Below are 144,179 nucleotides of genomic sequence, written 5' to 3'. Positions count from 1 at the left end.
TTAGCATTCCCATGTAAATCGTTCTGGCCTCTGGAGATTTTTTCTTAGGGTTAATAGCTTGTTCAATTTCTTTTTCTAAAATGGGAATATTTAAGTAATGTATTTCCTCCTTTGCTAATCTGAGTAATCTATATTTTGGAATTATTCATTTCCCCTTCACTTAAATTATCAGTATTTGCATACAGTTGGGCAAAATAGCTTTTAATTATTGCTCTAATACATTCATTAGTGGAAAGTTCATTGAGATCTTTTTCAGAAGGTGATAGGTGGATTCTTTAAATATGTATATGACCCTCTCTGCGTAGAATATCAAGACATTTTTCCTTTATAACTTCCTGAGAGTGTCTGGGCTATTTTTTATCATGGTTTTCAGTTAGTTCAATAATTCTTCAATTATCTCTAATCAATTTATTTTCCAGGTCAATTACTTTTCCAATAAGATATTTAGTTTTTTTTTCCTATTTTTTTTGTTCTTTTGATTTTGTTTTATTATTTCTTAATGTCTCATGGAGTCATTAATTTCCATTTATTTGTCCAATTAAAACTTTTAGGAATTTTTTTCCAGTGAATTTTTTTTTCTTTTCAGTTTGGTCAATTTTAATTTCCAAGTTCTTTTATTCCATGTTTTTGGAACTTTTTTTTCATGTTGGCAAATCTGCTTTTTATGGAATTCTTTATTTGTTATTGTAATCCTTCTTCTAACCCAGTTGGTAATAATAATCCTCATTAATGAAGATAAATGTCCTTCACTAAATGAGAAGTTGGGTACAATTGGTGAGAATGAGAGAGCTACAGACTTTTTCAGTCATCTTCAAGGCTCTTCAACTTTTAATTCTTTTTTGATATTTGGCATTTCTGATTTCTGCCTTTCAGGATAAAATATAATAGATGATGTCTATTTTTAGGCAGCTGAAGGAAACAATTCTGGGAATACAACAGAAGATCCATCAGTCTCCAACATGTCCCTATCCTTAACATGATACTCCAGAGATCTTCAAGAGTAATTTTCCATTTAGTGAAACCCAGAAAAGATTATCTTTATTATCTTTCTTTCTCCATCTCTCTCTCTCTCTCTCTCTCTCTCTCTCTCTCTCTCTCTCTCTCTCTCTTTTTTTATCTGTCTGTTTTTCTGTCTTTCTTTTCATATATATTTTTTCACCTTAACCAATGGAAAAATTCTGTCACTATTTTCTGGTATACCTTCTCTTATTTCTGTTGTGTTATGATTTAAAGTGTTTTTTTCTTTTTGGCTTGCTATGCATATTTATTGTGGAACTTGTAATTGATGAGAAAGGGGTTAAGTCTTGGATACAAAACTTGGGACTCTCCTCCATCAAAGGTGACAAAATGTTCAAAAATAAGATTGAATGTAATTATATCCCTTAGAGTAACATTTTAAAACTAGTAGATAGATATAATTTTAGTCTGATACCACCTCTCTATGAAGATAGCATTGTGACATCTTTCCCCAACTTCCTATTTTCTCTCCTGGCATGAATGAAAGTTTGCTTTAGAGATTGTTGGAGAAGGGATTTAAAATGTCTATTTTGTCTTCCTTCAAGACACACAATAGCTCTCTCCACAGGTATTCCTTACATTATTATAAAACAGCATTTGTTGTAAATAAATAAAATAATAAAGAGTATGATTTTTCTTGACACGCTAGAGAAATGTTTTTTAACAAGATATTTATTTATTTATTTCCATTCTTCACTTCAATGATTTTTCAAAAGGAAGAAAGGAGAGAGTCAGACAGACAGGGATATTGAGAGAGGAAGAGAGAAAGAAAATGTGAGGAGAGTTTAATAATTCTGTCCAACACAGCAACTCTCTGTGTACAGCATGTACAATGTCCAATACCACACCCATATTTTCTTACCTCTGGAAGAAAGACAGGGATATTTTTTCTTTTATTAATTCGGACCAAGCACTGCAATTTTATCATCAAAACTGTTCATTGGTCAGATATATTGTTTTTTTTTTTTCTTTACTGTTCTTTCTGGTTTCATTCTTTCAATTATTGTCCATATTGTTTTCTTGCTTCTGCTCAACTAACTCTTTGTCAAGAAAGTCCCATCCACAAAAACAAGACAATTTTAATATTCTGTTCAGTTTATCCACAAAACTTAAATAATTATCTGATCAATGAGAATTTCCTTTGTTTCTATTTATTTTATGTATATATGTAGTTATATATGTATATATTCATGTGGAAATAAATATAAGAACACACATATATAGGTGCATGCTGTATGTGTTCATATGTGTGTGTGCCTGTGTGTGTGTGTGTGTGTGTGTGTGTGTGTCCATTTATATTTTTCAATTTAACTGGAGTGGAATCTCTGGATACTTTTTTGTTATTGAAGAAGGATTTCTGGAGAACATCTTGGCTTTGAGTTTAATTGTTGTGTGAAATTATTCACTTTACCTACTGAGGACTTGGTTTCCTCATTTGTTACATGATTGAGTTTCAAAAAAAAAATTGTTAAATGTTTGATCTTCCAGCCCAAATCTATGATTCTATGATCCAATAATTCTCTACTACTTTCTTTACATTTTATAAATGTAAACTTATTTTTAACCTAAGAATACCTCCTTTCTTAAAATATTTTCCAAAATTTGCTGGCCTCACATCCTCTTTAGCCCTTGATATATAGGACTAGGATAAGAAACTGATAAATCTGTTCCATGCTACTTTCACATCTTTCCATTACATTTTTAATTCAATAATCACTGTTAAACCTTACTCTTTCTTGTCCAGATGTACTTTCTTAGTGATAAACATCCAGGTCACTCTCTCATTTCCCCAACAAGTTCACCACATAGATTACCTTCTTTTGTTTTTCATCATATTTTGTCCTCGTCAAACACTTTGACATCCTGATTCATTGAATGTGACTTTTATTTATACTCCAGCTCACCCATTTAGAGAAATAGTTATACCTTGGTCAACCACCTAATTCTACTACAATTAAATTTATCTCATGTATAGAATCTTTTATTTATGACTTTTTAACAGAATGGCATAGTGGCTCATTCAGTGTTTGGCTTTGATATTTGTTCTGTAATTGTGTTGTCTTTGGGAAAAGAAATTAATATTGAGGAATTCTCAATTCCCATTACATATCAGAAATCTCGTTATAATCTGTCGTTTTACAAAATATTTTTAAGGGTAGAAAGGTTAGCTAACTTGTCCAGTATTATATAAAGTCATGTGAGTGTCAAAAAGCAAAATGTAACCCATGTGTTTCTAACTTTCACAGTAATTGACTATCCACTAAGCCATGCTGCCTTTTATATTAAGCTATATAATAATAAAATAAGGCAAAAGCTGTAAAGGCAATCTTACACAACTATTTTATTTGTATTTAGACATTATTAGGACTTAGATTATGTTTTCAGAGTGTGTTGCTATGTTATTAAGCAACTCTAATCTACCTATTTTTGCTACCTTTTAAGTGATACCAAGGCAAAAAGTTTCCAACTTTTGACATTGTTGGCATAAGCAAATTTATTTACACTACATGGTCTTTTCTCATTCCAATCTTAATTTAAATATTAATATGAAACTGGCCAGTAGTTTTCTAAAGACACAGCTTTTCAAGTTATTTAGGAAGTCCAAGAATTGAGTATAATAATAAACTTCTAGCTGTGAATATGAGGCAAATCTTCTTGTCTGAAATAAGTATAAAAATTCCATTAGCATGGAAATCTAGCAAATTTGCAAATTTTTTTTCTGTCAAAAATAGCACTAAAGATTGTCATGGATAGATCTTCCTCCTAGGGAGGAGAGAGATTTAACTTTGATGTTTAATTCATGGATTTTGGAGTTGAGAGTAATACAAGGTCAAAGGAATATATTCCATTATGGCATTTTTTTTTCCTTGACAGTGTACCTTGCTTCTGGGAATCTGCTGGAAAAATATGAACTTATTAAAATTACAAGGCCAAATACTATTTGAATTAGTGCCAAATGATTTATTTTTAAAATAATTTATAGAACTAGGGTATTAGAGTCAACAAGTCAATCTTGTAACTAGAATAAAAACATAGAATTCCCAAAATATCACAGCCTGATGATATTAAGATATTTGCCAAAGGTGCTATAATCAGGAAATTAGAAACAGAACTTGGACTAAGAATATCTATCTACTCTCAATTTTCTATATAGGTATTCTTTTTTACATTTCCATGATTGTGGATTCATCCCTCCTTACAATATCTGAGCCTTGCCAAGGTTTTTAGCAGGACACTTTTTACTATTTAGGCACTTCATTCTCAGCAACTTTTCTCTTTCTTCTCCTTATTGATTTCTCTTCAATTTTTCTCAGACTATAGGGAAACAAAAAATAACTTTGATTTGCCAAAAGGTGAGAAAGCCTTTAGTATTTTAGAAATTATGATTTTCTTAGATATCCATTCAAAAGAAAACTAATCTTTAAATTTCCTCATCTAATGGAGGAAATCCACATTTTCATTGTTCTGTCTACCTAATCATGACAACAATTACTTTATTCCCTTATGTAGAAATTTCTTCCAATGAAATTATTCCTTCAAAAAATTCAAAAATAAGTGAATTATTTATAAAGAGTATTTGTATACATATATTTGTAGACATATGTATATATACATGTACATGTATATTTGTACACATATATTATGCACAAATTAGAAAACTAAACCCAAAATGTTTATGTGAATCTCTTCTAATTTTGTCTTTTGTCATACTTGCATTCATTCATCAGTTTAAGAGATTAGCTAGGTATCAACCTGAATCAAAGAATCAAGCTTATTCTTGCTTAAGCTAGAATTCTCTTTATTTCTTAAAATTATTAAGAAATGGACAGACTACAAACATACTCACAACTTCCATGGTTGAAATTTTTATTAATATCTATGAAATGTCAACAATTTTTTGTTATACTAGATAAAGATTTTTATGGGTATATTATAGATGGAATTCTAGTTTTACATAGCTTAAGTTAAATTTCCTCTTATATACCTTGTGACCTTAATTGTGATGGATTCATTAAAATGATAAGAAATGTTTTTTATCTCCAACACTAGGTTGAGATAATATTTTGACAGAGTTATTAACAGAAAAGTATTTTTCTCAGTATCGCCACCATGTACATACAAGTTATTTCTATTATCACGTAAATTACCTATTAAATTTCTGTGTGGCCATAAATTAAGTGCCACCCTAAATATTTGAAATAGTTGCCCATCTATTATTGCTTCAGAAGTAAAGAGACTATCTTTTTCCTTAACTTATATATTTAACATTGTGCCTAAAATTGTGACATTGCCCAGTCATTTCTTTAAGTTTTGAAATATCCACAGTTTAAAATGTAAATTTTTTTGAAAGAATAAAGACAGTAAGCCAAAAATACTCCAAGTATGAATATGACTTTACATTGTTTTTCTCTAGAAAATTCAAGAAAGAACAGGATACTTAGTGAGTAGTGACTTTGATGTATTTGATAGGGGAGGGATAAAGGGATAGGTAACCTGGAGGAAGGTGGAAAACTTATTTTAGAACTACAGAATAAATATGAGTATTGTATACATGGAGAAACCTGAGGTCTGAGTGCCCAAGAATTGTAAGAGAAAAAAAACATCTACTTTTCAATTTTTCCTAGGTGTAATATCATAATCATTTCCAAAGTAAGAGTATATTCAATTACCTTTGGGTAATAAAGTCATTATAAATACTCTAAGATTTCTTTCATTTTTATCCTCTGCAAACTATCTCAATGAAAAGAAATGGGGTGATCAACCCAAGATAGAGGAGAAGACACATTTTTTACTGCCCTCTTCTACTACCCTCACACTAATTATGAAATTCAGCCTCTGAATTAGTGTTGGACTGGTAGAATCCATGAATATTGTGAGTGCAACAAATTACCAGAAGATAATTTTGAAGATCTCCAGAAAAAGTCTGTTTTGGTAAGGCACAGAGGGAGATGGACAGGTGCAGGCAGGCAGGCAGAGTACAGAGGCCAATGCCAGCTGTGAAGACGTGGGGCGAGGTGTGGTCCCCATGGCCCATTGAAGACTCCAGGCTGCAGAGAATCTACAAGGGGGAATCTACACATGTGTTGGTGACTCTGCCCTGGTTGCAAGCCAGTAGATCAACAAAGAAGTTATAAAACATCCAATTACAAACACAAAAGGTAAATGGTGAACCCCAAAGTGCTTTAGTCTCACTGGACCTGGCCACACCCACCCAACACCGGGAGTGAATCAGCACAATGTGAGCACAGCCACTGCCGCTTTGCTGCTGCTTTGTTGCCTCCTATTGAGAAAGATTGCAAAACCACCTTTGCCCTAAAGGCAGATGTTATTTTTTTTTTTTTTAACTGAGTGAAAAAGCAAAGTGAACTTTAATTATAGATACTTTCTATGGTGAAAGAGAAGAACAGATTACAAACCCTAAGGAGATTAAAAGCAAATTGTCTCCAGATGAAGCCCCCAAAAGTGATATAACCTGGTACCCATCACACAAGGCTCTCCTAGAAGAAATTCAAAAGTATCTCAAAGGAGAGCTAGAAGAAAAATGGGGAAAAGAAATGAAAACTTTGCAAGAAGGTTTGGAAAAGGCATATAACTCATTAAAAGATAGATCTGATAAAATGGAAAAAGAAAACAACTCCCTGAAAAACAGAATATGTAAAATGGAAAAGGTAAAGAATTCTCAGAGAAACAGAATTTGTGAAATGGGAAAAAAAATGTGAAATGGAAAAACAAAACAACTCATTTAAAAACTCAATTGGATAAATACAAAAAGAAGTAAAAAAAATTAAAAGGAGAAAATAATTCACTAAAATTCAGAACTGAACACTCTGATATACCACAACACACCTCTCAGATTGGCTCAGATGAGAGGAAAAGATAATGACAAATGTTGGAGGGGATTTGGGAAAATTGAGACACTGATACACTGATGGTGGAACTGTGAACAAATCCAACCAGCAATTTGGAACTATGCTCAAAAAAAACCCAAAAAACAAAAAAAAAAAACATATTATCAAAGTATGCATATCCTTTGACCCAACAGTGTTACTACTAGGCTACAAAGAGATCTTAGAAGAGGGAGAAAAGGACCCATATGTGCAAAAATGTTTGTGATAGTTTTCTTTGTAGTGCCAAGAAACTGGAAACTGAATTGGAGAATGGCTGAATAAATTGTGGTACATGCATGCTATAGAATATTATTGTTCTATAAGAAATGACCAGCTGGATGATTTCAGAGAGGCTTGGAGAGACTTAAATGAACTGATGCTGAGTGAAACAAGCATAACCAAGAGATCATTGTACAAGGCAACAACAACACTATATGAAGATCAATTCTGATGGATGTAACTTTCTTCAACCATGAGATGATTCAAACCAGTTCTGTTTTTCAGTAATGAATCTACACCCAGAGAGAAAACTATGGGAAATGAGTGTGGATCACAATATAGCATTTTCACCCTTTCTGTTATTGTTTGCTTTCATTTTTGTTTGTTTTCCTTTTTAAATTTTTTTTTGTTTTTTCCCTAGATTTTCTTTTCTTTCTAAAGTTTTTCTTTTCTTTTCTTTCTAGATCTGATTTTTCTTGTGTACCAAGATAACTGTATAAATATGTATACATATATTGGATTTAACATTATTTTAACATATTTAAGATGTTTTGGACTACCTGCCATCTAGGGGAAAGGAGGGAAGGAAGCAGGGGAATTTTTGGAACAGAAGGTTTTGCAAAAGTCAATGTTGAAAAATTACCCATGCATATGTTTTGTAAATAAAAAGCTATAATAATAATAATAATAATAATAATAATAATAATAATAATAATAAAAGAAAACCCTAAATGGGGTCATGTAGTCATGAAGCATAGGATACAACTGAAATTACTCAACAACCACAGAGAGCGATTCATCCAAAATAGTTAAAATCTCCTCTAGATCCCTATTTGATTAAAGTGCAACTAACCTGTCTGCCTATAATATGTTAATCTCACTCCTCTGTTCACACATGTTCTCTATGTTTCTATGTCATTTTATGTACAAGTATTCATTGTATCTTTGCTTGTTTTAACCATGAATTTTTCCAATGGGCCTTGTATCCCCTTTAATTCTGATTCTTCTGAGATATGGTGTTCCATGATTATAGACATTAAACATCACTAAGACACTATTAGCATTAATGGGATACTTATTTGTTTTTCTATTGTGAAGTAAAAACTCATCCCAAAACATAAACAGTTCAATATGTGAAGAATATGATTATATAGGAAGTCATGAACTTTTGCAATATATAGTTCATTTTAAAGTACATTAAATATAATATAATATAAATAAAATATAATATCATCCAAAAAAAAAAGAAAAGAAATGTCCTGGATTCAGATCTGGATGGGAAGTTATGTGCATTATGGCAACCATAAAAGTTATGTATGACTTACCCTTGGTTATGTTTCTTTTTTATATTTTTTTTATATTTTATTCACATATGGTTATCATTGCTAAATAATGCAATGCCAACTAGCCAATATATCCCCCAAAAGAGGTGACAAGTTTCTGTGTATTTAGGATAGTCCTGATGGACTGAACAAGACTGTTGCCAGGGTCCTGCCTTAAGCCTTTTAATCCTGATAGAACCTAACATTGTCCCACTCTGGCAAAAACCTTTAAATCTTGTAGTTGACCTCCTCACCAAGATGGGATATTGGAATGAGACTTTCTATATCCTTTGTTTTGAATAACATTTTGAAGGAGTATATTTTGCAGCATATTTTACTTGATTCAATCTTTTAGTTGTCATAATCATTAAAAAAAATACTTCTACTCAATGACCTTTTGAATTGCCATCTTAGGCAATTTTTTTTTTTTTTGCAATTATTCACTTTTCCTGAGGATGGAGCAATTGGCTTTTAACTAACATTCCCCTCATTTGGCTCCTTTTCTCGGTTTATTGTTTTAATTTAATGTTTCTTAGTTATTTTAGATGTGAAATTTATATAGTAATTTCTTGTGAAAAGTTGTCTATGCTACATTTCCCTACTTATACCACAGTTAGCTTAAATTAAATGGAACATTTAAGAGATCTATTGAACTTTGGCCAAGTTTTCGGAGTAGAAAATTATATTTTAGGATTATTCTTCTCTGTTTTATATACTTTTAAGGACACTGTTTTAAGTCATTATTTAGTTAATCACCTTTTTCATATCTATGGGGACTACAACTCCATTTCTTTTAGTCCTGCTATGCCAAATAAGAAGCTTTATGCTAACTTGCCTGGATCAGATAACCTGCTGATCAGATTGTCTGAAGGTGTTTCTTACATGGTATTTTCTGTACTTTTAGTGTTTCTTGGCTTAAGTTTCTTGCTTCATTATATTGCTGATCTCACCCTGATGTGTCTGAGTTTCAGATCACTTCTATAATTTATTGTCTTCATTTTTATACTCATTGCACTGAAAGAAGTTGGAGAAAATCACAAACTATCCTTCTTCAATGTAGGACAGATTTATGTTACATAGCCTCAAATGACTCATCATTATGGGATGGCAATTCTTCCTAATTTACTTTCCATTCCACTTAATCACAGCAAGTCTTCAAATGCTTTTTCATCACTCTGAATACTTCATCTAGCTTTCCCTACTGACACCCATTCAAGTGATAACCTTAGATCTAATTTTCCTAGAAAAAAATGAAGACATTAATTAAAAATTCCTCTTTTTATACTCCTTATCTCATCTATTTAAATTGCCTTTGGTCATTGATGGTGTAATATTTCAGATGCTCCCCTAGAGATCTAGATGGAGTAATCTGGTGACACAGTTAATGTAACACTGGATCTGGAGCTAATACTGCTTAAATTAAAATCCAGCCTCAATGATGGCAGAGTAAAGTCTTAGGAAGCTTCTCAAGTTCTCCCAGTTTCCCTCCAAAAACACATGTAATCAAGCATTCTGTTTGAACTCTGTTTGAGTCTGATGGAATGAAACCTCTCCCCAGCTCATGAAGACTGAAAAAAACTCAAGAAAAGCCAGTCTCACAGGAGGGAAAAGGGCATTCAGACCAAATCAGATAGACAGTGAGAAGGTCTAAATCACAGCACATCAGCAACTAAGGATCTCAATTCTGGTTCAATAGATAAATAAATCAGGGATGCAGCTTCCAGTCCCAGTTCAGAAGCCAAATTCTGGGAAACCAGGCTGTTTCCTGAACAGAACAGGCAAACCTAGATCCTACAAATACAAGTGGCCCCTGTACTCAAATCCAAGGCTCAGAGCTACACCAGAAGCTAGGGACATTACCACCTTTGGCCCGGGAGTAGAGCTCAATCTTAAAAGTAAAAATAAAGAAGAAGAAATACCTTAAAGAAAAGGAAAAAAAGAAATGAACAAGAAACAGAGAAGAACCTTGGCCACAGAAAACTACTGTGGTAACAGGGCAGAACAAAACACAAACCAGATTAGAACAGAATATCTACAGTAGAAATCTCAAAGAGTGATATAAATTTGTCTCAGTATCAAAGAGCCTTCTTGGAAATGCTTATAAAAGATTTTAAAAGGCAAATAAGAGATATAGAAGAAAAATGAGAAAAGAATGAAAGAGTCAACAGTTTATAAAAGGAAGGAAAAAAATTGTCAAACGAAAACACCTCTTTAAATAGTAGAATAAGCCAAATGGAAAAGGAGATATAAAAGATAACTGAAGAAAATCACACATTAAAAACTATTACACAGCAAATGAAAGACAATGACTTCATTAGACAGCAATTATCAGTCAAAAAACTAAAGAGAATGAAAAAATGGGAGAAAATGTGAAATACTTTCCTGGGGGAAAAAAAGCTGACCTGGAAAATAAAAAGATTTATCTATCAAGAAGAGAGGTCAAAAATATTGGCAAACCTGAAAGCCATGACCAAAAAAACAAATCTACAATAAATAGGAAATTAAGGAAAACTTGCCTCACATTCTAGGAACAGAGGGAAATACTCATAGAAAGAATTCATTGGTCATCTGTGGAAAGAGATCTCACAAGGAAAATCCCAACAACATGGTTGCAAAACACCAAAACTATAATCTCAAGAAAAAAAAAAAAAAAAACACTTCAAATTGCCAGCCAAAAACAACTAAATATCAAGGAGAAATAGTCAGGATTACCCAGAATCTGGCAGTTTCTACAATAAAGGATGGTAGGGCCTAGAATATCATATTCTGGAAGGCAAAGGACCTGGAGTTACAAACAAGAATTAACTACCCAGGAAGACTCAGGATTTACCTTAAGGAAAGGAGATGGTGTTTCAATGAAGTAAGAGGCTTTCCATCAATTCTGTTGAAACAAGAGAACTAAACAGATAATGTAATCTACAAAGATAGAGCTGAAGGGAATGACAGAAAGGTTTTTTTTTTATTATTATTTTTTTATTTTTTTCCTTCTTTTTTATTGAAACTTTTTATTTTTCAAAACATATACATGGATAATTATTCAATATTGACCTTTGCAGAACCTTGTGTTCCATGTTTTCCCCTCCTTCCCCTAACTTTCTCCCCTAGATGGCAAGAAATCCAATATATGATAAACCAGTTAAAATATAAGTGAACTCCAATATATGTATACATATTTATACAATTATCTTCCTGCAAAAGAAAAATCAGATCATAAAGGGAAAAAATGAGAAAGAAAACAAAAAAAGTAAACAACAACAAACAGAGTGAAAATGCTATGTTGTGGTCCACACTCAGTTTGTACAGTAACCTTTCTGGGTGTAGAATGCTCTCTTCATCACAAGATCATTGGAACTAGCTTCAATAATATCATTGTTGGAAAGAGTTACATCCATCAGAACTGATTAATGTATAATCTTGTTACTACTGTGTATGATGATCTCCTGGTTCTTCTCATTTTACTTAGAATCAGTTCATGTAAGTCTCCCTGGGCCTCTCTAAAATCATCCTGCTGATAATTTATTGTAGAACAATAATATCCCATAACATTCACATAACATAATTTACTCAGCCATTCTCAACTGATGAGCATCCACTCAATTTTCAGGTTCTTGCCACTACATAAAGGGCTGGCATAAACACTTTTGCACATGTGAGTTCCTTTCCCTTCTTTAAGATCTCTTCAATAGAAACACTGCTGGAACAAAAAGTATGGACAGTTTGATAAATTTTTGAACATAGTTCCCAATTGTTCTCCAGAATGTCTGGATCTGTTCACAATTCCACCAACAATGCATTAGTGTCTCAGTTTTTCCCATATCCCCTCCAACATTTGTCATTATCTTTTCCAATCATTTTGGCCAATCTAAGAAGTGTGTACTGGTATCTCAGAGTTGTCTTAATTTAAATTTCTCTTATCAATAATGATTTACAACAACTTTTCATATGACTATAAATGGTTGCAATTCTTCATCTGAAAATTGTCCGATTTTTTTTTTCCCTTGGACCATTTATTAATTGGAAAATGCCTTGAATTCTTACTGATTTGAGTCATTTTTCTATGTATTTAAAAAATGAGGCCTTTATCAAAACTCTTAAGTGTAAAACTGTATTTGTGATCTATTTCTTCCCTTCTGATTTTGTCCACATTGCTTTTCTTTGTACAAAACCCTTTTAACTTAATATAATCAAAATTATCTATTTGATATTCAGTAATGAGTTCCACTGATTCTTTGGTCTCAAATTCCTTCCTTCTCCATAAATCTGAGAAGTAAATTATCCCATGTTTGTTTAATTTGCTTATGTTATCACTCTTTATGTCTAAATCATGAACCCATTTTGACCTTATAATGGTATATTGACCATATACCAATATGTTGTTAAGTGGTGGTTCAGTGTCCAGTTTCTGCCACACTAGTTTCCAATTTTCCCAACAATTTTTTATAAAATACTGACTCCTTATCCCAAATGCTAGGACACTTGCTTGGGTTTATCGAATAGATTGCTATATTTATTGACTATTTTGTCCTGTGAACCTGATTAATTACTTTTATCGACAACTCTATATCTTAGCCAGTAGCAAATGGTTTTGATGAGTGCTGCTTTATAATATAGTTTTAGGTCTGACACAGCTAAGGCAGCTTCGTTGGAATTTTTTTTTTCATTAATTCCCTTGAAATTCTTGACCTTTTGTTCTTTCAGATGAACTTTGTTGTTATTATTTTTTTTTAATCTGCAAAAGAATTTCCTGGGAGTTTGGTTGGTATGGTACTGAATAATTAGATTAATTTAAGTACTATTATCATTTTTATTACATTAGCTTGGCCAACACATAAGGATTTGAATTTTTCCAACTGATTAGATCTGACTTTATTTCTGTGGAAAGTATTTTGAAGCTTTGTTCATGTAGTTTCTGACTTTCCCTTGGCAGATAGAATCCCAAATATATATATTTTTTATTATCAACACTTATTTTGAATGCAAATTTGCTTTGTATCTCTTCCTGCTGGGCTTTTTTGGTAATATTTAAAAATGCTGATGATTTACATGGATTTCTTTTGTATCCTGCAACTTTGCTAAAGTTGTGAATTGTTTCTAGTAGTTTTTCAGTTGATTTTCCAGTAGATTCCATGAATGATATCATATCTTCTGCAAAGAATGATAATTTGGTTTCTTCATTACCTATTCTAATACATTTAATCTCTTTTTCTTCTCATTGCCAAAGCTACCATATCTGATAAAATATTAAATAGTAATGTTAATAGTGGTCAACCTTATTTTACTCCTGATCTTATTGGGAATGGTTCTAGTTTGTCCCCATTACATATGATGCTTACTGATGGTTTTGAATAGATGGTACTGATCACTTTAAGGAAAAGTGCATTTATTCCTATACTTGCTATTGTTTTTAATAGGAATGGGTGTTGACAGCAAATGCATTTTTTGCATCTATTGAGATAATCATATTTTTGTTAGTTTGGTTATTGATATTGTCAATTATGAAAATAGTTTTCCTAATATTGATCCAGCCCTGCATTCCTGGTATAAATCCTATTTGGTCATAGTATTTTATTCTGGGGATGAATTTCTGTAATCTCTTTGCTAATATTTTATTTAACATTTTAACATCAATATTAATTAAGAAAATTAATCTATTATTTTCTTTCTCTGTTTTCACTCTTCCAGTTTTATATTTCAGCACCATATCTGTGTCATAAAAGGAATTTGGTAGGAGTCCTTCTTTCCCTATTTTTTCAAATAGTTTGTATAGTATTAGAATTAATTGTTTTTTAAATGTTTGGTAGAATTCATGTGTAAATCCATATGACCCTGGAGATTTTTCCTTAGGGAGATGATTAATGGCTTGTTCTATTTCTTTTTCTAAAATGGGACTATTTAAATAACTTATTTCCTCTTCTTGTAACCTGGGCAATGTATATATTTTTTTGTAAATATTCCTCCATTTCACTTAGATTATGAAAGTTTTTCACATATAGTTGGGCAAAATAACTTCTAATTAATGTTTTAATTTCTAAGTTGTCCCTTTTCATTTTTGATACTAACAATTTGGTTTTCTTCTTTCCTTTTTCTAATTAAATTAACTAAAGGTTTATTTTGTTGTTTTATTCATAAAACCAACTCCTATTTTATTTATCAATTCAATAGTTTTCTTACTTTTAATTTTATTAATCTGCACCTTTATTTTCAGAATTTTATATTTGGTATTTACTTGGGGGTTTTGAATTTTTTTCTAACCTTTTTAGTTGTAAATACAATTCATTAATCTTCTCTTTCTCTATTTTATGCTACTAAGCATCTAAAGATATAAAATTTTCCCTAATGACCCCTTTGGCTATATCCCACAAATTTTGGTGCATTGTCTCATTATTTTCATTCTCTTAGCTGAAGTTACTGATTGTGTCAATTATTTGTTGTTTCACCCATTCATTGTTTAGGATTAAATTATTTGGTTTCCAATTTATTTTTTTCTACTTTCTCTTGGCATCTATTGTATGTGATTTTTATTGCATCATGATCTGAAAAAAATTAATTTATTATTTCTGCCTTTTTCCATTTGCTTTTGAGGGTTTTATGTGCTAATAAATTGTCATTTTTGTGCCATCTTGGCTCCACCCCCAGTAGAAAGATAAACGGGGGGAAATATATATTTAAAGGTTAAACTGTTTACATCCTTACATGGGAAACAATATCTGCATCTCTTAAGAATCTGTATCTGTCACTGGGGCAGACAGAGGGCACATCATATGGACTAGGGATACAGTTGTGAATATTCCCTGATGTGATGACATCACATAAAAAGATATTAAGGGGTAGGAAAAGATTGTACTGGAACAAGAGGAAAGGGAAGGTATAATGGAACAATTAGTTCACATGAAAAGGTGCAGAAGATCTATTACAACTGAAGGAAAGAAAGGAGAATGAGCATTGTCCGATATCCTCTCTTTTGGCTTTCAGAGCAAATAATTTAATCATTCAGTTGAATGTTGGATATAGTTGTATATAGTTGATAGTTGGATATAGAAATTTATCTAACCCTATATAAAAGGAAGGGGGGAAAGAAGAAAAGAAAAAGGAAGTGAAAGGATAGAAAGAACAGCAGAAACACTAGGGGAAAATGTAAGAAAAGAGGGAAAGGTTGATGGAAGACAAGGTAGTGGGTGGGATGATTAAAAAAAAAACACTAGTAAGAGAACAGGGAGGAGTAATAGGAGATAAGGTAGTGGCATAACTGAGGACAGAGTGTAAAGAGACAACAAAAGGGGAAAAATAATATTCAGGGAAATAGAGAGCTGATAATCATAACTATGAATGTGAATAGGATAAATTCTTGCATAAAATGGAAGCAAATAACATAGTAGATTAAAAAAAAAAAACAGAACTCTAAAATATGTTGTTTAAAAGAAACACACTTGACCAAGAGAGACACATACAGAGTAAAGGTAAAAAGCCACAATAGAATTTATTATGCTTCAGCTGAAATTTTAAAAATAGCAGGCATGGCAATACTGATCTCAAATGAAGCAAATGTAAAAATAGATTTCATTAAAATAAATAAGGAGGGAAAATACATGTTGATAACAGGTAGCATAAATAATGAAGTAATGAGGAAATCAAATATGTATGCACCAAATGGTAGAGCAGGCAAATTACAAGAGAAGATTTTAAGCTAGTTTCAGGAAGAAATAGATAACAAAACTATTCTATTGGGGTACTTCAATCTTCTTCTCCCAGAATCAGACAAATCTAACCACAAAATAAAGAAGAAAGTAAGTAAAGAAGTTGATAGGATCCTAGAAAACCTAAATATCATATACCTCTCAAGAAAACTGAATAGGGACAGAAAACATTACATGTTTTCTCAGCATTACATGGAATATGCCCAAAACCTGACCTTGAATTAGGGTATAAAAACCTCACAATCATATGTAAAAAGGTAGAAATAGTAAATATTTCCTTTCTGACCACAATGCAAAAGAGAAAAAAATTATGTTCAATAAAAGGCCAGGGAAAGATAGACTAAAAACCCAATTGGAAATTAAGTAATCTAATTCTTAAAAAACGAAGGGGTTAAACAACAAATCACAGAAACAATTCATAATTTCATCCAAGAAAATTACCATAATGAGACAACATTAAAAAAAATTCTATGGTATGCAGCTAAAACTGTTCTCAGAGGACATTTTATATCTCTAAATAGCTACATGAATAAAACAGAGAAAAAGTATATTAATGAATTACACATGTAACTAAAAAGCTAGAAAAAGAACAAATAGGGGGGCCAAGATGGTGGAGAGGACACACCCTTTATTTTGCCTCAGAAACAGTGCTTGACTGGTAGAATCCAAGAATATTGGGAGTACAACTAATTGCCAGCTGAAGATAACTTAGAAGCTCTCTAGAAAAGGTCTGTCTTGATTGGGTGTTAGTAGGCCAGCTCAGGCAGGGAGGCAGAAAACGAAGGCAAGCCTACGCTGAGCAGACTGGGGGTCGGGTGAGGTCTCTGCAGGTGAAGATTTTGCAGGGAGGACTCTACCACAGGTTGGCTTCTCTGCTTTAGTTGCAAAGCAGCAGATCAGCAGAGAAGTTACACAAACACCAAAGGTAGAGTGTACCCAAAAACGCCAGAGTTTACAGGGCCTGGCCACATCCACCCAGCGCTGGGAATGATACAGGGCAGCTGCACAATCACAGTCACAGTAGGGTTCTGCCCAGGGCAGTCACACTTCTGGCACAGCAGGGGAAGAATATTTTCAAAATATACATTCCCAGATTAACAGGGAAGGAAACAAATTACTTAGGTAGTCACATTTTTAATTTACATTTTTCCAATAAATATTGTGTTAAAGTATTTTATATGACTATAAATATCTCGATTACTTCATCCGAAAACTGTTTATATCTTCTAATCATTTATCAATTGGGAAATGGCTCTTATGTTTATAAATGTGATTCAGTTTCCTCCATCTTTGAGAAATGATGCATTCCCAGATGGATTCACAAGTGATTCCTACCAAACATTTAAAGACAAATGAATTCCAATATTATGTACACTATTTTTTCCTAAGAAAACCTTGAAATTTTATGCAAAGTGAATTGTGTTGTGAACAAATTAAAAGCAAAGTTGTAGGATAATTAACTTTAAATAATTTTACTATTTTCAACAATACAATGATCCAAAATTACTCTGAAGGACTTAAGAAAAATGCTATTTATATCCAACAAAGAACTAATTTTTCTGAATATAGATTGAAGCATATTTTATTCTACTTTATTTTTCTTTAGGATTGTTTCCTTTGGGGGGAGAGGCATCTATGATTTCTTTTGCAACATGACTTTTATGGACATATTTTGCATAACTTAACATATGCCTTCTCATGGAAGGTAGAGCTTTGGAGAAGGGCCAAGGGAGATAATCTGTATTAAACATTATTTTACATATAACTTGAGAAAAATGAAATATTAAGTAAAAATAAAATTTTTAAAAGGTCTTGAAAGATTTTCTTAGAAAAAATTTAATCATTCTTGAAAATATTTGGAAAAATGTTTAGATAATTAACAGTAGTTTGGAAAACTCATTTGGAAACAGTTTGTATAGCATAAAATTAACTTTCACCATTATCCTCTCTCTGTCCTTTGACTTCTTGCAAAAGTATTATTTTAACAACTCCTATCATCATCTTTCCTTTTAGTTCTTATCATCCTCTGGAGAGTTGAAATTCAATATTTTTAAAACAAGTTTCTAGTCATTCCTAGTGTGGCTGAATATAAATCAGTGTGTAAATCCAGCCTTACAGAAAACATTCCACAGTCATATAAAGCCATCAAGTAAAGATGTAAAAACTTTTGTTCTCTCCATCCTGTTTACTTCAGTGAAATGTCATATTTCTATCAAATTTCAATCAATTTACTGAGAAGGTAAAATTGAGATGGAAATATAGGCTAAGAAAGCAGTCCTCAAAGAAATGGAGTTTACTAAAATTCATTTTCTGTATTACCTTATTCAATTTGTGTGTATGGATGTACACATTGATGTTTGTCTTAAAATATATATAATGAAGATAGATTTTTTTGTATATATTTTTTGTATACATATAGCATATATGTATCAGCATGTATGTTTTTTTTTGAAGAAATCATACCTTGGAGAAGTGTTTGTAAGAAGAGTAAAAAGTGTTTAAATTCGTTATGGAAGGTCAATATTACTCTGAATGCCCTGGAATTGAAGCTGTCAGCCACCTTGGAAACCTGTTGTGATGGAGATGACTTAAGACTGGGAACCCATGAGAAGGACAGGTAGCTTAGGCTATGGAGAAACTCATATAGGCAAAGAACAAATGATGGAAACTGAATAATTGTTTTTCATAGAGCAGTACTTGCCCCAAAGATTCTGAACACTGAGGTGTAGGGACAAGCAAAAATGTATTTTGTGATCATCAAAAGAAAATTTAACAAGGATAATAAATCAAAATAATTTTGAGGAAGGAGTACTAACAAGGGAACTACCCATTTAAAAGCACAGAAACAGGAAATGGCATACTCCTTAAGCAAACACTTAGCATGTCAATTTAGCTAGGAAATGCAGTATATGAATGGGAATAATATGACACAAATATGTGGGAATCTGATTATAGAATTTTTTTTTTATTTAATAGCCTTTTATTTACAGGATATATACATGGGTAACTTTACAGCATTAACAACTGCCAAACCTCTTGTTCCAATTTTTCACCTCTTACCACCCCCCCACCCCCTCCCCTAGATGGCAGGATGACCAGTAGATGTTAAATATATTAAAATATAAATTAGATACACAATAAGTATACCTGACCAAAACATTATTTTGCTGTACAAAAAGAATCAGACTCTGAAATATTGTACAATTAGCTTGTGAACGAAATCAAAAATGCAGGTGTGCATAAATATAGGGTTAAATTCAATGTAATGGTTTTTAGTCATCTCCACAGTTCTTTTTCTGGGCATATAGTTCAGTTCATTACTGCTCCATTAGAAATGATTTGGTTGATCGTTGCTGAGGATGGCCTGGTCCATCAGAACTGGTCATCATCTATATTGTTGTTGAAGTATATAATGATCTCCTGGTCCTGCTCATTTCCTCAGCATCAGTTCTGTAAGTCTCTCAGGCCGTTCTGAAATTATCCTGTTGGTCATTTCTTACAGAACAGTAATATTCCATAATTTTCATATACCACAATTTATTCCCTTTCTCCAACTGATGGACATCCATTCAGTTTCAGTTTTAGCCACTACAAAAGGGCTGCCTGAAACATTCGTGCATCGGTCCCTTTCCCTTCTTTATAATCTCTTTGGGATATAATCCCAGTAGTAACACTGCTGGATCAAAGGTATCACATTTTGATAACTTTTTAAGCATAGTTCCAAACTCTCTCCAAAATGGTTGGATTCGTTCACAACTCACCAACAATGAATCAATGTCCAGTTTTTCCAACCCTCCAACAATCATCATTATTTTTCCTGTCATCTTAGCCAATCTGACAGGTTGGTAGTGGTATCTTAAGTTTCTAATTTGCATTTCTCCGATTAATAATGACTTGGAGCATCTTTTCTATGACTTAAATAGTTTCAATTTCTTCATCTGAAATTGTCTGTTCATATCCTTTGACCATTTTTCAATTGGAGAATGGCGATTTTTATAAATTAGAGTTAATTCTCTATATTTTTGAAATGAGGCCTTTATCAGAACCTTTGACTGTAAAATATTTTCCCAGTTTATTGCTTCCTTCTAATCTTGTCTGCATTAGTTTTGTTTGTCAAAACTTTTCAGTTTGGTATAATCGAAATTTTCTATTTTGTGATCAGTAATGATCTCTAGTTCTGCTTTGGTCATAAAGACCATCCCCTTCCACAGGTCTGAAGGTAAAACTATCCTATGTTCCTCTAATTTATTAATAATTTCATTCTTTATGCCTAGGGTCATGAACCATTTTGACCTTATCTTTGGTGTACGGCGTTAAGTATGGATCAATGCCTAGTTTCTGCCATTAGTTTCAATTTTCCAGCAATTTTTATCAAACAGTAAGTTCTTATCCCAAAAGCTGGGATCTTTGGGTTTGTCAAAGACTAGGTTGCTATATTTGTTGACTGTTTTATCCTTGAAATAATCTATTCCACTGATCAACTAATCTATTCCTTAGCCAATACCAAATGGTTTGGTAACTGCTGCTCTATAATATAATTTTAAATCTGTACTAAGCCTCCATCATTTGATTTTTTCATTAATTCCTTGAAATTCTTGACCTTTTGTTTTCCATATGAACTTTTTTGTTATTTTTTCTAGGTCATTAAAATAGTTTTTTGGGAGTCTGATTGGTATAGCACTAAATAAATAGATTAGTTTAGGTAATATTGTCATCTTTATTATATTTGCTATTTATTTATTTATAATATTTATAATATTTTATAATTTTATTTTATATTATTTTATATTTTTATTTATTATTTATATTTATATTTATTATTTATTTATTTATTTATTTATTATATATTTATATTTATATTATATTTTTATTTATTATTTATATTTATATTTTATAATATTATTTATAATATTTATATTATATTCTTGCATTTAATTTTGAGGTCTTTATGTCCTAATATATGGTCAATTTTTGAATAGGTTCCATGAACTGCTGAGAAGAAAGTATATTCCCTTCTATCTCCATTCAATTTTCTCAAGATCCAAATACCTAATTTTTCTAATATTCTATTTACTTCTTTAATTTCTTTCTTATTTGTTTTGTGGTTTGGTTTGTCTAATTCTGAGGTGCAAGGTTGGATCTCCTACTATTACAGTTTTGTTGTCTATTTCTTCTTGCAACTCTCTTAACTTTCCTTAGGAGTTGGTGCCATACCATGGTTATATATGTTTTAATATTGATTTAGCTTGTTGTTTATCTCCTTTAGCAGGATGTGGTAACCTTCCTTTCTCTTTTAATTAGATCAATTTTCTTTTTGTTGATCTGAGATAAGGATGGCTACCCTCTTTTTGACTTCACCTGAAGCATAATAAGATTTTGCTCAGCTTTTACCTTTACTCTATATGTATCCCCTGCTTTAAATGTGTTTCTTGTAAACAACATATTGTAGGGTTCTGACTTTTGATCAGTCTCTATCTCTCCACTTTATGGGGGAGTTCATCCCATTCAATTTACGGTTAGAATTACTAAATCTGTATTTCCTGCCGTCCTAATAACTAGATTGTGCTTTTTATTTTGCCTCCCCAACCCTCTTTCCCCTTTTAAACTTTGTACTCCTCTTGTATCACGATACTTATCTCTTTATAATCCCTCCCTCCCCCTTTGAGTCTTTCCCCTTCCTTCCTTTTTACTCTTTTTCTTTCCTTTTCCTTCTCCCTTTTTAATGAGGCAGAGAGAATTTTCTCTAAAAAAATGTCAATTATTTTTCTTTGAGCCAACTCTGATGAGGTAAAGATTCACAATGTTCCTCCCTTTCTAAATTCCTCAGATATGATAGTTTCCTTACCTCTTTGTGGAGTGGTTTCCCTCTTTATCCCTCCTTTCACCTTATTCTGCATCATCCTTTTCCATATTACTTCCTTTTTTATGTTATATCAGTACTATCAAATTATACATGTATTCTTTTGTATATCCCAACAAATAAATTCTAAGAGTTATTTTTACCTTTTTGCATCTCTTGAGTTCTATGTTGGAGATCAAATTTTTTTTAGTTCTGGTTTTCCGAAACAAATAGAATTCATTTGTTTCATTAAATGTCCATATTCTTCCTGAGAAAATGCTAATAGCTGGGTATTTATTCTTGGCTTGCATCTCAGTTCTTGTGCCTTTTGGAATATCATATTCAGGCCCTTCTTTTCTTTAATGTAGAGGCAGCCAGATCTTGGGTGATCCTTATTGTGGCACCTCGGTATTTAAAATTTTTTTTTGGCTGCTTGTAAAATTTTTTCCTTAATCTGATAGTTCTGAAATTTGACAATATTTCCTTGGGGTTTTTATTTTAGGGTTTTCTTTCAGAAGGTGTTCGATGAATTCTTTCATTGCTATTTTTTCTGATTCTATTACATCTGGGCAGTTCTTTGATGATTTCTTGTAAAATATATCTGGCTCTTTTTTTCATCTAGTTTTCAGAAAGTCCAATAATCCTCAGATTATCTCTCCTAGACCTTTATCCAAGTCTGTCGTTTTGCAAGTAGATAATTCATGGTTTTTTCCAGTTTGTCATTTTTTGTTTTCCTTGACTGATTCTTGCTGTCTCAATGAATCATTAGTTTCTATTTGTTAGTTCTAATTTTTTAAAAATTATTTTCTTTAGCTTTTACTTCTTTCTGTATATGTCATTGAGTTTTTGAATGTATTGTTTTGGTTTGGAATTTTTTCCATTTCACTAATTTTTTTTTAGTGAATTATTTTCTTTTTCAATTCACAGATCCTACCTTCTTGGGTGTTCTTTGTCTTTTCAATTCACGGATCCTACTTTCTTGGAGTTCTTTGTCTTTTCAATTCACAAATCCTACTTTCTAGTAATTCTTTATTTTTTCAATTCATTCTTACTTTCGAGATTTTTACTTTTCCAATTCGTTTGGAAGGTTGTTTTTGTAAGGCTTCTCTTTCCTTTCCCCATTTATCCTCTAACTCTCTTTTGAGACTTTTAATGGTCTTTCTTAGGAGCATCATGTAAAGGAGGACAGTCTGATGCATTTTGCTGTTTGAGTCTCTTCAGGTTTGCTGACCTGCTCTTTTCTGCATGAAGCTGTAGATCTTCTTTTCATCTTTTTATTCATGTTTTAAAGCCTTTAGGTAGGTCTCCTAGGCAGGTTAACTTCCTCTGAGAGCAGGGAGATGTAAACCGATTCCAGCTCCGAGGTATGAGTGCTCTGGTGAGTTTTCCTTCCCCAACAGGAAGTGGATTCAGCACTGGCAGAGCCTATCAAACTGCTTAGTAGGGCGTGGGTTAGCGATTGCCCTCTGCTAGAAAGTAAGGGTGAAAGTGTAACTGCCTCAGGCGGACCTCTTGTGGGACTGTGGTATTAGCAGCTGACAGCAGACCCTGACCCAGACGCAGACCGCAGACTGCAGACCGCAGGCCAGACCAACCGCCAGACTGCCGGAACTCTGCCCCAATGTCTCTGCCCAATGAAATCCGGCCCTGGAAAAGCTCTATGGCCCCAAGCCGAGCTCCCACTGCGCAGATTGGAGGTAACCCAGGCTATCCTCCCCGTGCAGGATACAACTGCCCAAGGAAAAGCCGGTACTGCGGTTGGGGCTGCCTGTGCTGAGATCTGTGTTCACCTGGGTTTGAGACTCTCTCGGAACCTATTTCTCTCCCTGCCTGCCGATCTCCCCTGGCCCCGGAACCAACCTTTTTGGCGAGACTGCAGATTTTCTTCGGCCGGTGAGTTGTTCTACTTCTTATCTTTAGGAATTGTAGCAGTCAAGACTATTTTTGGGGCTCGATATAATATTGATAAAGAGGGTAAGAGAAGAGCTTAGAAAGTCGCGTGTGTCTTCTCCGCCATCTTGGCTCCGCCCCTATAGAATGTTTTTAATGTCAAAATGAGAATATGTTTTACCCTAGAAGCATTAGGAAACCATGGAATGTTTTTAAAAAGAGATCTGCTATGTTAAAATATGCTTTAGACACTTTTATATCTTTTTTAAAGTTAATTTAATGAGAACTATTTGCAATGGGAAAGTTTGGAGTAAGTGTGGAATTTGGAGAGAACAGTTTTCTTCTTACATGTTGAATTTCAGATACCAATGGTATACCCATGTGGAAATGTCCAGCAAATATTTGGTATTTCGAATTTAAGAGAAAGATTCAGCTGAATGTAGCATGATCATCATGTATATGCTACTTTAATTCATGGCAAATGTTGGAGAAATATACAGGGAAGAAAGTAGGGGGCATAGTAGAATGATTCATTGAAGTATGTAGCAGAAGTATTAGGGATTAATCCTGACTTTGCCACAGAGAAGTTCTTTGGTGCTAATAATATTCTATCTTACTCAAAAGGCTGTTATTAGGATTATACTTGGAAACTTTAAATTGTAGCATTCTACAAACCTATAGAGCTCACTTATTCAGGTATGCACTGAGGTTCAGAAAAGCAAGCACTTAAAGCTAATTACTAATTGGACAATACTCTATTAGCATTTGCTTAGAAAATGTCCTGCCCCACCATTCTGTGCTGGTTGGATCTGTTGGCCTATAGAGAGATTTGGAGGAGGGAAAAAACGGTGGAGTAAGAAAGCCAGAGTGACTCCTGGCTAGATTTGTGTGGCCATTCCTCCCATGTTCACAAAGAATAAAGATCAAGGACTTTTGCTTATCCTGACTTCAGCTGATTCTAAAGTATCCAGGGTGCTAACATGGTCATCACAAAAGCCCTTCTCAAAAAGGTATCAGAAGCAAGTAAATGACTTGTAAAAGTGGATATGAGTAGAAAGTACTAATTTAGTCTAGAACTATGTGAAATCCTAACTTAGAGCACAATGACAATAAGAGTTATTGTAATGACAGAAACAATAAACTCCATACGGTTGCTTTAAGTGAGGAAACAGAAATTGAGATTTTGGTGGCAAATAATAAATGGCCTTATTGTCTGTTTTTAAGCTCCAGTTTTGTATTGTTGATTAAGGTGGAGCTATTGAATTATGTTCTAGCTGTACATTCTTAGGGAAGCTAGGTAAACAACATCTTCCAGCTTGAGATTCTTTTTGTACTCAACAAAAATCTTCTTCATTAACAGGTGATGGATAAATTCAAAGCATATGTCACCCCTAATTAAAAATTACCAGTAAGTTTTGTGTACTGCTCTGAGAATCCTTCAGATGTGTTCCTGATTAAGGAAAATGATCTCTTATACATAATATATATATATATATTCATATATTATAATATTCATGGCATAGTTATGGGTGCCTTGATTAATTCTCCTTGATTAATATCAACTGATTGGGGTGGGTCAGCAAGCTATAGATAATAATTTGAAACTCTTCCATTATAGTAGGCTCCAGATCTATAAAAATTGCTTTGCATACAGGCAAGCTAGTACTTGTCTCTCTGAAGAAGCTATCAAAGTGGTCATCATTCTCTTCTATCTAGGATATTATCACAGCTATGGCACCATTGTTTTGAATGACAAACTCTAAGCCAACAATTCTCAGTTTTGTTTTGTTTTGTTTTGTTTGTTTTCTCTTAGGACTTTCTTACCTTCTTAAAATTGTTGAGGATCCTAAAGAGCTTTTGTTTAAATAGGTTATATCTGTTACTATTTACAGCATTAGAAATACTGATAATATTTTTTTAAATTATGCATCAATTCTTTTCAAATAGCTTTAATAAACTCCTTAGATGCTAATACAAATTATTTTTATGAAAAACATTTATATTTTATGTAAAAACAAAAAATAATGAGAAAAATGACATTGTTTTAAATTTTTCCAGATATTTTTAATGATTGCCTTAAGAGGAACATATAAAATAGTATTTTAAATAACCTTTTCATACAATTGTGTATATTCTTTGACCATATTTGAAAACTCAATAAATGGTGTTTTTTAAAGGAAAGTTGCAATGGTTCAATCTGAAACCATATAAATAAGGGAATGAGAAAAAAAAGATATCATCTACCCCTTGGAAAGTGATTGGGATCACCCAGAGGCCAAGGACCATTTTTGAGATATAGTGCTCTAAGCAATGTAATTTCTAGGAAACATGGGCCTACCTACATTCTGCACTTTCATATGTCTACTGTCTGTCCAACACGAAGAAATGAAGTCAGGCTTCATTGCACTATGAGGAGAACAGAGGATACTTAGAGTGAACTGTATTGAACATATTTTCTTTGCATTTCTTTCATGTCTGAGTGATGATTATTTACAATAAAATGCAGGCTTATTTAATTTCTTAAAAATAAAGGAACTCCAGAAATGATCCTCTATTCTCTAAGTTACTAGGGAGTAAGAACAGTTTTGCAAATTGCAGAAGAAGGGTTCTAATGTGTTAAAAATAAAAGAAAAAATATATTCAGAATTGTAGAGAAAAATTGATCTATATTAGGAAACAAAAATATTGAGGCTTTTTATACAGAAAGAAAAAGTAATAGGAAGAAATAATTGTAGAATGATTGGAGCTAAGCAACAGAGCTGGGTACTTTCTTGAAGAGAAGAGCCCTGAAATAGAAGCAACTATTTAATCTCTATCCATGGCAGATTTAGAAATGAACAATTCTATCCTTAAATATGTAATTTGTATACTTTATACACACATATAAACATATGTGTATATATTACATACCTACTTACACACATACCATAAACCTCTGTGCTGTTGTTGATCTTAAATTTTGACTGAATGTCCCTTGAAGACATGGTGAATCTCATTCACATTTGTATCTTCTTTAGCCCCTTGTGTTTTCCACATACTCATATAACCAAATGAATTTTAAATCATCTATGTAGATATGCCATTAATTTCTGCAGATTGCCACATTTTTTACAACTGATTCATCTTTCTTATAGATAGCTTCCTTTACTCTTCTATAAAAGCTTTACAAGAAATCTTGTTTTTCAGTCACTTGTCTTAATAAAATATTTTATGCAGTTTCTTTGAAAGTTATCATGAGTAAACATAATTCAGTCTATCCCAATCCTTTAACGATCTTTCCATTGCCCTTATAATTGCATTTAATTTGGGCAATTCCATAAATCTTTCTATTCTAGCATGAAATAGTAGATCCCAGATTTTATTCAGGAATCGTTGAATTCAAATTATACTCTAAAAATGTCCTACTTATGTAGCCACTTTACTTCATACTAAAATATGAAGCAAAATGTCTTGTTCACCATTTTTTGTTACAATACTTCCTGCATTTGCACACACCAAAGATTTCAGATCTCTTTGTTGGTCCCTATTTTCTGAATTTTGTCTACTCTGGATTACTTAGTCTCTCTACTGCTTAAATTCAATTCAGTAAATGTTTATTTAATGATTATTACATATAAGGCATGGTGGAGGTTACTCTACAATAGGTGCCAATAATATAGTACAATCTCAACAAGATGTACACCATTTATACATTTAAGTAAATAAAAATATTTACTATAAACAAATGCACTGAGATATAGGTGGATTTAGAAAATCGTTCCATAGGAACTGTTATCTAAATTAGACTTGGAAATTTATCAATTCAAATTGATTCTGTATCATTTTCTTATTGCTCCATTTTACAATTGTTTGGCCTTGATTTTGTATGACTTAATCCATTGGTCTCTGTCTCTGAACTTAGTTAAAAGTACAGCTTGACTGTAATGATTTCATTTAAAAAATCCAGGTGTCCAGCTAATCACTGTTTTATTTCTGCCTGAAAACAATTTAGCTGTCCTTGGAGAATGCATATGAATACAAGGGAGTCAGATCTATTATCTTTAGATCACTAAGCAATTCTTCAAAGGTACCATCTGTTGTACAAGACTACAAGTAAAAAATAGTGCTTAGACTGAGACTTGAAGAAAGGGATTCCATGAAGTGGAGGTGAGAAGTAAAGAAGTCCACATATGAGAATTGTGATCACAAAGCCATAGAGACAGGCTATGTGTGAGGAAGAAAACAATGTTCTGACTGTAGCATAGAGAGAGTGGGGGGAAGGCGGGGAGAGAATAATGAGCTGGAAAAGAATATATGGAGTAGGTAGAAAAGGATTTTCAAAGTATATTTTATTTTCTGGGCAAGAGGAACACCCTGGTGTTTATTGAATAGAGGAATGCCATGAACAGAATTGCATGCAAGGGAAATCATTTTTACAGATATGTAGAGGACAGATTGAAGAAAGGAGAGATTTAAGTTAAGGGGAATATTTATGTAGACATTTTAATATCATAGGAAAATGTGATGAGCACCTGAAACAGAAGCTTGCCTGATTGAGAAGTGACACTGGAGAGATGAGGGAGAAGTAGAGAAAAAATAATTAGTAACTGATTAGATATATGGAGCGAGTGATAGTGAAAAGTTGAGGATGATATCAATATTGCAAAGCTGGGAGATAAAACATGTGCAAAACTAATTAAAATATTTAGTAGAATTGAAACACCCTCCATTAATATTTGTCCTAAGAATCCCAACAAGATTTTAATTATCTAAATATTTGGATTTATATCATATCCATGAATTTTTTGTTTAGGTCTTTGAAAAGTAGTGGGCATCTAAAGGAAAACCAGCTGAATCAATAAGCAGGCAGTGTGGCACAGTGGCTAAAGAGCTCATATCTTCAGAACTGATCTGAATTGCAGTTCTGCTTCTGATAAGTATTGGTTTTATGATGAGAAAATTCACTTAACTTTTCAATTCTCTAGGAAACTAAGACTAATTACAGTGCATATACCTGAATTCATGAGGAAGTTTCCTTGCCAAGGAGTCATTTGTAACAATAACATTACTGGTTGAATACTTGTTGTATTCTGTGGCACTATTTATTCTGTATTCAAATGAATGCTAAAATTTCTTTGGAACATCAGTTACTTTACAACATATAAAATATAATAGAATTATAACATATGTTTAGCTCTGCTTCTTAATTCAAATCACCAAATATTTATTAAACGCCTAGTAAGTGCAAAACATCACACATGGTGCTGGGGAGATGGAGATGCAATAAAACAGTGACTTTTCACTAGATTAGTTAATTAAGCAGACTTAAAATGCCACTTCATTCAATCTCTTATTTCCTAGATTGATAGTTGGAAATAAAGGTAATGGTTTTTCTTTATTGAATATTAGATGTAGATATAGGTATAAACAAGACCCATAGCAATTTCCGTCATAATTGATTACTTTTCACTATCTGTGTTTCAAAAGTCAGAATTCAACTTTATTCCTATTATTAAATCTTTCTTTTAATGAGTTATATGTCTTTTCATACTCTCTTTACGAAAGCCACATCCCAATATCTTGAAGATAAGGATGGGGCTGGTGAATTATGTATGAAACAAAGATGTCAATTTGCTAGTAAAGAAGTTTTGACAGTGAGGAAAGAAAAATCAACAAAATTCTGTTTTATTAAAGCTTTTTTAATTTTCAAAACAACTATGGATAATTTTTCAACATAAATGCTTGTAAAACCCTTTTGAAATCTTTCTTTTAATGAGTTATATGTCTTTTCATACTCTCTTGCATAGCTTCCTTTTCCTTTCCCCATTTTTCTTCTAGCTCTCTTTTAAAACCTTTTGAAATTTCTTCTAGGAGAGCCATGTTATATACCCCTTTGGGGTTTTGTCTGGAGACTGCTATTAAGACCCATCCAGGGTTGGAAATCTGTAGTCTTTCAATATAGAAGCTAGTTATAGTTGGAGTTTGCAGTGCTTTTTTTACTCTTTTTTTTTTTTTTTTTTTTTTTTTTAACTCTTGGGGTCTTCCTTCAAGACAAGGAAGTTCCAAGCTTCCTCTACAAAACAGGGACATACAGGCAGTGGCTGTCCTGTGAACAGGCTGCAAACAGGTTGCAAAGAGATTCTGTGCTGCAGAACAGCACTGCTATGTGGGAGAGCAGCTGCACTGTAATCATACTGACTCACTCCCAGTGCTGAATGGTTGTGGCCAGGTCCTGTGAAACTCTGGCATTTTGGGGTACTCTCTACTTTTTGCAATTGTGTAACTTCTCCACTGATCTACTGCTTTGCAAGCAAAGCAGAGCAGACAATCTGTGGTAGAATCCTCTCTGCAAATTCTCTGTGCAAGGAAGCTGCACACCAACCTCAGTCTGCTCAGCTTGCACCGGGCTCCTCCTGCCCAATCAGGGCAGTCCTTTTCTGGTGAGCTTAAAAATAATCTTCTGCTAGTAATTTGTTGTATTCCCAATATTTGTGGATTCTACCAGTCAAGCACTATTTCAGAGGCTGAATTTTGTAATCAGTAGTGAGGGTAGTAAGGGAGCTCAGAATGAAGCATGTGTCCTTTCCACCATCCTGGCTCTGCCCCCACTAAATTTTCTCTAAAGTTTCATCATATTTAAATTTTCTAGAATTCTATTTACCTCCTTAACTTCTTTCTTATGTATTTTTAGTTCAATTTAACTTATCCTAAGAGAGCAAGTCTGAAATCACGTACTAATATAGTTTTTCTATCTACTTCTTCTTGTAGTTCTCTTAACTTCTCCTCCAGGGATTTACATGCATTTAGGTGCATATGTCTTTAATTATTAATATTACTTCTTTATCTATGGTACCTTTAAGTAGAATTTAGTTTCCCTTGCTATCCTTTTTAATTAGATCTCTTTCTGCTTTTGCTTGATCTGAGATCAGGAATATTCCTTTTTTTGTTGTTTTTTACTTCAGCTGAATGTCAGATTCCAGGTCGTTTAAATCCTTTAAAATGGAAGCTGCTGAGTGAAACAAGCAGGGCCAAGAGATCATTATATACTTCAATAACAATACTATATAATGACCAATTCTGATGGACCTGGTCATCCTCAGCAATGAGATGAACCAAATCAGTTCCAATGGAGCAGTAATGAACTGAACCAGCTACGCCCAGTGAAAGAATTTTGGGAGATGACTAAAAACCATTACATTGAATTCCCAATCCCTATATTTTTGCCCAACTGTATTTTGGATTTCCTTCACAGGCTAATTGTACAATATTTCAGAGTCCGATTCTTTTTGTACAGCAAAATAATGATTTGGTCATGTATACTTATTGTGTATCTAATTTATATTTTAATATATTTAGCATCTACTGGTCATCTGACATCTGGGGGAGGGGTGGGGGGAAGGAGGGGAAAATTGAAACAAGATGTTTGGCAATTGTCAATGCTGTAAAGTTACCCATACATATAACCTGTAAATAAAAGGCTATTAAAAAAAAAAAGAAACTTGATATCAGACAGTCAAATAGAAAAAATAAAATAAAATAAAGTGGAAGCTGATTGTGGCTCTTTATTATATGATTTTTTTTTTCCTTTCAGGCTGTTTGCAGTATTTTCTTCTTGATTTGATAGTTCTGAAATTTAACTAAGATGTTCCTCAGAATTTTCATTTTGGAGTCTGTTTCAGGGAATGATCAGTGAATTCTTTCAATGACTATTTTACATCCTGGTCCTAGGATATCAGGCAGTTATCCCTGATGATTTCCGTGTTTTTTTGGAGGGGTGTTGTTTGTTGATTTTTTGGGTTTTTTTCCATCATGGTTTTTAGGAAGCCCAATAATTCTTAAATTGTCCCTCCTCGAACTATTTCCAAGTCAATTGTTTTTTTGATTTTGCATTTTCTTCTATTTTTTTTTCATTTTTGGGGGGGTTTGTTTAACTGATTCTTGAAATCTGTTTAAGTCATTCAATTCCATTTCTTCAATTTTAATTTTATTGAATTATTTTCTTTAATTAATTTTTTATCTCTTTGGCATTTGGCCAAGTGAACTTTTAAATGAGATGTTTTGTTCATTGCATTTTTTACATTTCATAAATTTTGTTTTTCAATGAATTATCTTCTTTTTTTAATCTATTTTGAAAGGAATTATTTTGATTGTTCACTTTGTCAAATCTATTTTATAAGGAGTTATTTGATTTTTCCATATTATCAAATCTTTTTCTAAAAGGAATTTTCTTCAGATAATATATGTTTTTTTTTTCCTTTTCCAAACCTATTGCAAAGATCTTATTTCCTTTCCCCAATGTTCTTCTCACTCTTTTTTTATGATCATTTTTTAATTCTTCCTTAGAGAGCTTTGTGAAATGGGGACTAACTTATATCACCCTTTTATGTTTCAACTGGAGATGATTCGTGTTTAGGATTCTCAAGGTTTGAGATTTGTTCTTCTCTTTCTCCATAAAAGCTGTTTATGATCAGAGTTCTTTTTGATTTTTTGCTCATTTTTTAAAATATTGAGGTCTGCTCTTAAAGCAAAGGGGTGCCAGTTGCTTTAGTGACAGCTGCTTTAGTGCCACTGCTGCTGACTAATTTCTAGTGATGGGTAATGTCACCAGATATTACATTTACTTTGGATGTCTTATAACTAATCTCCTGAACCACTGGTTTGTGACCCAGACAAATTAGTCTAAGAGCCTCACACAAGATTTCCTGGTGCCTGGACCTGGCAATACCCTGGCTTCCAACCCCAACTTCCTACTCTGCATCTGGGCTTCACAGCTTCTCCATCTGCCTGATTGAAAGAGAACTTTTCCGAAGTTCTTCCAAAGTATCATCTTCTGGAAATCTATTATACTCCAAATATTTGTGGGTTCTGTCACTCCAAAATCAGTTCAGAGGCCTGATCTAATGTTGATCTGATGGACACTACGAGGAGGTCAGATAAAGACATTCCTACTCTCTACCATCTTGAAAAATAGATATTTTCAAGCTATTATATTTTTTCTGAGTTTACATCTTGAGTTTTTTGCTAACTATAATGGTAAGTTCTTTTTTGTTGTTTGCTCATTTTTTGATTACTATTTTCACCATAGGCTTCATATAAATGTTTGTTTCTCTTCGTCTTAGGGGAAGATGAAAGGCCTGACTTTTAGTCTTCTATGATATTCTGCTTCTACTTACTTCATAGAGATTGTACATGTTTGTTGCTTTCAAAGTAGTTTGACTCATGGAGGTCTAGATGTTGACCTCATGAACTGCACTGGTTCTTAGCCAAGCACTCTTCCTCCATTGCAACTCCAAAGCATTCCTCTTTTACCTAAAATTGTGACCTAGAAGTAGGTAATAATCAAAAAATGGTAAAATATGTACCATGACATATAGTCCTGTGCCTACTTTTAGCTCATGCATCCCTCTGCAATCCCATCCTGACTAGATATTCAGTATAATTCTCCTGCAGGGGGTATTCTTGGTGTATCATGTGCTCCTACCATAAGTTCCAGGATATAACATATAACTAGTGAAGAATTATAAAAAAGAAAATATATCACCATTAATTTTTTTTAAATAAAAAAAAGAGTAATTGGTCTTATGGCAAGAGCATGATTTAACAGCTTCATTAATATCCATGAATTATAAAAAGAAAATGGGGAAGACCTTCAGAAAGTTGTCCAATTTTTGTGAACTTTTAGGACAGGGAAAAGCTCTCCAAGGATGGAAGAGTATAGCAGGTTACAACCTTTATCATTGAAGGAATCTTACAAATTAAAAAGTGTGTTTAATTGTTTCATATTAAATACTTTTTTGTTATAGCAAAAACGGGTATATTTGAGTGATTATTTTTTACTTAATATTATTTTATTTTTTACAATTACATGTAAAGATAGTTTTAACTTTTGTAAGATTTTGAGTTCCAAATCTTTTTTCGCCCTCTTTCCTTTATCTTTCCCCTTTCCCAATATAGCAGGCAGTCTGATATAGGTTATCCATGTAAATTAATTTAAATATATTTCAATATTACTGATGTTATGACAGAAAAATGAAAATTAAAAAAAAACACAAGTGAAGCAAAAAAGGAAAATAGAATAAAAAGAGTATTCTTCAATCTGCATTTAGCTTCCATAGTTCTCTCTCTGTATACTGATGACATTTTCTATCAAGTCTTTTGGAACTATCTTGGATCACTGTTTTGCTAAGAAGAGCTAAATAAGTCTATCATAGTTAACCTCATACAAGCTTGCAATTCCTGTGTACAACATTATCCTAGTCCACCTAACTTCATTCATTATCAGTTTATGTAAATATATTACTGAAAGCAGCCTGCTCACCATTTCTTATAGAATAGTATTCCATTACATTCAAATACCATAACTTATTCACCTATTTACCATTTGATAGCCATCCACTCAATTTCCAGTTCCTTCCCGCAACAAAGCTCCAACAAACAGTTTTTTCCCCCGATGTGGATCATGTTCCCCTTTTATTATCTCTTTTGAATACAGGCCCAAGTAGTGGCATTGCTGCATTAAAATGTATGCACAATTTGAAGTCCTTTGGGCATAGTTTCAAATTGCTCTCCAGATTAGTTGGATCAGTTCACAACTCCACCAACAATGCATTATGTTCCAAGTTTCCCACACATTCTCTAATATTTATCATTTTTGTTTTCTGTCATATTAGTCAATTTAATAAGTATCAGGTAGTACTTCAGCATTCTTTTTATTTCCACTTTTCTAATCTATAGTGATCTAGAGCATTTTAATCTGAGTATAGATAGCTTTGACTTCTTCATGTGAAAATTTTCTTCATATGCTTTGACCATTTATCAATTGGGCAATGATTTATAATCTCATAAATTTGATTCAGTTCTCTATATGTTTTAGGAATGAAATCTTTATAAGAAACGCTGGCTATAAAAATCATCTCTCGTTGTTCTATTTCTCTTCCAATCTTTGTTGCATTGGTTTTGTCTGAGTAAAACTTTTTTTTTTAATTTAATGTAATCAAAATTATCAATTTTGCATTTCCTAATGCTCTCTATTTTTTTGGAAATAAAGTTCTCCCTTCTTGAAAGATCTTGCTATCCCCTGCTCTCCTAAATTGCATGTAGTATTACCTTTTTATATCAAAATCATGAACTAATTTAACCTTATCTTGGTATAGGGTTTGAGATGTTAGCCTATGCCTAGTTTCTGCCACACTGTTTTCCCAGCAATTTTTGTTAAATAGTGAGTTCTTATCCCAGAAGTTGGAGTACATAACACAGTGCATTATTATAATTATTGAGTATTTTACTTTGTGTAATTAAACTATTTCACTTGCCAGTAACAAATGGTTTTGTTGACTGCTGCTTTACAGTTTTGAATCTCGTACAACTAAGCCATTTTCCTTTGTATTTTTTCCATTAATTATCTTGATATTATTGCTCTCTTGTACCTCCAGATGAATTCTGTTATTATTTTTTCTAGCTCCATGAAATATTTTTGGCAATTTGATTGCTATGACAATAACTAAGTAGATTAATTTAGATAGAATTTTCATTTTTATTACATTAGCTCAGTCATCCTATGAGGAACTGATATTTTCCAATTGTTTAATCTGACTTTATTTGTATGGCACACATTTTTATAATTCTGCTCATATAGTTCCTGACTTTGTCTTGTCAGGTAGATTCTTAAATATTATATTTAATCCACCCTTCTTTAAAGCAGCATTTCTCTTTCTATGTCTTGCTGTTGGATTCTTTTTTGTGTGTTTTTAATTAAATTCATTGATCTCCTCTTTCTCTGTTTTATTCATTGAACCATTTAGGATAACAATTTCCCATAATGATTACATTGGCTATATTCCATAAGTTTTGGTATATTGACCCACTCATTCCTTAGGTACATTGTGAAGTTTTCTATTAACTTTTGGTTCTTGGCCCTCTATTACACAAAATTTTTATTTCTTCATGATCTGAAAAGGATATATTTAATACTTCTGCCATTTACCATTTGATTGGGAGATTCTATAGTCTAATATTTGGTCACTGTTTGTAGATGCCATATATTACAGAGAAAAATTTATCCCATTCAGTTTTCTCCAGAAGTCTATCATATCTAACTTATCTAAAATGCTATTCACATCCTTATGTATTTTGTTTATTTTATTGTTAGATTAAACTAATTCTGAGGAAGGGGGCCTGACATCCCCCACTAGTACAAATTTGCTGTCATTTCTTCCTCTCACTTGAGTTCTCTAAGAATTTTTTATGCTATACCGCTTGATTTAAGATTGATATTACTTCATTTTTGGTGATACCTTTAGCAAGATGTAGCTTCCATCTCTTCCTCTTTAACTAGATTTATTTTTGATTTTTCTTTGTCTGAGATCAGGATTTCTAACCCTGTTTTATTTCAATTGAAGCATAATATGTTCTCCTTCAGCTTTTACTTTAGTCTGCATGTATCTCTGCTTCAGATATGTTTCTTGTAAACAGCATATTGCAGGACTCTGGCTTTAAATCCATTCTGCTATCCACTTCTGTTTTATGTGAATGTTCATTCCATTCACATTCACATTTATGATGGCTTAATTTTTATTTCCCTCCATCCTATTTTCCCCCAGTCATACTTTTGCCTCTCCATTTACCATTTCTTTCCTCAGTAGTATTTTGCTTCTGACTCTCAATTCCCTCAACTGGTTCTCTCTTTGATCAGTCACACTTTTTCTTTACACTTTTCTCTCCTATATCCCCATACCTTAAGACAAATTTCTATACACAAATGAGTCCGTGTTTAAGACAAATTCAATCATATCTTTCTCTCCTTTCCCTCTATTTTAATAGGTCTTTTGTGCCCCTTCATGTAATATAATTTATCCCATTTTACGTCCTTTTTCATCTTCTTCCAGTACAATTCTATTTTCCACCCAATTTTTTTGTGTGTGTATGTATTATAACATCAAAGTCAACTTATGCCCACACTCTCGGTCTATGCATATCCTTCCTAATTGATCCAAAAAAGACACAGTTCTCAAAAGTCACAATATCATGTTTCTGGGTAATATTTAAATAACATTTTTCCTGTTCAACTTTTATATTTCTCTTGAATTTTGTATTTGAGGATAAAATTTTCTGTTTAGTTCTTGTCTTTTCTTCAGAAATGATTGAAAGTTCCCTATTTCATTAAATATACATTTATTCCCTTGAAATATTATGCTCAATTTTGCTGGGTAGTTGATTCTTGGTTTTAATCACATTACTTTTTCCTTCTGTAATATAATATATATTCCAGGGCCTCGTTTAATATGGAAGTTGCTAAATCCTGATTAATTCTGATCTTAACTCCTACATATTTGAATTGTTTCTCTTTGGACACTTGCAGTATTTTCTTTTTAATTTGTTAATTCTGGAATTTTCTTTTTTTTGAGTTCTCATTTTGGGAGTTCTTTCAGGCAGTGATTGATGTAATCATTCAATGACTTCTTTACCCTCTAGTTCTAGGATAACAGGGCCATTTTCTTTGATGGTTTCTTAAAAAGATATTTTTCCATTTTTTTACTATGTTTTTTTTTTTAATTTTGGTTTTCAGATAGTCCAATAATTCTTAAATTATCTTTCCTGCATTTATTTTTCAGGTTGGTTGTTATTCCAATGTAATTCCAATTCTAATGTTATTTCAAAGGTTTTTAAACTTCCTTTTCCATTTTTCCAATTTTATTCTTAAAGCTTTTGTCAGTGAATTTTTCTTTTCATTTTGTCAATTCTATTTTTAAAGACTTGTTATTTTTTTTTGTTTTGTTTTTAGTGTATTCCCCCTCTATTTTGCCAAATCTATTTTTAAGGAGCTATTTCCTATAGTCATTTTTTATGCTTTCTTTTCTGAGTTGTTGATTTTATTTTTATATAGTTCTCTAGAATAACTCATTTCATTTCACAATTTTCTTCTACAACTAGGTTTGGTTTTTTAATTTTTAATTTTTTAATTATTTTTTGAGCTCTTCCAAGAAAATCCTCTGAGCCTGAGAATAATTCACATCTTTCTTTAAGCCTTCAAATGTAGGCAATCTTTCATTTCTGTCCTTTTCTAAGTTTGTGTTCTGATCTTCCCTGCCCCCATAGTAGGTTTCTATGTTTAGGGATCTTTTTGCTTTTTGCTTATTTTTAAAAGTTAAACTCTGCTTCCAGGGCATGGGAGAAACTATACCAAACTTCTTTGCAGGGGGAAAGGGGCCTAATCACTGGCTTTCCACACTGAGGCTGGAGGCATCAGTGGATTTCCCACAGCACTTATTGCCCTGGTTTAATTAAGCCTGTTGTGCTGGATTTTGGGTGTTCAAAATTTGCCTTTTCCATTGAGGTGGAGGACTTATAGCTAACTTGCTGAATCAGTGGCCTGCTGAGGACCTTCACTGCTAATCTCTTCTGTGACTAATATCCTCCTGCTAGATTCCCTGCACTTTGCTTGTGCTGAGCCACACTCCCCTTTTACCCAAGTGAGACAGATTTTTCTTTAAGCCTAAATTATTTAAGCTGGAAAATTGTATCACTTCATCTTTTTTTGGGTAATCTACTTTAAATCTTTAAAGCTTCATTTAGCACTGATTCCAAGGGAAATTAGGGAAAGCTCAAGCAACTTCCTGGCTTCTCTCTACCATCTTGATTTCTCAATCATATAATTATTAAACAAATCATTACATATGAATGGGAAAGGGAGTGTTGTTGTATTATTAGAAATAACGAATATGAGCAATTCAGAAAGCCTCCGGAATAATCTTTGAATTGATTCAGTGAAATAAACAGAATCATGAAAGAAATATTAAAGCATAGAATAAATGTGATATTGAATCCTGGTTTCATATGCCTCTAAACACTGATTTTGAAAAATTAGCACTGATATAGTAGCTACATTGATCACTCTTTCTTGGTTTCTTTGTGTTCTCTTTATTGAACTTGTGTGTTGTCATAATAGAACAGGACAGAGCTAATATATAGGAAATTATTGTGATATGAAAAATATAAAGACATTCAATAAAGTTCTAAAAAATTTAAATGATGTATATAGAATGTGGAAACAAGATCAGCCAACAAGATTAATAAAAAGAATAAAATTATTCTGTTAAGGTATCGTTTTGAACAAAAACAATGAAAAGAAACTGGTGGCAAATTCTATGACACCAAGAGGATATATTTTTTTTAAAAAATGTGTAATTAACATTTGTTTTTATAAAATTTTGAGTTCCAGATTCTCTCCTACACTTCCTCCACTCCCCCTCATTGAGAAGGCATATATTTTCAATAAAAATCATTTGTGAAAGAAAACATAGCTCTCCATACACACACAGAGAAAAACCTCAAAAAATAAAGTTAAAAATCATATTTCAGTTTGTATTCAATCATAATTAGTTCTTTATTTAAGTACGAGTAGCATTTTTTCATCCTAATTCCTTCAGAATTGTCTTAGATAATTGTATTGTTGAGAACAGCAGTCATACTTAAATCTTAAAGTATCTTCTTAAAATAAAGTATCTTAAAGTATCATCTTAAACTATTGCTTTTACTTTATACACAGTACAATTAACTTCACATGAGTTCATGGAAGTTTTTCTAGGTTTTGATGAGAGCATCCTGCTTATTATTACTTACAGGACAACGGTATTCTATCATAATCACTACAAATTATTCAGCCCTTCCCAAATTGATGGGCCTTCCCTCAATTTCCAATTCTTTGCTCTGAAAAAAAAAGAGCTGCTATAAATATTTTTGTACATTTAATTACTTTTCCTCTTTTTAAATCTCTTTGGGAATACTTGTCTAGTAGTTTCATTGTTAAATACGAAGAAAAATGTTAAATGGTAATAATGAGATCAAATAAAAAATATGAGTGCTAATATGGTTTCTTTGGGAAATGATAATATATGCTTAAGAAAGGTAGAAAAGTTCATTCCTTATTTGTCTCTTTAATGTTGAAGAGAATTATTTTCACATTTAAAATGGCACAGTATTATGGTTAACAGGTATTTGAAATCCAGCATCCGTGAAGAAAGTATAAACATTCAGCGTGGTATATTACAAAACATGTTGGACTTTTGAGTCAGAATAGATACTGAACTCAAATCCAGCTTCTGACATATACTAATTGATTGACCACCTTTAAAGTTACTTTATTTCCATGAACATCAGTTTTATTATCTATAAAATGGGAGTAGAAAAATATGAAGTACTTGCTTCAATAGGATATTGTGAAGATCAACTGAGACTAAATTGTTAAAAACTCATTTCAAGTGTTATAGTTAAGGAATATCAGATTCAATTAAATTCCTTTATGAGACCTCCAAGAATTCACTAATTTTTGGTGAAATACACTGAGATTATGGAAATAATTGGTTGTGAGATTGAATAATTCCTTTTATTGAACTTTAATCAGTCATAGATACCTAGAGCAATGCTACAGGATGGGAAATGGATAAATTTCTCAGTTTAAAAAATGGAAGGGGAAAGATTTTGATTACCATGATTTACTTAGAATCTTCATGTGCAATAACATCACAATTATAGAATTTGTAATTAAATATGTGTTTAGTAAGCATTTTAAATGGGATGCAGTGGTCACAAAAAAAGCCGAGGGGAGGGCATTAGAGATTTAAAGAATAGAAAAGATCCTGAACACTGAAAGAGCCTAATGAAGCTTCCTGGGAAACTTGGAGGTAAGTGGAGCATAATGAAATTTAAAAAAAAATACAGATTCAGGAGGAGAGGATTCTAAAGCAAAGTTTTGCATTCTCCAGTTGTGTGTTTAACTAGCTTTACTCTGTATCTTTATCAGAGAAAGGTAATTCATATAACCAGAAAGTGAAGAAAAGTCAGTGTTCAAGGTAGATGATATGCATGGTCTCGATTAAGATTTTGCTTATGGATACAATAAAGAAGAAAACTAGGCAAAATGTCAAAAAAGAAAAATTGAGAGGTGGTTCTGTAAGTTGTTTTAGATAATAGTAACTTGCATTTTCACAGAAGGATCTCATTTTTAATTTCAAAAAACCCTAAGATATATGAGCTTTATTATCATTATTTATTTTATAATTTTTGCTGAGGCAATTGGAGTTAAATGACCTGCCGAGGTTCACACAGCTAGGAAGTGTTAAGTGTCTGAGACTAGATTTGAACTCAGGTACTCCTGACTTCAGGACTGGTGCTCTACCCACTATGCCACCCAGCTGGCCCTATTATCTGTATTTTAAAGAAAAGAAAGTTCAGCTTCATAGGTACTAAGACACTTTCATAGAACTAATCTGTCAGAAGCAGGATTTCAACCCAGGTCTTTCTAGATTTGGCTTGTGTGTTATCAATTATATACTACTTACTCCCTTGCTTCAAGGCAAGGTGAATGGTCCAATGTACTCTCTTTAAATTCCTGCCATCAATATGGATGTTCCTTTTCACCAAACCAAATAATATCAATTTCTCAGATTTCCAGGGTCGATTTCCCAAGCCTTTAATCTTTTTCATTATTCTCCTCTGGACCCTAAAATTGCCTAGCTTTATGATCAAATTTCCTATTTTTGCCAGCCTTCTTGTTTATACTGGTGATTAATCAAGTCACAGAAAGAATAAAACAAGATTTTCACTCAGTTTATTAAATCCCCCTGCTCATACTCCTCTAGGGATGTTCTGTACAATAAGGAGCCTAGCAAAGATTTATAGACAAGGGTTGAAGCATAAGTATACACAAATTGTAGTCTGGTACAAAAGGGAATGATAAAACTCCTTTCTTTTCCTTTTGTTTTCCCCCTCAAAGACCATATCTGTGGTTTGTAAGCCTATGATTTTCAGTGATGCTCTTTGTCAAGTGATATATAGTGTTTTCAGAATTATAATTGTAAAAGGCATTCCATAGATACCTCATGTATTACTAGTAAAGAACAGAAGCCAGGTGGAAACAAAAATCCAGAGCATAAATCCCAAATATACTTACCTAAAACAGGAAACAGATTACTAGAGTGGTTGGGGTTTGTTAATATATAATACATCTGTTTGCTTCCAGTAAATTGAAAGGCACATAGATTTATTTTGTCTCTTTGAACACATCCTTATAACTTCATGAAAACAAAATTTTATGAGAAACCATGCAAAAGCACTAGAAAAATGCCAACAGTAACAATCACTTTTTTTCTGAATCATGGTTCAATGAAAATATTGATCTTTCATGTCCATACAAATTCAAGTATTTGGCAACTTTGTATACATGGTTTCATTTGGTCTCAGAGAAACCCTATGAGGTAGTTATTATAAGTATCATCATCTCTATTTTAGAGATTGAAAAACCAAGGTTGAGACTTTCTATATTCGTGCATTTATTAAATATATGAATTGATAACTATGAAAGAGTTTTCATACCCAGGTATTTTTGAATCCAAATCCCCTGTTTAATCCATTGGACAATACTACCTTTTAAGATGATTACTATTACTCACAACATATCTTGGTTCATTCTCTCTCTAGATATAAATATTCTAGGATGCATTCATCTTATAAGAATTCAAATAATCACTCCTTAAAAATCCACTGCAGAGGGGAGAGAGATGATGGCAGAGTAGGAGGAAAAACAACAGCTGAACTTCCCTTACCACTCTTTTAAGGATATAAAAATTTTTCCAGATCAAGTTTGGATAAGAAAATCCCAGGGGAAAAATTCCAGTGACTCATTTTTGACATGATTCTTTTTATCCTATGGAAATTATAAACAGAGTCTAGTTAGAATCTTCTTCAGAAGACGGTAATAAATACAAAGAGGATCAAGAAGAGCTCTCAGATTTATAGAGGAAGAGTGTAATCTGTTGAATAAAATGAATAGACTGGTGTCAGCTGGAGGGGTGGGTCTCTTGTGGGAGAAGTGATCTCAGGTTCTATTTTGGGTACAGAGCCCTGAGCAAGTTCAGAAGCAAACCGTCGTTATATGATTTTGACTCTAGATACAGAATAGCTTCTAGCCCAGCATAAAGCATATAGTGAAATAACCAGAGTAATATTTCCTGAGCCTATAATTCCATTATTCTGAGCCTGTAAAATTTAAAATGTAGTTAATAATGGATGAGTCCAGTAGAATTTTACCAAAAATGTGCAAGATCATGTTACATTGATTTAAACCTAGTTAAGACCAGTAAAACAGTGATCAGACTTTGTCCTGGATCAGAGCACTTTGGGAACATTTAATATATATATTTTTTAATTTTAGCATTTGAAATCATTAAGAACTTCACATAATAGCTGTTTTTTTCTATAAAAATTAGACACATATAACTATCTTGATTATCCTATAACTTTGCCCAGCTTAAACTTTCAGCTGGATAATTTTCTTCACAGTTAGAAATATTTTACCATGGAGAGAAAAAAGAGACAAACACACACAGAGAGACACAGGCAGACAGACAGACAGAGATAGAAACAGAGAAAGAGGTAGAAAAAGAGAGAATGAAGAAAGAGAGAGAGGAGAAGAAATATCAGCCATAAATAATAGGTTATGCCATTTTTTAAAATGGACCTGTATCTAAGACAGAATATACATCTAAAAAAAAAAAAAAACACTTCTCCTCTGAGCTCTGGAAAAAGTTTAATATCTAATGCATAAATGAAGCATAAAGCTTATGATTAAAGTCATCACATTTTTATTGATTCCTTAGCTTTCAGAGTAAGAAGTCACTCCATTCAGAGGTTTTTGAGTGACAGAAAGGGTTCAAATACATGCCAGAAGATGTCTCACCTGTGCCTAATTGCTCCTACTCAGAAAATCTGGGAAACACATTATGTGTCATCACACAGTGTGTTATCTCTGTATCCATTTGCTAGCACATAGTTTGCCAAACTCAGAGATGAACAATTGTATTTAAAGGTCAAAGCAAGTGCATAAATTCAGACGTATTTTGTGGAAAACAGCAGTACCTGCCAATGAAACCATTTCCTAGAAACTGGTATAATTTATATTCACATATAATTCCTTTCTAACAGTTTCTCTCAAGTTTTGTAGCTATCTTGATCAAAACTAGTTAGAGTCATTTAATCTGATCAGTAATATTGCTGCCAAGTTTAGACAGAAAGGACTCTGTGGAGTCATATTTTCTTTACATTAGTGATAAGCAGAAGAGAAGGAAGTAAAAGTAGTAGGCAATGTATTCATTATATCATAAATTACATTATAACCTATCCTTCTATTTTCTCACCCAGGTAAATGAAAGGATAAAATAATCTTCTATTACAATAGAAATATCACTCTTTTAATTAAGAAACATTTAAGAAATATATCTTAATTACTATGTTGTGAAAGAAATATATTTCCCCATTTCCCATTTTCAAGCTTTTATTTAGATAACTCTACCTGTCAAGGGAAAGAAAAATAAAATCACAACTTTTTAACAATTAGAGATTCTCTCATGTAAATGGAACCAAGTGGCTTTCTTCCCAATAGAATTCTTCATCCAAAGAACAGATGGATATTGAATTCATTGAAAATGTTTTCTGGTTAGGCCTGGTGATCTCTGACTTCATTTTCAAATGTGAAATTCTATTACAATGTGAACCTTTCAACAATACATAGCTTCTGTATTTCAGGGCAATTAATTTTTTTTGAAAAAAAATTCAGACTAATTTAAAGTTCTTTTCAAAACAGTTTTTAATTCTAGGTGACAATTTTATCTTTGTAAGATCATGATTGTGTTCAAAACAGTCATTCATACATAATAACATTTTGTTCATCTTTTCCTCTAAAATAAACCATTTAAAAATCTAATGCTCTTTCATAGGATTTTTCTGCTCTTAACTTTTTAAATTATATATTTATTTTTTTATTTATTTTAAATTACAAAATACATAAGATATCATATTTTATATCCTGTTTTTCCCTGTCTTGATAAATCAAGGAATAGTGTTAGTCAAGAAAGAAAAATCAAATCAAAGAACAAGAAGTAAAATTATTTCATGTGTTTTCAGTCTCTAAAGCTACCAATTTGAATCTAGTTTGCCTGAATATTTTTCTTCTTTTTAGTTTAAGAAAATTTATGAGAAGAAGAAATGTTGTCTTGTTATCTCTGTCCCAGAGATGAACTAGGAAAATCAATATTAAGATATTCTATCTTCTTTTTGACTCCAAAATTGGTATTTTGTTTGACTTGCTTTTTTTCTTTGGTGGTTGGACCAGTAACTTGGGTGATCAGATGATTGGATATGAAGAAACTCAATATTCAAAATGCCTTTCTCCAGGAGCTAGAAAAATATTATGTAGAGTGTTATTCAGCTAGCGACCAATCTAGGAGCTAGGGAGAAAGACAACCAAAGTTCTTTAACTGGTGTAGTAGATAGTGTTACTATTGGTTTTAGGAAAAACTAAGTTTGAGCCCTCATTCAGATATTTATCAATTTTATGATGCTGGGGAAATCATCCAACCTTTAAGAGCTTCCATTTCCTCATCTGAAAAATCAAAATAATAATAGCAACAATATAGAGTTGTTATGAAGAGAATCAAAGGGCATGACTTAGGTCAAATGTTTTATAACCCTTAAAGAGCTATATGAACATTAGTGATTGTGGGAGTCAAAATAGTTAAACAAAAAGAACACGGGATTTAGGTCAGAGAACACAAATTCAAATTCAAATCCTAACTTCTGTATCTTAAGTTAGTAAAAGACTTTCTGGCCTTCCTTTTCATCTATTATAAAGGAGGGACTAGGTCTAGATAGAGTGTGCAATACCTTCAAGTTCTAGATCTGTGGTTGTGTAATCACATTACAAATAAGCTTCTGTACTGAAAGCAGAGAAAACTGTGTCATAGAATCTCATAATTGGAACATAGCTAACAGACAACCTATCCCAGCCTCTATTTGAATTAAAAGCTTTCTAACTTGTTGGGAGCTGCAATCCCTAAGCTGATTGGCAAAGCCCTGCACTGAGATCAAATGTGCACAGCACTTATGCAGGAACATTTCCTTCTTTTTTTTTTTTTTTTTTTTTTATTTAATAGCCTTTTTATTTTTAAGGATATATTAATGGGTAACTTTACAGATTAAAATTGCCAAAACCTCTTGTTCCAATTTTTTCACCCTTACCACCCCACCCCTCCCCTTAAATGGAGGATGACCAGTAGATGTTAAAAATTAAATAAACTTAGATAAAAAATAAGTATACATGACCAAAAACATTATTTTGCTGTACAAAAAGAATCAGACTTGAATTATTGTACAATTAGCTTGTGAAGGAAATCAAAAGAGGTGGCATAAAATAGGGATTGGGAATTCAATGTAATGGTTTTTAGTCATCTCCCAGAGTTCTTTTTTCTGCATAGCGTTCCAGTTCATTCCTCTATTTGGAAATGATTTGGTTGATCTTGTTGCGAGGATGGCCTGATCCATCAGAACCGGTCATCATTCAGTATTGTTGTTGAAGTATAAATGACTCCTGGTCCTGCTCATTTTACCGCACGTTCGTGTGTCTCTCCAGGCCTTTCTTGAAATCATCCTGTTGGTCATTTCACAGAACAGTAATATTCCAAATTTTCATATACCACAATTTATTAGCCATTTCCAACTGATGGACATCCATTCAGTTTCCAGTTTCTAGCCACTAAAAAAGGGTGACAAAACATTCGTACATACAGGTCCCTTTTCCTTCTTTATAATCTCTTTGGGATATAATCCCAGTAGTAACACTGTTGGACGGGGGTATGCACAGTTTGGATAACTTTTTGAATAGTTCCAAACTACTTCCAAAATGGTTGATTGTTCACAACTCCACCAACAAAAATCAATGTTCCGTTTTTCCCACATCCCCTCCAACAATCATTTATTTTTTCCTGCCATTCCTTAGCCAATCTTGGACAGGTGTTAGTGGTATCTTAGAGTTGTCTTAATTTTGCATTTCTCTGATTAATAAATGACATGGAGCATCTTTTCATATGATCAGAAATAGTTTCAATTTCTTCATCTGAGAATTGTCTGTTCATATCCTTTGACCATTTTTCAATTTCAGAATGGCTTGATTTTTTAAAATTAGACTTAATTCTCTATATATTTTGGAAATGAGGCCTTGATCAGGAACCTTTGACTGTAAAAATATTTTCCCAGTTTAGTTTCCTTCTAATCTTGTTCCGATTAGTTTTGTTTTAAACCAAAAACCGTTCAGTTTTGGTATAATTCAAAATTTTCTATTTTATGGACGTAATGAACTTAGTTCTGCTTTTGGTCATAAAGACCTTCCCCCTTCCACAAGGTCTGAGAGGTAAACTATCCATGTTCCTTAATTTATTAATGATTTATTCTTTATGCCTAGGTCATGAACCCATTTTGAACTTATCTTGGTGTAAAGGGTTAAGTATGGATCAATGCCTTAGTTTCGCCATATTAGTTTCCAATTTTCCCAGCAATTTTTATCAAACAATAAGTTCTTATCCCAAAAGCTGGGATCTTTGGGTTTGTCAAAGACTAGGTTGCTATATTTGTTGACTGTTTTACCCCTTGAACCTAATCTATTCCACTGATCAACTACTCTATTCCTTAGCCAATACCAAATAAAGTTTTTGGTAACTGCTGCTCTATAATTTTTTAGATCTGGTCGCTTGGCCACCATCATTTGATTTTTTTTCATTAATTCCCTTGAAATTTTGACCTTTTGTTTTTTCAAATGAAATTTTGTTGTTATTTTTTTATTAAATAGTTTTTTTGGGAAATTGATTGGTATAAGGCTAAATAAATAGATTAGTTTAGGTAATATTGTCATCTTTATTATTTTGCTCGCCCTATCCAAGATTTAATATTTTTTCCAATTTAAGGATCACACTTAATTTGTGTGGGAAAAGTGGTCTGTAATTTTGCTCATAAAGTTTTGATTTTCCCTTCAGGATAGATTCCTAAATATTTTATATTATCAGTAGTTTTAAATGGAATTTCTTTGTAAAACCTGACTGTTGGATTTTGGTTAGTGATTTATAAGAATGTTAACTTAGGGTTTATTTTATAACCAGCAACTTTGCTAAAGTTGTGGATTATTTCTAAAACTTTTTAGCAGAATCTCGGGGTTCCTTAAGTATACCATCATGTCAATGGAAAAGGAGTGATAAATTTGGCTTCCCATTGCCTATTCTTATTCCTTTAATTCCTTTCTCAGCTCTTATTGCTATATTAGGTTTCTAATACAAAATAAATAGTAACGGTGATAGTGGGCAACCTTGTTTCCAATTCCAGATCTTATTGGGAAATTTGGTTGCAGTTTGTCCTCCTTCATTGATGCTTACCGATGGTTTTAAATAGATGTTAATTATTTTAAGGAAAAGTTCCATTTATTCCCTATACTCCCGGTGTTTTTTAAGGAATGGATTTTATCAAACCTTTTTCTGCATTCATTGAGATGACTTATATGGTTTTTGTTTTTAATTTAATAGGCCAATTATATTGATAGTTTTCCTACGAACCAGCCCCTGCATTCCTTGGTATAAACCGACTGATCATAGTGATTATCTTTTGAGATGATTTTGTAGTCTTTTTTGCTAATATCTTTTAAATTTTAGCATCAATTATTCATTAGGGAGATTTTGGTCTATAAATTTTCTTTTCCGTTTTCAGCCCAATTGGTTTAGGTATCAGTACCAGTTTTGGCTCAATAGAAGGAATTTGGTAGGAATTTCATTCCCTATTTTATCAAATAATTTATATAGCATTTAAAATTGTTTTTAAATGTTTGGTAAAATTCACATGTAAACCATCTGGTCCTGGGGGATTTTTTCTTAGGAGTTGTTTAATTGCCTGTTCTATTTCTTTTTCTGGAAATGGGACTATTCAACAATTTATTTCCTCCTGTTAGTCTGGGAAGTTCTATTTTTGGAGGTAGTCATCCATTTCACTTAGGTTATCAAATTTATTGGCAAAAGTTGAGCAAAATAAATCCTTATTATTTCCTCTAATTTCCTCTTCTTTGGTGGAAAGTTTCCTTTCATTTTTTAAGACTACTAATTTCATTTTCCTCCCTCCTTTTTCTAATCAGATTTACCAAAAGGCTTATCTATTTTATTGGCCTTTTTTCATAGAACCAACCTTAGTTTTATTAATTAGTTCAATAGATTTTTACTTTTTAATATTTTTAATTTCCTTTTTTAATTTTAGAATTTCCAATTTAGTATTTGATTGGGGTTTTAATTTGGCCTTGTTTTTTAGTTTTTAGGCCAAGCCCAACCATTAATCCTTTTCTTTCTTTGTTTTATTCGTGCCTCCATGGTTAAAAAATTCTCCTTATTACCGCTTTTCATCCCAAAACAAGTCCTTTAAATTATCTTGGAGGAAATTATTAATTGTATTCAAATTGGTTTCACCCAATCATTCTTTTAAGACAGATTGTTTAGTTTCCAATTACTTTTGGTCCATTTCCCAATTTTTGTTGAATGAAGTTTTTATTGAATCATGATTCTTAAAAAAGGATTTACTATTTTGCTTTCTTTATTTTAATTTTTTTGGGTCCTTATGTCCCAATATATGATCAATTTTTGAATAGGTTCGATGAACTGCCAGAAGGTTTATATTCCCTTTCTATTCCATTCAATTTTCCCAAAAGATCCAAAAATACCTAATTTTTCTAATATTCTATTTACTTTTTAATTTCTTTCTTTTTTTTTGGGTTTGATTTGTTCCAATTCTGAGAGTGCAAGGTTGGATTCCTACTATTACAGTTTTGTTGTCCATTTCTTCTTGCAACTCTCTTTAACTTCTCCCTTTAGGGAAATATTGGCCAACCACTTGGTGCATATATGTTTTTTGATATTGCTTGTTGTTTTGTTACCCTTTTAGCAGGATGTAGTTACCTTTACTTATTCTCTTTAATTGATCACTTTTACTTTTTGATCTGAGATAAGGATGGCTCCCCTGTTTTTTGATTTCACCTGATGATAAAGATTTTGCTCCAGCCTTTTACCTTTACTCATATGTATCCCCCTGCTTTAAATGTGTTTTGTAAAAATATATTGTAGGGTTCTGACTTTTGATCCAGTCTGCTATCTGCCTCCTCTTTATGGGGGAGTTCATCCTATTACATTTACGGTTAGAATTACTAAATCTGTATTTCCTGCCATCCTAATAATAACCCCAGATTTTGCTTTTTACTTTTCTTTTTCCCCAACCCCTTTCCCTTTTAAACTTATGTACCCCCTCTTGTATCACGATATTTTACCCTCTTTATAATCCCTCCCTCCCCCTTTGAGTCTTTTCCCCTTCCTTCCCTTTTTTACCTTTTTCTTTTCCTTTTCCCCCGTTTTTAAGGAAGCGGAGAGAATTTTCTAAAACAAAATGTCAATTATTTTTTTCTTTGAGCCAACCTCTGATGGAGAGTAAGATTCACACAATGTTCCCTCCCCCTCTAAATTTCAGATAGATAAGTTTCTTAGCCTCTTTGTGGGATGTGGTTTCCTTTATCCCTCCTTCCCACCTTTATTCTTGGCCATCATCCCTTTTCCATATCTACTCCTTTTTATGTTATATCAGTACAATCAAATTTTAATGTATTTTTTTTGTATATCCACAACAGGGAAACAACCAAGAGTTATTTTTACCTTTTTCATCTCTTGAGTTCTATTCTTGGGATCAAATTTTTGTTTAATTTTTTTTTGAAACAAAATGGAATTATTTGTTTTATTAAACCATCTTCTTCCCTGAAGAAAATGTCAGCTTAGTTGGGTAGTTTATTCTTGGCTGCATCCCAAGTTCTTGTGCCTTTTGGAATACTTTCAGGCCCTTTCTTTCCTTTAATGTAGAGGCAGCCAGATCTTGGGGATCCTTATTGTGGCAATTTCGGTATTTAAAATGGTTTTTTTGGCTGCTTGAAAATTTTTTCCTTAATCTGATAGTTCTGAAATTTTGCCACAAACCTTTGGGGTTTTATTTTAGGGTTTTTTCAGAAGGGTTGATGAATTCCTTTTCAATGCCTATTTTACCTTCTGATTTAATTACATCCGGGCAGTTTCTTTGATGATTTCAAAATAGATTAGGCTCTTTTTTCATCATAGTTTTCGAAAGTCCAATAACCCTCAGATTATTCTCCTAGATCTATTTTCCAAGTCTGTCGTTTTAGCAAGTAGATAATTCAAGGTCTTTTCCAGTTTGCCATTTTTTGTTTTTGTTGACTGAATCTTTGTCTCAATGCATCATTAGTTTCATTTTGTTTCAGTTTTCACTTTAAAGAATTATTTTCTTCCATTAGCTTTTTTACTTCTTTCTGTATATGTCCAATTGAGTTTTTGGAATGTATTGTTTTGGTCTGTGAATTTTTTTTTCCATTTCACTAATTTTTTTTAATGAATTATTTTCTTTTTCCAATTGGGATCCTACTTTTTCTTGCGAGTTTTTTGTCTTTTTCCAATTCACGGATCCTACTTTCAGTGAATCTTTTATTTTTTCCAATTCCAATTTTTACTTTCCTGTGATTTTTTTTATTTTTTCCAACTTCACCAATTTGCACCTTCCTGGGAATTTTTTAACTTTTCCAATTGTATTTCAGGAAGTTGTTGCCTCTTTGTAAGGCTTTCTCTTTCCTTTTCCCCATTTATCTTCTAACTCTTTTGAGACTTTTTAATGGTCTCTTCTATGAGAGCATTATGTAAAGGAGGACAGTCTGATGCATTTTTTGCTGTTTGAGGTCTCTTCAGGTTTGCTGACCTGCTCTTTTTCTGCATGGAAGCTGTCCATCGTTTTCATCTTTTTATTTATGTTTTAAAGCCTTTAGGGTAGGTCTCCCAGGGCAAGGGTTACCAGCTTCCTCTGCAGAGAGGGAAAGATTTAAACCGATTTCCCCGAGGTATGGGGAGTGCCTGAGGAGAGTTTTCCCCCAACAGGAAGTGGATTACACTGGCTGAGCTATCCAAAGGGCTTAGTAGGGCTGAGGGATTAGCAATTGCCCTTGGCTGAGACTAAAGGAAAGGCACTGCCCCAGGCCGGAGCCTCTTGTGGGACTGTGAGTATTAGCAGCTGAGTGCAGACCTCAGACCACAGACCGCCCGGAACTCTGCCCAGGTGTCTCTGCCCAATGCAAATTCGCGCCCTGGAAAAGCTCTATGGCCCCAAGCCGAGCTCCCCACTGTGCAGATTGGAAGCTAACCCGGGCTGTGTCCTCCTACTGTGCAGGATCACAACTGCCCCAAGAAAAGCCCGTACTGCGGGTTGGGGCTGCGCGCTTGTGCTGAGATCTGTGCTTTCACCCTCCGTTTGAGACTCTCCTAGCAACCTAATTTCTCTCCCTGTCTGTGCTGATCTTCCCCCTGGCCCCGGAACCAACCTTTTTTGGCGAGACTGCAGATTTTCTTTGGCAGGTGAGTTGTTCTACTTCTTATCTTTACGAATTGTAGCAGTCAAGACTATTTTTGAGGCTTGATATAATATTGATAAAGAGGGTAAGAGAAGAGCTTAGAAAGTCGCGTGTGTCTTCTCCGCCATCTTGGCTCCGCCCCCAGGAACATTTCCTTCTATGATTCTCATTAGTGGACTACTATTTCCAGTATTATTTATAATTGGCTTGATTACAACATTAGACATTATCTAAACAAATCTGGTGGCAAGGGGAATTTGGGCAAGTTAAGTAGAAATGATTCCACATGCATATTCTGTCCTAATAAAACTTATCTCTCACTGAGACAAATGATGGATATATTCCGAATGTATGAAGTGTTCCAAATCCTGTAGAGGATTACCTAGTTAAAGTACAACAAAGGCTCCAATACCATATACAGGAATTTATTGAACACCATTGTCTCTATAGGAGAGAATCCAAAGGTCTAAGCAACAGTGGTGTTTATTAACTCAGGCTCAGAAAAGATCAATTTACCTAGGAGTCAGTAGATGGTTAAAACATAGCTGGAATTGCCCTGAATACCTATGTACATGTTTCCAAGTCAAGGAAATAGAGGGATCAAACAATCCATAGGATTGACAAAGAAGACATACATAAACTAACAAAATTCACTGATATTCAACATTTTATAACATTTACTTTTCATTATTATCTTTTCATAATGTAATCAATAATTAACATTTTACCATAAAAAACTTACTCAAATACTAAATGTCAAATATAGTAACATGTGAAGGTCAATAAATCAGACACATGTCTGAAGACTATGTTGCCCTAAAGAAATGTATATGATCATGATAAAGTATAAAAATAAAGCCTGAAGGAGCCTGGGGGAGTGGGAGCATCACTTCCATCAATGCTTCACTCAAACTATTCCACCACTCCTGTCTTCCTTTGATGCCAATCCTATTCCTCCTATTCAGCTTCCTGGACCCCCTGCAGAGGCTGGACCTCTGCATTAAATAGTATGGACAATAAAATTATATAATCTTTAATCCACATAGGCAAAACTTATGCCTTTCTGATGAAACCAGGTCCAATTTTGAAGAATTATTAGGAAATTTTTCCTTATCCCTAATTCTAAAAATTTCTTCTGCTGCAACTCTTGCTTCTAATTCCTATATCAATTCAGTTAAAACAACAATAAACAACATTAATTGCAAAGTGCAGAGCAATATGCTAGGTTCTTAAAATGTAAAGACTACAATCAGATTGCATATACCTTAGCAATTACATATGTCTAGGCAACTCATGGACCGGTGGATAGACTGCTAGGCTTATAATCAGGAAATTCTAAATTCAAATCTAGCCTGAGCTACTTCCTAATTGTGTGATCCAGAAAAACTCATTTAATTTGTATTTCAATTTTTTCCTCTGGAAAATGAGAATACTGCTAACCTTTCAAAAGTTGTTTTAAATATCAAAGAAGATAATATTTACAAAGTGCTATGCAGAAATTAAAACATTATAGAAATGCTAAATGTCATTGCCATTAATCTATTACTGAAGACAGGTAATACAATATCTACACAGACAAATGAATAAAGTTTATTTTAAGAAGGTAGCAAATAATCAGAGTACTGTATTACTGAAGAATTCATAAATGAACTTCATAACTTCAGTTAAGCTTGGAAAAATAAAGATTCATTGAAGTAGAAATAAGAAGAGATGAATTATAAGCATAAATATCAATTAGGCAAATGGATAGAAACTATAAATAGAATATAAGGTTGAAATTAGAACTAGTAATATTCTATTCGTTGTATAACAGAAAGCATATAAAAATAATAATATGACTAATGTTGGAATGATTCTGTTAAGGAATTTAACAATCAGGATTAAGCGATCACAGTTTATTGTAGAACCAAGAGACATTAAACATTTTTAATGGAAAAGTAACATTAAGAACAAAACCATAAGTAGCTGCTCACTTATACTAGATGTCCAAATCAATAGAATATTACAACAGTCAAGGTGACAGATTATGACATCCACAGTTACTGTAATATCTCTACAAACAAATAGAAAAAAAAAAAGTTACAATCAATTTAGAGCAAGCAAATGTTGGCTATGGAAAGATATTGTAATGTGTATTGTTTAAAGTATTTCCAGATTTTGTTACCTTTTAAAAGACAAATATGAGAGGTAAAAGAAAAATGAGAAAGGAAATGAGAGATATGTGTGAGAGATCAACAGCTAAGAAAGGAAAATATGTTTGGAAAAAATCAATTTCCTAAAAAGTAGACATAATCAAATGAAAAAAAGAGATACAAAAGCTAAATGAAAAAAAAAATCACACATTAAAAACTAGAACAGGAAATGGAAGCTAATGACACTCTGACAGCAAGAATCAGTAAAAACAAACTAAAAAGAACAAAAAAATGGAAGAAAATGTGAAATAACTCACTGGAAAAACAGCTGACTTGAAAAGTCTCAAAATTTGTTACCTCAACTAAAATTTTATTATTTGGAGAATGGGACTGAATCTCTTTTGGACTAAATGAGCTTCAAAATTTGATTGTACAAATCTAGTGCAAATCTCTAACAGGCCCCTGGCAATATTAGGCAAGAGTTAAAAACAAATATTGAGGATGGATATATAGATTTGACACTTGTTGATATAAAGATGCTAAGTGAAACCTTGGTATCAAATCATATAAACCAAGAAAAGTAAAAAAAGAATAAATAAGAGGAAATTAAGATTTTTGGTAGTTTTATTGACTCATTGACTTAGAGTTGGTAGTAAATAATTATTCAGCAAAAGAGAATGAGAAAAAACAGATAAGCAGAATACAATGTCACAGAAGCAGAGAATGAGAGTATCAAGGAGGATGTGATGGTTGACAGTGCAAAAAGCTACAGAAAGTTCAGGTAATCTTAGAGCTGAGAAAATGCCATCAGACTGGGAAATAAAGGGAACCTTTGTAACTTCTAAAAGTAACTGAGCAATAGATAACCTAGGCTGTCAGATTTAAAAATATGTGTTTGGTAAGAAAATAGAGGTTAAAAAAAAGGTTAGGAAACTCTCTTTAGTAGTTGAGGAGTGAAAGTGAAGAGAAATATCAATTGGTAGCTTTGAGAGATGGCAAAAATACATGAATGCTATTTTTGTTGCATGAGAAAAGGGTTCATTGGAATAAATGAAGATTAACTATAAAAAGAATGAAATAATGATGAAGGAAAGCTCTTGATAAAGATTCTATTTGTGTGTGTGTGTGTGTGTGTGTGTGAGTGTTAAGCTTGGAATTAACAAGAAAATCATGCTGCTAAAAACTGTAACAACAAAGATAAAGATTGTACAATATTTACTCTTAAGGATTGGGAGTAGTTGATGCGAAGATCACAAGTAGAAAGGGTGTTTGTGTCAATAATCATCTTCCTATAGAATTGATCAATGAGAGGAAAGATGAAAATATAGAAGAATTTTAAGGTACAAAATAAGAGAGAAACAGGGAATTCATCACATATATCTCAGTTTTCTCAGTTAAGTCAAAGATAAGATCATTTCATGAGAAAAAAATATAATTGAGTAGTATTGAAATTTTCCTTGAGAAAAGAAAATATAACAATTACTGAGGGATGTGTAAATCCCTCATCATCATCAATTAGGGAAGAAAAAAAGAGTTGATATGTAATGGTGAAAGCCCAATAAAGACAGTAAAATTAATTTTTGCAGCATTCAATTGCCATTGTTGCCTGGCTTTCTTCAGAAATGTTCAAAAGCATGTGAATAGAAAAAGCATGTGAATAGTTGAAGATTGATTTAGGTTGAAAATTAATAGAAAATACATAGTAGTATGAAATAGGAAGAAGAAATTCAAGAGTGGAGAAAAATATATACTTATATAAGTACACACAAGTAGTTCAAAGTTATTAAAGGAAGAAAGACCTCACAAGAGTAGACAGGATTCAAGAATAAGAAAAGTTAGAAAGACTAGAGTTACAACTGAGATTAAAGGATAAGAACAAGAAGAATAAAACTAAGGGAATGATGAAAAGGCATGCACTAAAGTTCAAAAAATTTGAATTTTAAAGTTTGAAATTTGTGTAGTTGACACAGTTTGGAGTAATGCTCAAATATAAATTACGATGCCTTGGGAATTCTAATGTGAGAGAAAACTATCACAATTATCACAAATTATCATAAAAATTGAAAAAGATTAATGACTTGGTTTGGACCAGAGTTTTTGAGAGAATGCGCCCATGATTGTTTAAAATCCATAAAGTGCTGATCTACAGTCAAGGATATCTAAGTTCCAATAGTATTTCTGACCCTTGAGAGCTGTTTCACTAACCTTTCTAAGCATCACTTCTATCTCATAGGCTTGTTGTGACAACCAAATAAGATTATATATGTCAAGTATAATGTAAATAAAATATTATCTACATGCTAGCTATTGTTGTATAGAACACTGGGATTAGCGTCAGTAAGACCTGAGTTCAAATCCAGTCTCGGACACTTCTTTGCTATGTAACCTTGGATAAGTCACTTAAACCTGATTGCTTAATAAAATGGAGCCACTGTATCCCCTGGAGGATAAAATGCAAACCACTCCAATTTCTTTATCATGTGAAAACTCCAAATGGGGTCATGAAGAACTGGACATGAATGAAAAATTGAACAAAAACTACCCTAAATAATAATATTTAAGATAAACATCCCCAATTTTTTCAACTATTTCTTCCAAGTCACAATATGCCTTCCTTTCCTGACCACACTTTTTCTAGATATACTCCAACTCATTCTGATTATGCTTCTTAAAATATTTGGTTAATACCTAGAAATAAATGGAATGACTAATTATAGTACATATATGCAATAGATATTATTGTATTGTAAGAAAAATCTATATTTTCAACACAAGGTAGCATGGGAAGACTTACATGAACTGATATGTTGTGAATAAGCAATGCCAAGAATACAGTGTATATAATGACACTAAAGTAAACTGGAAGGACAAAAGATACAAATCAATCAAAATGAATTTTGTAAACATTACAAAAACAAACCTTAATGCCAAAGAAAAGAAAAAGGAGAGGAAAAAAATACTATAAGAAGAAAATTCCTTTCACTACTTTGCAGAGGTGGGGAATGGATAGATATAGAATATTATATAGAATATTTTCCCAAAATACTGATAATTTTTTTCTTTCCCTCTTTTTCTTCATAATATTTTTATTGTAAAAATCATTCAAAGGAGGCAGGGCACATTGGTAAATTTAGTCAATGTGAAAGCTTGTATATCAATAAAATGTATTTTAAAATATGATATTAAGAGTATAGAACATTGGATATTTTGACCTTGAAAGATTAAAGTGGTGATATTACCTGATTTATATTACATAAATGATAAACTACAGGGAAGATACCAAGGTCAAGAACAATTGGGAAAAATTTGTTGAATAAGATGGGATATCATATTGGGAACCTTAGTTTGCTTCTTTTGTCATTAGTGAATTCAAACACAGCAACAAGCAGTATTCTCTTGTTTTTATATTGTACACAATTTATTTACATATGTTGTTTCTCCAATGGAATATAGTTCCGTGGGGAAAGGAACTGTTTAATTAGTCTAAATTTCCAGCACTGCACACATTAAATGACACCTAGTAGTCAAAAAAATGCTTATTGATGAATTATTTGCTTGACTGATTTCCATGAGTGACTCTATAATATTGCTGGAATAACATTGGTCTCATAAAATTGCACTTGGTGGGGTGGGGGGGATAAACATCATACTGTTTAAAGTCAATGAAAATACAATGCAAAATCACAGTTTTAGCTTAATCTATTACTGTCATTCAGTTATGAATCCACTATGTTGTTTTTATATATTGTCTATATGAATTCTTTACAATAATGAGCCAGATGAATTGGCAAACGGCCCAATTTCAAGACATGATTAGAGCTCCATATATTTTCCATCTCTTTATTTCCCCAGCATGAATTGCTAGATTAATTACATTTTTGAGTGATGATTTTAAGTCCCTATTATATTATGATAAGGCCAAATAAAATCAGGACAATGTTCACTGTCAACAGATGCATGTGCAGAATTTCTCTATTAATAATGCTTCTTCTATTTCAGCTTTTCATAATATCTTTCCTTGAAATGGTGCATATCATTGCTCAGGATAAATCATTATGTTATGTTTAATTTGAACCTCAAGATTTTTTGAGGGGAGTAGGCAAATCATCCTTAGGGGCAGCTAAATAAGTACAAGGTATCAGTCTTGGAATAAAAATGTCTCACCTTCCTGAGATAAAATCTGGCCTCACTAGCTATGTGACCCTAAGCAAGTTGTTTTACTTTGTCTGCCTCAGTTTTCTCATCTGCAAAATTAAATGGAGAAGTAAATGACAAGTCACACAAATATCATTGCAAATCACAAAACAAAACAAACAAAACACAAATGGAATCACAAAGAGCAGACATGACTGAAAACAATTGAATAGCAACTATCCCTACTGATACACATCAGAACTTTAGAAAGTTTCATGAATTGTAGCCCAAAAAGCCAGCACTTAAGGGTTGTCCAACAAGGATGAACTTGTTGAAACATCTTGTATGACTCAACTAAGTTCTATTCAACTCTTATAGAAACATTTCCAGGTTGATAGAACTGTCTTAGCTTACATTTTGATGGAATAACCTTTTTCAATCAACAATCATCTTCATATTTTCCCATAAGGCATGCAAGTAGAAATTTAATAATTAAGTATAAGTTTATCTATCAATCTATCTAACATCTGCTTGTTTTTTTATCTTCCATTATGTTTGTTAATATATAAAGGTGTATCAAAGTAGTATACTATGGTATCAAGTCTGTAACAAAATAAAAGATGAACTCTCTTCCCTGAAGAAGAGTTTGATGTAATAGAATAATTTATACACTGAGACAAGAGAACCTAAATAATGATAGAATATATTTCTATATAAAAGACCATCTTAGGTAAGAGTCCTCAGAAGAGGAGGAGCTTAAGTTTTTGAAGATGAAATGGAATTATAGTTAGTTTGTGAATGATATATGAATATCTAGAACTTAATATGTACAAGGCAAAGGAAACATATAGGCCCCATATTCAAAGTCCATTCTTGGAATATATAGATTGTTCTCTGAACAATATATATCTTATGGTCTATGATAACACAAAAGCTTCCTCAGAAGTTAAATAATTCCCATACCCCTAAAGAATTTTAAAACTCATTTCCATCTTTATTATTATTTTTTTAAATTTTCTGTTGTTCCCTTCATAGTCTGAATTTTATTTGATGAAATAATATGTTGCTTGAGAGTGATAACAACTTTATAGTCAGCAAAAACAAAGATTGATATCTTTTCATGTTACAGAGAAAAGCAATGTCTTTTTATACTTCTCATTATCTTTTTTTTTAAGTTCACATTCTTTCATCCCTTAAAGGTGATGGCAAATCTAAACATGATACTGTTCAAGAGCAGTAAAGTTCTCATGGAAGATGAAAACCTGGACTGCCTAATATTTCTCCAAGAAATCAGTTTGGCTCTTGTAAGCTACAAAGGAAAGTGGAAAGAAACAAAGTGATATTTCAGATTGCCTCTGGTTTTTTAAACAATTCCAGCATATAAAAAGGAGGATATGTGCCCTGCCTTATCAAGTTTCATGTTCCAAACATTTTATTGGAAAAAATAAACTTCCTATTTCACTGAGAAAAGAAAATCAAGAATAGAACTCATACAATGGTTGAAAGATATATGAAGACAAACTAATTTAATTTTACTAGAGACCATAAGTGATAGAATGTTAGAAAATGCCATATAATGATCTAAGAGAATACACTATGTGCCAGAAATACTAGAGGCAACTGAAAACTATTAAGACAGTAATCTATGAGGATCAGAACTGATGATTTGCCTCTAGATACAAAGGATAAGACAATTCATATAATAGGTTTTTCTCTGTGATATATTTCATTGCTTTCAAACATATATTTTGTTTCCATTTAGATAATAGCAATAAGTAAGCATATATCAATGGAAATATCCAAGTTTCTAATAAAATATTCACTATGAAAATGGGACAAAACTCCCATTGTGATTGTCTTTTAATTAAAAAAAAATCCAACATACTATAGTCTTGCTTATGAACAAAGTGAGTTTCCTATTTCTGCAAAGCTAATCCTAAAGGAACAATCTGTCTAGTTTGATCACAAAACACAATAATGTCCCTTTCAGTTCTTGCAGTCATTGTCATGCCATAAAAGTACCTCTTCTTCATCTTTTTCTACTTGTATTTCTTTATATTACATATGTGAGTTCAAAATAACTATTACTTACTAATCCATTTTTACTCCTTTTCATCTGGAGCTTAATTTGTTAACTCAGAGGTTTTATAATATCCTCTGGTCATACACTAGTCAATAGAGTAAAAAAAAGAAATGAATACAATTAAATCTTAACTGTTACAACAAAAATTGATAATAATACATAAAATACCACAAAAGTACTTTAAAGTTAGGATTCATACTATATATTTGCATTATATAACTTGTATAAGAATGTATTCACATGTATTCTTACCTATGTCAATTAGTTCTATTGCACTCATTAGAAAAGAAAGCTGGTTTGCTTCTGGTTTCCTAATACTTATTGCATAAAATATTTTCATTAGTTCATAAACTGTGTTAGAATTCTGATTATGCATTCAGAAGTAGATCTAATGATCAGAAACAATTTGGTAAGTGTCATAGAATGAATAAAAGGTTATGAGAAGGGATATCAATATTCTGAATATTTCTTGTTTTTCTTCAGTTACAAAAGTCTTCTCCAAGTTGTTTTTGTTGCATTTTTTCTATTTTAAAACATCAAAAAATATGTGGGCCTACTTAGATTACTTTCTGTTTTGCACTTTCAAAACTTGCTAACTGTATCACAATCCCAGAATCCTAGGATATTATTACCTTCTCTATGATAATCTTAATGTAAATTTGAAAGAAATGTCTTGCCATCTATGAAAAAATATTTAATAGTCTTAAAGAAAATACAAAATGAGATGATCTTTTTCTCCTTATTAAACAGGGTTACAATGGCAAAATGAAGTAAAAAGAGAAAATTTATTTTCATAATAATAAGTAATAAAAAGTGACCTTTCTGTTACACTTTAAGGTTTGCAAAGCACTTTGAAAATATTGGGAAATGCATCAATTGGAGATTGGTTGGGTAAATTGTGGTATATGAATGTTATGGAATATTATTGTTCTGTAAGAAATGACCAGCAGGATGATTTCAGAAAGGCCTGGAGAGACTTATATGAACTGATGCTAAATGAAATGAGCAGAACCAGGACACCATTATATACTTCAACAATGATATTGTATGAGGATGGAAGTGGCTATCTTCGACAAAGAGAAGAACTAACTCAGTTCCAATTGATCAATGATGTACGGAAGCAGCTACACCCAGAGAAGGAACACTGGGAAATGAGTGTAAACTGTTTGCATTTTTGTTTTTCTTCCCGGGTTATTTTTACCTTCTGAATCCATTTCTCCCTGTGCAACGAGAGAACTGTTTGGTTCTGCACACATATATTGTATCTAGGATATACTATAACATATTTAACATGTATAAGACTGCTTGCCATCAAAGGAAGGAGATGAAGGGAGGGAAGGAAAAAGTCAGAACAGAAGTGAGTGCAAGGGATAATGTTGTAAAAAATTACCCAGGCATATGTTCTATTAATAAAAAGTTATAATAAAAAAAAGAAGAAAATATTGGGAAATGGTATTTTTCTTTGTTTTACAGATGAGGGATTCAAAGCTCATAGACATTTAATAATCTGTTAAAATCATAAGTTTAATAGCCAGAATCTGATCTCATCTTCATTAAACCAAATTTTCATGTTTTTATTCTCTCTCTTTATGTTTATCTTAGTTTCTTTGGTTTTTCTGTTTGTTTATTTGTCTGCCTCTCTATCTCTCTGTCTCTGTATCTGTCTGTATCTCTGTCTCTGACTTTCTCTCTGTGTGTGTTACTATCTCTTTCTGTCTCTACAGCTGATTTAACAAAAATCCAGGTCTTCTCAAGGGAGAGAAGCAAAGAGATTGGGGAAATTTAAAGGTATCATGTTTCTTGAAGCTTAGGAATAGAAGGATATATGGAGATGGAATCTTATAACACAGGCTACTGTAGAAGTGAGAGACACGATGACTACCAAGGACTGGAGTACACCCCCTACTCCTGGGGAATAAGTCTCTTCTTATTCCCATGACATTACTATGTTTGCCTTATACTTGTTACAACTCTAAGCATGAAAAAATAAGAAAGATATTAGATATTCAAGAACAGGTTTGTACATTTATGTGTGTGTACACATGCAAATTTGGAAGTTTTCTACCAAAATCAAATTGTGGGGTGTTTTTGAAATAGTTGCTGCTCTCTTTTAGGGCATTAAATATCTTTAATTATCATCTTACTTACTTTAGTAAGAATTTTAAAATGTTTTGTCCCATAACTTCCCCAGATTCAAAGTTCCTTATCTTTGCCAAGGAGAGAAATATCTTTCTTCATTCACCTTCTTTTAATTTTCAGATGTCTGTCTTTGGTTTATCTATTGACATCTGGAAGAGAAGTTCTCAGTCAGAGCAATGTCAGATTTAAGCTCACAACCATGTGGACCTTCATAATTTTATTTCCATCCCAGGAGACCTCTTTTCCCCTAACATATAAATTGAACTTAATTTTAAAAATAGGAGTTCTTTAATTTCTAGAATTTTAGAACAAAATATTATTTTCTTTTATTTTCATTCATTTTTAACCTAACACCATATACCAAGATAAGGTAGAAATTGGTTCATGATCTAGACATAAAGAATGATATTATAAACAAATTAGAAGAACATAGGATAGTTTACCCCCTCAGGTTTGTGGAGGAGGAAGAACTTTGTGAACAAAGAACTAAATAACATTATTGATCACAAAATAGATAATTTTGATTATGTTAAGTTAAAAGTGTTTTGTGCAAACAAAACTAATGCAGACAAGATTATAAGGGAAGAAATAAACTGGAAAAACAGTTTTACATCCAAAGGATCTGATAAAGGCCACATATCTAAAATATATAATTGACTAAAATTTATAATAGTTCAAGTCATTCTCCAACTGATAAATGGTCAAAGGATATAAGCAGACAATTTTCAAATGAAGAAATTGAAACTATTTGTAGCCAAATGAAAAGGTGCTCCAAATCTCTAATGATCAGAGAAATGCAAATTAAGAAAACTGTGAGATACCACTACATATCTGTTGGCTTGGCTAAGATGTCAGGAAACAATAATGAACAATGTTCGAAGGGATGAGGGAAAACTGGGACACTAATACATTGTTGAAACTGTGAATGAATCCAATCATTCTGGAGAGTAATTTGGAACTATGCTCAAAAATTTACAAACTGCATACCCTTTGATCCAGCAGTGTATCTACTGGGATTATATCCCAAAGAGATGGCAAAGGAGGGAAAGGATGTAATGTTCCTCTGTAAAATATAATGTTCTCTGGGAGCATGTTTCTTTGGGGGCTTCTGGAGGAAGCCTTCATTTTAGCTCAGTGTAATCACCCGAATGCAGCCAGGAGTTAAAGTCCAAATCCTTTATTGTCTCCTTTCTTGAGCCCAGTTAGCCTTCTAAGAGGCCTATCTCTCTCCTTGGTTCCAAGAATTCCTGTCACTAATCCTTTGCCTCTGCCAGCTTCAGCCTCCTGCCAGCACAAAGGTGGAAGATGGAATGAATCTGTCTCCGCCACTGAGAGTGGTTTTGTCCTTTAGTGGGCTCCTCTTTTTATATGCTCTCTTAAAAGTGTGAATCTTGTGGAATTCTAATAAGTACTAAGTACATTAGTGAACGATACTAAATTAGAAAATTATTGTCTCTATCAATTCCAGTGACTTTAGCACCTTGTAAGAATCCTAACAAAAGGGACCCACATGTGCAAAAATGTTTGCGCCAGCCTTTTTTGTAGTGGTTAGAAACTGGAAACTGAGTGGATGCCCATCAATTGGAGTTTGGTTAAATAAGTTATGATATATGAATGTTCTGTAAGAAATAACCAGTAGAATGATTTCAGAGAGGCTTGGAGAGACCTACATGAACTAAAGCTAACTGAAATAAGCAGAACCACAGCAACAACAAGACTCTACAATCATCAATTCTGATGGATGTGACTCTCTTCAACATCAAGATCATTCAAACTAGTTCCACTTGTGAAATGATGAAGAGAGTCATCTACAGCCAGAGAGATAACCATGGGAAAAGATTGTTGAACACAACATAGTATTGTCACTCTCTCTATTGTTATTTGCTTGCATTTTGTTTTCTTTCTCAGTTTTTCTTTTTCTTTCTTCCTTATCAGTTTTTTTCTTCTTTTGCAGTAAGATAACTGTATAAATATGAATACATACATTGGATTTAATGTGTATTTCAACATATTTAACTATTATTGAACTACCTGCCAGCTAGGGGAGGGAGGGGGAGAAGGAGGAGAAAATTTGGAACAAAAGTTTTGCAAGGGTTGGAAAAATTACCCATGCATATGCTTTGTAAATAAAAAACTTTAATAATTTTTTAAAAAATATTATTTTTACAATTGAAACCTGATTAAGAATACGTCTTTGTCCTATTTAATATTTTAACTACAATGTGGCTACAACAGTGAAATTTTAACAATATAGTTATCCAGTTTTTTTTTTCCATGTTCAACCAATGAATAAAATATTTAAAAATCAATAAACAACTATTTTTGAGAATTGGTAAAAATGAAATGACAACCTATTCCAGTGTCTTTGCCAAGAAAGCCTTAAATGAGGATAAAAAAGAATCAGACATAAATTAAATAACTGAACATCAACAACAAAATATAAAACTCTGCTGTATTATATAAGGATAACAAGTTCCTTAAGAGCTTTCAGATTTGATGGAGAGGTAAAGATATGTGTGTGTGTGTGTGTGTGTGTGTGTGTGTGTGTGTGCATGTGCATAAAGTATGTGTTTTTGATGCAAATACATATATAATAGTTCCTATTTTCAAATAAAATACACAATATAAAAGTAACAACTAATATTTGTATAGCACTTGATTTGCAAAGAGCATTAAAATTTCATCTCATTTTATTCTTAAAGGAATCCTAGAAAGTAGGTATTATAACTATTCCTGTTTTTTACTGAAAAGGAAACTAAAGTTAGATAGTTAAATAATTTGACCAGTGTTGTGTAGCTAGTAATTTCTGAGGTGGAATTTGAATGAAGGCATTCTGTTCTCTAGGGTAAGAACTCTATCTTCTGTGTCACCTATATGTTATATATGGAGTAGCAAGAAGTATGTCCCATTATTAAAACATAGAATAGCAATGCAGAAATTTCTTCTGACTGTACCATCAACCCATTGCACTCCATATCCTCATTTTCTACAGGGCTTAATATGCTTAGATTTAGCAGTGTAATATATTCATTCATTCAAAATATATTTATTTTCCCTTCTGTTCTCAATCACTAATTGTGGTTACAGAATTATGATAGGTAGCATAATATTTATCTATTTTAGTTAAAATTTATCTCTTCAAATGATCTTTATTCTTATAAAATAAATTTATTAAAATAAATAAAATATATTAATTTTAGTTTAAATTTTTCTCTTCAAATGACCTCTATAAAATAAAAATCTACATAACAAAGATAAATAGAGAAAATAATGATAACTGTTTTAGAGAATTAGAGAATAAAATGCTTCATGGAAGGTTTGATGAGGAAAATGATACTTGTATAAGAACTTTTAAGCATGGTAGTAATTTTACAAGTAAAAATAGAGAAGAAAGAGCAGCTAGGCAATAACAATAATGTGAGGAAAGGCACAGAGAAAGGAAAGATCAGGACTTGTTTGAGAGAAACAGAGTTCAGTTCAGTTGGACTATAGAATAGATAGGGCAAAGGTCAACTGAACAGCATACACTGTGCTTGATAAGGAGAATGGATGGTTCATACTGGGTGGGAGGAGCAAATGTGAGGAGAAGATCTTAAAAAGAAGGTGTACTTGGAATTGGGTATTAAAATACAACTACCACTGTATGGATGAAGTGAAAAGAAAGGATAATCTATAGGAGTGAAATATTTTGGTGGTGGTGGTGTTGAAATAGAAACTGTGCATGAAGTCATAGTTTCCTTTCCTTTTCATCTTGTTGATGACAGGATCACAGACATTTATCCAGGTAATTTTCTGAAACTGTTTAAGATTCCCTTTCTGTCCTCTGCCAAAAAAAGAGTGACATATTTGGATGATATGACTCGAATGTTTTGGAGCAGTTCTTTGGCACAAGTTTCCTCTGATTTCTTAAGATTCCCCTATTGATCCTTGAAGGTGATAATGGAATTCACAGTGTCTTACTCCCCCAATGTAGTTATGGCTATCAATAGGTTAAGTCCTTGTCCAGATATTCGATTTTAAAAAGACCTGTAGGAACCAAAGCTAAAATGGTGAAAAAAAAGTCATCAACTGACTTGGGTTCTCCCTCAAACCTCTCTGAACATTTTTTAGTTCCATAAAACAATTCCTGGAGCAGTAAAATGCACAAAGAGAGGGATGAAATAATTTTACAATCAGACAACTTAGACCATCAGCAAGAAAGGTCTTTCACATCTGACTGAGAGTGATAGTAAATTGCAGATGGAACCAGAATAGCCACAATCCTAGCAAACTAGAAGCACGAGTCAGGAGCTATTAAATCAACATGAGCAGCAGCTGCTTTTAGGACTCTCAGTGCACATAGGTTAAAAGGGCATACAACTGGTTAGGTTATTATAGGAGTCTCTTTACTAGCACTGAGACAAGACTCTATTGCTTTGCCTATAGTTAGATGTGGGTCACTGTCTGATTGAAAGTCTCAGGGCAAGAAGTACGAGCACAGCAGTTTTGGTTAAAGTAGAGTGGAGGTCCTTCTCACATTCCAGAGTAAAAATAGTGTTTGTGATCCCTGATATACCAGATGGTACAGACCATGAAACCAGTAAACTTGTCTCTCATTAGATCTCAGAAAATTGAAAACTTATAGGAGTTTCTCTGAAAACATCTGCAAAAAAAACTCTTAGTCATGAGACAGTGCACCCTTCACCCTAGGAGCAGAGTTTATCTTAACAAAAAAATTGAGAGTCAAGAAATGAGCAAGGGAAATGAGCAAAGAAGAAAAAATTCTGAGAGTACAAAATTACTATGGTGACAAGAAGGCTCAAAATATATGCTCAAAAGAAGATAACGAACTGAAATATCTTACATCTAAAACCTCCTAGAAAAATATGAATTGAGAATTCATAATCCAGAATTCCATTTGTGTCGAAGAACTCAAAAAAGCTTTCAAAAATAAAATAAAAGAGAGGAAAATGGGAAAATACATGAGAATGATGCATAAAAATCATGAAAAACAAATTTAACAGCTTGGTAAAAGGGATGCAAAAATACACTTAAGAAAATAACACCTTAAAAATAGAGTAGGCCAAATGTTAAAAGAAATGCAAAAAGCCATTGAGGAGAAGAATGTCTCAAAAAGCAGAACTGACCAAGTGTATAAAAAAGTCACAAAATTCACTGAAGAAAACAAAAAAAAAACTCTTTAAAAAGTAGAATTGACCAAATGGAAAATGAGGTACAAAAGTTCATCAAGGAAAATAATTACATAAAAATTAGAATACTGCAATTAAAAACTAATTGTTTTAGGAGAAATTAAGAAAGTAGAAATGAGATTGAAAAAATATAAGACAATGTAAAATATGTCACTGGCAAAACAACTGACATGGAAAATAGATTCAGGAGAGATCATTTAAAAATTATTGACCTGCCTGAAAACCATGATCAGAAAAAGAGCCTGGACGTCTCCTTTTAGAAATTATGAGAATAACTGATCTGCTGTTCTAGAGAAAAAGGATAAAATAGAAATTAAAAGAATCCACTAATCACCTGCTGAAAGATGTCACCAAATGAAACAATATTATAACCAATATAGCAATATTATAGCCACATTTCAGAGCTTCAATCAAGAAGAAACTATTGCAAGTGGCCAGAAATAAAAAAAAAATAGTTAAACAACATGGAACCACAGTCATGATAATACAAAATTTAGCAGCTCTATAATGAAAACTGGAAGATTAGAAATATAATACATAGGGCAAAGGATATAAGATAATTGCAAAATTTTAGTATAATTCTATAGGAGGAAAAACATGGATATACTTAGAGGTCTTGCAAGCATTTCTAATGAGAAGACTAGAACTAAATAGAAAAACTGATTGTCAAATACAAAACAGAAGAAAAGCATAAAAAGTAAATAGGAGAGGGAAACTAAAGAGGACTTAATAAGATTAAAATGTTTACATTCCTACATAGGAAGATCATTCTTATTATCTATTAGACAACTCTCATTATTAGAATAGTTAGAAAAAAATTATAGAGATACATGGCACAAGTGTAAGCTGTGTATGAAGGGATGACACCTGAAAAAAATAAATTAAGAACGAAATGGAATGTACTTTAAAAAAGGGAAAGGGAGAGCTGAAAGGGCATAAATTATATCACAAAAGAAGCAAGAAAAATCTTCTACAGTGGAGGGGAAGAGAGGAAAAGTAGCATGGAATGAGCTACACTTACTCTTAGCAGAATTGGCTCAATGAGTGAATAGCATACACACTTACATGGGTATAGAAACCTATTTTAACCTACCTGAAAGTAGGAGGGGAAGGGGATAAAAAAGGGTGAATGTCTATGTGTGTGTGTGTGTGTGCGCGTGTGTGTGTGTGTATGTGTGATATAAAAGGAAGGACAAAATGGGGAAGGGGGTATTAAGGAGGAAAATATTTTTGAGGAGGGAAATAAGAGAGAGAATAGAATAAGCAGAGTTGGGGAATGAGATGAAGGCAAATAGAATTAGGAATAATAATTGAAAAAAAGAGACGTTTCTTTTATAAAAGTCTCTCTTCATAAACACATGGAGAATTAAGTCAAATTGATAAAAATAAAAGTAGTTCCCCAAATGATAAATGATCAAAAATATGAACAGTTTTCAGATGAAGTAATCAAAGTTACTTATGGGCATATGAAAAAATGCTCTCATTCTTGCATAGAGAAATGCAAATTCAGACAATTCTGAGGCAACATATACCAATTAAATGGCTACTAGGGACAGAAAAGGAAAATAACAAATGTTTAAAAAAAGTAAGAAAAATGAGATATTAATGCACTGTTAGTAGAGATGAACTAAATCTATCATTGTATAGAGTAATTTGGAACTATGCCTAAAGTGCTATAAAACCATACATAACCTTTGGTCCTACAGAACCTCAATTAAGTTTGTCTCCCAAAAGAGATTTTAAAAAGGAAAATGAACAATATGTACAAAAAAGAGCTATATACTCTTTTCTGGGGTAAAGACTTAAAACTTGAGGGCATAACCATCAATTAAGGAATGAATAAAGAAATTGAAATATGTGATTATGAGGGAATTCTATTGTGCTTAAAGAAGTGCTAAGCAGAATGCTCTCAGAAAAAATAATAAACACAAAACAAACAAAAGCACCCTGGAAAGACTTACAGGAGCTGATGCAAAGTGAAATAGACCATGTACAAAGTACTTGCTATAGGCCAGCAAGAAACAGCAATGAAAATAACCCTTTGATGAGATCAGGTGCTGAAAATAACATGTAAAAGTATAGAAGTTAAGTTGATAAAAAGCTTTCTTGCTTTTATAAAGATGAGAAGTGGGAAAAGCAGACTTGACATATTACTTGGGCATCATCATGAATAAAGAATCTAATTCTTGTCAAGCAGACATTATGCATCACACAGTCAAAGGACTTGTTAGCAGTAAAAAAAGCACTACAGCAGGAACCCCTTCATAGAAAGTACTCTTCAGAGAGTGGGGTTCTATTAGTCTAATTTTGGGTGACTACTTTGGAGCTGGGTGAGATGCCTATTGGAAGCCAAATAAAATATTTCAGGAAGAAAAAAAATACAATCTGATGGTAGAAAAATGCTATTGTAGGAACATAAATTACTAACCTACAACAAACTGCTTTTATTAGTAATTTTCCATGAGTTTATTCTATAAATTCATAGTCTAATTTAAAAGAGAGATTGTTATGATGGTCTCAAGATCATTAGACCTAATCTTATAACAGTCAAGCAGTCTTCTAATATTAGTGCTTATAGTGATTGAAGCACTAATTTGGTAAGAATTGGAAAGAGTTCTAGAATGGAAATAAAAGGACCTGTGTCCAAATACTCAGGCTCCAATTTGTGGTTTGAGCATAAACTGGCAACGTCACCTTTGTACAACTTTATTGTTATTTTTGTTGTTAATTTATTTCAGTTGTGTCTAATTTTTATGATTTGAATTATTTTTGCAAAGATACTGGAGAGAATTTTCTTCTTCAGTTCATTTTACAGTTGCAGAAACTGAGGTAAATATGTTTTGGGACTTGCCTAGTTTGACATAGCTAGTAAGTTTCTGAGTCTAGATTCATACTCAGGAAGATGAGTGTCCCTGAATCCAAGACCAGCATTCTATTCCACTGTGCCATCTAGCTACCCACCTATGGCTAAGCACTGCTATCTAAAATGAGGGAGTTGAAATTGATGCCTTATAAAATCTTTTCTATTTCTAAAGTTACGTTCTTATGTTCCAATGGCTTAAAGAAAATTTTTAGAGGAATTATATTCCAGTCAATGCTGATAACAATAGGTTCTTTGATTGGAAAATTTATCTTCTTGGAGAAAGCTACCTCAAAGTGTCAGTGTTACTTAGAGCTGTTTATATAATCACCAGTAAATCAACTTCAGAGCTAGAAACTTTGGTGGCACTTGGCAGCCAGGACTGGAGCACTGAATCCAGTGCAGAAACTATTCCTAAGGTTTTACATATATGTACCCCAAGCTCTTCTGATCCTCATGATTATGTTGTGCATCAAGGCAGCTAAAACCAATTAATAAAAAGACTGGGTATCTCATAAGGTGAGATAACATTGCATGTGATTAGTTTTCTATATAGGAGGTCACAGGATTGTGACATCCAAGGACACAATTGAATGATAAGTGGTAGTTTTTATTTCACAAAGAAAGATAGATAAAATCAGAGGACATGGTTAGAGCAGAGACTACCTGTTGTTAAAAAAAAAAACCTTAGGAGCAAAAGAACAAGAATTTATTTGTTTTATATAGCTAGAGTTATTAATCAAATCTGAAAATCAGACAACAGAGAACAGAAATAATCAATTTTCCCTCCGAAATTATTAGTTTTCATTCTATACTTTTGGTTTCATCAGGATGGGGAACTTCAGATCTGTGCATATCTTCTCCCACTCATGCACAATGAATATACATAGAAAGAAGATCCCTGGGGCACTAAGGAGTAAAGTGACTTATTGAGAGTCCTGAAACAAATATATGCCTGGATTTGAACCTAGATCTACCCAATTCCAAAGATATCCTTCTATTCTTTGGCAAAATGCCTCTCATTTGCAACTATCATCAATAAAATGTAAAAGGATTATGTTAGATTTCTAAAATAATCATTCACAGTTCTCACAAAGTAAATTTTGCATCTTTAGAATATTTTGGCAGGAAGAATGGCAAATAGGAATGTGACATGTGATGACATTTTAATTTTAAACTGATTTCATCTTAGTACAAACTAAGAATAATTTTGTAAAGAAAAAAACAAAACAAACACTAACTTACAAGAAGAATTTCAATTTAGGGAATTAAATATTTTCAATACTTTTAAACCAATGTTGTAAAATTGTATTTTCCATAACTTCACATTGTTTAAAATTCTTTTGCTGAAACTTTCCACAATAGCTCCTTATATCTTTAAGTCTTACTAGGTTGTATTGCTAGAGATAATTGAATTTATCTTTCTATGAAAAATAGCTATTGGGATATATCCTTTCCTCACTCTCTTTATTTTCATTTTGACAACCTGAAGACTCCCTGTAGGAATGGTCTGATTACTTAGTAAACCTAAGAAAGAAAAGCATTGGGAACTCTAGGACTCTTCCCATTCACTTTCCCAATGAAATTAAAATGAAACAGATATTTAGATATTCTTAACATTGTGAGGGGTATGAAAGACACTGTGCTTGAATATAAACAGAAGTAAAGCATATCACATAAAACCAGAGCAAGAACTTTTTGACATTTAAACTTATATGACCTTTAACCTCTTTAAACTCTCAAGTAAAAAGGAAAGTTATGGTGTATCCATATTCTTATTTCACAATTAGAAACAACACCAGAATGTTAGTATGATGTTACCAACTGAAGAGTAAGATTGTAGACTAATTCTTTTAGCCAAATCAAAGGACATAGTCTTACAAAAATAGTCTTTTTGAAAAACCTTGCTGAAATTCAGGTTGTTCAAGAAAATCTGGAATGTCTATTGGCTTTAAACAATATACTATTTAATTGGGTATGCTGAAAAAAAATAGGTAATACCTGACTAAGTTCTGGTTTTGGTCCAAAGTTGGTCAATTATTATTGTACTAGGCTGAATAAATCACTTTAATTCTCCAGAATTCAGGTATGAAAACAGAATTATATTGGATAATTGCTAAAGTATCTATAAATATAAATTCTTTGTGAAATAAGAATTGTCTTCAATCTATGAAATTCATTCTATCTCTAGCATTTAATAATTTTAATATAATTTTGGACTCTATTTATACCTCCAAAAAGAGAGAAAGAGGCATAGGTAGAGATAATAACTTGGCATAATATCTCCCAAAACAATTGTCTTCTTGTATATATCATTTAACATTGGTCCCACTCTGAAAAAATGTTTCTCCTGTTTAAGGAACTTCTCCCATTTGCTACAGCAAATGGTATGGTTATGACTTGAAATAAAATCTCTTAAGTTCCAACATCAGTACTCCTTTTATACCATGGTATGGGAAACAATATTATTAATAATAATTATTATTATAGTGCAAAGACCTATAGTTTCTAAGTGAGCAAGCTCCCAGTAAGGAAATCTCCTCTTATAAGTAAAGATAAATAATGGTTACAACTTATAGTCTTGAAGAATCATGTCTGACAAAATTTGAGAAATCCTGATATGTCCAAAGTAATTCTATATGTTCAGAGGCTGGAAATGGATCCCACATGATCATGGCTCTAGTCCCAGGCTTTTATTCACTAAGTAATATTGACTCTCATGAAACAATGTATAGAAATTTATTTAACCACTGTCATATAACACTGTCCACTTTCCATAACCTCTTTTACTCATGTCAAATAAGGATGCAAATTAAACATTTTTTGGTAGAGCAAGTTTGATAACATATGTAATGTACTTTACAAAATGTGTGTGTGTGTGTGTGTGTGTGTGTGTGTGTGTGTGTGTGTGTATGTGTTTCTGGAGAGGGGGTGAAGGAGGAAGAAAAGGATGGAGGGAGATTAGGAAAAAGGAATTGGAGAATGCACCAGAGAATCATATGATGTCGACAAATTGTACATCCAAATGACAAAAAATAAGATTTTCTGGCTCTATTGAAGTTGAGAGAAGCAGCATGGAGTGCAATCTAATTTAAAATCAATTTTTGAGAAGGTTGAGATGGTAGGAAATCTGTTCTCAGTTGCCTCAATGGTTGAATGTTTGTCAAATTTCCACAGAGGGTAGTGTGTAGGAAGCTGTGACTAACAGCATGGAAGAATTCAACAGGAGTCTAACATAATGGACTTTGTAAATTCCAAAGCAATACACATTCATCTTTTTCAGGAAAAGTAGCATTGTAGTATACACTTGGAGAATGTTGTCAAATATGTGGACATTGGAACTCCTCAATCAATAAACTAAAAACAATATTGTAACATAGATAATAATGATAATAAAAAAGAATAAATTATAACAATAATAGTATTTTCTATATTGTTTTACAGTTTAAATTCACTTCTCCGTTTATGTACAAGAGATTATATTTAGTACTATCTTGTCCACAAGATTACCACCCTCCATCAATGGCAACTTCTCCCTTATCTTAAAAAAAATTTCCTTGTCTATTAGCTGCTTCTCTAATGTGAAAAGATATGGCCATATTTCCTTCATCCTCAAAAATCATGTATATGATCCATTCCTCACATTTAGGAACTATTCTATTGCTCTTCTCCCTCTGGGTTTCAAAGTTGCTTGAGAATGTCATCTAAAATAGGTCTATCCAATTCCTTTCCTCCCATTCTCTTTTTAGGTCTCTATATTCTGCCATCTGAACTCATTATTCCACTGAAACTGTTCTCTGAAAAATTACTAATGATCCTTTTCAAAATATCTATAGTTTTTCCAAAGTATATGTAAAGATAGTTTTAAAATTCACTTTTGTAAGATTTTGAATTTCAGACTTTTTTCTCCTTCCCTCCCTTACTTACCTCATTATTCCCAATTACAGCAAGTACTTTAATATAGGTTATACACATGCAATCATTATAAATATTTCCATAATAGTCATGTTGTGAAAGAAAAAATCAGAAAAAGGGGAAAAACAGAAGAAAGAAAAAGCAAAAAGCAACAAAAAGGATGAAAATTGTATGCTTCAATGCACGTTAAGTCTCTATAGTTCTCTCTCTGGATATAAGTGGCACTTTCTATCCCAAGCCTCTTGGAATTGTCATGGATTGCTATATTGCTAAAAAAGTAAAGTCTATTGTGGCTGATCCTCACATGACTTTGCTGTTACTTTTTATAATGTTGTCTTGGTCTGCTCCCTTTCCATGCTTTTGTGTAACCAGCTTGCTCAACAATATTTCATTCATATACCATAATTTATTCAGCTATTTCTCAATTAATAGGCATCCACTCAATTTTCAATTCCTTGCCACCAAAAAAGAGCTGCTACCAACATTTTTGTATATGTGGTTCCTTTCTTCTCTTTTATGATGTCTTTGGAATACATACCCAGTAGTGAGACTGCTGGATCAAATAATATGCACAGTTTTATAGCCCATTGGGTATAGTTCCAAATTGCTGTCCAAAATGTTTGGCTCATTTCAAAACGTTATCAACGATGCCTTAGTGTCCCTGTTTTCCCATAACCTCTTAAACATTTATATTTTTTTTTAACATCTTAGCCATTTTGATAGGTATTAGCTGGTCTCTCGGAGTTACTTTAGTTTGCATTTCTCTAATCAATGTGATTTAAGAGAATTTTTTCATTTAACTAGAAATGGCTTTAATTTCTTCATTTGAAAATTGTTCATATTTTTTGACCATTTATCAATTGGGTAATGGCTTGTATTGTTATAAATTTGAGTCAGTTCTCTATTTTAGAAATAAGATCTTTGTCAGAAATATAGATGTAAAAATTGTTTCACATCGTTCTGCCTTCCTCCTAATCTTGGCTATATTAGCTTTGTTTGTGCAAAACCTTTTTAATTTAATGAAATCTCAATTATCCACTTTGCATTTCATAATGTTCTTTATTTCTTGATTGGTTATAAGCTCCTCCCTTCTCCAAATATCTGACAAATTGTCCCTTGGTCTCCTAATTTACTTATAGGATCATTCTTTACATGTAAATCATGAACCCATTTTGACCTTATCCTTGATATAGGGCCAAAGATTTTTAGTTTTACAATGTAATTGGTTGTTTGTTTTCTTTTTGTCTTTTTCCTTCTTGATCTCTGCATTTGATTGTTGATTTGCTTTGCTGTTCTGTTAGTTCAAGGTTTTTATGACACTATTTTTTCTTGGTTCATCTCCTATTTGTCTAGGTGTTCATTCTCAATGTCTTATGTTTTCATCTTTGTCTTGTTCATGCCCAGTAAAGATGAGGACCTTTCAGGGCTCTGTTCTAGTCACTCTTCTCACATTGCTCTATACTATTTCACTTTAAGATCGATCAAGCAATTATTATCTCTATTTAAAGATTCTCAAATCTTTTTATCCAGCCTTAAATTCTCTTGACCTAGAGACTCACATCTCTAATTGCCAATTAAACATCTTCAATGGAATGTCTGCTAAGAATCCTAAACTCAATATATTCAAAACATAATTTATTATCTTTTACTCAAAACTCTTCTCTTCTCATAATTTCCTTCTTAATGCCAAGGGTACAATGATCATCCCAGTCACTGAGATTTATGACCTAAGCATTATTCATGACCCTTCACTATCTTAACTTCCTATATCCAATGTGCCAAGACATACAGGGGCTAAAGTTCTGGAACTAAAGTCAGGAAAAAACAAAGTCAAAACTAGCTCATTACTAGCTGTATGATCTGAGCAACTCATTTAATCCCACTTTTCCTCACTTTACCTATAATATGGGAAAAATAAAAGTAACTATCTCCCAAGTTTGTTGTAAAAGTCAAATGAGATTGTAACTATAATGCCCTTAGAACAGTACCTAGCACATAGTAAGTTCTATGAAAATTGGTCATTAGTTCCCTTAATATTAATAAAATTCATTAATCTTAATATTTTATTAGTTATGTGTTATAATTTTAAATATGAAAGAACCCTTAAATAGTTGTTAATATTCTTTCAAGGAATTATAATTCTGAAATTTAATTTAAAAAATGTGGAAAAAATCCTCAGTTATATTTTACTATATATAATGGTCCTTTTTAGGATCAATAAACAATAAGTAGACTGGGATCTGCACTCTATACAATTTTCCATCAGTTGTGAATATCTGACTTTTCCCTTCTAATATCCACAATAAGGAGGTTGTCCAATTCATCATCGATTTACCTCTCATAAACATTTTGCAAGGATCAAAATTCATGATGGCTATCACTGAGCTGCAAACCTTAGAACCCTTCATTCAGAACCTATTCCTCAATAGTTTAAAATTATGTCACCCAGAGTAAGTACCTTATCTGTGTATTCAGTTCAAATGCTTTTTCCATTTTTGTTTCCTGCAGTGTCATTTCCATTGCATTTATTTTTCTACAAAAGACCTGACTGTGACTGTGGAAAGATTGGCATAATAATATGTTTGAGTGACGCATTACTTTAACTATTTTAGAAAAAAAATAATTTTAATTAAAGTATTTTTTTCAAAATATACACATGGATAATTTTTGACATTCACCCTTACAAAAACTTGTTGTAATTTTCCCCTCCCTTTTTCCACCCCCTCCCCAAGTTGGTAAGTGATCCAATATATGTCAAACTTGTACAATTCCTTTATACCTATTTCTACAAATATCATGGTGCAGAAGAAAAATTAGATCAAAGTGGGAAAAAATTAGAATGAAAACAAAATGCAAGCAAACAACAACAACAAGTGTGAAAATGCTAAGTTGTGGTTTACACTCAGTTCCTACAGTACTCTCTCTGGGTGTAGATGGCTTTCTTCATCACAAGATCATTGAAAATGATATCAATCTGCATTGTTGGTGGAGTTGTGAATGAATTCAACCATTCTGGAGAGCAATCTGGAATTATTCCCAAAAAGTTATCAAACTGTGCATACCCTTTGATCCAGCAGTGCTACTACTGGGCTTATACCCCAAAGAGACTCTAAAGAAGGGAAAGGGACCTGTATGTGCCAAAATGTTTGTGGCAGCCCTGTTGGTAGTGGCTAGAAACTGGAAAATGAATGGATGTCCATCAATCAGAGAATGGTTGGGTAAATTGTGGTACATGAATGCTATGGAATTTTTTTGTTCTGTAAGAAATGGCCAGCAGAATGAATACAGAGAGGGTTGGAGAGACTGACATGAACTGATGCTAAGTGAAATGAGCAGAACCAAGAAATCATTATACACTTCAGCAACAGTACTGTATGAGGATGTATTTTGATGGAAGTGGATTTCTTCAACAAAGAGAAGATCTAACTCAGTTTCAATTTATCAATAATGGACAGAAGCAGCTACACCCAAAGAAAGAACACTGGAAAACGAATGTAAACTATTTGCATTTTTGTTTTTCTTCCCGGGTTATTTTTGCCGGGTAGAGGGAGGGAGGGGAAAAGTCAGAACAGAAGTGAGTGCAAGGGATAATGTTGTAAAAAAATTACCCAAGCATAGATTCTGTCAATAAAAAGTTATAATTATGAAAAAAATAAAATGATATCAATCATCTCATTTTTGAAAAGAGCCACATCCATCAGAATTGATCTTTGTATAATCTTGCTGTTGTTGTGTATAATGATCTCTTGGTTCTGCTGATTTCACTTAGCATCAGTTCATGTAAGTCTCTCCAAGCCTCTCTGTATTCATCCTGCTGGTCATTTCTTACAGAACAATAAAATTCCATAATATTCATGTACCACAATTTACCCATGGGCATCCATTCATTTTCCAGTTTTTAGCCACTACAAACAGGGCTGCTACAAACATTTTTGTATATGGGTGATGCTTTCCCTCCTTTATAATCTTTTTAGGATACAAGCCCAATAGAAACACTGCTGTATCAAAAGGTAAGTACATTTTGAAAAAACCCTTTGAGCATAGTTGCAAATTGCTCTACTGTATGGTTGTATCAGTTTACAACTCCACCAACAATGTTTTAGTGTTCCAGTTTTCCCACATCCCCTCCAACATTAGTCATTACCTTTTCCTATCATCTTAGCCAATCTGAGAGGTGTGTAGTGATAACTCAGAGTTCTGTTAATTTGCATTTCCTCTGATTAATAATTATTTAGAGCACTTTTTCATATGACTAGAAATGGTTTCAATTTCATCATCTGAAAACTGTATGTTCATATCATTTGACCACTTGTCAATTAGATAATGGCTTGAATTCTTATAAATTTGAGTTAATTATCTATATATTTTTAAAATGAGGTCTTTATCTGTAAAAGAAAAAAAAATTTCCATTTTATTTCTTCCCTTCTAATTTTGTCTGCATTGGGGTTTTTGTACAAAAACTTTTATATAATGTAATCAAAATTATCCATTTTGCATTCAACAATGTAATGAAGTTCTTTGGCTACAAATTCCTTCTCCCCATATCTGAGAAGTAAACTATTCTTTGTTCTTCTAATTTGCATATAATATCACTTTTTATGTCTAACTCATGAACCAATTTTGATCTTACTTTGGTATAGGTGTTAGGTGTGGATCAATTCCTAGTTTCTGCATTGTCAATTTTCCCTGAAGTTTTTGTCAAATAGTGAGTTCTTATCCCAAAAACTGGGATCTTTGAGTTTGTCCAATACTAAATTACGATAGTCATTGATTATTTTGTCCTGTGAATCTAATCCATTCCATTGGTCAACTACTCTATTTCTTAGCCAATACTGAGTAGTTTTGATGTTGCTTTATAATATAGTTTTAAGTCTGGTACAACTAGATGATCTTCATTTGCATTTTGTTTCATTAATTCCCTTGAAATTCTTGACCTTTTGTTATTCCTAAAAAAAAAATATTGCTTAATGGTTTGGACATATATACTTATTTTGTATTTAATTTATCCTCTAATATATTTAACATGTATTGGTCATCCTGCCATCTAGGATAGGGGATGGGAGGAAGGAGGGGAAAAATTGGAACAAAAGGTTTGGCAGTTGCCAATGCTGTAAAATTACCTATGCATATAACTTGTAAATAAAAAAGCTAATAAATAATTAATAAATAAATAAAATTTATTTCTATTTGTGCTAAAAACATTGACCAAAATGTCTACTAAACTTTTTGACCCTGACACTCTCCATTTTTTATGTGCCTTAGAATGTTCAGTGAAAGAAAGGAAAACATAAACTATAAGAGCTCCTTTTTTCCTTCCTCCTTTTCCTCCTTTCAGAAATGATGTCTGAAAATAATGTGGCATCCCTTTGATGGGGGAGAGTTTAAACAAATTGTTGGTTGTGTGTATATAGATAAATTTACTATTACTATAATGTAAGAAGGCTTATATTAATTAATGTAGAGTGAAATAAGTAGATCCAGAAAAATAGATACATAATGAATGAATGAAGATGTAAAGAAGAAACAATGTACTTGAATACTATGGGTTTAATTAAAAACAAGTTTGAATTCAGAAATGTATCTATTGTTTCTTGAAGCTGTGGAGAAATAGAGGTTTAGAATACTATATATAAATACATATTTTAATTTCTCTGTCTTCTTTATTTTTATAAGCAATGATTTTATGATTGGGGGATGCAAAAGAATATTTTCCTAATCATGTGAGATATTTTAAAAAACATCTATTTTAAAAAAATAAACTGTTTTTTTTTTTTGTGTGTGTGTGTGTGTGTGGTACTAGAGTCCAAATGTTTACTATCCAGGGATACAAATTGTTTACCATAAAAACAATTCCCCAAAACTTACGTTTTCCTTCCTTTTCCTTTCTTATTATCTTCTTTATATTTTCATTTTTAATAGCTTTACATAGTTTGATCTTTTGATTTCTTTAAATTTATTTTTGCCTTCACTCTCCTTTCTTATTTTATGAAGTAAAATATGCATAATTTTCAACTGTACTCTATAATATTTTCAAAAAAAATTCCTAACTTGTGTTGCCTTTATTTTTTATATTTCAGCTTGGCAAATATATTGGATTTATTGATTGAATGTTTATTTTCTTTTTCATCTCTGTATGAATGTTATGGAAATGGTTTAGAAATGTGGAGAATATACCTGGATAAAAAAATAAGAGAGCAAGCAGGTTTGGGAAAAACATATTCTTCAGTGGATCACTCTTTGCTGTGATAAAACTGACTGAAAAGTTTATGGACTATACAGATAAAATATTATTTATTGTTAGGCTTTATTTTTTATTGTGTTTTAGATTCACCAGATAAACAAAAAGGCTTTCTACTTTTCCAACAATACATCTTCTAGTTGTATATTTACAACAGATTTATTGAAAATGTAATCAAATACTTCATCTTGTATCTTAATCTAGAGGAAGCATATTGAAAAATATTCAATACATCATCTCACTTTTGAGCAGGTTACATATGTAACATATATAAGATTTTCTATAGATGATCAGATTCTCTGAATATTTCTATTTCTTGATGAAATGCTGATTATTTCAAAAGTCCAAAGCTACAGGATAAAAGAGTTTTATGGCCATTCTAATAGTGGCTTGGTCCCAACAGGATAATCAAATGCATATTTTAAATATTAGCCACAGAAGATATCCAGTTACATGAACAATTCCTTGAGTTAGTCTGCCAATAAAGTATATGTGTTTTAGACAAACTGAAGGATGGTTAATGAAATAGTCTCAGAATTCATAAGAAAAGAAGAACAGACTAGATAACATTTAAAGGAATGGTGCAGTTTGTTCTGTAATCCCAAAATATTTCCTGATACGGAAGTCCCTCAGCATTAATATTTTCCTTGTCATACTATGAAGCTAAAAACCGATGGAATACCATTCTCCTAATGAGAAGAATTGCTGCTGACTAAAGATCATTGGTGGCCGACCAGATGGGTGTAGTTGCTTAATTTTTGTTTTTTAGCTAATATAAAAATAATTCACATTTATACAGGACTTCAAAGTTTGTAAAAATTCATGAAAATCATTTATTACAGTAATCCTTATAAGTTGAATAGTGCAAAAACTTATTACAATTTTCATAAATGAAAGAAACTGGGTTATTGCATTGCCTCAGTTTCCTGCTTTGAGCAGTATGAATCCTTATCAGGCCTGGCTGAACATTTACTCTCTTTATTCTCTTGAGAAGAGGAAAGATTTCTGTTTGTTTTCCAATACCTCTTCTATCATATCAGTTGCTCTATTTCCCTTTTTGCCTATGTTTATATCATTTGCCAACCTCAAAGGATTCCCATTCATTCTCCCTTCCTCATTTCTTCTCACTGCTGAGAAAAATCAGGTTCTTCAAAGATTTTCATTAAGTTACCTAGTGCTCAAACACAGAGAATTTCTCAGCTATTTATTAAAACATCACAAACTTTATGTTTCATTCATTCTTTTAGATGAGAACAATGTTGACAAATGGAGAAGACAGAAAAATGTGGGGTCTCCATATTAAGGAACAAGAAGGACAATGAAAAAAATAGAATCAGAAGATCAATGATTTATATGCTCTATATAAATTAACTTTTATATAGGAAAACCATGCCAAAAATAAAATAATGCCTCTTTGATTGTGTTAAGAAAAATATAATGTCCAGAATAAGGGTAATGGTTGCCTTAATGCCTTTTATTCTGCTTTAATTTTGTCTGGTGTTTTGTATTCATTTTTACTGCCACAGTTGAGTATTTTCACTGACAAACTGAAAAACATCTTAAAAAGTGTATCCAGAATGATTAAGCAGCTTGGAATCATATAATTTAAGGATCAGTTAAAGGACCTTAGCATCTCCAACTTGTATAAAAGAATTGTTTTTGAGGTATTGGAAGAGCTATCTGTGGTGAATCATTAGACTTGTTCTGCTTGACCCCAGGGGACATAATTAAGTGGGAAAACAAAAGATTTCAAATTAATTAAATTAATTTTTTAGTTTAAAATATTTATTTTACTCTTCACTAAAGAAATAAAATAAGCACTTCCATAACAATAGAAAAAAGTATGATTGCACATTAAATTACAATTGTACACAACATATGATTTCTTTCAATTATATATTTAACATTTTTTCCTTCTTCTCTACCCTGTCCTTTAGAGATGGCTACCATTAGACATGAAAGTGTGTGTGTGTGTGTGTGTGTGTATGTAAAATCATTGTATAGATATTTGTATATATCAGTCATAGATCTAGATACAAATAGCATCTTTTTTAATCATCCTTTGTAGCTAATTTGAGTATTCAAAATAGCAAATATGACAATCTTTCAAATTTGTTCTCAAATAATATTGTTATTACTGTATATAACATTCTCTTGGTTCTGTTCATTTCACTCTAACTTATTTTGTGCAAATCTATACATGGTTTTTGTTTCTAAAATAATTGAGCTCATAATTTCTTATAGGACAAAAGTAGTATTCCATCACAAGCATATACCACAACTTTTGTAGTTATTTCTTAATTGATGGACATCTAAACAATTTCTATATTTGTTGTTTTTGTGTTTTTCCCACCAAAAAGAGACCTGCAATCAATATTTTAGAACATTCAGGTTTTTTCTTTTTTCTCTAATCATCTTTGGAAATTAACCAAGTAGTTGTATTGCTGTGCTCAAATGGTATAGAAAGTTTAATAAATATTTGGACATAATTCCAAACAGCTCTCCAAAATAGCTGATTAGTTCAGTTTTACCAAAAGCAAATTAGTTTCCCAATTTTTCACATCCCCTTCAACAATACTTGTTACTTTTCCTTTTAATCGTTTTAGCCGATCTGATAGGTACAAAATAATATCTCAAAGATATTTTAATTTTCATTTCACTAATCTATAATTTCGAGAATTCTTCACTTATGAGAGAAATTTCTAATATTTAGTGCATCCTCTCTAAAAATCTCTTATCTTCTTGGAATTTTCACAGCTAAAGTATTGAGTAAGAAGAGGGAAACATCCTGATGCAACCCTTCCATTCTCTCCAACAGATAACTCCATGAAGTCAAAGTAGTTCACATTTGAGAGTTGAAAGTCTATCAAGACTTTTGATCTAAAGGCAACTTTCCTTATGAGCTGTCATACCCAGCCTCTCAGTTACTGAGAGATGCTTTAAAAAATACTGAATTAATGCCATTCAGAAGAAATCTTCTTTTAAAATTAAACTGGTTCAAAGTCATTACTTACTCAATTGTTTTTGCTGTTCTTTTCAGAATTTCTATATATTCTATATATTCACAGATTGCCCTAAGATCTTTAAGACTCAGCTGACTCACGTCTTTGTATCTAGTTCTCATTTCAGCATCTCCAACTGTTAAAACATTTCTACATAAATTACCACATTATTTTAAACTTAATATCACCAAAACTGAATTAGTCACTGTTCTTACTCTCAACTCCATTCTTCCTACCTGAAAGACACACACACACACACACACACACATTTCTATATATTCTTGGTTCATTAACTGTCACTGGTTCCTTCTAGTTTGGTCATGTGATCTTGGCTTGGCAGACTATTTCATTAGGAATGAAATAGGTGACTTTCCTATTTTCAGATGGGAAAGTGATGACTGGCTGGAGCAAATGCTTTACTAGAATCATTTAGTGGAAGAAATCTGAAGTTATGTGAGATAACCTTAAATACTCTAGAAAGATGACATCAACAGAATAAAGAAAAAATTGTGCGAATAGTGATTAATGATGTGGACATTTTATTGAACTATTCAATTAATAAATAAAATTGAAAGTATGCTGATTTTCAATTTTCATTTAAATTGACATTCAGTACTCTGGGAGATGACTAAAAACCATTACATTGAATTCCCAATCCCTATATTTATGCACACCTGCATTTTTGATTTCCTTCACAAGCTAATTGTACAATATTTCAGAGTCTGATTCTTTTTGTACAGCAAAATAACGTTTTGGTCATGTATACTTATTGTGTATCTAATTTATATTTTAATATATTTAACATCTACTGGTCATCCTGCCATCTAGGGGAGGGGGTGGGAGGGTAAGAAGTGAAAAATTGGAACAAGAGGTTTGGCAATTGTTAATGCTGTAAAGTTACCCACGTATATATCCTGTAAACAAAAGGCTATTAAATAAAAATAAATAAATAAATAAATTGCCATTCAGTAATCAGGTAGTGTAAAAGTTTTCTGCTCAGCAGTAGCAGATATATAGAGCTATTAAAAACAAAACAAATAAACATGGAGGAACACTATCTGAGATGATTCATTTGCATGGATAAGGGAAGCAAGTTTATGATTTGGGTCATTACCTGCTTAAAACTTCAGTCTTTGAAATCCCAAGAGAGAGGAGATAGTTATATTCATTATGCCTCTTCCTAGTCTTTTAAAGTGTGTTTCACTAATTCTCATGAATATAGGACATTTTATAGGATCTGGTTGTGTGGGTGTGCATACTTTTGTGTGTGTGTGTGTGTGTGTGTGTGTGTGTGTGTGTGTGTGTGTGTTTCAAATAGGAAGAATAGAGATGAGAGTAAGAGCAGTGACTAATTCAGTTTTGGTGATATTAAGTTTAAAATAATGTGGTAATTTATGTAGAAATTTTTAACAGTTGGAGATGCAGAAATGAGAACTAGATACAAAGATGTGAATCATCTGAGTCATAAAGATCATAGGACAATCTGTAAAAGATAATCTGAGCATAAACAGTATATAGAGTGAAGAGAAGAGATTCTGAACAAAATTTAAGCATGTATATAAATATATATATACACACACATGCACACCTATACACATATATTCAGATAAATGTATATGTATATTCATTTATTCAAAGTTGGTTATCTTTATGAATATTAGCTCCTGTATTACATAGACAAGATTAAATTTTTAATCCAAATACAACTTTGTTTGACAACCAGGTAAATCAACACTGTTTTCTGCAGCAGTGGGGCATAGATAAGCATTAAAAGTGTTCCTAACATTTCCTCTGGTACAAATTTGTATAAAATAAGTAAATTGGACAGAAAAGGTCAGATCAGTGAAAATATTATAAATATGCATACTGCAGAAATTTTTTATCAAAACCTACAAAATGTGGCTGTTAATGATGACATTAAAAATGCATTAAACCCATGAAAAAGAGAAAAGAAGGTAGATTAAAGATACTCTATGAAAATGTTTTAGATAGAATTAACCATGTGAGCAATACATAAATTCTGGAACAGAAAAAAGAACATGTACTGATGACATCCAGTCTCACTCTACTTTTTGTCTGTTATTAGCTCTTCTAAATCAAAGTACTATGATTTTTCAAAGTCCCCCTAAACTTCTCTCCCTCAAATTCCCATCGCCTCAATGATTTCCTCATCAACTTCCTGTATCTTTCCATGTAATATCTTTCATATAAATTTATCTGAACAATATGTATATGCATAAATAATTTATAAAGAAATGCTTATTAAAAGAAAAGGGATATTTTTGACCAAAATATAAATGTTATCTTTTAAAGAGCTATGGAAATTCTTTTCATGGTTTTTAATGAATCTTATTTTCTTTTTTCTTGCATTTTAAAGATAATAGCCATGAAGAGAAAGAAATATTCCAATAAACAAATAAAAATTGATCTTATTCTCCAAATTATCTATCTTACATAATATTTAAAATCTATATCAATAATTTTATTAACTTTTCAAGATATCTTATTCATTTAATTTTTTTTATCATTTATCACTTTACATAATCATAATCAAGAAGCATTTGTGTTAGTGAGCATGCTTTCTTCTCTCTGCTTCTTTTTTATACAACTTTTAATATAACATTGTTATAAATTTTATGCAAGTTTCCATATTATTTTCATTCTTCATTTTCAATATTTCTTATGCATCATTTTTAAAATGGACCCATGATTTCATCAATATGTTTTTTCTCCAATATACAGAATGCATTCACCTAGTCATTCTTCTACTTTCATAAATATTCCTCAGTCAATTAAATTCCCGTAGATTTTTTACATTGCATGGTAATAGTAAAGCACAAAGGCTGTGTTTCAGGTACCCCTTGTTTTTGCTAAAAGAACTTCTCACCCTTTTTTAAAATTATACATTTTTTCTGGTAATCTCTTTTTAATGTTGCTCCTGAAACATTACTTCTAAATCCTTAAATTTGTTTAACTCCCATGTTTTACTCATTCATTCCATCTCAGCTCCACACAGAATGGACATGTACTTGATATGGCCTACACAAATAAGTATTCCATTTCTACCATTAAAAACTCATTCAAGCATATTAATTTAAATATGAAGGTAAAGAGGACAAAAAAGAAGGGTGATAGGTCAGAAATCAACCTGAGGGAAGCAGTGATCAGATGAAAATACTGGAGAGGATAGACTAGATGATAGGAAAATAGAGAAAAAAACTCACAGATAGACACCCACACAGAGGGTGTGAGTATAAGTGGGAAAAATAGGGTGGAAGGAAATACAGTTACTTATCATAATTATGAATGTGAATGGGATGAGTTCTCCAATAAAACAGAAGTGGATAATAGAATGGATTTTTAAAAATGTTGTTTTAAAAAACCACATTTAACAAAATTATAGACCAATTTATCTAATGAATATTGATGCAAAAATCTTAAATAAACCATTAGCAAAGAGAATACAGCAACTTATCACCAGGATAATACACACTAAGTGAGATTTATACCAGGAATATACTATTGATTCAATATTGGGAAAACTATCAGAATAATTAAATATATCAATAATAAAATTAACAGAAATCATATAATTATATCAATGCACACAGAAAAAATATTTGGCAAAATAGAACATCCATGAATGTAATGGAATATTATTTTTAAAAGAAATGATGAGCAGATTGATTTCAATAAAGTCTGAAAATGATGCTGAGTACAATAAGCAGAACCAAAAAAACATATTCACAGTAACAAGATTATGTGATGCTCAACTGTGATAAATTTGACTTTTCTCAACAATGTAGTGATTCAGAGTAATTCTAATAGACTTGAGATGGAAAAATAACATCCACAACTAAAGATAGAACTATGGAAACTGAATATGGATCAAAAGATAGTAGTTTTACTTTTCTTATGTTTTCTTTCTCATTGTTTTTCCATTTGTTAGACTTTTGGAGAAAACTTAATGAAGATAAAATGTAAAATACTTTCCCTTAAGTAGTCCAGGACCCCGACACACACAAATACACACAAACACACACAAAATTAATCATGTAAAATTAGGGCATGAACAAATCTTACAGTCAAATTCAGAAAGGCAGAAATATTAAATGTCTAAAGAGCAATTTGGAACTATGCCCAAAAAATTATCAAACTGTACATACCCTTTGATCTAGCAGGGCTTCTACTGGGCTTATATCCCAAAGAGATCTTAAAGGAGCAAAAGGAACTCACATGTGCAAAAATGTTTATGGCAGTTCTTTTTGTAGTATCAAGAAACTGGAAACTGAGTGAATGCCCATCAATTGGAGAATGGCTTAATAAGTTATGGCTTATAAATATGATTGTCCACTAAGAAATAATTAGCAGGATGATGATGATTTCAGAGAGGCCTGGAGAGACTTACATGAACTGATGATAAGTGAAATGAGAAGAACCAGGAGATCAGCATACATAGCAACAAGATTATAAGATGATCAATTCTGATGGACGTGACTCTCTTCAACAATGAGATGATTCAAACCAGTTTCACTTGTTCAGTGATGAAGAGAGTCATCTACACCCAGAGAGAGGACTGTGGGAACTGAATGTGGTTCATAAGATAGCATTTTCACTCTTTTTCTCTATTTGCTTGCATTTTATTTTACTTCTCTCTTTTTATTTGATTTGATTTGGTTTGATTTGATTTTTCTTGTGCAACACAATAATTGTGTAAATATTCAAGGGCTAATGTTGAAAAGTTGTCTACTAATATGTTTTGAAAAATAAAAAAGCTTTAATAAAAAAGAAATATTAAATGCATCTTTCAGATAATGAGGCAATAAAATTACATTTCACAAAGGACTATGAAAAGATAGAGTAGTCCTCATCTGTGTCTCTGTGTCCATGTCTGAGTCTGACTCTGAGTCTGAGATTGAGCTTGAGCTCTGAGCCCTCATCTCCAGACATCTCAGCCCTTAAATACCTCAGTCTGATTGCATCATTACATCACACTATGTATGTGCCAACTAGAGTGATTACATCATTATATCACACTAAATATGTGAACTATAGAACCATTATCTCATCAATCACACTGAGTAAGTGCTTACTATTAGAATCTTTGCTTCAAGTAGAACACAAGTGGTCATGCCCTCTCTAACTTCTCAGGGAGGGAAGTGAAAAATTCCATAGAGAAAATAGAGCCAAACCAGATATTTTTAGCAGGTTTCCTCTGGGCTGAAACGTCTTGTACCTTACTCAGAGTTTCCCCACTATCTATAGCCCTCTATAATCAATAAGATAAAGATCAGATTAATAAATTCACCATGCAACTAAAAATGTTTGAAAAGGAACAAACTTAAAATTTCCAATTAAACATAATTAGATATGTTGAAAATCAAAGGTCAAATTAATATAATTGAAAGAAAGAAAATAAACTAATAAATTAAACTGTTTTGCTTTCATGAAAAAATAAAATGGATAAATATTTTCTGAATTTGATTAAAAAACAGAAAGAAGGAAGGTAAATGATCAGTATCGAAAATGAAAAGGATGAATTCACTGCCAATGAAGAGGAGATTGAAGTAAAAATTAGGAACTATGCCTAACTATGCCAATCAATATGACAATCTTCATATAATTGGAAAAAAATAAAATATTATTTTACAAAGACTCATTCAAGAGCTGAATTTTTATTTGATCATAATCTATGATAATTTTACCTCTTTCTATGACTTACTGCTCCTAAATTTCTTCAATCTCATTTTCATTTCTAATCTGTCCATTCTTCAGTTTTTACTCAATACAATGTCCTGTTCTCACTTTATCTTTTTTTCTTCCTAATACTGACTCTTTAATCATTCACACTGTTACACAAATTTTTGTTACCTTGTTCTATTGCTGTTCAGATATTGCTGAGACCCAAGATTATTCTACCAGTCACTTATTCTCCTGCTAACATGCTTCTCAATGGAACTGGAGAAAAGCTTGCAATTATGACCCCTAGATTTACTACACATTTATGTTTTCCAAGCTCAGAAGGGTCAGTATTAAAACAAAACCATACAGTTACTCCTTCTTAAATGTTTCATCATCTCATTCCCCATAAAGACTTTTCTAAACTTCTCTTCTTAAACCTCCTATATTGACCCTCCTTCAATACTTAAAACTGAAGACCTTATATTATACATTAGTGAGAAAATATAGATTGTTTGTAGTGATTTTGTTTTTCCCTCCCTTCATTTTTAAAAATTTCTTGGTATCATCTCAAATTCTTTTCAGTTGTGGTCCAATTTCTTATAAATAGCACCTCTCTTTCCCAAGGCATCTAGCTCTGTATGTATCTTGATTTAGTCTCCTCCTCTCTTCGCCAATAGATTGCTCCCACAATAAATTCCATTTACCTTTCCTCTAATCTTTAATCTCCCTTTTTGTATGCATCCTTTCTGTGCTCTCTACAAAGAAGTACAATTCCCATTATTAAAAAAAAAAGCCCAGCACTCACTAGATGCTAGAAATCTTAATTCTATATCCTCTTCTCTTTACAATCAAACTCCTAGAAAATTATATTTATATTCTGCTTTCATTTCCTTTCCTCTTATTTATTTTTAAGCTCTTTTAGTCTGGTTTCTGATCTTATCTCTCAACTGAAACTGCTCTATCCTAAAGTAACCATATGATAATTTTAATTGCTGAATTTCTTAATTCTTATTGTCTTTGACTCTGTCTCTGTGTCTGTCTATCTGTCTGTCTCCCTCTCTTTCTTTCTCTCTCTCTCTCTCTCTCTCTCTCACACACACACACACACGCACACATACTCTCACACACATTTTTGTTTTTCTCATTTTTTCTTGTTCCTTCTAACTACATGACTACTACCATAGTTCCTATTGCTTCACCATCATTTATGCCATTTTCCCAAATGGGAGTGCAAGGATATAGTAAGGAGTCCTGTGCTAAACTCTCTTCTCATTTTTCCCATAAGTTTTGGAATAGCTAAGAAATCCTATGGGTATTCAACTTCCAGACTCCCAAATTACTAATTCTTCTGATTTTAATGCTTTCAAATTTGCAGACTTTAAATTAATCTCCATCTCTATAACTTAAGATGAAAGAAAAAATGTTGAGATAAAATATTGAGTGACACCTACATGGTGTCACATGTAGCTCTTAGTTGGGAAGATAGACTTCAAATCCCTGTAAAAGTAGGGCCACATATAAATGTAAACAGGAAGTGAACAGGCTTTGCCTGAGATCTCCAGAAGTGATTTCTGTGAATAAACAGACTGCCTCATGGGTGGGAACTATGGCTACATTGAGATTGCATTGTTAATAAGAGGCATCTCCTTTTCTGACTGGCTGTGCATCATGGAGCTAAGCATTTCCTAAACATATATTCTTACCCAAGGATGGTATAGTAATATGTAGCAGAATATATCCTATCTATCTATGAGGACTTCTTTGTTCATATTTGTTATGCTATTTGACTAAATATATTTAGTTTTTAACAATGCCATCCAATTAAATGGTAAAGTTACACCTAAACAGAAGCTTTCAGTTAATGCTGAGATCTAGTGATACAGAATGCTTTGAACCTGAGCTATTTTGAAAATGAATGCATTTTTAAAAAAAAAATTGAATACTTACTCGAATTGTTTTAATTTTCAATTTTATAACAATTAAACATTGAAACATTGAAAAATTTTCAGATATTTATTAACAATTTGTTTCTTTTTGCTCAATACCCTATTCATATCCAGTTATTGCTTATTGCTTTCAGAATTCATTTGTGAATGGAATATAATAATAAATTTATCTAATTTCTTATATGTTCTGAATTTTAGATTTTTAACTTTATTATTGTTAATAATAATGATAGCATTTGTATAGAAGGCACTAAGCTAAGGGTTTTACAGATATATTATTTTATCCTCACAACAATTCTGGGATTTAGATATTATTGTGATCCTCATTTTACAGTTGCAGAAACTCAGGCTAAGAAAGGTAAAATGACTTGATCAGATTCAGAAAGCATATAAGTATAAAGCTGAATATGAATTCATTTCTTCCTGACCCTAGGTTCATAGCTTTCGGCCCCCTATCTTAATTTTCAAATCATTCTCTTTTTATCATGTTGTGTTTATTACTATGCCAAAGTGTGAAGAGGCGGGTCAGTCCTTTGGAAAGCCCCCACAGCTATGAATCATAACACACTTGAAGGAATTGCAAAGCAGTCTTTACTGACACAGATATTGCTTGTGGATTGGGAATGAAATAAATTTGAGGCAAGAGGGAAGGGGAGAGAGATCAGAGAATAACTTACTCTCAGTCTCCTTGTATTGTTACCATCCTCTAACATGAAGGGGTCTATTCTGCTGGCTAGAGTTACATCTCCAACAGACACTAGTAGGTGGCTCCTGTAACACCCAGTAGCCACTAACAAGTTGCTACCATAACAATATTGGGAGAGGGAAGATGGGAGAGAAGAGGAGAAAAAGACATACTGATTTATTCTTGTTGTTTACAACATTGTCTTATTTTTATTTAATGTAATTTATATCTTTATTATTCTATAAGTTTGTATGTTAAGTACGTTTCAGAAATAATGCCTAGGCTGAGCCATATATGTTTATATGTGTGTGGATTTCAAAGTTTTAATGGGCTTTTAATATAATTATTTATATTTTTTTTATTTTATTTATAACATGAGATAGGGTAGCTACTTGGCTTAATGGGTAGAGTGCCATTACTGGAGCTATGAAAATTGCTGCTATATCTTTTTCAAGAACAACCCAAATGCGGTCATGATGAGTTGGGCATGACTGAAGATAATTAAAGAATAGCAAAAACATAACTTGAATTATAAATCTAATCCCATTTTTTTACCTAATTACACCCAATTCTCCCAATAGCATTTAGTAAACAATAATTCTGTCTCTCTGTCTCTGTCTCTGTCTATATGTGTGTTTGTATATGTCCATATATGTATATGTATGTGTGTATATGTCTATGTGTGTGCAGATATATGTTATGCATATATGTATGTGTATGCATGGGCATATATGCATTATTATGGATACATGAATGCACACACATATATAAATGCATGTATTGTGTCTGTATATGTGTATACTACCTAAATATTAATATTGCATAATATTAATATTGTGATGATATTGAGCCATGTTTTAAGCATGATGAATCTGTGTAACTATAATAAGAAAGAAAAAACATATAACAAAAACAATATTTTTTTCCATTTGTGATTTTTTTTCTCTCTCTCTTTTTTTTAATTTAATAGCCTTTTATTTACAGGTTATATGTATGGGTAACTTTACAGCATTCACAATTGCCAAATCTCTTGTTCCAATTTCTTCCCTGCTTCCTCCCACTCCCCCCCTCAGATGGCAGGATGACCAGTAGATGTTAAATATATTAAAATATAAATTAGATACACAATAAGTATACAGGACCAAACCATTATTTTGCTGTACAAAAAGAATCAGACTCTGAAATATTGTACAATTAGCCTGTGAAGGAAATCCAAATTGCAGGTGGGCAAAAATATAGGGATTGGGAATTCAAAGTAATGGTTTTTAGTCATCTCCCAGAGTTCTTTTGCTGGGTGTAGCTGGCTCATTTCATTACTGTTCCATTGGAAATGATTTGGTTGATCTCATTGCTGAGGATGGCCAGGTCCATCAGAATTGATCATCATATGGTATTGTTGTTGAAGTATATAATGATCTCTTGGCCCTGCTCATTTCACTCAGCATCAGTTTGTGTAAGTCTCTCCAGGCCTTTCTGAAATCATCCTGTTGGTCATTTCTTACAGAACAATAATATTCCATAATATTCATATACCACAATTTATTCAGCCATTCTCCAATTGATGGGCATCCACTCAGTTTCCAGTTTCTAGCCACTACAAAGAGGGCTGCCACAAACATTCGTGCACATACAGGTCCCTTTCCCTTCTTTATGATCTCTTTGGGATATAAGCCCAGTAGTAACACTGCTGGATCAAAGGGTATGCAGAGCTTGATAACTCAAAAACAATGTTTTAAAAAAAACAGAATTTCAAGGAAAATTCTTCTTGAGAGAGTAAAAATCCTGAAACCTATGAATCAAGAGAACTAGGTAAGAGGGTAAAATTCATTATAGAAAAGGAGAATTATGAGAAAGGAGAATAATTATAGAGCAAATATCTTCTATTTGTGACAAATGGATATATACTATGTGCAAAAAATAATGTTAGGTTGTTTGGTGATAGAAAATAATTAAAAGGATGTGAAATATGTAAATGACTTTGGTAATGAAATTCTAAAGATCACATAAAATAAAATGGCAAATATTTTTTAAATACATAGTACTTTATGAACTTTAGGGATTGTTAATTCTGGTACTTGTCTGGAAACATTCAGCCGATAATTGATTTCCTACATATAAATAATTGTAACTTTATTAAGCATATTATTTTTCCATTCCTAGAACCCACATGTTTTGAAAATAGAGCAATGAAATTCCAAGTGAACTGTGCCCCTCTTTTTCGAAGGGGCCACCCAAAATATAAACTATATTAGTTCTTTTTTAATCAATATGATTCATGGGATCAGAAAATTATATTTCTTTTAATATATCCATAAGAGTGTTTATTTTTCATTCATATTGATACACTAACAATGAACTTCGGGATCCCAATGCACTTAGATTATTGACTTAAATCTCTAAGTATTAAAATGCATCACTGTTTAAAATATATATTTATTTTATTTAATTTTGATTTATTAAATAAAACAAGCTTTCCCACAGCATAGTAGAATAAAAGAAAGATAAGTGCACAAGAAACTGTCAATGTATTTTATACCACTTGCTATTCCTTTTAAATATATAGTAGTGTTATCATGCAACTTTCTTCTTTTTTTTTTTTCTTTACTTTGTACTTTCCCAATATGAAAGCACTTGAAATAGATAGGCTTGGGATGCCATATACACAGCAGGAGTTTTAAGGTTTACTCTGTTTTTGAGACAAAGGAATGATTATCAAGTTTCTCATTAAATTCTACTAGTTTATTTTCTTTACCCAATATAATCCTGAGTTCTAATATAATCAAGAGGTATATTGTGATATTTCTACATTAATTAGCAAATTTCCAAAATTTTCATGCTAATAAATTAGTTGTAAGCTCCTGCTTCATTTATTAAATATTAGTTATTTAATAAGTTGAATAATAATAATAATTCTATACATCAGACATTTTTAACTTTCAACTTAAAATTCTCAAAAATTCTTTTTTCATTTCTATTTCACACATTTAACAGAATAATTGTTTTGAATATGTTAATTTTTTCTAGAAATGGAAAGAGTCAATCAGTTTTTTTTTTATTTATCCATTAGAGAAATAAAAACTTTATGTGCCAAGAATGATTAGCTTCTTTCAAGCTCCAATTCAAGTACCACCTTTATCTGAGGGCTATCCTGACTCCTCATTTTTTAATACTTCTCTCCTAAACAAATTGTTTTAGATTTTTCTCTTTGTACATAATGAACTTCCCATCTCCTTCCCAAAAGGATATGTTTCATGCAATAGACACTATTTCATGGTATTCTTTATACCCCATGTATCTATCTGCATCCTACATACAGTAGGTATTTAATGACTTCTGGTTGAAATATTAAATGAATGAAAACTTTATATGATCCTCCAAACTAAATCAAGATGTCAAATTTGATCCCTTCAGTGTGACAGTAAACAGGAAAGATAATGACAAAACCTGTCGAGTAACAGAAAAAAAATTCTGACCATGAAAGAAAGTTATCATGATGACAATGAAGATCAAAACACACACTCAGAAGATAACAAAGTCAAAGCTCCTACATCCAAAGTCTCAAAGAAAAAATATGAAATAGTTGCAGATCATGAAAGACCTAAATTTTTTAAAAATTAAGTTTAAAAGAAGAAAAACTGGGAAGAGAAATGAGAGTAATGCAAGAAAAATAAATCAACACGTTAGTAAAGGAGACACACAAAAATTACTCAAGAAAAATTACACTTTAGGAAACAGACTAGGCCAAATCGTAGAAGTACAAAAAGTCAAAAAGAATTGCTTAAAAATCAGAATTAGCAAAATCGGGGGAAAATCCAATGAAGGAAAAAAAAACTCCTTTAAGATGAATTATAATAATAGAAAGATAGTACAAAAGGTCACTGAAGAAAATAGTTCCTTAAAAATTAGAATTAAACATAGAAGCCAATGACTTTATGAGAAGTTCAAGAAACCCTAAAATAACACAAAAGGAATGAAAAAATAGAAGACAAGGTAAAATGTCTCATTGGAAAAACTGACCTAAAAATAGATCCAGGAGAAAAAATTTAAAGTATTTGGTCTATCTGAAATACATAAAAATAATAATAATTTCTAAACATCTTCTTTCAAGAAATTGTCAAGAATAATTGCCTGATAGTCTGGAACCCAAGAGTAAATAGAAGGTGAAAAAATCTACCAATCACTTCTAAAAGAGATTCCACAATGAAAATTTTTATAAATATGATAGCCAAATTTCAGAACTCCCAGCTAAAGAAGAAATTATTACAAGCAGCTCCAAAAGAAAAAAAATAACTATTGTTGAGTCACAATGGGTACAATACAAGTTATAGTACCTTCAACATTAAAGAATCAGAAGGCTTAAAATATAATATTCCATATAGCAGTAGAATTAAGTTTACAATCAATCCTTACCTATCCAACAAAACTAAGTCTATTCCTTTATGGGGGAAAAATCACATTCAATGAGGTTATTCAAGTATTTTTGATGAAAAGACCAGAGCAGGGGGTAGAGCCAAAATTGTAAAGGCAGCAACAAAGTCTACCACAAACTCCTCCAAATTCGTTTAAATAATGATCCTAAACAAATTTTAGAGCATCAGAACATCCCAATAGTTGGAGTAGAACATTTTCCAGATGAAGGCAATTTAGAAGCTCAGTAAAAAAGGTCTGAAACACCAGGGCAGGAATCCAGAGTGCAGTAGTAACATTGCTGGATCAAAGGGTCTGCACAGTTTGATAACTTTTTGAGCATAGTTCCAAATTGCTCTCCAGAATGGTTGGATTTGTTCACAAGTCCACCAACATTCAAAGGTTCTGATAAAAGCCTCTTTTCCAAAATATATAGAGATCTTAAAGGAGGTAAAGGGACCCACATGTGAAAAAAATGTTTGTGGTAGACCTTTTCATAGTGGCTAAAAACTGGAAACTGAATGGATGCCCATCAACTGGAGAATGGCTGAATAAATTATTATATATGAATGTTATGGAATAATATTTTTCTGTAAGAAAGAATCAAATTGCATTGTTGGTGGAGTTGTGAACGAATCCAACCATTCTGGAGAGTAGTTTGGAACTATGCTCAAAAAGTTATCAAACTGTGCATACCCTCTGATCCAGCAGTGTTACTACTGGGCTTATAACCCAAAGAGATAATAAAGAAGGGAAAGAGACCTGTATGTGCACGGATGTTTGTGGCAGCCCTCTTTGTAGTGGCTAGAAACTGGAAATTGAGTGGATGCCCATCAGTTGGAGAATGGCTGAATAAATTGTAGTATATGAATATTATGGAATATTATTGTTCTGTAAGAAATGACCAACAGGATGATTTTAGAAAGGCCTGGAGAGACTTACACGAACTGATGCTGAGTGAAACGAGCAGGACCAGGAGATCATTATATACTTCAACAACAATACTAGATGATGACCAGTTCTGATGGACCTGGCCATCCTCAGCAAGGAGATCAACCAAATCATTTCCAATGGAGCAGTAATGAACTGAACCAGCTTTACCCAGAGAAATAACTCTGGGAGATGACTAAAAACCATTACATTGAATTCCCAATCCCTATATTCATGCCCACCTGCATTTTTGATTTCCTTCACAAGCTAATTGTACAATATTTCAGAGTCTGATTCTTTTTGTACAGAAAAATGACAGTTTGGTCATGTATACTTATTGTGTGTCTAATTTATATATATTAATATATTTAACATCTACTGGTCATCCTGCCATCTGGGGGAGGGGATGGGGGGTAAGAGGTGAAAAATTGGAACAAGAGGTTTGGCAGTTGTTAATGCTGTAAAGTTACCCATACATATAACCTGTAAAATAAAAATCTATTAATAAAAAAAAATATTTGTGAAGAAATAATCAAATGATTTCAGAGAGGTCTGGAAAGACTTACGTGAACTGATGCTAAGTGAAAGAGCAAAACCAGGAAATCATTGTACATAGGAACAAAAAAACTATTTGAAGATCAGTTCTGATGGATATGTCTCTCTTCAACAATGAATTGATTCAAAAGAGTTCCAATTGTTCAGTAATAAAGAGAGCAAACTACACCCAGGGAGACGACCACAACATAACATTTTCATTTGTTTGCATTTTTGTTTTCCTCATCAGTTTTTTCTTTTCTTTCTAGATCTGATTTTTCTTGTGCAGCAAGATAACTATGGATATGTATACATATATTGGACTTAACATATATTTTAATATATATTGGAATACCTGATATCTGGAGAGGGGGTGGGGAGAATGAAGGGAAAATTTGGAACAGAAGGTTTTTCAAGTTCAGTGTTGAAAAATTACCCATGCATATGTTTGGTAAATAAACAGAGATGTCATTTTTATTACATTAGCTAAGCCTATTCATGATCAACTGACATTTTCCCAATTGTTTAGATCTTACTTCATTTGATGAGAAATGTTTTGTAATTGTATTCATGTAGTTCTTGGGCAAAATGGATATGAAAACTACCTTTACATGAATTTGGAAAAATAAAACACTTTTAAAAATAATTTAAATAAACTAGATGGTAAAATGGATAGAGTACTAGCACCTCAAGTCAGAAGAACCTGAGTTCAAATCCATCCACAAACATTTTAATGCTTTCTAACTATGTGGCACTGGGCAAGTCATTTAACTTCAAATGACTCATCAAAAAAAATTACCAAAAAATAAATAATAATAATAATAGAAAGACCAGAGCTGAATAGAAAATTTTCCTTTCAAATACAAGATTCTAGAGAAGCATAAAAAGATAAAACAAAAAGGGAAAATCATGAGGAACTTAGTGAGACTGGTCTGTTTACATTTCTGTATAGGAAGATGATGCCTGTAAATCATAAGAATGTTCTCATTATTATGGCAGTTATAAGGAGGATATATACCCTGAGGGCATGGTTGTTAGTTAAATTTGAGGGGATTATATTTTTAAAATAAAATTAAGGGGTGAGAGAGGAATTTACTGGAAGAAGAGGAAAGGGAGAGGTAAAATAGGGGAAATTATCATACATGTAGTTAGTAAATTAGGAGTTTTGCAGTGGAGCGAAGAGGGAAACCATGAAGGAGAGTAAGTGAATCTTACTCTCATCTGAATTAACTCAAAGACGGAGTAACATAACAACACAATTGGGTATAGAAATCTACCTAGCCCTGGACAGTAGCAGTATTGAAAGGAGACTGGGGAGTGTTAGAAGGGACAGAAGTTTAGAAGAGGAGGTAATGAGAAGCAAAAAACCTGTAAAACCTGTAAAGAAACAGGGTAAGAGGAGAAAGAGAATAGAATAAATGTAAGTAAGAGTGATTGTGAAAACAATTGAGACAACTTTCTTTAATAAAAGCCTTATTTCTCAAACATATAAGAACCGAATTAAATTTATAGAAATAAGGATCATTTCCCAGTTGATAAATGATCAGAAATTTTAAATTTTTTTCAGATGAAATAAGCATAGTTATCTATAATCATGAGAAAAAAAAATGTTGTCAATTGCTTTTTGTTGGAAAAAAGAAAATTAAAACAGTTCTGAAGTACTACCACATACCTATTAGATCTGCTATTATGACAGAAGAAGGAAAAATGTCAAATGTAGGATAGGGTGTGAAGAAAATGAAATATGAATGCATTGTTGGTGGAGTTATGAACTGTTTCAACCATTCTGTAGAGCAATATCAAGTTGTGCCCAAAGGGCTATAAAATCATGCATACCCTTTGAGCTACAATACCACTATTAGGTCAAAAAGAAATTAAAAAAAAAAGGAAAATAATCTATGGTGCATAGTAAGTAATGTTAATAGTAGCTCTTACCTGGGGACCACTAAATGAAAATTGAAAGGATACCCATCCATTCGGGAATGACTAAAAAGAAATGCTTCATGTAATTATATGAGGTGATGCAAAATGAAATGTACTGTATGCAAGTAACGGCAAAATTCTAAGAAAGTAAGCTATGAATCATATAGCTATTATTAGCAATGCAATGATCTAAGACTGGTCTGAAGGATTTTTGATGAAAAAAAAAAATGCTATCCATACCCAGAGAATGAACTGATGTGTCTGAATACTGCTAGAAAAAAATGTTTGTTTCCTTGTTTTAACATTAATTTCTTTGGGGGAGTTTAACAAATACTAGAGTAATATAGTCATTGATTATTGTGTCATATGTATCTAATCTATTTCACTGATCCACCACCCTGTTTCTAGCCAGTACCAAATGGTTTTGGTGACTGCTGCTTTATAATACAGTTTTATGTTTAGTATTGCTGGGCTGCCATCCTTTGTATTTTTTTTTTCATTAATTTTCTTGATGTTCTTGACCTTTTGTTGTTCCAGAAGAATTTTGGTATTATTTTTTCTAACTCTACAAAATACTTTTTGTGCAGTTTTTATGGCACTGAACAAGTAGAACAATTTAGGTAGAATTGTCATTTTTATTCTATTTATGTTCAAGAACAATTGATATTTTTTGTAATTGTTTGTACTTGACTTTATTTGCATGGAAAATGTTTTGTAAACATGTTCATATAGTTACTGGGTTTCTCTTGGTAGGTAGACACCCAAATATTTTATTTTGTCTACAGTTATTTTAAATGGAATTTCTCTTTCTATGTCTTGCTGCTGAGCTTTGTTAGTGACATATAGAAATGCTAATGATTTCTGTGGGTTTATTACATATCATTCAACTTTACTAAAATTGTTAATTATTTCCAGTAGTTTATTGGATGATTTTCTATGTTTCTCTAAGAATATCATCACATCATCTGCAATGAGTGATACTTTTATCTTATTTTGTATTCTAATTCATTTATTTTGTTCTTATTGCTACAGCCAAAATTTCTAGTACATACTTGAATTATAGTAATGATAATGGCAGAATGGCATTGTTGTTTCACCCCTGATCTTACTGGACATACATCCATTTTCTATCCATTACAAATAATGCTTGATTTTCATTTTTGATAGATACTGCTTATTATTTTAAGGAAAACACCCTATGCTCTCTAGTGATATTCATAGGATTGGGTGCTGTATTTTGTCAAAATCTTTTTTCTGTGTCTGTTGAGATAATCACATGATTTCTGTTGTTTTTGTTATTGATGTAATCGATTATGGCAACAGTTTTTCTGATATTGAACTAGCCATGCATTCCTGGTATAAATCCCACTTGGTCAGAAGCCAGATTTAAATGCTAGTCTCTTTTACCCCAAATCCAGGGCTTTCCATAGTAGGGCACCTTGTTGCATTTTCATTTTAAGAAGAATTAATTATAATTATTCCTTCTTTCATCCATTTTAAAAAAACATTCACGAAAAACTTTTAAACATTTTTCTTTGTGTTTTTTAAATGAATATATGCTTTTAAATATATTGCTCTATGTAAACGCATAATACTACTTTCAAATTTTATAATATCCTTGTCATAGTTTGCGGTTGCATTGTTTACTTATTTATTACTCAAAATTTAAAGGATAATTGTTAAGACAAAAACTAAAATTGCATAAATTGCACACACTAATTTTTTATAGTTGCATAAATGACAGTCTCTTCTCCATATGAAACAAAAGTGCCCCTCCACAAAACAAAACAAAAAAAAACCAAACAAACAAAAAAATCTTTAGAATTGTTGAAGTATGTTAAAGACAAGTTTTAGTTTTTCTGGATTTTCCTATAGCAAACATATTGCATGAAAATGAAATTATTTTCCTAATTCAGAAGTATTACTGTACCTTGAATTAGAAACATTTGGAAATAATAGTTATCAATTCAATTCTTTTTCCTGTTTGTCATCTTTAGTGCTCCTAACACAAAACCTTTGAGATATATATATTATGAATATGTATATATGTTATATTATGGATACATACAGATACAAATATAATCGTATATTTTTACACATATATTGTGCATCTCATTGTATGTCAACATCAGTCACATTTTTAATATTGTTTTTCAGTTTATCTTGATACTGAAATACTATGAGTAAGCACAAGTCCATTAAAATTATTATTTAAATGATGATGTAATTAAAATGTCAATCTATATTTTTTTTCATTTTAATGAGGAAAGTTGAATGAATTCATGTTTGTATTTGTGAATATTTGACAAATCAAATACATCTTCATTTCTCTAAGTATAAATCATAATTAGAAAAGTTAAGAATAAATGTCAGATATTCAAAGATAGCACTTCTCATTTTATCCAAGAATATGTTCTTTATAAAAAGATATTTAATGTGTTTCACAAATTTAAGTAGTTAAAATAATATGAAACATGGATTAAATCAAAGACCTTAATACTTAACTGAGACAAGTCTGATTCTTTCTCAGCCATTTCCCAGATAATTAGCTGCATTCTTACTTTCACTTCACATGCCCATGCTCAGCTAAAATGTCACATCACAAAGAAGCATGTCATTGAAATATGTAAACAATTCTCTATTACAGTGGCTATAAGATATAGAGTCATTTTTAAACTTAATTTCCCTTTTACTTTCAAACCTTGGTGAATATTTTATTTGTTTTGGTGAAATAAATTTGAATAATATACACTTCAAAAAGAATTGAACCTTACCACATACTTCAATAAATGTTTTCTGTTTCTCTTCTCCAATGCCTCTTCTACATCATAAAGTCAATTTAAGAGCATCTACAAGGTACTCTGACCTCCTTAGCCACACATTTTCCCAAGTGCCTGGTAAACAAATCCAAACTGTGAAGTAGATGGTATTTCTTTGGATAAATACTCTTTGGATAAATACTCTCATCATGCTTTATTGAACTTAATAACCACAAGCATTTATTGTGTCAATTATGTGTCAGAAACTGTGGTAAGAAATGACAGAAATGACAAAAATGAAAGTATTCTAACTTTAATTTCTTCTTAGTAAGAAAACATGTATTGTGTATGCATATAAGTCAACAAAAGGGAGTTGTGGATAGGTGTGAACAAAATGGAGAAAGCAGTTTTGAAGAACATAGGTATGATTATAAGGAGAAGTAATGAGGAAAATTACGAGGTATGGAGAAGTAGTCTGTGCATTGAAGAAAGACAGAATATGAGTGATAGCAAGTGGACCTATTTGTGTGGAATAGTAAAAGTTGTTACCTTTCCAAAGAATTCATATTAAGCTAGCAAGGTATAACCTAGGAATTAGAGAGAAAGGATCATTCCTTAAGGTTGGGCTATGATTGCAAAATAAACACTGACAAAAATGATTTTGGGGGATGACATTTAATTACTTAAAAGGGAATAATACTTTTAAAAATAAGACATGATTATAATATGATGAAATGAATCATTGTACTACTGATAATGTCTAAGCAGAAAGTGTGTGTATGTGTGTGTGTCTGTGTCTATGTGTGTGTGTTTAGAGGTTTTGGTGGTTTTGTGTCAGAAGGAAAGAAGGATAATACAAACGATTGAATACTAATTATAATTGAAATAGTGATAGTATGTGAAAAGGTAGGACAATATACATGATCAGTCAAAAAACATTTAAAAAGTACCTGTTATCTATCAGGAGCTATGCTTAGCAATAAGGATACAAAGACAGACCAAAGCAATCCATGTTCTAGAGGAAATCACAGTCAAATACAAAAATAGCATTCAAACAATAAGTAGAAATAATCATATAAATTGGAAATAAGTAATAGAGACAAAGCACAAAAATTAAGGAGGATCACACAGGGGAAAAAAAAATAATGTTAGGTAGACTTTTTTCTAAAACCTGAAGGAAGCAGGAAGGCTAACTTTTACAATTAAATGAGCAATATTGATATTTCATTTCATAACTGAATGATTTCAATAGTAAACAGGATTTGCAATTTCCCCAGGAGAATTTCCAATGACTACACAAATAGGATAATAGGATCATTGTGGTTCAAAAATAGTTATAGCAGTTCAGTAGGCTCAGGGGGTAATGCAAAATTCATTTCCCCCCTTTTAGACTAAGTGCCAATTTTAATTCATTAGAAATGAATAAAATATGATAAATTTTCATATTATAATAGGAACACAAGACCAAAAGTAAAAACAGTGAATAGTAGCAGCACAACATTTCAAACAAAATGAAGCTGAGATTATCTCTAAGTAGACATATTGGAACCATCTGTACCACATTAAATGGTAACAAAAAAAGGAACTAATTTACTACTGTTCAAACTGGAAACATGAATCTTGATTTTGTTCTTTGTTGTTTGATATCAACCATATGGTTTCAGTGATACAGTCATTAGGTATATTACTCTCTACCCATAAGTCCAGGCTCCATCTCCATTCTCTCTCTCTCTCTCTCTCTCTCTCTCTCTCTCTCTCTCTCTTTCTCTCTCTCTCTCTCTCTCTCTCTCTCTCTCTCTCTCTCTCTCTCTTTCTCTCTCCTGTCTCTGTGTCTCTCTCATGTAATATTATGAAAATCAGTTATTTTTCTTTTGTTTCTTACTCTAAAACCATATCATGAGGTGAAATGAATGTTAATGACGTACAAGCAAGCTTAAAATGAACATATGTCTGAACAGTTTGGCTTGATTTTTATATAAAGGAGTCTCTAATCATTTCAATAAGTTTTAAGTTTAACTAAAACTTTCATAAAATTCTGTTCTTAAGATGAATTTAAAATAGATAAATATCCAATATTTTCCTTCAAAATAACTAGCTTCCTATCACTGATATATTATGTTTTTGAAATAAATATCTTTTGAACTCCCTGGAAGCCCCCAACTGTTAAAATGGAGAAAAAAATAAGGGAAGGAAATAGGATAAAGAGGAAGATCAAGAAAAGTTTCAGCAATAAAAGGAATAGTTTGGATTACATGAATCGAGAAAATAATAGATAAATAGCGGATATGAAGGGAAATTGAAGAGACATAAGAAACAGAAAGTGATATTAAGAGATATCAAATAATGAAAGAGGAAGGAAATAGAGGTACATTTAAATAAAATGCAAAGACACTTTGTATCTATAGTCAGCACAATATTAATACCTTTACATTAACACCACCACCAAATAGGAAATAAGTTGCAATTGTAAGTTAGACTTACCCAGAAAGTAATTATATCTTATCTAAAGCTGACACATAAAAGTGAGATTCAAATAACTGATGTAATCAATTAACAATACCTAAATGAATAAGCTACTTAAAATAATATTGCTGACCTTATCATGCAAAAAGGTAGGATAGTATTTTCTCATTTCTGAGTTTTTTACTCATGTATGTTCATAAAATCAATTATATTTTTTCATGATGAACTTATTTTACAGGAAATAGGAAGTTTCTATTTCTGGATGATCCCTGTATATTTGCTTTTACTGTATTTGACTTTTAATTACATATATGAATGAGCACTTTCCATAAGCATTGTTAAATATTTCCTTAGTAGTTCTAAGGAAGTTTATGTAGCCAAAATCAATGCATATTTACTACATAAAGTGTATGTAAGTGCCCTTGCATCACTTCAAAAGAAAGATAGCTTGGACAAGTATCTGGTTCTTTTGTGTGAAGTATTCACTGATGATGTTGGTAGTAGAGGAAGGAAGGAGAATCCTAAAAGTGCAAGATACTGAGGAAGTACTTAATATACACTCATACTGGTACAATGGATAGAGCACCAAGTCTGAAATCATGAAGCCTTCAGTTTAAATTTAGCCTTAAATACCTACTAACCATATAATGCAAGGTTAGTCATTTAAAAACTGTGTTTGTTTCAATTTTCTTATATGTGTATTTGTGATAATAATAAAATCAATCTCCTAATATTTTTGTGAGGATCAAATGACATAATAATTGTAAAATTCTTAACACAGTACCTGACACATACTATGTGCTATATATATTTTAGGTATCATTATTGGTTTTTTTAATAATAGTTTTTTTATTTTCCAAATATATGCATAGATTGTTTCAACATCAATCCTTGCAAAACCTTGTGTTTCAAATTTTTCTCTCTCATTTCCCCAACCTCTTCCCTTAGACAGGAAGTAATCCACTACAGGTTAAACATGTGCAATTCTTCTAAATATATTTATCATGCTGCACAAGAAAAATCAGATCAAAAAGGATAAAAATGAGAAAGAAAAAAAGCAACCAAACAATAAAAAGGTGAAAATACTATGTTGTGATGCACATTAAGTCCCCATACTTCTCTTTGCAGAATACTCTCTCCATCACATCTATTGGAATTTACTTGAATCACCTAATTGTTGAAATCCATCCATCAATTGTTGTTGTTGTGTACAATGTCCTTTTGGTTCTACTCCATTTAGCATCAGTTCATGAAAGTATCTCCAATCCTTTCTGAAATCAGTCTAATTGTTTCTTTCAGAACAACAATATAACATTATACTTATATACCATCATTTATTCATCTATTCCACAACTTATGGGGAGCCACTCAGTTTACAGTTTATTGTCACTACAGAAAGGGCTGACACAAACATTTTTGCCAGTGTGGGCCCCTTTCTCCCCTTTAAGCTCTCTTTGGGATAAAAACCCAGCAGAAACACTGCTGGATCAAAGGGTATGCACATTTTGATAGTCCTTTGGACATAGATCCAAGTTCCTCTCTAGAATGTTTGAATCTGTTCACAATTCCACTAAAAATATAAGAGTCCCATTTCCCCATATCCCCTACAACATTTGTCATTATCTTTTCTTGTTATCTTATCCAGTATGAGAGGTGTGTAGTTGTATCCCAGAATTATCATAATTTGAATTTGTCTGATCAATAATCATTATTGTTAAGAGTGGGTAAGTGTTTCAGTGGATTTAGTGCTAGGTCTGGAATCAGGAAGACATATCTTCCATATTCAAATCTGGCCTTAGATATTTACTACCTGTGTCACCCCAAAAATTCAATTAATTTGCATATTTCAGTTTCATCATCTGTAAAATGAATTGGAGAAAGAAATAGCAAATTACTCCAGTCTCTTTGCCAAGAAAACCCCAAATGGGGTCATAAAAAATCAGGCACAACTGAAAAATAACTGAACAACAACATAGTTATGTGGAGACGATAATTGTTCAATCTTCAGGAAAAAAAAAAGAAGCAGAGCTCTGAGCCAATGTCACTTTTTATAAAAGTTCCATGGTCACTTCTAATGGAGTGAATGCTAGATCTTCCTCATAATATGAAATACCTCTGCTTTCCAAGATTTTGTTTTTATAATATTTGATAATGAAATATTCAAAAAAGGTATGGAAATACACAGAATCTCAGTGGTTGATAGACCTTATTCATGAGGGCCAAAAGTAACATATCAGATAGAGGAATTGGATGAAGTATGGGGCATTTCCAATGATAAAGTGATAATAAAATTTTCACCAGCTCATGTTAAAAAAGAGAGAGTTAACCCAAGGTAAAATGATGATGATGATGATGATGATGATGATGATGATGATGATGATGATATTAGGGGACATTGCATTTGAATCATTTCTGCCATGCTGAGCTTGGTCATCATGACAAAGAAAATCTATGGTGGAGGAACTCTAGTAAAGTTCCTATGCTTAAGCAAGTGACCTTAAAAACTGTAGTTCACAGCTGTGGGGCCTCAATATATAGAATATACAATCATTACTTCTATGAAATAATCAGACTGATTAATTATTTTTGAAATATATTGGAGAAATTGATAAGTCATCAAAGGATATGAACAGACAATTTTCGGGTGAAGAAATTAAAACTATTTCTAGTCATATGAAAAGGTGTTCCAAATCATTATTGATCACAGAAATTCAAAGTAAGACAACTCTGAGATATCACTACACACTTATACCTTGTTGGTGGAGTTGTAAATGAATCCAACCATTCTGGAGAGTAATTTGGAACTATACACAAAAAAGTTATCAAAGTGTTACTAATGGACTTATATCCCAAAGAGATATTAAAGAAGAGAAAGGGCCATATGTACAAAAATGTTTGTGGAAGCCCTTTTCATAGTGGCTAGAAAATGGAAGTTTAATGGAGGCCACCAATTGGAGAATGGCTGAATAAATTGTAGTATATGAATGTTATAGAATATTATTGTTCTATAAGAAATGACCAGCAGGATGAATAGAGGCTTGGAGAGACTTGAATGAACTGATGCTAAATGAAATGAGCAGAAGCAGGAGATCATTATACACTTCAACAACAACACTACATGATTGATCTGTTCTGATGGACACAGCTCTCTTCAACAATGAGAGGATACAAATCAGTTCCAACTGATCTGTAATGAACAGAACCAGCTACACACACAAAAAGAACACTGGGAAATGAATATGAACCACAACATAGCATCTCCACTCTTTCTGTTATTGTTTGCTTGCATTTTTGTTTTTTCTTCTCAGGTTATTTTAACCTTCTTTCTAAATATGATCTTTCTTGTACAGCAAGATAACTATATAAATAAGTATACATATATTGTATTTAACATATACTTTAATATATTTAACATGTGTGGGACTCCCCATCTAGGGGAACGGGTGGAGGGAAGGAGTGGAAAAGTTGAAACAGAAGTTTTTGCAAGGGTCAATGTTGAAAAATTACACATGCATATGTTTTGTATATAAAAAGCTATAATAAAAAATGAAAAAAAAAGAACTAGATTGGGGATTCAAATGAATCATTTCTCACCGTTATTATTACAAGGCCACTAGATAATAGCTAACATTAAAATCAGTTCAAAAATTGAGATCAAAATTAGTAGAATTTAGTTTTTAAAGCTGATCCTTCATCTCAAAGTACAGGTACTATTTTTTTCTTATTATTTTCTCAATTTTCTTCTTATTCTGGTTTGGCAAACAGATTGGCTAACTCTATTTTCTTGTAAATTTTGTTTTAATGATGTGCATCCTTGAGGACTTTTCTTTAGTTTTGATTGCATTTCATTGAATAGCAACTAATTCAGAAAGAACAAAAATTAATAAAACCTATCATCAGATCTTGGGAAAATGTAAAGAGTAAGACTTAGGAAGTATGACTCTCAAAATGATGAATTGATTAAAACAACTCTGATCATCTAATCCAATCCTCTCATTTTACAGATATGGATAGTGAGATCCAAAAAATTTAAATGATTTGCCCAAGGTCACAGAAATAGCAAGTGACAAGCCAGGTTCAGAAGCCTTTTCTTTCTTTAGATTATCTGCTTCTTTTCCTTACTACACCATTTCCATAAATTCTATCACAGAGGATCAACCTAGCATATTCAAATATAGATGTAGCATTAAACTTAAAGTGGTTACCAATTGTTTAATTCACAACCTTAATTTTGTTGATTGTATTCATAGATTAGTTACCATGATTCATTTTGCTCCAGTGGCAGAACCCACAATAAGATAAAGTGAAACAATTTTCTATTCAAAGACAACTTAGAAGGTTAGCTGGAAGATGTCTGTTGCAACTGGATGAGAGCATAGCATAGTCCAGCATGGCCCCTCTCACAGAAAACTGGGAGGGAATCTTGAAAGCCATTGAATCAGGAGTGGTATTGGCTGCTTCTGAGTTAGCAGTCCACAACCAATAAGGGAGTGGAACAACTCATTAAAAGAGTAATACAAGTATCTCTTTTTGTAGCACTAAAGCAGGGCTCAGTTGGTCTCCCCAGACTTGGTCACCATCCTGGGTAAAAGTTCCATGGCTTGCAGCCACCATGAAATGGGGAACCCCCTCACAGTTCCAGGCTTGTGGTCCTTCAGAGACCAGGGCAAAATAATAGTTAACACCTCTCCCTACATCTTACCATCTTGAAGGAATAGACAGCTTACAGGTCTCTAGAAGTATCTATGAAAATAGCTACACAAAACCCCTGAATCTTGGGACAATAAAGCCTTCACCCTGGAAGTTGAACTCTACTTCAACAAAGAGTTAAAAGTCAAGTGGAAAAATGAGCAAAAAAATAGAAATATCCTTAAAAGAGAAAGTGACTACTGTTGCAAAGAAGATCAAAACAACAACAAAAAAAAATAAACTCAAAACTTTTACATCCAAAATCATCAAGAAAAATTATGAAATTATTACATGCCATGAATGATCTCAAAAAGACTTTTGAAAATCAAGTAAAAATGAACTGGAGAAGAAAAGGTAAAGAAAAAAGTGGGAAGAGAAAAGAGAGTCTTGCAAGAAAATAATGAAAAACAAGTTAACACCTTTATAAGGGAGATACAAGAAAATCACACCTTGAAAAGCAGACTGGGCTAAATGGGAAAGGAATGACAAAAAGTTAGTGAGAAGAAGAATTCCATAAAGAGTAGAAGTGACAAAGTGAAAATAGAAGCACAAAACTTTATTGAAGAAAAAACAGTTAAAAGCAAAATTGTCCAATGGAAAAGGTGGCACAAAAATTCACTGGAGAAGATAATTCCTTAAAAATTAGAATTGATCAAATGAAAACTAATAACTTTATATGAAATCAAGAAAAAACAAAATAAAGCCAAAAGAATTGAAAAAGAAGACCAAGTAAAATATCTCAGTAGAAAACCAACTGATATGCAAAATACATCCAGGAGAAATCACTTAAAACTTGTTGGATTAATATGAAATTCTAGAAGCAGAGGGTAAAATAGAAATGGAAAGAATCCACTCATCACCTCCTGAAAGATATATCAAATGAAAACTTCCAAGAATATTATTCAAATTCCAGATCTCCCAGGTCAAGAAGAAAATATTTCAAGCATCCAAAAAATAATTCAAATATCATGGAACCACAGGCAGGATAACACAATATTTACTAGCTTCTACATTAAATGATTAATGTAGATCTATGTTTGACTGCAGCTATTTTCTGAGGGCAAGAATTTAAAATTGAGGGGAATTTTAAAAGGAATAAGGATATGGATAGAACTATATGTTTTATCACAGTTCTTTTCTGGGAGCAAGGAATTGGAAATTGAGAGGATACTCATCAACTAGAGAATGGCTGAACAATTAATGGTATGTGAGTATGATAGAATACTGTTGTGTTCTAAGAAGTGCTGAGCAGAATACTCTCAGAAAACCTTTGAAGGGCTTACATGAATTAATGCAAATTGAAATGTACTATGTACAAGGTAAATCTAATATAAAATGATAATCAGAGAGTGATTTAGCTAATCTCAGCAATGTAGTGATCCAAGGCATGATTTTATAAAAGGACGTAGACATAATTTTTCAAGGAACTATCAAGGAAAACTGTCCCCAAATTCTAAAAGCAGAGGATAAAATGGAAATGGAAAGAATCCACTGATTACCTCCTGAAAGAGATCCCAAATGAAAACCACCAAGAATATTATAATCAAATTCCAAACCTCCCAGGTGAAGAAGAAATATTGTAGGCAACCAAAAAGAAATAATTGAAATGTCACAGGATAACACAAGATTTACCAGCTTCTATATTAAAGGATACAAGGCTTTAGAATGTGATATTCTGGAGAGCAAAGGAGTGAGAATTACAACCAAGAATCATCCACTCAACAAAACTGGAAAAAAAAACTTTTGTGGAAAAAAAAAATGAACTCTCATTTAAAGAGAGGACTTTCAAGCACTCTTGATGAAAATGCTGGCACTGAAAAGAAAATTTGACAATTACCTACAAGATTTAAAAAAAGCATGAAAAGATAAATAGAAAGGGGAAATCCTAAAGATTTAGGATTAAACTCTTTGCATTCCTATATGGGAAAATGATACTTTCTCATTATTGGGGCATTTAGAAGGACTATATAGGATCAGCTATTTGGTGAAGTGGATAGAGCACCAGCCCTGAAGTCAGAAGGACCTGAGTTGAAATCTGCCCTAAGACACTTAACTTCCTGGCTGTGTGATCCTGGGCAAGTCATTTAACTTCAATTGCCTCAGCAAAAAAAAAAAAAAGAGAGAGAGAGAGAAAGAAAAAAGAAAAAAAAGACTATATGTGTGTGTATACATATAGGTATATGTGTATATATATATATATATATATATATATATATATATGTGTGTGTGTGTGTGTGTGTGTACCCGTATATATGTGTATGTGTATATATATATATATATATATATATATATATATATATATATATACAAATTACACAGGTGTGAATTAAGTATGAAAATATATTATCTTTAAAAAAATAGAATTAAGGGGTGAGAGAAAAATATAGTGCAGGAAAAGGGAAAGAGACAAGTAGAATGATGATAAATTATCTCACATAAAAAAGGCAAGAAAACGCTTTTACAGTGGAAGGGAAAAGGGGGGAACAAAAAGGGAGTGATTCCCATCAGAATCAGTTCAAAGAAAGAAAAATATACACATTCTATTGGGTATAGAAATTTATCTTACCCTACCAGAAAGAAGAAGGAAAAGGGATAAGAGAAAGGAAATGTGATAAAAGGGAGGGCAGATTGGGTGAAAGGATAATCAGAATCAAAACACTTTTGAGGAGGGCCAGGAAAAAAGGAGAAAGAGAATAGAATATGGAGGAATATGCAATTAGCAATATTAAATATGAAAAAATTTTGAAGCAAGTTTCTGTGATTATTTCTCAAACACAAAAAACTGGATAAAGTTTATGGTAAATTTTATATTTATATATAACTTTATATATATATATATATGTATATGTGTATACACACACATATAAAGCCATTTTGCCATTGATAAATGATCAAAATATTTGAACAGCTTTTAGATGAAGTAATGTATCTATAACTACATGAAAAAATGCTCTATTGAATACATAAATAAAAATTAAAATAAGTCTGAAATACTAATTCATATCTATTATATTGTCTAATAAGAATAGGAAAGGGAAATTATAAATTGTTGACAGGATATTGGAAAATGAGAAATTAATATACTCTTGATGGAGTAATGAATTAATTCAACCATTCTGTAAAGCAATTTGGACCTATGCCCAAAGGACTATAAAAGTATGCTTATCCTTTGACCTAGAAAAGTGCTAGTTCTGTATCTCAGAAAATATTTTTGAATAAAGGGCAAAGACATAGATAGAGAGATCTATCTGTTTCATTGCAGCTCTTTTCTGGGGGCAAGAAATTGGAAATTGAAGGGATATCTATCAAATGGGGAATGGTTGAATAAATTGTAATATGTGAGTATGATAGAATGCTCCTTTGCTCTAAGAAGCTCTAAGGAGCAGAATACTTTCAGAAATACTTGGAAGGACTTACATTAATTGATGCAAAGTGAAATATGTACAAAGTAAGAGCAATATTGTATGACCATCAGTGAATGATTTTTTTTCAGAAACATAGTGATCCAAGGCAATTCTAAAGCAGTAATGATTTAAAATTCTATCCATCCCCAGAGAAAGAATTGATGGCATCTGAATACAAATTGAATTCGACAGGGAGAAAGAGACAAAATGTGGAACTCAAATATTAAAAAATGAATATTTAATATTTTACAATGAAATAATAAACATCATCATTTTGTTTTTTGAGATAAAACACAATCTTTATTTTCTGGGATTAAGTGTTATAATATTTGCAATCATAGTCTCGCTAGTCTATAAAATGTTAAATATATGACATCCTAGTGATTAATCTGGTTGTATAAGGACAGCTGATTCTGAAAAAGTGTTATCTAAATAACCTGATGTTATCCATCCATTAAAGTATTGTCTATTTTCATTTTTGTACTTACTATTCTATGTTAGTTGTATGTTGTGCCTCACAAATTTTTCCCCCAGGAAATCTGTAATGTGGGCAAGAGGTTACTGTATAAGTTACGATGCTTCAATTTTTTTTCCATTTTTTTGTTTAGTATCAGTGTCAAAGTTCTTGTTAATGTCAAATCATATTTTTTACTAAAGTTTGTGAATATCCAGATAGATATTAAATTAATTTGTAGCACTTGATCAAGGCATTTATATCAGTGAATTTATAAATCTGTTTATATATTTATCTTACATCACTTCATCTTCACACATGCACACAAACATATACATATATACAAATATATCATACACAAATATGTGTGTATTGATATAGGCATGAGTATGGCTTGATGTATAGTATGTATAGAATATTAATAAAATATAAGTATACCTATACTCACATAAACCATGGAGCATTCAGTACATCTTCTGAATTTTTCATCATCGTTTGCTTGTACACATCTGTAAGGCAAGATGACTACATGACCTATGAAATTATACTTATTGTTACCTGTGGTATTGTTTTGGAAGAATCTCCATCAATCCTTTTATTTGTTTTTCTTAATGGAAAGAGAGCACTATCCTTACATATGGCTTCTTTATGCCTTTTTTTTAGCTAGTATATCAAAATGGATATAATTCAAAATTGTCAGTAGCTTGTCAATTTTTTGATTGTTGGATATGATTACCACAAAGAAGGAAAAACAAATTGAATTTATTTTTAGATAAGATAAAGAAATTGTGGTTCTAAATATACATCGTTTTTTTTTCAATTTTATCATAATTATTTCACAAGGAGAAGAAGGTAACAAAAGAATACAGCCTATTTTATGACTTTATATTTAGCAAAGTCTTCCATACTCACATGATGATTTTGAAGTAGTTTCAATTGATGAGTTACATTTAACGAGAGTTGTTTAGTCAATAAGCCTTTATCAATCACACAATATGTACTAGGAAATTGTACTAAGTGGTGGAGATACACAGAAAGTCAAAATAGAGTCTGTACTCTTAAGGATATTACAGTCCAAAAAAATACAGAATGAATTGAAGATAATCAATAGAATGAAAGCTGGAATTAAAGAGGATCAAGAATGGCTTCTTGTAGTAAATAAGATTTTATTCAGGACATGAAGAAAACCATGGAAGTATAACTATAGGTGAAGGGTTGGATTAGTTCATTAAAAAATCTTATGGTGAAGATTTTTTTACTTATGCAAAAAGAAAGAGAATTACTATATAGTGCATGGGAAATATTATACAAAGCTCATTTGGCAGCTTGGTGTTTAATGACTGCTTTATACCCATTCCATCCAAACTCCTTTTTTTTTTATTTTCACGTGTAAAATCCTAAGCTTGTGTAGGTCAAGAAAGTTCAGTAGTTTGAGAATAGTATACTCTACAATAGGTGTGGGAAGTTTTTTTTTTCCCCAAGAGCCATTTGAATATTTATTTCATTTATTAGCCATACAAAATTATCAACTTATAGAATTCAAGCATTGGGAAGTTGTAAAACATCATCACTTGTGGTTGCCTTAGCAAATTATTTTGCAAGCCATATATGGCTTACAGGCTGGATGTCCCCCATCTCTGCCACAGAGAAATAAAAAGGAATGTATAAATAATAACTAATTAATTACATGTTAGGTAAATTTCTTGATCAGTAACAAATACATACATTCATAAAAATAACTTCTTTTAGATATAATCACTTTATCGGTTGTTTTTTTAAGCTAGACTAAATGGTTTCCAAGGTCCTTCCAAATTTTCAAATTTTGTGATTGTGTGACAGAAAAGGAAGAAGAGGAATCATTTGAGAGAACAAGAGGAAAGAGAGAAATAGAGAGAAAGGAAGAAAACTAGAAAAGGAGGAAAGGGGGGGGGAGAAAAGAGAAAAGAAGAGAGCAAGGAGAGGAGAGAAGAGGAGGAAAAGAAAGAATAAGGAGAGGAGACAGACTTTTAGTAGAAATAAAATCACATTTATTAGTCACTAGATATGTGAATAAACATCTTGGCAACAAAGCTTTCACTATATAATGTGATCTTGAGCCTGTAAATTATCTCTTTGAGTCTATTTCCTCATGCAGATATTAGGGATAACAAAATTTGCAATATGTATCTTACATGATAGTTTAAGGAAAGCATTTAACAACCTTGTGGAATCATTGTGAAGAAAACATTCTGTACACATTGGAGCTTTGCAGACATGTATCATTTTGATCTTCTTTGGAAATCCTAGTCTGGTTTGGAATGACAAATCACCTATGTCTTAGATGTGCTACACATCTCTTTCGCTTATGTATTAGAGTGATCACTAAATAGAATTTTATATCAATATTTCTATCTTTTTAATTCTTATGATAATAATCTCAGTCATTTCAATGAAAGTTATATTTCATTATCCGTTTGCCTTGAGTGTTCAGGTGGAACAGTCAATCTACAAAGGATGAAAATTAAATCTATAAAAATATCCAAAGGCAGAATGATTAGTTATTTTAAGTGTTTTCTCTGAATGCACCTACTTGTCTCCTCTTGAGTTGAATTAATAAAATATATGGAAGACAAACTATAAGTGCCACACTTAAATCCTGTTATATAGTGCTGACTTTGATATCATAAATCCTTAGTGTTCCAGTCTAGAATGAAGATGAGTATATTTCATAATTTACAGTAATAATTTGCAGAAGCACTTACAGAATTTAAGCTTTCAAGCAGAAGAAATAATAATTGTGGTCAAATTCTAAAATACAATTACTGCAATATATTCATATTTATTAAAAATGAGGCAGATTGGATATTACCTATAAAGTTAGCACTGAAGATATCTTAGCAAATTCAATTTAATTGGAAAGAAATATAAAATAAATTGTCTTACAAAAGATTGACCATCATTTTATCTTAAATAACCAGATTTTAATAGAATCTCTTTTTCATAGATGTTTTAGTTAATAATTGAATGAACTATAGCTCATTTCAATTATTATACATACTTGTTTTTCAGTTTTTGAATGAAAAATACTATTTAACAACATAAATCTAAAAACAAAAAATCTTTATCATAGGCAGAGTTATACTAGTTCTAAAGACCTAAGAGTGTTTTATGGATGCATAATGGCAAAGATCTCTCCTGGATCATTACATTATCATGGCAGAGGGCTTGCTTAACTCAATGAAACTATGAACTATGCCCAAGATGGGCAGATCATAGACAAAAGTTTTTACAAAAGATTATACACTGATAAAGAAAATGATAAACCACTCCAGGATCTTTGCCAAGAAAACCCCATGGACAGTTTTAAGATATGACAACAGAAAATGTGTTCCTTAGGTTGAAAGGTATCTCGCATGCTACTGGGAAAGACAATTACAAATAGTTCTAGTAATAATGAAGAGAGTAGACCACAGCCAAAAGGACGATCAGTTGTGGATGTGTCCAGTGACAAAAGGAAAGTGTAATGCTGTCAAGATCAATATTGTATAGGAAACTGGAATGAATGATCTATGAAACAAGATAAATTAAACTTGGTCACTACAAAGATAAAAAGATTAAACGCCAGTATCCTGGGTGTCCGTGAGCTGAAATGGATAAGAATGGTTAAATTTCATTGAGACTATCGTTCTATATACTAATAGGGGCAAGATTCATTTAGAAGAAATCGAGTAGCTGTCAGATTAGAATAAAAAAGATGAGAAAAGTAGTATAATCTCAAAAATAACAGAATTATATCTTTTTAATCCAAAGCAAACCATCAGTGCAATGTAAGTCTATGCTTCAATCTTTGATGGTGAAAAGGCCAAAGTCAATCAGTTCAATAAAGACCAACATCTAGAAAAAAAACCCTCCAAAAATGTGACATTCATCATAAGTGGTTAGAATCCAAAGCATTTTATGCAGATTACAAGTCAGAATTAAAGTTGCCAGAAGAAATATCAACAATATCAGATATGGAAATGATATTATTCTAATGACAAAAAGTGAAGAAGAATTAATAGGTTCTTAATGAAGATGAAAGAGCAGAAAGTAAAAGCTGACCTGAAGCATAAAGACACACCCCCCACACATAAACACACAGTATAAGATTTTGCTAACTGATCCCATCAACTTCTGGTAAATAAAAGAAGAAATGAAGTAATGTCATATTTTATGTTCTTGAGCTCAAAGATAAATACAGATATAAATTTCAGCCCTTAAATTGAAAGAAACTTGCTCCTTGGTAAGAAAGTAGTGACAATTGTGGACAGCCTGCTAAAAGTAGACTTCACTTTACTTAAAAAGGTCCATATACTCAGAATGATGTTTTTCTAGCATTTATAGATAGTTGCAATAGTTGGAGTATAAGGAAAGCTGATTCCCACAGAACTAACAGTTTGAAATTGTTGTGTTGGAGAAGACTTTTGAGCATCCTGTGGATAGCAAGGAGATAAAATCAGTTGATACTTAAATAAATTCTGACTATTCATTGAAAAATCAGTTACATAAGCTGAAGTGTCAATATTTGACCACATTGTGAGAAGAAAAACTCTTTGGAAAACATCCTGATGTTCAGAAAAATGTACAACAAAAAGAGAAGTGGATGGCAAAGCACTAAATGGATATATAGTTTCAGTGAAGCAATGAACATGAGCTTGGGTAGACTTCAGGAGATAGTAAAGAAAAGACCTGGAGTACTATGGTCCATTCGGTCAAGAAGAGTTGGACATAACTGAATGACCAAGCAACAGGATCGATGTCAACAAATTATAATTATTCCTCCTTTGTTGCAAAGGAAGAAATGTGACACATAATAAAAATTTTTTTAAAAAAACTTTCAAAAACAACTTTTCTTTGACCTGTGTTTAAATTTTAATACATTAGGTCAGTTTTAAATAGCTTAGTCAAATATTTATTTCTTTTCAACTTAAAAGTACAGACACTCTTTGAATGCAAAGATAATAAATAAAAATCAGTGATAGTAAAGTTAGGATGTCCTAATGCATCCATCTAACCATCTTCTAACTCTTCTAAATATTGTCTACTGCAAATATCAGCTCAACTGCAATTCTTTGTGATATGTAGCAAAAAATACCTTTGAATAATTATAAAATATTGGCTCAAATCCCATCCCTGACACACTGAGTGAATAGTTAGTCATTTAAGTTCTTTGGGCTTCAATTTCCTCATCAAAGGTTTAGATTAGTTGACCTATAAATTTCCTTCCCTTGCAGAACTTACAATCATCTAATATTAATATGTATATTTTTCTCTAGTAGTGCAGATTATAACAAATCCACATCTTCTTACCCCATGATTTTTCCATACCTTGCCATAAATGCTACACAAAATGGATTTTCTCTTGATCTCCTCACATTAGGCAGAGGAACACTTGGGATGTCTTTATTATATGATCAATTCTCACTATAGGACCAACCTATCCTCTGCATAACTTTAGCATCATTTCTTGAAACCAGTTCCTTAACATTAATAGATTGAAACTTTTTCCAGTCTCTCCTTCTACGTACACATGGTATGAACTTTCTCAGTTCCATTTCTCTGTTAAAATTTTCAAATATTCAAATATTTGAATATTACATGATTTACTTATAAGTGAAAAAAAGTCTACACAACAGATTTTTGTTCCTGGAAGAAGTTTAAAGAATCACTATGAATTTTCTCAAAGGAAATCTATATCAACTCTTTTTCTTCTAATGAATTCTAGATCAAATTTACTTTCTATTTGTAACTTGTACAAAATATATAAGTATCAATTATCAAATATAATTTGGTGTTTCAATTCATCTTGTAATTTCAACACGCACACCACCATTCACTCATTTATTTTTTTTGTTTGAATAACTAGGCAGATTAAAAAAATAATTATCAAGCTCATTTAGCAGATTCTACAATGTTTCACTATCTTGGCTTTAAAATAGAGTGAAATGTCAGGAAAATGGTATCAAATGGGAAGATAAATAAGGCAAAATGGAAGCATAGATAAGTAATAGTAATAATAAATGAATTTTACATAGAAACAAACTTGGCCAAACACTGTACATATACAGTGTAGACTCTGGTGATCCTCATATCAACTCTCATAAGCACTATGTGCTTTGGACTAGTTCCTCAGCAAGTTGTTACTCCTTCTACAATTGATGTTCTATAGAAATATCTAACATTTATACAATTATTTATCCTTTAGAATTTTTTCCATGATCTGAAAAGGAGAAAGCAAGAAACTGAGGTTTAGAGAAGTTCATAAAGTGCTATATTTAATGTTTAATTAAATCATAAGCACCAAGTACAATAAGTCACATTTTGAAAGTTATGGTCAGTATATGGTTTTTGCTGGTCAGCAAGTTTACAATCTAGCTGTTTGCCTACATTCCTAAACTCAGTCCATTAATGTGACTATTTATTACCTATAATAAATAATTATGTGGAAGGTCATTGAAAATATCAATAAAAAGGGAAAGACCACCAATAATAAATATATATTTAAATATATTGAATATTATGATATGCATATTATTTTTAATTACAGCATCCATTTTGCATTCTATAATGTACTCTAGTTCTTTGTTCGTTATAAATTCCTTACTTCTCCACAATTTTGAGAGATATACTATCCTTTGTTCTTCTAATTTGCTTATAGTATCACTATACTTAAGTCATGAATCCATTTTGACCTTATTTTTGTACAAGGTGTTAAGTGCTGGTAAATACCTAGTTTCTGCCAATAGTAATTTCCAATTTTCCCAGCAAATTTTTTGTCATATTGTAAGTTCTTATCCCAGAAACTGGGGTCTTTGGGTTTATCAAACACTAGATAATTATAGTCACTGAGTATTGTGTCTTGTGAACCCACTGTATTCTATTGACCAACTACTCTATTTCTTGTCCAAGATAAGGTCAAAATTGGTAAGATTTAGATGGAAAGAATGATAAACATATCTAGTTTACCTCTCATAGGAACGAATTTATGACCAAAGAAGAACTAGAGAACATTACTGATCACAAAATAGAAAATTTTGATTATATCAAACTGAAACGTTTTTGTGCAAACAAAACTAATGCAGACAAGATTAGAAGGGAAGCAATAAACTGGAAAAATATTTTTTACAGTCAAAGGTTCTGATAAAGGACTCATTTCTAAAATATATAGAGAATTGATTCTAATGTATAAGAAATCAAGCCATTCTCCAATTGAAAAATGGTCAAAGGATATGAACAGACAATTCTCAGATGAAGAAATTGAAACTATTTCTAGCCATATGAAAAGATGCTCCAAGTCATTATTAATCAGAGAAATGCAAATTAAGACAACTCTGAGATATCATTATACACTTGTCAGACTGGCTAGAATGACAGGAAAAGATAATGCGGAATGTTGGAGGGGGTGTGGGAAAACAGGGACACTAATACATTGTTGGTGGAACTGTGAATACATCCAACCATTCTGGAGAGCAATTTGGAACTATGCTCAAAAAGTTATCAAACTGAGCATACCCTTTGATCCAGCAGTGTTACTACTGCTAATATCCCAAAGAGATTATAAAGAAGAGAAGGGGATCTGTATGTGCAAGAATGTTTGTGGCAGCCCTCTTTGTAGTGGCCAGAAACTGGAAACTGAATGGATGCCCATCAATTGGAGAATGGCTGAATAAATTGTGGTATATGAATATTATTGTTCTGTAAGAAATGACCAGCAGGATGATTTCAGAAAGGCCTAGAGAGACTTACACGAACTGATGCTGAGTGAAACGAGCAGGGCCAGGAGATCCTTATATACTTCAACAACAATACCATATGATGATCAATTCTGATAGACCTTGCCATCTTCAGCAATGAGATGAACCAAATCAGTTCCAATGTAGCAGTAATGAACTGAACCAGTTATGCCCAAAGAAAGAACTCAGGGAGATGAATAAGAACCATTGCATTGAATTCCCAATCCCTATATTTTTGCCTGCCTGCATTTTGGATTTCCTTCATAGGCTAATTGTACAATATTTCAGAGTCCAATTCTTTTTGTACAGCAAAATAATGGTTTGGCCATGTATACTTATTGTGTATCTAATTTATACTCTAATATATTTAACATCTACTGATCATCCTGCCATCTAGGGGCGGGGGTGGGGAGAAGGAAGAGAAAAATTGGAACAAAAGGTTTGGTAATTGTCAATGTTGTAAAATTATGCATACATACAACTTGTAAATAAAAAGCTATGAAATAAAAAAAAAATAGTTTACCTCTCATATCTGTGGAAGAGGAAGGAATTTGTGACCAAAGAACTGGAGATAATTTTTTGATCACAAAATAGATGATTTTAATTATATCAAGATGGTTAAAAAGTTTTTGCACAAACAAAACTAATGCATACAAGATTAGAAGAGAAGGAATAAACTTGCCTAAACTGGGAAAACATTTTTACATTCAAGGTTTCTGATAAAGGCCTCATTTATAAAATATACAGAGAATTGACTCAAATTTATAAGAATTCAAGCCATTCTCTAATCATTAAATGGATATGAACAGACAATTTTCAAATGAAGAAATTAAAACCATTTCTATTCATATGAAAGAAATGTTCTAAATTACTATTTATCAGAGAAATGCAAATTAAGACAATTCATAGATACCACTACGCACCTCTCAGAATGATCAAGATGATAGGAAAATATAATAATACATGTTGGAAAGGATGTGGGAAAATTTGGACACTAATACATTTTTCTTGGAGTTGTGAACTAATTTAACCATTCTGGAGAACAATATGGAACTATGACCAAAGTGCTATCAAACTATGCACACACTTTGATCCAGTAGTATCTCTACTGTTGTATATCAAAGAGATCACAAAATAAGTGAAAAAGGACCCATATGTAGCAGCCTTTTTTTGTAGTGACAAGGAATTAGAAACTGAGTGGACGTCCATCAGTTGGACACTAACTGAATAAGTTATGGTAAAAGAATGTAATGAAATATTATTTTTCTATACAGAATGATCAGCAGGATAATTTTAGAAAGCCCTGGAGAGATATACATGAACTGATAATAAATTAAGTGGGTAGAACTAAGAGAACATTGCACACAGCAACAACAAGATTATGCATTTATGCATAATTCTGATGGATGTGACTTTTTTAAACATTGAGGTGATTCAGGCCAATTCCAATAGACTTGGGATGGAGAGAGCCATCTGCATCAAGAAAGAGGAGTGGGAAGACTGAATGTGGATGGCAACATACTATTTTCATCTCTGTTGCTGTTTGCTTGTTTTTTTTTTTTTTTGTTTTTGTTTTTTTTTCTCATTTTTTAATCTGATTTTCCTTGTGCAGAATGATAATTGTGGAAAGATGCCTGGAAAACTGCACATGTTTAACATATATACATTATTTGTTGTTTAGGGAGGAGGTGTAGGAAGGGAGGGAGAAAAAATGTGAAATACAAGATTTTGCAGGGGCAAATGTTGAAAACTACATGTACACATATTTTAAAAATGTAAAAAACAAAAAAAATTAAATTTTCCATTTGCACAAAGTCTAAAATTATGAATTATGTGAATACTATTGGGAAAATGATTAACATTGGATTTTTGTAATGCTATGTCTTGACTACTATAATTTTTTTGTTGTTGGATGGCTTGCAAATCCGATAATGTTTATACAATAATGGAATGCTTATTTATGATAAGCTAGAACAAAAACAAAACTAGATTTTCCTTAAAAAAAAAAAAACTGTTGCCATGAAATGTTATTGTTATTTTAAAAAAGAAGAATTATAGAAGACAGTGAAAATGAGAAAGCAAGTTTTGTGAACCCTCACTCTTGGGACAGATTTGTAAAACAGTTTTTGCAGGTTTCTGAGAAAAACAGTACAAATTTCAGACTATGTTGGGCATTTCACTAGTCTCCAACATCATCTTTATAGCAAAATCACTTGTGAAATGAAAAATACCAACAAAAAAATTTTTTTAGATATTACTCTAAAGGAAATAATCGATGTTAGTATGGAAGAACTACGATCAAAAAAAGAAAATGAGCCCTTATTTCTTCATGTTACTTGAAAATACAAAAACTTTCTACAGTCAATAAAAATATGATGAAAAGATTTTTCCCATTTTTTTTCATTTGGAAAGCTCTTCTGTCCTTCTTTATGGGAAAATAAAGTATTTTCTACCAATGTCTTTGGTAGTCCATTATTTGAGGATTTTTATGTATCATGAATATTCTCATAAAAGACCATATAAATATTGTCTTTGTCTCTAAGAACTATGAGGCAGAATGAAATAAGCACAGGCTCAAATTCAGCAATTTCACATGGAGATTGGGGTAGATAACATCTCACTTTTCCTATGAGTATATGGAATAAGATCCTAAAAGTACAGAAAAGGATATCAAGTTAAATATTTTCTAATGCTCTAAAAGTCCTGAGTTCAAATTTTGACTCTCTATCTTCCTCCCATAAAATTTTGAGAAAATCGCTTTCTCTTTCTGAATCAGAGTTTCATTATCTGGACTATAAGGATTTTTAAGTGACTTCTAGTTTAAATTCCAAGACTAATTTACATAGAATTTAGTTTTCATTAACTCAAAGGTTGCTTCTCCTGGAAATTATAATATCCAGTCCTCAGGCTTTAGTAGAACTCTATTTAATCTATTTTTCTGTTTATTTAGGAGTTGGCTACTTGTCTTAATAAAATTGTCCTCATTTGATTAAGACCATTTTTTTTTTCAATCATAGTTTGTTTATTCTTGCAAAAGTTCATGGTTGTAAATGAAATGGGGTTATTTCTTATTTATAGAAAGTTATTAGATCTGCTGGATAAAAGAGATTGGAAAAAGTTTCCCTTGAAATATACCCTCTCTAGCTCCAGTTTGTTTATAGTTTTATCAGACAGTATCTTTCTCTCATGGAACGAATATTTGAGGAAAAAAGGCAGTGACTTATGTAACCCCCTATACTCTTTCCTGGGAGATCTTTGTTCTCTTTGGTACCAACCACTATGAGGGGCCTTGTCTTTGGTTAAAGATTTTTGTAGACATGAAAAACACAAATCACAACCCCACTTACAAGGATAAAATTGTAACTGCATACCTTGGGAAAGATTTTAATTATTTAAAGAACAGTTTCCTTATCTATAAAGATGAGATCATGATAGATCTGCTCAAAGTTGTTATGAGTATCAACCAAGATAATTTATGTTTCTAAAAATTAGATTTTTAAATATGCATCACTTATGACAAATCATACATGGCAGACATTTAATACATTTATTTATTTAATTCATTTGAATGACTGCTTCTGTCTAAAAGACATATTAATTGAACATATAATCAAATTATAATAAGTTCTTTCCTAGGAATTCTATCTCTGATTTTTTAAAATGTCACCCATTGTTCAAGGGTACAAGTATTGTGTTTTTCCTCCTGAATCTTTCCCTGATTTTACTGGCATTGAAGTATCTAATCCTTTTCTAAAATTACATTCCATTTTATATTTCTTCTATGTGTTTTTATTAATATATACAGATATCTCTTGAATTAAGGAAAGGTCTCTTTCACATGTCTCACACCAATCTCAGCCTCAAATATATTGTCTTTTCATAGTGGATGTTTAGTAAATAATTGGTCATAGGATATAAACTGAAATTTATTTTAATTGTTGGAGCTTTCCTGTTTACTTTGGGAAAAAAAAAAGAAGAGGAACACTGAATTGGATTTTGTAGCCCATATATTTCTTTCTACACTACCAACATCATCACCAAAATAGATCCAAAGTCATACAATTAGTGAGTCAAAATATTACAGAGCAATGCAAAAAAGAATCAGAGAGTCAGTGTTGGAACAAGTCAGAAGATTAAGGTTCTAATGTCAGATACACCGCTAACTTATTTCAAGACTGTGGCATGTCAGTTCTCTTTGGACTTCAGATTTTAGAGTTTCTAATTGTTTTCTCCATCATTTTCAAGTTATGCATGACTATTACATGGATGCCACCTGAAAGCTGCAAAAACATTTGAGAGTGAAAACAAAGAAATATTAATGAATTCTTTCAAAACACTTCAACCATTCTGAATATAAAATATTGTTACTGCTTAAGAGAAACTTTATTGATATGCCTTCCACAGAAAGCATAAAGTTGCTTAATTAGACTCATTAGGCAATACTTAATGACATTTATTTGTGATCACCATCCAGAGTACTGTCCAGTACTTCCAGTTCTGGACAGTAGAAGTAAAACTTCTATCACTTTACTATTGAATGTCTCATTGCATTTTAATTGAGTTTATTACCATCTTTTAGTTTTCCCATTTAATTGAAACTAAACATTTCTTAAATATCTGTAATATACCATGTATTGTGCTAATGAGGACAAAAAAGGTTATGAAAGAGTTCAAGATTTATATGTGAGACCAGAACTCCAAGTATATATAGAATAGGAGTTTCTTGGAAACTGCACTAGCTGATGAGATTGGATGAAGAGGCTGATCCTAAATAGTGGTGCTTTTCCCTTTTCTCCTATTTGGAAAACCCAATATCCATAAGCAGAAAATAAGTGATAGATGTTTTCCTGTGTTCTTTCATGTTTTCATAGGCCAGTAGATGACTGGTACAAGAGATGGTTGGACAAAGTGGGCACTTTACAATCCTTCTGTGTTGTAGTTTCATTTTATTTGTTTCCTGTATCTTAGTAAATTATATGGAATCAAATTTATAATAATTCAAGTCATTATCCAATTGATACAAGGTAAAAAAAAAGGTATGAACCATTTTCAGATGAGAAAGTGAAACTATTTCCAGTCACATGAAAAGGTGCTTTAGATCACTATTGTTCAGAGAAATAAAAATAAAAACAACTCTGAAGTACTACTAGACAACTCTGAGATAGACTAAGATGACAGGAAAAGATAATGATGAATGTTGGAGGGGTGTGGGAAAAGTGGGACAGTAATGCACAGGTGGTGGAGCTGTGAACTGATTCAACCATTTTGGAGAGCAATTTGGAACTATGTCCAAAGGACTATAAAACTGTGCATACCCTTTGATCCAGCACTGTTTTTACTGAGCTTGTATTCCAAAAATATCATGAAGTAGGGGTAGGGATCCACTTGTACAAAAACATTTGTGGAAGCCTTTTTGTAGTAGCAAGAAAGTGGAAACTGAATGGATATCAGTTGGAGAATGGCTTAATAAGTTATAGTATATGAATGCTATGGAATATTATTTGTCTGTAAGAAATGATCAGCAGTATGATTTCAGAGAGGTCTGGAGAGACTTATATGAATTGATGCTAAGTGAAGTGAGCAGTACCAGGAGATCATTGTACATAGTAACAACAAGGCTATATAATGATCAGTTCTGATGGACATGGCACTTCACAACAATGAGATGATTCAGGCCAGTTCCAATGATTTTAGGATTAAGAGAGACATTTGCACCCAAAGAGACCCCTGTGGGAACTGAGTTTGGACCACAACATTGTATTTTCATTCATTGTTGTTTTCATGCATGCTTTTTCTTTCTCATTTTTTCCTTTTTGATCTGTTATTTCTTGTGCAGCATGATAATTGTGGAAATATGTTTAGAATTGCACATGTTTAACATATACTGAATTACGTGCCATCTAGGGCAGGGGGTGGGGGGAAGGGAGGAAAAATTTAGAGTACAAAGTTTTGCAAAGATAATGCTGAAAATTATCCATGCATATGTTTTGAAAATAAAAAGTTTTAATAAAAAAACAAAAACCTCATCCACTGAAAGAAAATAAAAGCTGCTTAATACTATATGCAAGTTATTATTAAACCTCTAAACTTTACTTAGCTAGATCTCATTTTTAAAATTGACATTTCTTTATTAAAAGAATATCAAAAATATGACACTTATTTATGTAAAAAATATGTAGAATATTTTCAATAGTCATTGACATGTGATGAAATGTTTGTTTCTGAATGATCAATTCATCCTGATCATGTATTTTCAGTTCATAGGCATATTTATGAAAAGAAATGCTAATTTGTTATAATTTAAAGTTAAATATTTTTTTCTTATTTATGGTATGGTAAATAAGTGCTAAAGTCAGGAAAACTTAAGTTTGCATCTTGTATTAAATACCTAATAGCTAGAAGCATAGAGACAAGTCATTTATATTTTTAGCCTTGTTTTTTTTAATGTATAAAAATGGAGATATTAATAGGCCCTACCTTGAAAACTTGTTTTCAGGATCAAAATTTATATATCTATATCTATCAATCTACCTATCTATTTATATAATATATGTCTATATTATGTGTATGTTTTTGTGTATTATATATGTATTTATATATGTATACATATGCCTATATATTTATGTAATCACTAAACAAAAATTATGATGGCTAATTATTGCTACTTTTACAATTATGTGTATGGCTACTCCTACTATTTCCACTACTATAACTATGACTACTGCTACAATGACTATTACTGCATTTTTATTATTATTCTGTGCAACAGAAAATGAGATAATGCTTGGTCAAATTTCTCTACTTTTTCAATGAATTAAATTGAAGCCATTTTGATGAAATTGTAACTATTCATGATCAAAAGAAATTCTTTTAAAAATCAGCTACATTTATGTCAGGTACTATCTAAAGTCAAGAAAGAACCAAATTTATAAGAATGTCTTGTCAAAATATTCTAAAATAATATGGGGATTTGGAAAGTCATTTTAAGAATTCACTATTGCTATGTTCATTCAAATCTAGTAATTTTGACATAAAATTCTATCCTGCATTATGAATGCATTGGAATAAAATTCCAATTGGAATAAAAATTCTATCCTGCATTATGAAATAAGCTTGGTGCTCTATGAAGACAGATTTTATCAAATTCAGTAAAACAATACAAAAGCAAAAATGGGATATTTATAAAGTTAGCTAGAAACAAACCCTGAAACTTTGGAATTTAAAGTAACCCTTCCTTTTCATTTCTTCCTATTGAAATCAAGGGGCCAATACCATACATGAAATTGAGGTTATTCAAGGAAGTTTCCCTCTTTTGCTTGTGAGGCTCACTAATTCTTAGCCTTGGTGTTGATAAGTGATTTCCCTCTCTGAAATACAGAATCCATTTTAGTATCTTTCCTTTTCAATCCATCCTTCTACTCTAGCTACCAAAAAAAAAATTCTTAAAGCCTTCTATAATCTATTTCCCAAGTTCTTTTTTTTCACTTTTTTATTATTATCAAAACTCTATTTTAGCCACACTATACTATTCTACAAAAGGAGATCTCCTTTTGGACATGAGCTGTCTCAAAAGAATTTACAAGGTTGAACCCATCTCCCAGTCAGGGGGGAAAGTTTATTGTAATTGTAGGAATAAGTGAAATGGGCTAAGTTCCAAAAGTAATAAAAAAATAATAAATAATAATAAATAAATAAATAAGTAATAAAAAAGTAATAAAAAGAAAAAAGATAGATTTATAGGACAAAGTTAGACCAGAGCTTCATATTACTTATTTGTTAATTTTATGACATAGGTAGGTTTGAGGAGTAGTCTATTCACTATTGTCTCAGGAACTTGGTAATCACTGACCAAAAGATTATTTATCTGGCACTTAGTAATGTTTGTAGGGCTATCCTAAGGCAAGAAGACTTGGGAATCATTGACAGACAGATTGCTAGAACAATAGCACACTAAGGTCGGGAGATCTCAGGATCACTGATTCTAAACCCTAAACTCTTTAGAATCATTGACATTGTTAGAACAGAAATATTCTAAGGTTAAGGGACCTCCTCACTGCTGTTTCCCCTAAAATCTTTACCCCATCAGTACTAATTGTACCTAGAACCAAATGTTCCTTATTCTCCCTTCATGCTATTGAACAGTAACATTGTTACTCATCATTACTTCTAAGAAAGGTGTCTTCCCAAAAGATCACTGATATTGACTTCCACAAAAACCACCCAGATTGCTTCAGTTATAATTCTATATCCTTTATTTTCTTTTTAGCAGAATTATTTTATGTTCATTTTATAGATTGATTGCCAACCTCCACTCCCTTAGTAGTTCCTCAAAGGCAAGATTATTCTATTTGTTCCTTTTTATCCCTATCCTAAGGAGTCAAAGTCCTGTACATACAGAAAATCCTTAATAAATATTTCTTGAGGGTCAGGTAGGTGGCGCAGTGGATACAGTACCAGCACTGAAGTCAGGAGGACCAGAGTTCAATATGATCTCACTTAATGCTTCCTAGCTGTGTGACCCTGGGCAAGGCACTTAACTCCAATTGCCTCAGCAAGAATAAATAAATAAATAAAAATTAAATAAATATTGTTGAATTAAGGCCCTCCATTAATAGACATATATTTCCCTTGTGTTAATGGTTCTTAGGAATGGGCATGATCCATGTTAATATTTGCATTTGTTACCTCTAGCTTATTATAAGTATTTAACAAAGGCTTGTTGAGTTATTTCCTACAAATTTTCCAGGAAAGATAAGACACTAGAGATCATACAATTGTCTCTAGAAGGTCTTTATATTTTTGTACAATGGCTGTCCCCTTCTTTGTTATAGCTGATAGAACTTTTCTATATTTAAGCATTCTAGATGTCTGATGCTCCCAAAGCATCCCTTAAGGTGCTCACTTTACAAATAATTTCTACATTCAATAAATATTTAAGTACTTACTACATACTAGGCCCTTACAAATAACAAAAAAAAAAAAAAATGAAATCAGTTCTTCCCTTAAAGGAGTTTACAATCTATTGGGAAAAGAAGAAAGAAGAACAACAACAAAAACCTGAAAAAGAGTGGGGCAGAGGGAGGTGCCTAGAATGGGAGAATGTTAGAGTTTAGCCCAGGTAGTGAAAGCTGATGGGAAATTAAGAAAAGGTTGATCTGGAATGACTCTTTAAATGGAGACTGTGGGAAAAGTTCTTTGTTCCTCCCTCCAACCTTCTAGAGTATATTGAAGTTACCAGTGAGGTATAAGGACCCAAAGTGAAGAAATCTCCCAGGATGAGAAGTTTATTGGGGATCAGGTTTCATATGGGAATGATCATGATGAAGTTCAGTCTAAGAAAGTGAATTAGGAAAAGATCTTTCATCTTACTTTATAGTTGTCTCACCAACAAGTTAGACTTAAATACAGTAACCAAATATATATAACTCTGTGACCAGTCAAACCCAATTCCTATTAGTATCACAATTGGCTCCCACAGTGCAATTCTTCTTTCTGAATCCTGAAAGGAATAACCCTGAGAAATTGTGGCTTATAATGATGTTGACCACAGGTACACAGCAATGTGCTTCTCTTTACCAAATGAATTTGATTAGATTTTAGAAAAGAGATTTAGTGATAAGGAAAAGGAAAATAATTGCTACAGAACAGTATCTATGAAATGAAGTCTACCCTTTTCTTTTAACACTTTTAACTGGGGATATTATACTCAAATTTAAAATACAATAGTAGTGAGGTGAGACAGAGCTAAGATAGAAGGAGAAGCAGAAAATTCTTTAAATTCTTCATAGTTTTTCTTCATAAACACCATTAAATCAAGTTTCCAAAGACATTCTGGAGTTAAAGAATGCACAAAATTTGAAGCGAAGAAAATTTCCAGCATAAGACAACATAAAAGGATTTCAGGAAAAATCTGTTTGAGTTGAATGGTGCAAGAACTTGAACAGTGTGGAAAATCTAGTGATAGACTCTTAGCCATGGCAGAGATCAGCAGCTGATTCTCTTCGGTTCTAACTCAGCTAACCAGTGACTAAGGAGACCAGCTTTGAGACATAGAGACCCATTGTAGAAGTCAAATTGCAAGCCATCCAGTCTCAGCAAAATAGGACAACCCAGAAGAGCAAGAAAACTGCTCCCACTTCTGGCCACTGCAAAGTAATGAAGTGAAAGATCCCTGTTCTTCTGCAAAAGAAGCTTGCAATACTGTCCCCTATGAGTCCCCCTCACTTTCAAAAATGAGCAAAAAAGAAAAAAAAAAGATCCCTGACCACAGAAAGATACTATGTTAACAAGAAAGATCAAAACCTAAATGCAGATGAGGAAAGCAGTGGCAAAATGCCTTCATGTGAAACCCCAAAGGGGAAAATGAATTGGTCTTAAGCTCAAAAAATTTTCTTGGAAGAGCTCAAAAGGGATAATGAATATTAAGTAAGATTGGTAGAAGAAAAAGAAAAAAGGCAGAAATGAGAACCACTTAGGAAAATTATGGGGAGAAAAATCAACAGGTTGGGAAAAAAATCAACATCTTGGAAAAGGAAACAAAATAAATAAAGAAAAAAACAACTCCTTAAAAAAGAGATTTGGCAAGCTAAAAAGAAATAATATATTAAAGAAAATCACTCATCAAACAAACAGATTTGGCAAAAGAAAAAAAGAGCCCACTGAACAAAAAAAAAAAAATCCTTTAATAGTAGAATTAATTAATTAATCAATAGTAGACCAAATCAGAAGAGATTTTAAAAATTAATCAAAGAAAATAATTCATTAAAAATTAGAATTGTACAAGTGAAAGGTAATAACAAATTGAGACATCAAGAATCTATCAAACAAAAAAATTTTAAATGATAAAATAGTAAAAAAAAACATGCACCTTACTGGAAAAAACAGACCTAGAAAATACATCCAGGAGAAATAATTTAAGAATTATTCGAGTAACTGAAAGTTATAATTTTAAAAAATTCTAGACCACATCTTTCAAAAAATCAAGAGGGAAACTGTTCTGATATCCTAGAAGCAGAGTGTAAAAGAGAAATTCTAAGAAATCACAGATTACCTTTAGAAAAAGATCCCAAAATGAAAACTCCAAGGAGTATTATAGCTAAATTCCAGAATTATCAGGTCAAGGAGAAAATTCTGCAAGCAATCAGAAAGAAACAATTCAAATATCAAAGAATCAGAATCAGTAATACTCAGGACTTATTTAGCTGACACATTAAAGTATGGAATATGATATTCCAGAAGGCAAGAAAGTTTGGACCACAACCAAGAATCAACTACCTAGCAATATTGAGCACAATTTTTTTAGGGATAAAAATGACTCTTCACTGAAATAAAAGACTTTCGATCATTTTCATTGAGCAGAACAGAAAATATAATCTTGAAATACAAGACTTAAGAGAAGCATAAAAAGGCAAAGAAAAAAGAATGAAAACAATTAAAGGTTAAATTGTTACATCCCTACACCAGAAAATAGTATATGTAACTTTTGAAAAATGTATTTTTGTTGCAGCAGTTAGAAGGGATATTCATAGACAAAGGATGTGTGTATAAGTTGATTTTGATATGATGAGATAAAAAAGGGAATTAAGGGGTGCAAAAATGATTGTACTGGGAGAAGAGGAAAAAGGAGGCAAAATTGGGTAAATTAAATAACATGAAAAGATACAAAATATCTATTACAGTACAGACAGAAGGGAATGAACAGTCTTTGCACCTTAATCTCATCTGATTTGGTTCAAAGAGGAACTAATATACATACTTAGTTAGCTATAGAATTTTAATTTACTTTATAATGGAATAGGAAGGGAAAGGGGAAAGAAAAGAAAAGAGGGAAGGCTTATGGAAGAAAGGGCAGAAGTAGAAGGCAAAGGGGTGAGAAAATGAATGAAGAATGGATAAAAGGGAAGGCATATTGAGAAAGGTGAGGGACAGAAATAAAATATTTGTGAGGAGGAAAGGGTGAAAGGACAGAGAGAAATACAAATGAGAGAAATAGGATGGAGGGAAATAGAGTTAGTAATCATTACTTTGAATGTGAATGGAATGAATTTCTCCGGCATCCTACAAAATGTTCTTTACAAGAAATATATTTGAAGGGTCAGCTAGATGACATAATGAATAAAGTGCCAGCCCTGAAGTCAGGAGGACCCGAGTTCAATTCCAGACTCAGACACTTAATACTCCGACACTTAATACTTCCTAATTGTGTGACCCAAAGCAAGTTACTTAGCCCTAATTGCCTCAGCAAAAACAAAAAGAAAAAGAGAAAAAAAAAAAAGAAATATATTTGAAGTCCACAAGATACACACAGAAGTAAAGGTAAGGGGTTGGAGAAAAATATATTGTGTTTCAGGTTAAGGAAAAAAAATAAACTATTGATGGGGTAATACTTATCACAGAGCAGGGAAAAGCAAAAATAGTTGTAGTTAAAATAGATATGAAATGAAACTGCATCTGGCTAAAGGACATCATAGATCATTAAGTAATATCAAAACTAAACTTATATGTACCAAGTAGTATAACACTAAAATTCTAAGGGCAGAGGTTAAAGGAGATGCAGGAAGAAACAGACAGCAAAACTATTGTAATGGAAAATATAGACCTCCCTTTCTTAGAACAAGATAGATCTAATCATAAAAATAAACAAATCAAATTAAGTATGTGAATAGATTTTTATTTTTATAATAGCTTTTAATTTTCAAAATATATGCAAAGATACTTTTCAACATCCATCCTTGAAAAACCTTGCATTTTATATTTTTCCCTCCCTTCCTCCTTTCCCCCTATAGCAAGTAATCCAATATTGGTTAAACATATGCAATTCTTCTAGATATTCCACATTTATCATGCTGCACCAAAAAAAAAAAAAAAGTCAGATAAAAAATAGGAGAAAAAAACAAACAAACAACAACAACAAAGGTGAAAATACCATGTTGTGATACACAGTGAGTCTCCATCATCCTCTCTCTGGATGCAGATAACTTTCTCCAACATAAGTCTATTGCAATTGGCTTGAATCACCTCATTGTTGAAAGAACTAAGTTCAAGTGAACAGAAATTTAGAAAAATTAGATATGATAGGTTTCTGGAGAAAACTGGGTAGTAAGAAATATACCTTTTTCTCAGCATCTACACAAAAATTAATCATATATTAGAACATACAAATCTCACAATCCAATGGAGAAAGAAATATTAATTGCATCCTTTCTAGATCATGAGGCAATAAAAATTACCTGTAATAGAGTGCCATAGAAAAATAGGCCAAAAATTAATTGGAAATTTAATCTAAATAATTTAATCCTAAAGAATGAGTGGATAGAGGTGGAGCCAAGATGGCCCAGTAAAATCAGGAAGCTGTTTGAGTTCTACCAATATCTATTGAAAACCAAATGCAATTAAGCCTCTGAACAGAGTCTGATGCAACAAAACTACTTTCCATGTCAAAATAGACTGGAAAAACTTCAAAAAATGTCAGCCTCACTGGGGTGAAAAAGGTGTTTAGCTCAGATCTAATAGATTCAGGAAAATCCGGTGAAAGAGTCTTAATCACAGGAAATCAGTAACTAAGATCCTCAGTCCTCTCTCAGTAGAGGAGCAAATCAGCGACACAGCTTCCAGTCCCAGTTCAGAAAGCAAACTCTGGGAAACAACGTTGTTTCCTGAACCCCGGCAAAAACAAGGGACCCTCTGTGCTCAAAGTCAAGGCTCAGAGCTACATGGGAAGATTGAGACAAGACTGTCTTTACCCCAGGAGAAGAGTTCGACCATAAAAGTAAAAAAGAGAGAATATCAAAAGGAAAGGAAATTAACAAGAAACAGAGAAGAATTTTAATCATAGAAAGCTATTATCGTAACCAGACCAAAACAGAAACTCAGAAAAGGGCAAAACATGAAGAGAAGAAAGCTCAAAGAGTGACATGAATTGGTCTCAAACCCAAAAAGGTTTCAAGACTTTAAAAGGAAAATAAGATAGAAGAAAAAGGGAGAAAGGAAATGAGAGGTATACATGATTGAGTCAACAGCTTGGAAAAGGAAGGAAAAAAAAATGTCTGAAGAAAACACCTTCAAAAGTAGAATTAACCAAATGGAAAAAGAGATATAAAAGTTAACTGAAGAAAATCACGCAGTAAAAACTACAACAGGGAAAATGGAAGCTGATGACTGTATGAGACAACAAGAATCAGTCAAACAAATTAAAAAGAATGAAAAAATAGAAGAAAAAGGGAAATAATTCATTGGAAAAAAAGCTAACCTGAAAAAATAGATCCAAAAGAGACAATTTAAAAATTAGTGATCTACCTGAAGGCCCTGACTTAAAAAAAGAACCTGAATAGCATTTACTAGAGAGTTTTCATTAATGAAAACTACACTTATATTTTAGAAACAGAGGGAGAAATACTGGTTGAAAAAATCCAGCAATCTCCTTCAGGAACAGATCTCACAAGGCAAACCTCAAGGAACATTGTTGCTTGAAACTCCATTAACTACAACCACAAGGAAAAAAATACTACAAGCTGCTAGACTAAACAATTGAAATTTCAAGGAACAACAGTCAGGATTAATTTGAATCTGGTAGCATCTAAAATAAAGCATTAGAGGGCCTGGAATGCCATATTCTGGAAGGCAAAGGTTATAACCAAGAATTAACTACCCAGTGATATTTAGCATCATCTCTGAGGGGAAGACATGAAGCTTCAAAGAAGTAAAAGACTTTCAATTATTTTTATTGAAAAAAAATTAAACTGAAAACTTAATCTACATAGAATTCAAGAGAAGCATAGAAAAGTAAACAGGGGAAATATATACATTATCCAAAAATTAAACTGATTACATATCTATATGGGAAAATAATATCTGTAACTCTTGAAAACTGTATCAATCACTCTGTCAGACAGAGGGGGATGTCACATAGAATGAGTGTGTGATGCCTTTAAAGAAAATGGTAGTAAGGGGTGGGAAACAGTCTGTACTAGAAAAAGAAGAAAGGGGGAATGTAATGGGACAATTTCTTCACATGAAGAGGTGCAGAAGATTTACTATAATCTAGGGAAATAACAAAGTGGGATGAGCATTATATGAAGCTTGATGTGATCAGTTTTGGTTCTAAGAAAGAATAACAATCATTTAGTTGGGTATAGAAATTTATCTAAACCTATAAAGAAGTAGGATGAGAAAAAAAAAAGAAAAAGGAAAGACAGGATAGAAGGGAGGGCAGAAACACTAGAAAAAAGGTAAATGGGAGGAAGAGATGATAGAACTTAAGGTACTGGGGAGGGTGGATTTAAAAAATAAGAGAAGGGGCAGGGTGACAGGAGATAAGGTAATGAGTGGGATGAGTACAAAAAATCAGTACTAAGAACAGGGTAGAAAGAGAAACACCAGATAATACAGAGAAGAAAATAGGATTGAAAGAAAAACAGAGCTAGTAATGTGAATGGGGTGAACTCTCCCATAAAACAGAAAGGAATAGCAGAATGGATAAAAAACCAGAATCCTACAATATACTGTTTACAAGAAACACATTTGACTAGGTGCAACCAGGTAGCACAGTGGATAGAATACTAGCCTTGAAGTCAGGAGAACCTGAGTTCAAATAACTGAACGTGAGTTCAAATATGGCCTGAGACACTTAATATTTCCTAGATGTATGATTTTGAGCAAATCATTTAACCCCAATTGCCTCAGCAAAAATAAATAAATAAAATAAAATTTTGACATAGAGAGACATACAGAGAAAAGGTAAAGGTCCAAACCAGAATTTATTAGGCTTCACCTGTAGTAAAACAAAAAACAAACAAACAAACAAACAAAAAGGGACGGGGGATAGCAATTCAAACCTCAGATAAAGCAAATGTAAAAATAGATCTTATTAAAAGAAATAAAGAAGGAAAGTACTTCTTGATAAAAGGTAATGTATAACAAGGAAGTAATAAGGATACTAAATGTGTATGCACCAAGAAGTAAAACAGCCAAATTCCCAGAGATTTTAAAGCAGTTACTGGAAGAAATAGATAGTAAAACTATTCTAGTGGGGGACCTCAACTTTCCCCTCTTAGAATCAGAAAAATTTAAACACACACACACACACACACACACACAAAAAAAAAAAAAAAAAAAAAAAAAAAAAAAAAAAAAAAAAAAAAAAAAAAAAAAAAAAAAAAAAAAAAAACCAAGAAAGAAACTAGGGAGGTTAGAAAACCTAGATATGATAGACCTGGAGAAAATTGAATAGAGACTGAAAAAGAATAGCTTTTTCTCTGCAGTACATAGCACCTACACAAAAATTGACCGTGTATTCAAGCATAAAAATCTAAGAATCAAACGCAGAAATAGCAAATGCTTTCTTTTCAGATTACAATGCAATAAAAATTATATTAAATAAAAAGTCAGGGAAAGATACACTAGAAATAATTGGAAATTAAATAAGGTAATTCTAAAGAATAAGCAAAAAAGCATAGAAATAATCCATAATTTCATCTAAGAGAATGACAATAATGAGACAACATACCTCAATCTTTGAGATGCAGCAAAAGCATTTCTTAAGGGAAATTTTATATCTCCAAATAGCTACATAAATAAAATATAGAAAGAGGGGATCAATGAATTAGGCATGCAACTAAAACAGTATAAAAAGAACAATTTAAAAACTCCCAATTAAATACCAAATTAAAAATTCTGAAACCCAAAGGAAAGAATAATAAAATAGAAAAGAAATTTATTAAACTAATTAATAAAAACGAGAATTGGTTTTATGAAAAAACCAACAAAATAGAAAACTCTTTGGTTAATTTGATCAGAAAAAAAGAAGAAAAAAAAATCATCAGCATTTAAAATGTAAAGGGTGAATTTAACATCAATGAAAAAAAATAAAGAAATAATTAGAAGCTATTTTAACCAACTGCATGGCAGCAAGTTTGACAATCTAAACAAAATATATGAATATGTACAAAAATATAAATTGCTTAGGTTAAAAGAAGAGGAAATAAATTACTTAAATAGTCCCATTTTAGAAAAGAATTTGAACAAATCATTAATGAACTCCCTAAGAAAAAATTTTCAGGGCCAGAAGGATTCACAAGTGAATTCTCCTAAACATTAAAAGAACAACTAATTCCAATACTATGTAAACTATTTAGAAAAATATATAAAGAAGACGTACTACCAAATTCCTTCTATGGTACAAATAAGGCACTGATTCTTAAACCAGGAAGAACCAAAACAGAGAAAGAAAATTATAGATCAAATTCCATATTGAATATAGATGCAAAAAATTTAAATAAAACATTAGCAAATAGATATATCTATATCTACATCTATGTGTATATATATATATATATATATATATATATATATATATAACATAACTTTCCATCAGGATAATACATTATGAATTAGTGGGATTTATTCTAGGAAGGCAGGGCTGGTTCAATATCACAAAAACTATTAACATAATTGATCATATCAATAACAAAACCAAAAGAAATTATATGATAATCTCAGTAGATGCAGAAAAAGCTTTGGACAAAATACAGCACCCCTATTAGAAACATAAGTCAGCATAGGATAAAGGAAACTTTTCTTAAAATAATAAGCAGTATGTATCTAAAACCTATAGCAAGCATTAAACAATGCTTGTAATGGAGCAAGAAACTGGATGCATTCCCAGTAAGATCAGGGGTTAAACAAGAATCCCATTATCACCACTATTATTTAACATTGTACTGGAAATGTTGGCTTTACCATAAGAAAAGAAAAATAAATTAAAGGAATTAGAACAGACAATGAGGAAATAAAAGTATCACTCTTTGAAGATGATATGATGATATACTTAGAGAATTCTATAAAATCATCCAAAAATCTACTGGATACAATTAACAGCTCTAACAAAGTTACAGGATAAAAAATAAACCCATACAAATATCAGCATTTCTGTATATTACTGACAAAGCCTATCAGCAAGTGATAGAAAGAGAAATTCTACTTAAAATTATTTTAGACAATATAAAATACTATGGGGCATCTAATTTTGAAGACAAACCCAAGATTACAAAATATTTCTCACACAAAAAAGTCAGCAATAAATAATTGGAGAAATATCAATTGCTCATGGATAGGCTGAGCTAATATAATAAAAATGATTCTGCTAAATTGGTCTACTTTTTCAATGCCATACCAATCAAACTGCCAAAAAAAGTTGTATTTTGAAGGGAAAAAAAGGGTTAAAATGACCACGGAAAATAACTAATAATATTTTGTATCAAATCAATTTCATTTTAAAGAATATTTTAAGTCAACTATTTACAGCATTGCATAGGGCATTGAGTCTAAAGCCAGGAAGATCTGAGTTTAAGTGTGGCTTTGTATATCTATTAACTTTGTCACTTTATCATGTCACTTAACATCTTTCCACTGTTTCCTTATCTGTAAAATAGAAGTAAAATTAAGACTTATCAGTCACAGTTTTTGTTAGGATAAACTAATATAATATTTGTACAATTCTTTCCAAACTTTAAAGCACTATCTAAATTCTTCCTATTATATCATCATCATCATCAATAGTAGCAATTTATAATAAATTTTTGGGGGACCAAGATGGCGGAGAAGACCCCCATTTCTAAACTCTTCTTTACCCTCTTTATCAATATTATACGAGCCTCAAAAATAGTCTTGACTGCTACAATTCGTAAAGATAAGAAGAGAACAACTCACTGGCCAAGAAAATCTCGTCTCGCCAAAAAGGTTGGTTCCGGGGCCAGGGAGAGATCAGCCAGACAGGGAAATTGGTTCGAGGCCTCAAACCCAAAAGTGAAAACGATCTCGCACAACCGGTCCCCCCGCAGCAGGGCTTTTACTTGGGGAGTTTGATCCTGCACGGCAGGAGGACACAGCCGGTTAGCCTCAATCTGCCAGTGGGGAGCTGACGGGCCATAAGCTTTTCAGGGCCCGATTTGCATTGGGCGAGACACCTGGGGGCAGAGTTCGGGCTTGGGTTTTCCCTTTGGTCTGGGTCTCCGGTATGCCCTGTGGTGGCCTGGGGCGGTCACTTTCTTTAATTCCTCCAGGGGCCACAAACCCCTCCGCCCTTCCGTTTGAACTTTCAACCCTTCCTTGGGGAAGGGTTCACAAACCCACCCAGGCCAAAACGTTTAACTTTCCCCTCGCAAAAACAGAACCCCCTTCCTGGGTAAAGGAAACTTAAAAAGAAAGACTCGAACCTATGCGAAAAGGATCCCCAAGAACCTAAACCAAAATCATCAGACTGTTCCTTTAATGATCCTTTCTGAAAAACCTTAAAAGTCTAAAGAGTTAGAAGATAAATGGGGAAAGGAAAGAAAGCCAAAAAGAGGCAACAACTTCCTGAAATAAGTTGGAAAAAAGTAAAAACCGGAAGGTAAATTTGGAATTGGAAAAAAAGAATTCACTAAAATAGGATCAATTGGAAAACAAAGAACACTCAAAAAGTGGATCCGTGAATTGGAAAAAGAAATAATTCATAAAAAAAAAAAGGAAAAAAAAAATTCCAAGACCAAAACAAACATTTAAAAAACTCAATTGGACATATACAGAAAGAAGTAAAAAAAGCTAATGAAGAAAATAATTTTTAAAGAATTAGAACTGAACAAATAGAAACTAATGATTCATTGAGACGAAAATCAGTCAAGCAAAACCAAAAATTGACAAACTGGAAAAAAATGAATTATCTACTTCAAAACGACAGACTTGGAAAATGATCTAGAAGAGATAATCTGAGGATTATTGGACTTTTCTGAAAACTATGATGAAAAAAAAAAGCCGATACTATTTTACAAGAAATCATCAAAAATGCCCAGATGTAATAAATCAGAAGGTAAAATAGGCATTGAAAGAATTCATCGAACACCTTCTGAAAGAAACCAAAATAAAACCCAAGAATATTGTGGAAAATTTCAGAACTATCAGATTAAGGAAAAAAATTTTAAAGCAGCCAAAAAAACCATTTAAAATACCGAGGTCACAATAAGGATACCCAAATTGGCTTCCTTACATTAAAGGAAAGAAGGGCCTGGAATATGATATTCAGAAAGGCAAAAAGAATTTGGGATCAGCCAAGAATAAACCACCCAGCTAAGCTGAGCATTTTCTTCCAGGAAGAAGATGGAATTTTAATGAAACAAATGAATTCCATTTGTTTCTGAAGAAAAAAACAGAACTACACAAAAAATTTGATTCCAACCATAGAACTCAAGAGATCAGAAAAGGTAAAAATAACTCTTGAAATTTATTTTGTGGATATACAAAAAGAATACGTATAATTTGATTGTACTATATAACAAAAAAAGGGAAGTAGATATGGAAAAGGGGTGATGGCAGAATAAGGTGGGAAGAAGGGATAAAAAGAGGAAACCACATCCCACAAAGAAAGGAAACTTATCATATCTGAGAGAATTTAGAGAGGGGAGGAACATTGTGAATTTACTCTATCGGATTGCTAAAAAAAAAAATAATTGACATTTGTTTTTAGAAAATTCTTCTTGCCTCAATAAAAAACGGTGGAGAGGAAAAAGGGAAAAAGAAAAAGACTAATAAGGGAAGGAAGGGGAAAAGACTCAAAAGGGGGAGGGAGGGATTAAAGGGGATAAAGTATGGAAAAAGAGGGGAAATAAGTTTAAAAGGGAAAAGAGGTTGGGGTGGAAGAATAAATAAAAGCCTCTGGGGTTTTGGGGATGGTGGAAATGAAGTAATTCTAACCGTAAATGGAATGGGATAATTCCCCCATGAAGAGGGGGAGATAAGACTGGATAAAAGTCAGAACCCAAATATTTTTAAAAGAAACAATTTAAAAGGGAGAACAAAGAGAAAGGTGGCTGGGAAAAAGCCCAAGGAATCAAAAAGGGGGGAATTGGAAAAGAAAAGGGTGGAAGGAAACCATCCCAGGGCATAAAAACAAAAGAAACAAATTTAAAAATATAATGGTAGGCATCCAACTTCCAAAGGGGTTAAGAGGTTGAAGAAGAAATAGACAACAAAACTGTAATAGTAGGAATTAACCTTGCTCTCGAATTAGACAAATCAAACCACAAAACTAATAAGAAAGAAATTAAAGGTAAATAGAATATTAGAAAAATTAGGATTTGGATCTTTGGAGAAAATTGAATGGAAGAAAGGAAAAACTTTCTTCTCACAGTTCTGAACCTATTCAAAATTGACCATATATTGGGACATAAAGACCTCAAAATTAAATGCAAGAAAGCAGAAATAATTCTTCTTTTCAGTCAGATGCAAAAAACTCATTCAACAAAAGTTGGGAAATAGACCAAAAAGAAATTGGAAACTAAACAATCTCATCTTAAGAATGATTGGGTGAAGAACAAATTATAGATAAATTAATAATTTCACTCAAGATAATACAATATGGAATCATACAAAATTGTGGGATGCAAAAGCAGTAATAAAATTTTTATATCCTTAGAGGCACTTAATAAAACAAGAAGAAAGATTAATGAATTGGGGAAAACCAAACAAACTAAAAAAAAGACAAATTAAAAACCCCAATAAATACTAAATTGGAAATTCTAAAAATTAAAAAGGGAGAAATTAAAAAAGAAAGTAAAAAACTATTAAAAATTTAAAAAAACTAAGAGTTGGTTTTGAAAAAAGCCAATAAAATGAAACCTTTGGTAAATCTAATTAGAAAAAGGAGGAAAAAGAAATTAGTGTCTTAAAATGAAAAGGAGAACTTTCACCAATGAAGAAATTAAAAAATAAAGGGTTTTTGTCAACTTTAAATAAATTTGATAACCTAAGTGAAATGGATGACTACCTCCAAAAATTAGACTTGACTAACGAGGAGGTAAATTGCTTAATAGTCCCATTTCAAAAAAGAAATAGAACAGGCAATTAAGCAACTCCCTAAGAACAAATCCCCAGGACCAGATGGTTTACATGTGAATTTTACCAAACATTTAAAAAAAATTCCCCAATATTAATTTTGATAAAAATAGGGAATGAAGGAGTCCTACCAAATTCCCTTTAAACGACATGGTACTGATATCTAAACCAGGTAGGCGAAAACAGAAAGAAAATTTAGACCAATCTCCTAATGAATATTATGTAAAATCTTAAATAAGATAAAACCCAAAAGACTGAAAATCTTCCAAGATAATACTTGATCAAGTAGGATGTATACCAGGAATCAGGGCTGGTTCAATATTAAAAACTATCAATTAACCAGGGTTAATGCCAAATTAACAAAAAACCATATGATCATCTCTAGATGCAGAAAAGCATCTGATAAATCCAACATCCATTCCTATTTCCGGATTATAGGTTGGACTTTTAAAATAAAATCAGCAGCATCTATTTAAAACCATCAGTAAGCATCATAAGTAATGGAGACAAACCAACCATTCCCAATAAGATCTGGGGAAACAAGGTTGCCCACTAGTTATTTTAATATTGATTAGAAACCTAGCTATAAATAAGAGCTGAGAAAAGAAAAGGAATAAGTAAATGAGGAAACCAAATTATCACTCTTTGCCTGACATAGTTATTAGAGAACCCCAAATTCTGCTAAAAATTAGGAAATAATCCACAACTTTACAAAGTTTGGTTATAAAAAAACCCCATAAGTCACACATTCTTTATTCACTAACAAAATCCAACAAAGTTACAAAAAATTCCATTTAAAGTAACAAGTAATATAAAAATTTAAATCTATCCCAAGGAAAATCAGAAACTTT

The sequence above is a fragment of the Sarcophilus harrisii genome, chromosome 1, assembly GCF_902635505.1.
Source record: "Sarcophilus harrisii chromosome 1, mSarHar1.11, whole genome shotgun sequence".
NCBI lineage: Eukaryota > Metazoa > Chordata > Mammalia > Dasyuromorphia > Dasyuridae > Sarcophilus > Sarcophilus harrisii.
The sequence above is the reverse complement of the archived record's forward strand: the minus strand, read 5'-3'. Positions refer to the sequence as shown.